The 102974-nt window shown below is 50.9% G+C and overlaps 3 protein-coding genes, 1 long non-coding RNA gene and 1 other non-coding gene across 22 annotated transcripts; 3 read left to right on the top strand and 2 right to left on the bottom strand.

Moving 5' to 3' along the window:
• Positions 1-499: 499 nt before the first annotated feature.
• Positions 500-4745, bottom strand: LOC109453638 (uncharacterized). Of its 8 annotated transcripts, none has more exons than XR_012491459.2 (5): positions 4557-4744; positions 3920-4026; positions 3605-3820; positions 2522-2677; positions 500-819 (listed from the first exon to the last, which is right to left on the bottom strand). It is a non-coding gene; the product is annotated as an uncharacterized LOC109453638 (long non-coding RNA). The 8 variants fall into 8 exon arrangements; XR_012491460.2 differs by having other exon boundaries at positions 4563-4744; XR_012491456.2 differs by having other exon boundaries at positions 3605-4026; positions 4557-4745.
• LOC141568376 (small Cajal body-specific RNA 15) lies at positions 1641-1765 on the bottom strand. Its single transcript, XR_012491520.1, has one exon.
• Positions 4746-4822: 77 nt separating the features above from the next.
• On the top strand, positions 4823-39096 carry AP3B2 (adaptor related protein complex 3 subunit beta 2). Of its 3 annotated transcripts, XM_074318321.2 has the most exons (32): positions 4823-4841; positions 5420-5480; positions 10771-10950; positions 11208-11464; positions 12062-12122; positions 12221-12293; positions 12794-12998; positions 20504-20579; positions 20706-20780; positions 21049-21144; positions 24542-24702; positions 24947-25013; positions 25118-25300; positions 25389-25672; positions 25918-25972; positions 26286-26357; positions 27595-27657; positions 27936-28068; positions 28342-28451; positions 29046-29222; positions 31900-32086; positions 33412-33530; positions 33993-34101; positions 34428-34551; positions 34868-35054; positions 35174-35234; positions 35530-35636; positions 35814-36042; positions 36411-36495; positions 36733-36830; positions 38340-38478; positions 38582-39096. In XM_074318321.2, exons 6-32 carry the CDS (start codon positions 12230-12232, stop codon positions 38730-38732), a joined length of 3417 nt encoding a protein of 1138 aa, XP_074174422.1. In that variant the 5' UTR covers positions 4823-4841; positions 5420-5480; positions 10771-10950; positions 11208-11464; positions 12062-12122; positions 12221-12229; the 3' UTR covers positions 38733-39096. The 3 variants fall into 3 exon arrangements, with proteins under 3 accessions (XP_074174422.1, XP_074174421.1, XP_074174423.1); XM_074318320.2 differs by having other exon boundaries at positions 12062-12293; XM_074318322.2 differs by lacking the exons at positions 4823-4841; positions 5420-5480; positions 10771-10950; ... (2 more) ...; positions 12221-12293; positions 12794-12998 and adding an exon at positions 15764-16073.
• A 7012-nt stretch (positions 39097-46108) lies between these two features.
• On the top strand, positions 46109-98816 carry CPEB1 (cytoplasmic polyadenylation element binding protein 1). 9 transcript variants are annotated; one of them, XM_019743510.3, is made up of 12 exons: positions 46109-46401; positions 55462-55636; positions 76130-76318; positions 86571-86794; positions 88510-88762; positions 90671-90784; positions 91098-91202; positions 92085-92221; positions 93707-93905; positions 95125-95219; positions 95742-95822; positions 97361-98816. In XM_019743510.3, exons 2-12 carry the CDS (start codon positions 55561-55563, stop codon positions 97469-97471), a joined length of 1584 nt encoding a protein of 527 aa, XP_019599069.2. In that variant the 5' UTR covers positions 46109-46401; positions 55462-55560; the 3' UTR covers positions 97472-98816. The 9 variants fall into 9 exon arrangements, with proteins under 9 accessions (XP_019599069.2, XP_074174432.1, XP_074174433.1 ...); XM_074318331.2 differs by lacking the exon at positions 46109-46401 and adding an exon at positions 46548-46701; XM_074318332.2 differs by lacking the exon at positions 46109-46401 and adding an exon at positions 46549-46701 and having other exon boundaries at positions 91098-91187.
• Positions 98817-99584: 768 nt separating this feature from the next.
• Positions 99585-102651, top strand: RPS17 (ribosomal protein S17). Its single transcript, XM_019743534.3, has 5 exons — positions 99585-99716; positions 99998-100149; positions 100635-100740; positions 101267-101332; positions 102526-102651. The coding sequence occupies exons 1-5, from the start codon at positions 99714-99716 to the stop codon at positions 102604-102606; spliced, it is 408 nt and encodes a 135-aa protein (XP_019599093.1). The 5' UTR covers positions 99585-99713; the 3' UTR covers positions 102607-102651.
• The last annotated feature ends 323 nt before the right edge of the window (positions 102652-102974 follow it).

Raw genomic sequence — 102974 nt, 5'->3', positions numbered from 1 at the left:
GTGAAGCAGTCCTCAGAGACAACTTAGTAGTGTGTCCCATGGATGCCACTACACAGACACGCCCCTCATCTGAAGGTTCTGTTAGCTGAGAACTCTTTCACTCTAAAACTTCCATGTTTTCCAGCACACTCAAAAACCTGACACAACGAACACCTCCCATCTCGTCTCAAAACTCTGCCTTTTGGTGTCAACGGCAGCTCAGATTCCTGAATTGACAACTCATGTTGGCAACCTTACAGCTCATTACACACACACACAGAGACATGTGCCTGCCCTGCCAAACTGGATCACTACCCTGAAAGGAGGGTATCACTGATGTAAGCACAGAGATGCTTCAAGTTATAAACAAAATATACCTGTGTGTATGTTCAAAACTGCAAAGAAATTATGGAATAAGAAGTAGGATATCACAGATAAGGCAGGTTTGATTTCAGGGTTCTAATAGGCTTTATGTGGTACTTCACATGTAATCTGAACAGGGATAAAACTTGACACCTAGAAGGGTTGGGTAGAATTTTATTTGACCAACAAAATATCATCTAGAAGTGGCTTTGACATTTGAAATCCACTTAATTTAAGCAAGGCAGATGACTAATTTCAAGCATCACAATTACTCAGCATAAAGAACTTTTGTTTAAACTGTGCCTCATTTTCTACGAGAAGAAAAAATAAATCTAGAAAAAAACAAAACAAAAACTTTTGTTTCTTTGTAAGATATTCCAGTTCCTTAAAATACCATGAATAATCTGCTGAAACTAAATTTCAACAAGGGGCAGGATTTACCTCAAGGCCACGTCCACCTGCAACCTGCTGATCAATCTGTTAAAAAACAAAACAAAAAAAGATTTTAAAAAATCAGACCATTTTAGCCACAATCTCTGACACTGGGCAATTAAAAGACATCAAAGTCCGTTCTCTTCTCAGCTTTACCTATATCACTTTATAACTCTTGAACAGTTATTCACATGAGCTTTGGGTTCCATCAACAAAGAGGAAAAAATATGTAAGCCCAGAATCTCAGTGTAAACTAACATGGGTTTAGTGATTCAGAATACTGAGGTTTTAAGGCACCTTTATTAGATGGGATTGTAAAATTGGTTAGACTTGGGATATAAAATGACATTGGTTTCTGGTTAGATTAAATTGCCTTTTACTTGGGAAAGTGTATGTTTCATAATTGACCTGCTGGTTCAAACAATGATATGCAATCACTTGTATCACCCAATAAAATATTTCTGAAGCACATGCTTGGTCATCATGTAAGCAGAACTGCATGGGCCGTGCGGCCTGTTTCTTAATACTGCTCATCCTCCAAAATTTGTTCCAGTTCTGCTCTTATGTGGCTCACACACTGGCAGCGGCTCCCAGCACAATTCACCACGATGTGGTATTCTGTAAATGAGACTATGGAGGTCTCCATCCAGGGAGGTTCAGCTACCAGAAAACTCCCTGGACCCTCTGAAGACTGTACCCCAGGAAAGGTCCTCGCCTCTTTCCTAAACACCTCCTCCCATGTCTAGTCACCTTCCTATCAATGAGTACAGGAAGATCCTCACGGGTTCACTGTCCTTCTCCACCCTTTCTGGTCTGTAAATTTACTAGTGTTATTTTCTATAGTAAGACAATGGAAAGCGTGTACTTGCTGTTGGTAGATAAGTAGGTCTTGAATTTGTTTTTCAAACAAGACCTGTTCTATCTACCTTTTCATTTAGGAGGCTAAACGCCGAGTCAGCTTGACTTCAAGGACTCTTTTGTTCGTCTCCAGAACATGACCGAGTCTAGCTTTTAAAGCACAGTCCTCACATGGTAAGGTATTTAGGGAATGAGAATTTATGTTCAAGCTTTAAGGGATTTGACTCGTACATGTTTGTTTCACCACAATCAGTAGTTAACAGATGTAAATTCAGTCAAGATCAGAGTCTGGGATGTGGAAAGAAGACTCCAGCCGGTCAGTATCTTTTCTTTGTAGAATGACCTTGGATTCTAACCTTGCTGAGCCCGTGCTCATTCCTAAGCTTACGTGTGGGTCTCTTGTTTGAAAGCAGATGCCGTTAAATTCAAATAGACTGGATTGGAGACAAGAACATAATCCATTCGCTGGGAAAGCACCCACCCACCAAAATGAAGGTTTCCTAGCTGTGCAGTTTTAGCAAAGCAGGAGCTTAGTTTTTATAGACAGATTTACTGAGTTTATACGGTATTTCTTGGTAAGCCCATCCTGCTACTCTGCCATTTAGATTCCTACCCTCTGACTTCCTTTCATGTCCCATCCAGTTAAGGTGGAGAGGGGCAAGGAGAGAAAGAAAACGAGAAGCACTATCCAAAAGTAAGGATAGAGCTCTGGAGAACGGTGTAAGATACCTGACACTGTCGTACGTACAATTTACAGTTTAAAAACCAGCCACATATCCCTAGGCACCTGGACTTGTCCCCCTGATGCCTCTATAGCTCAAAAGTCACTTCTTGGAAGCACTGCCTAATTCCTCCCTCTCCCAGGCTGAGTTAAATACCACACACTCACCTTTTTTAGAATACTTAAGTGGCTACACTCCAGCTATTGACCTGCGTCTACTTCACTTGATCATAAGCAAATCACAGGCAGGAATTGTGCCTCCATAATTTCTGAAGGAGCAGTACACAGAAACAAAAGCGTTCTGCTTTCATAGAGCTCAGATACCTTAAAAGAGAAAAGAGACATCAAATTGTCTTCCAAATTAAAAGTAAAGCCACTTCATTAGAAAGCAAAGCAGCTTCCAAATTTGTGTGGGGAGGAGGTTAAGAATACAGTGGAATGCTTCTCAACCTTCTATTCCAGTACACTTGTGGGATATCCATTTGTGTTGCTTGTGCCTGGAATAAATACAGGTCCCGGAATACAAGATTGTGCTTGTTATTCCATGTTTAAGGTAATACCTGTGCTCATGTCACAATCTTTGCAACATCTGTCTACATCTTCTCAAATTTCTTTGAAAACATTTGCATAAAGCAGTTGTTCTTAAAGTGTGGTCCTTGTAGGGTCCCTGAGATCCGTTCAGAGGGTTGGTCAGGTCAGAACTATTTTCATAGTAAAACATCATTTGCCCTTTTCACTTATTTCATGAGTGTACAGCACAGTTTAACCAGAGGCTACATGACATGTGAGGACATTTATCTCTCTGACAACTAATGGAGTATGTGCTTCTATATTCTTGTGTTTAAAAACATTTATTATTTCTAACGCTATAAAAACTACACACACACACACACACACGATCTCCCACATAATAAAAGATCTTTGGAATCCTCAATGATTTTTATGGGGGTCCTGAGACCAAAAAGTTGTAAAATCGTTTATATATTCATGGCTTCCTTACAATGAAAAAATAGTTGAATGAGTCCTTCAGTAGTGTGATTTCCCCTATGTGATGCTAACAGTTTTTCAGTATTTGCTAACGAACGGGTTGCTTTCACCCTCTAGGGCTTGCTCACTACCCTACAAGACATTTCCATTTCATAAAGATGATGGCGATAATACACAATACATGTAAACAGCACAAGTGCCAAATGCAATATTACTTAAGAAGGCAGCTGAGATCTGACTGCAGTGCATTCTACAGCACCTCACCTGGACTTGTGGGGAATTTACAAGTTCCTTGTAGCTGGTTTCTGATGCAGATGGTGTGGGTAAATACCTCCACAGGTTATTATAGCAAATATTCATAGTGAGAGCTCAGATGAGAGCATTAAGTCTTTCACATATGAACCCCAGGCCTTTCTATGTAAAGGTGTATAACAGGTAATAGAAGTTCCATCTTCACATTTTGTTACTCCATATATGTTGCTGAACAGGAAAAAGCAGAAGCGACATGACTCCTTTCCATCCACAGAGTTATCGAAAATGTAGATAAATGACACATTCTAACTCCGACCCAATACTGACTGCGTTTCATGTAGTCATCATTCTCTTCACTGCTCCTCACTCCCCGCAAAAGATGAATTCTTTATCAAGCCAGAGAGCCAGTACCACGTGAAGAAACGAGTTCTGGGCTGGAAATGAAGAAATACTGCTTCTAGTCCAGGCTCGGTCACCAACAAGCTTTGACTTCCAGCCTGTCTCCTCTCACTTATGTTTCAGTTTACACTGAACCAAGGGGGATGGCCTAGGTGGCTCTGTCCTGCCTCTGACACCAAATGACTTTGCTGGCAGATTCAGGAAGCTTAAAAACTAGTGTGTGTGTGTGTGTGTGTGTGTGTTTCCAAATTAACGTAAGAGGGGCTGCTGCCTCAAGCAGCACACACGCCAATTCAGACTGTCGGGTTCTCTACAGGCCCGCACGCCGCATTCTTCCGCGACACTGGTTGTCACCTATGTGCCATTCACCTACCGAATTCTTAAACTTTAATCAGTGTGTGTTTCTCCCTTCCACATTGATCCCCACCACTGCTCCGTGAGCAACCAAGCTCGTTTTTCAGACAAGGTCAAGAAAGCCGAGCACAAGGAGTTAAGATGAGATCGAGGTCTCCGGAGGCGCTAACCACCCCCCCACCCCCCCACCCCGCCCCCGACAGGCACCGACCCTTACTCTCCGCTTCTCCGCCTCATCCCCGGAAACCCCGCACGCCAGCCTGCTTTCCTCCTAGGACGCTGCTGTCACCCGCCTCGCTGGTGGCCAGAGGTCGACCTCACTCTACACGACAAATGCAGCCAACTCTTTAGGAACTGATCTCGGTCGCAAGTCTCGTCTCTTTCCGGCGGAAAAGAGTCCATCCCGGCTTCCGGGACGTGAGGCGGAAGTCCCGCCCGGCGCAACAGTGACGTAGAGGCGCGTCGGGGCGCCGCGCGCAAGTTCAGAAAAGATGAGGCGAGTGTATCTGCTTGTGAGGGGATCCAGTAGCCCCGTGGGGTTCGAGCCGAGGGACAAGGGACAGGTGGACTGGAGGACACTGTTGCTGGGTGTGCAGAGTGGGGAGAGGGCCGGGAGCCCTTCAGCGGGGCCCGGGAGAGCGGCTTGGAGACTCTCGTCACCTCAAAAACTCCCTCCTTCCCCCCAGGCGTCCTCCCTCACAGATGCCCTGTCGCTTGCTTTGCTCCACCTGCCGCTTGTGGCATTTAGTCTCGTGCTGCCTTGGTTTCCCTGTGTAGCTCCACGTCTTGCCGCAGTGGCCACCGCTTTCTGCGCATTGGCTGTGCCTCTTAGCAGCAGGAGCGCGAACGCGCAGGGTTAGTCCTGACTAGTGTTGCTGGGGGCTCACGCATTCGTTTCCCCGGGGAGGGAGGGAGCGCCTGCAGAGCCCCTCCGCTCGAGTGGGGACGAGGCACGGTTGGGGCTAGGGAGACACATTGGACATTATAATTGTCAGTGAGCTTCCTAAGGCTGCCGTAAGGAAGAACCACAAATGAATTGGGTGGCTTAAACAACAGAAATTTATTCTCTCACAGGTCTGGAGGCTAGAAATCCGAAATGAAGTTGTCAGCAGGATCATGCCTCCTCTGAAACTGGGTAAATTCCTTGCCTTTTCCTAGTTTCTGGTGATGTCCAGCGGCCCTCGGCGGTCTTTGGCTGGCAGCTGCTTCGCTCTGTTCTCTGAATGGCATTCTCTCCGTGTGTCTCCATCTCTGTGTCTCTTCTCTTAAAAGGATACCAGTCCTCTTGGATAAAGGGCCCACTCTTCTCCAGTATGAGCTGGTCTTAACTAACTGCTTCTGCAAGAACCCTGTCTTCCAATAAAGTCACACTGTGAAATTCCAGAAAGGACACGAATTTTGGAGGTGACATGTCCAACCCAGGACAGCTGTCAAGGCAAGCCAACAGCTGACCAATAGTTGTAGTAGGAGTGAATTCAAGTAGTTGCACGGGACCCGAGACATTTTCATGGACCTTTGGGCTATTCCTGTGATGGTGGGTAGGATTTGAATGTGCCATCATAGCATTGTAGGCAAACAAGTATCACAGACGAGGAAGCACGGGGTGAAATATAAAATAGGTTAAAGCAAGAAAGAGCTTGCGTGGAGGCTGAAAAGCTTGGAATCTATATAAAATGAGGACTAAATCAGTGTTTGGGCAGTGGAGTTGTGCTTTCGAGGTTAGTTAGCAGCTTGAGCCAAACCTACTTTGTGTTACTTATTCCAGATTAAGAAATCTTAAATCCTATTTTCTGACCTTATCCTGTGCTTTTTCATCCTGGTGTCTCTGCTCATGCCGTCCCTTATTCCTTATGGTGCAGCTGCCATCAAGCTGCACAATTTTCACTTGTCAATTTTTCTGTCATGGAAATTGTACTGTCGCGTAGGGTGTGGGGAGAGTTATACAGTTTATTTTATAACATTAGCATCCCTTTCATACCAAAATCTGACACACAAAAAATAGCACAGTAAAAAACTAGACACCAAACTCACATAGATACACACACAGCTCAAAATGAAAATATGCACATTCAACCCTGCGTGCCAGCTGGACTAAGAGAGCATTGATCCCAGCAATGATTTAACATGAGAAAAACCTGTTGGTATGAATCACTGTATTAATAGTTTGGAGGTTTTGAAACTATATGATCATCTCAACTGATAAATATTTTCTGAAAAAGTTCAGTATCTACTTTGATTTAAAAGAAAACATTTTTCACGAAATGAGAATAGATAAATAGCAACTCGATAAAAGGCACTTAGCAGAAATCTCTAGTAAACATCATACTTAATAATAAAACATTTCCACTAAAGTCAGGGAAAAAATAGAATATCCACTTTCACTACTGATATTCAACATGATGCTAGATTTTCTAGCCAATGCAATAAAATTAAAAATTAAAAAACACACAAAAATATTAGGAAAGGAAGTGAAAATATTTTCAGATGATAAGGTTTTCTTTCTAGAAAATGCAAGAGAATGAAATGACAAGTAGAACTAATTAGATGGTTCGAAAGGCAGCTAAATAAATTAACAAAAACTTACTTTTTTTTTAATATCCCAGTAATATAATAGAAAAATAAAGCCAATATAAATACCCTAAACAAAAGATGTACAACACTTATGGGAAGTATGGAATATTGAAAGACATTAAAAACCCAAGTAAATGTAGATTTCGTGTTCCAGGATGGGAAAATTCAGTGTATTAAGGATAGCATTTTATCACAGATTAATAAAATGTTTTGATATGGTGCCTGTTAAAATATTAATAGCATCTCAAAATAACTTTATTTGGTCAAAGTATGTTATCTTGATACACTCTTGGGTGCCGTTTATTGATATTTTATTTAGAATGTATCTCTTATGAGTGGGATTCGTATATAGAGTTTTGGAGGGACGTTATGTTAATCAGATGTTGGTATTTAAAATTATACTAGATAAATTAGGGAGTATTTCATATTTTTCTGTGGTCTGAAATAATTTAAATGTACAAATATCTGGTCCTTTAAAGCTGACTAGAGAACTCAGTTGTGAAACTGTATTATATCCTGTGCCCTTATCTAGTGGATGGGGCATTTGGGTACCCGGGGAGGCCCGTGAGGGGAGAAGAACCGGTTCAGAGAGCGGCACGAGTGGCATGGCTGGCACAACAGGTGTGGGGTAGGGACTGAACTCCAGGAGGAGTGAAAAGAGGGTGGGTGAGGGCACCAGTTATCCACCCCAGACCCCAGCCTCACAATCTCTGGCTGTCGCCTGTCCCCAAAGCTTCCAGGAGCAGGATGTACTGGCTCAGACTGGCCTAGCTGTTCATGCTCAGAACAGGGCCCCAGGGCTTCCTGCTTGGCTCCTGTGCCTGCCTCAGGGGTGACCGCTTGTCCTCCCTGCTCTGGCCACAGAAGGCGGAGTGGCCACTGCAAGGTGAGCTGCTTGGGATTCAGGTAGAATCACTCTGCCGAGAGAGAGGGGTGACCAAAGGCGTTGTAAAGGAAGGAAGGACCAGAGCAGGGTGTGCTGAGGTCCTGCTCGGCCCCAGCAGGGAGCCCTGACCCTTGTTCTGGCTGAAGGTGGCCGGCTGGGAGCACTGACCCCAAAACCTTGCCTCTCACAGAGGAACCCTTTGTCCAGGACTAGACTGAAGGGGGACGGGAGTGGCTGGCAATTCAGGTCAGACCATAGCCCTGGAACCAAGGGCTGCCAGGTTAGCCCCACAAGGCCTGTGCTCAGCGACAAGACCCCACTAGGCTGAGGTCCTGCAGTGGCCACTGGGGGAAGGACAGGACTCTGGGCCCCAGAGAAACTGCCTGCCAGCCCCACACCCAGTGTCAGGTCACCTCACCACTGTGTTTTTCGGAAAGCTCAGGGTGAGAGGAGAGCACTCCGGCCCCCAGCAAGGAGCCCGAGAGGGTGGGCAGCATTGGCAGGCTGAGTGTGTGCTCTGGGCTCTTGCTCACAGTGCCAGGGCCTTGCTCCTTTTCCTTGCTTGACTCTGCAAGCCAAGGGGAAGGGTGGCTGTTTCTCTGGGTCGGTACCTCCCAGTGATGGGGTCTTAGGACGGGGTGCATGCAGGAGGGGCAGTACCGGACAGTGGTTAAGGTCATGGGCACTGGAGCCAGACTGTCTGGGCAAGAATCCTGCTTCCGCCACTTACTAGTCTGTAACCTTGGCAACCTCTCCTAGCCTCAGTTCCCCCATCTGTAAAATGGGAAAGACAACAACAGTATCTTTCATGACGTTGTTGTTAGGGTCAAATGGGGTTGTAGCATAGTTTCTGGCACTTAATGTCATTATGGATGGAGCAATCCATGTGAACCCAGGTCCCTGATCTGAAGGGGCATCTTCTCACCCAGACGCTGCTCAAGTCCAGGGGCCCAGCTGATGATGGTCAGGGTGCCTCATCACCCCACCCCGCTGGGGAACTGTCAGGGAGAGCCCAGGCCTTTCCAGCTGGGTGGTTTCCTGAGAGCTCTGGGGCGGGGTCACAGGGAGGCAGCCAGCCTCTGAGGGCCCATTGTTCTCTGAGCTGAGGGAGATGCCTTCTCTCCACCCCGCCTCCCCTGACGCCCAACTCTGCACGCTGGGGAGCAAACGAAAGACAAATAAACCCTTCCCGTCTCTCCTTGTCCAGCTCACAAAGAGCTCTCAGTGCCTCACAAGGTCCTGCAGTGCCCAGGCTTTCGAACTTGTTGTCCCCTGTTCACAGATGCGGACGTTGAGGCCCAGAGGAAAGTGGTTTATTTGATGTCCATACAGAAAAGTGGCACAGCCAGAACCAGATCCCCAGTCCCATGTCCAGTATTGGAACAGAGACTCATGGCATCTCCCACAGACAGCCCCACACGCCGAGGGCACAGCCTGAGGGGAGAGGCAAGTAGGCTGGGGCCTGGACCGCACTCCTCAGCAGCCAGGTGGTGACAGCGGGTTTTTTTCCCTCCCTAGATGAGCTTCACCTCCAAGGTAACTAGAGCAGAAGTCCTCAGCTTGTCTTCTCCCCAGGTAGGATGTCTGCTGCCCCAACAGGCCAGGGGAGTTCACCTTCTTCCACAGTTGTGACCGCTGCTTGGCCCAGTAGGTACAGGGGAGAGGGAAGCAGGAACCAAGGTGCCCTCCCTACCTGGTGCAGTGGGGGAGAGCGTGACTAAAGCCCAAAGGACTGCAAGTGACTGGCTCCTCCCTGTGGTCTCCTGAGGTGCAGGGAGATGGGAGGGGGAGCCTGAGCCTAGGGTGACCCAACGTCCAGGTTTTTCTGTGGTTCCAGAATGTGGTTCTCTCAATTTTAAAACCTGGAGGGTCCCAGGCAAACTGGTATGACTTGGTCACCGAGTCTGGGAAAAAGACTCACCCAGTAATGAGAGGACTGGGGCCGGAGAGACAGGGGACGTCGGGGACAGGAGAGACATAGTGGTTGGCATCTGCCATGTTGGCTTGGGCAGCCCCGCTCCTCGTTTCCTTATGGGTTGTAGCCACACAAGTCAAATCGTCTGGAGTCAACCCACTCCCTTTCAACAAAGATGCCCAGAGATCTGGGGGTGATGGGCCATGTCCTTCTCGCAGCTCCTCTGCCAGCCCAGGGGAGCTCATGCCCAGCAGGCTCTACCCTCACCCCCTTTCCCAGGCTCCCTGAGACCAGAGGTCAGGCACAGCCCAGAGAGTGCGGTCGTCTTCCCAAGTCCCAGAAACCCTCTGTTCCCAGTAAAGATGGGAGAAACCCGAACTAAATGCATTCCCTGTAGAGGAAAAGGCAGTCGGAGAGTTGACTAATGTTTAGTACAAAGGGCACAAGACAGTCTTGCAGGCATACAGTAAGCCGTGTGTATGTACTCCTGCAAGCTCTGTGAGCCTGTTTCTTTATCCTGAAAATGGGCCCACTGTACCCATCAAATGCATTGTATTATGGGTCATACAAGCAACTGCTCAATAGACATTTGTTGGAGGGGTCTTTCTCCACTCACACTTGGGAGGAGACGCCCGTCCTGGGTCCAGATCTCATTCTGGTTTCTCTCTTCCTCCAGATCTTTTACTCAACCCAGGTTCCAGCTGACAGTCCATGGTGACACACAGGCCACAGTGACGATAAAGGAGATGGTTGGGGAAGGGGCTCCTCCAGAGGGGAGGGGAAGAGAATGGGGCAGCTGGAAGTTGAGATGAGAAGAAAACTTGGATGAGAAGGAGGTCTCGATTGTTGGAAACAAGGGTTCCCAGGGGTGGCTCGGGGCAGGATTTACCTGTGAGGTCCAGGCCTCTGGAGTCCTCAGCACAAGGAGGCAGATGTGGGGGAGTAAAGACCTTCACTGGGGCCTCGCCTCAAACCAGGTTTCGCAATGCCCAGGGGAAGCACCTGGCTTACGTCACCCTAGCATGTGCAAACGTCTGGTCCCTTTCTCCACAGGTCCTGACTGGGGCCGTCATACCATTCAGTCCTTCCTCGCTGGGTCAGCATAGGAAGTTGAGTTGGAAGGCAGGGACCCTGAGCCTGGAGACCTCTTCCTGTTCATGCTGATGTCCCCCACCGCACGCTGGTGTCCACGTGGGCATGTCCGGCGGCCACGGAGAGATTATCCATTCCAGGGTAAGCGTCTCTGGCTGAAACAGGCCCTAGTCTGTGAAAAAGGCTGCCCACCCAAGCCCCGCTGCACCAGTGGGCGGGCCACAAGGGAAGGATGACCGTGGTCCCCAGATGAGGGCGCGGGTCTCTGGAGATAGGCGCTTGGGCCCCAGGGTACGGGGCTCAGGACCTCCGGGTCCTGGGACACAGCACAAGGTCGCGTGGCTGGGGTCACAGCACCTAAGCCCAGGTGATCGACACGTGCTCTGCGATCCTTGCAGGCAAGAATCCAGGTGGCCACCGGCTGCCCCTGCTTCTGCCTCTCACCAAGGTGTATTCAAACCGTGCCTGCTTCTGCGCTCCCGCTCGTGTGCTGCGTGGACTCAGTGGTGTGGAGCCGCCTCCCTAGTACTCTACGCACCCCAACTGCGTGCACTTCGCGCAGCACCCACTGGGCCTGGAGCTCAGCCTGGACGCCCTGCAAATGGACCCGAGTCCCCTTCGCTTGGTGAGCGGGGCCCAGCCAGCTACCCACACGGTATGCCATCCGCCTCCTGAGCCGCTGAACAACTGCAGCCCACCAATGCGCTCCTGCAAAATTCACGCCCTCCCACGCACCCAGACCACGTTCCTCAAACTCAAGGCCCGTTTCTGGCGGACAAAGCCCCAAGAAGCAAACTAGGCCTGCCCACTCCAGGGTTCCACTCGTAACCCGGGTGCCCACTCCAGAAGAGCTCCCGCTTACAGACCCCAGCCCAAGTCCTGATCAGCCCCATTTCTGGTCCCCCAAGGGATCCAAGGCACCGAGCCCAGCTCCACCTGTCTGGGCCGCGCCCCTTTCCACCCAGCTCACCAACTCTGGCCCTGGACACCTGGGGATCCTGCTCTATAGATCAAGACTCAGCCCCACAGATTCTTCCACTCTCCAAGTCCAGCCAAGAGACCCCAGCCATCCAACCTAATGCCCCAAACTCAGGCCCAGCTAGATCCCATCCCTTTCTCCAGCCGGGTCACTGCTTGCCCTGTAGGTCCAGGCTGTCTCTCCTTGGCACGCCTCGGGCCTTGGGAACTGAGCTGGAGGGCCCCTGCGATCATATCGGATCCTAACCCAGCCTTTCTTTCCCTTCCTTCCTAGGTGTCAGTGGCTGTGGACTTGACCGTGTAGACTATGCTGGACCTCAGGACCTCCCGCGTGGGTATGGGGCCTTCAGAAATGGTCATTAAATTTTTCCAGAGGTGAAGTCCAGCTTCACCGCCCCTCTATTTTGTCTCTGTCTCTGCCCATGGCCTGCAGTGGGCTCTTATGCTCTTGGACCGACCAGCCTTCCTGAAATTCCATCACTTCCAGGAAGCCCCCTGGCTTCCAGGTGAGAACCCAGGACATTGGCCCAGATTTTGTAGGAAAAGTGAAGCAGGTAGAGGGAGCATCCTTGGTCTCTGAGGCCGGTCTCCCTGTGCGGAGCTCTAGGGCCCCCCCCCCCCACCTTCGAGCACAGCCTTCTCTTCAGCCCCCCTCTTTCCTTCCCCTGAGTGGGTGAGCATCAGTGCTTGTGTGTGGAATGAGCAGAGCCCCTAGAGCCCGATCCACGGGGCCAGGTGGGGTGGGGGGGAGGGCGGAGGTGAAGGCTACCTAGATCCCCGGAAGGCTGTGCCATCATCAGTTCAGCAGCCACCACCCACCCCAGACCTGAAGGTACATGAGTCCCTCAAAGGGCAGGCAACACCCTTGGGGGGGAGGTTTGCGGGGTGGGGGGGTGGGGGCGGAGCTGACCCGTGGACACGCCCCTCGCGCCTGGCACGGGTGCCTTTAAGAACCTCGGCGCGGCCCTGATTGATAAATCGGCGCGCGCTTCCTGTGCCTCCGCAGACTGCGGCCTCTGCAGAGCGCAGTGCACCGCTGCCGACCTGCCTGTCGCCTGCACTCGCTTCCTCGGTGGCCCCGCTGCACCCCAGCCCCCCATGTCGGCCGCCCCCGCCTACAGCGAGGACAAGGGCAGCTCCGCGGGCCCCGGGGAGCCCGAGTATGGCCACGACCCGGCGAGTGGTGGCATCTTTTCCTCCGACTACAAGCGGTGAGGGAGGCGCCGGGAGGGTGGGCAGAGGGCTGGGGCCGCCCAGGCCGGGCCTGCGCCCCATCTCCCAGACGCGCCGGCACCATGGACAGCGCCCGCCCGGCCCTCGGCCAGGCCCGGCTCAGGCCCCGCCCCGGCTGCACGACTGGAAGCCCGCAGCCCACTCCCAGGCGGGGCCTCGTGACCTGGTCCCCAGGCCTGCACACTGGCGAGGGGCCGACATGGGTCCTGCGAGAGGGGTGGAGGCCGTGGGGGATGGGCCAGCCATCTGTTCCCGGAGGAGTGACCCTCCCTGCTCCAGGCGGTTCTCTTTGTAGGTTTGGATTACAGGTTCCCAGCCTTTCTCCCCCCTCCCCCCCCCGCGTGGGAATTTGGCTGCAAAGCAAGTGGGGAGAGTTCAGAGTTCGCGAGGAAGGCCGACCCGGGGTATAAACTAAGAGCCTCCCGGGCCTGGCTCCTCCTCCAAACCCATTTTCCCTCATTCTGGTCCCCACGTTCTCATCCCCATCTCTTATCTGGCGCTTTGCTCCTACAGTTTAACCCCACCTTAACTTCCCTCGCCCCCCACCGCCTCTGCCTTATTCCTTCATTTGTTCCTAAATTCTGAAACAAGCATATTTAAGGACCTTCTGTGCAGTCTTGTTCTAGTCACTGTGAATACAACCATAAACATAAGATAATCCTTGTCCTGAAGACAAGCCCAGTGACAATTCTGTGTAGTGGGGACAGTGGGAAGGGTGAGAGGAGCTGGCCCCTGGCCCTGGAGAGTGGAGAGTGAGGGACATTCCAGATGAAAGAGCTTGTAGGAAGGTGGGACGTGAGAGCCAGCTCATGGGTTTTGTAGATGCAGGTACAGTGTGTCAGCGTCACCCTGCAAACCAGTGGAGTAACCCGAAGTGAGGGTGGGGTGATGCCAGGGTTGTGGGGGGCTACTGAAGGGTTCCAGGCAGGTGACACCAGATTTGCATTTTAGAAGGATCGCAGGCTGAGCTGTAGAGAAGGGATTGGAGAGTGTGCTGGGCTGAGCAGGAGGCAAGTGGGGGTGGGGGGTTGACGTTGGGGGGGATGATGAAGTTGGGGGATGATGATGACCTAAAATAGGGGAGGGACAGAGGATTTGAGGGCTACTAAGGAGGGGGAAGCCGCAGACCTGATGATTAATTGTAAATTGGTGAGAGGAAGAGGCTGGGAGAAGACAGGGATGGTGCTGAGGTGACCAGTTGCTGCAACTAGATAGATGGTGCTATGCAGTGTGATTGGACATAAAGATGTGACAGGGACATTTCTGGGAAACAGTGTTGAACCCAGCTTTGGACATGCTGAGATGATGAACTTGACATTCACGTCTAGCTGGTAGTTGGATATTAGGATTTGGATTCCAGGAGGGAGGGAAGGAGAGTGAGGGGTGGAGAGAGTGAGGGCGGGAGAGAGAGAGAACATTAAAGCCACAGAAGGAAGTAAAGACGAACCCAGGGAAAGAGTATGAGTTTAGTCTGGTGTGAACAGGTATGAACCCTGAAGACAGCAATACTAGGGGTGACCAGAGAGCAGGGGCACAGTGTTTCCAGGTAACTGAGAAAAAGGGAACCAAAAGGCAGGAGGAAACTGAAATGTGATTTCAAGAAGGAAGCCGTCAGTGGTGTCAGTGCCCATCGAGTTCAGGTCAAACAAAGAAATTTGTGACCATGGGTTTGACAAAGAGCAGGTCAACCCCTCCTTGCTCCCTTCCCCACCTCCTGCCCTGGGAGAGCAGTTCTGGCAAAGTCCAAGGAGGAGCTCGATGGTTCCCCCCAGGATTCTGTTGTGTACTTTGCAAACACACAGGAAAGTTGAGTGAGTAATACAGTAAATACACCTGGATTCCACTACTGTTGACATTCGGCCGGCTCAGCTTTATCTAACCATCTAGTCGTACATCTTTCGGCTGAATCATCTCAGTTGCAGACATTGTGCCCTATATTCTGATCAGCATCTAAAGTGAATAGATAAGTGAATAGGAGCTGAAGAAATAAAACACAGTGAATGGGAATTTTGCTGTCAAGAAGTTTGCCTGTAAAAGGGAAAGAGGGAAAGAGTTGCTGGAGGATAACGTTGGTGCAGGGAGGCTTGTTTATTTTCTTTGTGTTGTTATGTTTGCTTGGGTATTAGGATGGGAGAGCCTAGAGCAAGTTGAACTGCCGATGGGGAAGAGCCAGTAGAGAGGGAGAGGCAGAAGGGAATGGAAGGAGGCACAGAGCCCTGGGTGATGGGACGGGGAGGCTTCCAGAGCTGGGTGAGAGGCCTGGGAGGGCCAGCTCTGCCCAGAGGGAGGAGGAGAGAAGAGTGAGATGTTGGGGAGTGCGGGCGAGTTTTATCTAAGGCAAGGCTGTGGGTGGGAGCTGGAGGAGGATTGAGGGGATTTGAAATGACAGTGAGTAAAGCCAACCACAACTGCAGGGAAAGGGCAGGGGGGACGAGCTGAGATGTGAGTGAGCCGCTGGAGGGGTGGTAACGGGTGGGGGGACCTGGCCTGGTAGGGAGAAGGTGAGATAAGAGAAGGCAAGAGGGGTCGGGTCTGGGGGGGGAAGGATGGACCAGATTTGTGGGAGGCCTCTGTCGGGATCAGCACTCCTGACCCCCTAGTCTCCTGCCCAGAGATGGGGGTTGGCTTAGTCCCCAGTTCCCCCCTCCTGATCCCTGTCTGTGAGCAGTGAAAAGGAAACCAGAGCCTCTCTCCCTGCCAGTGTCCGGTTTCGGAGTTTCGAGGGCGGGCCGTCTGGTGACAGTGACAGGTACCCGCAGCTCCGTGGTCAGCTCAGCGCCATCCCAGAGCCGGCCCTGGTGCCCGATGCAGCGATTCCTGCAGCTCCCGGGCGCGGTGGTGAGGCCAGGGGCCCGAGGGGCCTGCGCGGCTGACCAGGAAGCTGCCAGCCCTGTGCTGGACCCCGAAGGGGGGCCCCCACCCTGGTACCAGGCCCTGCAGCCTGAGGAGCTTCGCTGGCTGCAGGCCCCCGAGGAAGACACAGCCCCCGAAGCGTCCCCGGAAGGACCTTGCCCAGAGCCTGGCCAAGGCCACAGTCAGAGCCAGCCACTAAGGTACAGAGGAGCCCCCGGGACCCAGCTGCCACCCAGCCCAGACTCCTGCAGTCCGTCGTCCCCAGGAGGAGGAGGACTGGACTGGCATTTAGGGTCCTGGTGGGATGGGTGGGGGTGACGAGGCCCGTAACTCCCCGGAGCTCTGTAGGGAGGGTCGTATAGTGCTGGAGGAGTGAGGTGCCACACTAACCTAGGATGGGTGCCCGTGAGTTTTGGGGACACGATAACGCTCAGGTATAGTTTGAGCAGCCTCTCCCTGCTTGTGAATTGGAACTTGTGAGGGGACGGAGGAAGGTGTCCATGGGGAGGTGAGCACGCGTGGCCTCCATGCCACCCTGAGTCCCTCAGCCAGGCCAGGGGTCATGTCAGAGTGGTGAGCGTAAGGGGATCTGACAGGGAGAGTAATGTTTCATGGCCTCAGGGTGTTGCTGTGCATCTCGGCCTCGCCCTCCCTCTGGGGAGCATAGCTGGTGAGAGACTGGGGTGGCCTCTCCCCAGGAGGGACTTGCTGTGTGTTGGTGGGCATCTGACAATCGTGCCTGTGCTGTCGTCTGGAGCCAGCAGGGGCTGGAGTGTGTGCGTCAGGTGGGGTGGGGGCCCCAGCGTAGGCCCTGCATTTGGGGCCTATGCATTTGGACAAGGGCCTGTGGCATTTGTGGGTGTGGCGAGGACGCCGGGTATGAGGAACTCTGCTTTAGGGAACAGGCAGCGTTAAGAGAGATGGCTGACTCCCACTGCTCCCAGGGCAGGACCCCCGCCTAACCCCTCACAGGAGGTCACAGGATCCCTAAGGCTGGATGTGTTTGCTCTTAGAAGCCTCAGTTCATCATCAGGAATGTCAAATGGGAGGCCACTGGCCGTTTGGTGGAGTGACCGAGTTGTCAGAAGAGTGTGGGTGTGTATCTGTGTGAGGTGTCGGGGGAGTGTGGAGAGGGCTTCGGGGGGTATGTCTGCAGCAATGTGTGTGGGTTTGTGGACGTGTGTGGTAGCATTGAGGGGGGTGACGTGTGGAGAGTGTTTTTGTGCAAAGTGCCTGTGTATGCCTGTGACTGTTTCTGTGGGGGCTGTGGGTGTGTGTCTGCAGGGGTTTCTGTGGGTTTATGGATGGATTGTATGTGTGTCTGGGGGTATAGCTATGCCGGGGAGGTAGATGTGTCTTTGGGGGTCTGAGTATCTGTTGAGTGTAGGTATATCTGGGGGTATATAGGAGTATCTGTGGTACATGGGGGTGGTACTGGCGTTAGGTGGGGATGTTGGGGTGTGTAGGTGTCTGTGGGGTATAAGTAGACTGTGGGTTGTCTGTATGGAAGCTCCTGGGGGTGCAGTGTGTTCGCTTGTGTATTGGGAAGGTGGTGCCAGCTCTGTTATCCTTCCTGGTCCTCAGAGCGGCCCAGGCCCAGCTGGGTGGTCTGTACCTCTCTGTACCCCAGTTGTCCTGAGCTCAGCCTCCCTAGGAACTGACCGCCTGGTCTATGTTCAGGAGAGTGAAAGGTGGTTGTGCTCTGGACCTGGCTTGGCCATGGAGACTGTGTCTTCTGGTTTGGGGGGCATGCCCCCCCCACACACACACACACCCCGCCAAGTAGTGGAGGTTTAGATCGGCATGACGGGGCTGGATGTTTTCTGCCTCCACCTGACAGCTAGCAAGGCCTCTGGATTCTGGAAGGCATCATCTTTCTATTCGGCTTTTCATCCACAATCTCTTCAGAAAAACCACATTTTAAAATCCTCGGAACGTGACTTTCTCAGCAGCCCGTCTGTCTTTTCTGCTTGGATCTGTTCAGCAGTCACGCACACCTACGAGAGGCAGCCCGGGGACTGCGCATGGCGTTGGGTGCTTTTCCTCTTAGCGTTTGTCATTTACTCATGTCTCAGTGTCAGCAGGCGTCCCGTTGGCCTCTTTAGGACTATTTTCATGCTCATCCCTTTCCCAATATTGCTGCCCCCAATTTCTGATTCTCTGTTGTTTCTAAATGTTTCACTTCTGTGACGAGTTTTGCACACATTGCTGTTTAATTTGTACCATTGGTGACAGTTCTGGCTTCTCAGGCCTGGTCAAAAGCCATGGGTTCTCCGAGTGTCGTCTGGGAGATTAGAGAACACGCCGGTCCCCACACACAGCTGCTCTCACCACATTGTGAAATTGTCTTGGCAACATGAGTGCGTCAGTGGTCCCACAGCTGTGTAGACACATTTTCCCACGGGTTTATTCATAGTGTGTTCATTTCTTTGACTACTGGCCCGGGACCTCTGATTATGGTTGGGCAGGTTGTTTACTGCACATGGGCACCTGGTCAAGGAATACAACCCAGGATCTAGTCACTGAATAGGGAACAGCAGCTCAGCGCTGTGCCTTCCTGGCGGGGGAAGCAGATGGCGATCGGCTGGCAGCAGCGCTGACGGCAAATACTGGAGATGAGCCCTGTACAAATACATCAGTATTTGATCTGTTTTGAATGTTAAACTTTTATTTACCGTAGTCCCAATGTTTTACTTTTTGTTGCTGTTGTAGGTTTAATTGTGTCCCTCTCGAATTCAGATGTTGAAGCCCTTACCCTCTAGTAACTCTGAATGGGGGATATTAGGGATAAGGCCTTTATGGAGGTAATTAAGTTAAACCGAGGTCAGCAGGGTGGGCCCTAATCCTATATGACTGGTGTCCTTATAAGAAGAGGAGATTAGGACGCAGACACACAGAGGAAAGACCGTGTGAGCACACGGAGAAGCAGCCATCTATCTACAAGCCCAGGGGAGGGGCCTCAGGGAGACCAATGCTGCGGACACCCTGATGGCCGACTTTTAGCTTCCCGAATTGTTAGAGAATAAGTTGATGGTGTCTAAGCCGCCCAGTCTGTGGTCATTTGTGATGACAGCCGTAGCAAATGAATACAGCTGCCTTATTTTTTTCTTAAATGTGGTTTTTATATACCAAAGTTAGAAAAAATTAAACCTAGCCATCTGATTACTGATAGTTTTATGATCTTAAAGAGAAAAATAGTCCCCTTCCTCTTCCATATTTAAAAGTAATGTAATTATTAGATAAATGTGAGGTTGATTTTGGCGTGGGATATGTATACAAGTTAAATTCTTCGCTGCTTAGCTGTTGTCCCAACAGCATTTATTTGGGGGGAGGTTCTTTCTTTCACTGGTGAGTTATTCCTAATATATCAATTTAGATCCACTTATGGAGTGCCCCTCCTTTGACTTTCTATTTTTAACTTGGTATCATAGAGTTTTTGTCATTGTTATGTTGTTTTGTGTTTTAAATTCCAGTAGAGTTGTCCGTCACTGTTCCATTGTTCTCTTTTTTCCCCCAAAATATTCTTTGGAGTTATTACCTAGTGTTTTTTCTATTTTATTTTGTTTTCCAAATGAAATTTGCTGTCACTTCACAAAGTTTGAAAAAAATGCCTCTGTTGAAATTTCAGTGGACATGGCATGAAATCTATGTGTTGGTTTGGGGACTACCTTAGCTCCCCTCAGCCACGTACAAGGGGTCATTTATTCAAATCTTCATTTATTTCTCCCATGAGGTGTTTATAACCTCCTTGAATGGCTTGAATGTGGAGTGACCTATCGGGCCTTTGCTGTGATGCCATCTCACCGACAGGAACGTCTGGGACCCATACAGTCCTTAGAGTCAGCTCAGTTTGTGGGGTCAAGACCTGGGAACACACTCAGGGTGGGGCAAGTGTGTCCTGCTCGTGTTCTGACTCCCAGCTCTTTCCCACGGGTTCCAGGTCCTTCTCATCTATCCAGCTGGCCATTTCCTGGTCAGAGTCTATATCTTTCCACCCCAAACCCTGCCTCTTGTCTCCTGGCTCCATGGCCCTGGCTGTATTAGTTTCCCAGGGTTGCTGTAACAAAGCACTACAAACAGGGTGACTTAGAACAACAGAAATGTATTGTCTCACCGTTCAGGAAGCTAGAAGTCCACAGTCGAGGTGTCAGCAGGGCCACCTTGCCCCTTCCTAGATTCTGGTAGTTTCCTGGCAATCTTTGGTGTTCTTTGATTTTTAGATGGGTCACTCCAATCCTCCGTCTTCACATGACGTTCTCCTACCTCTCTGGCTGTGCACAAGGCCATCTTGTTATAAGAACACTGGACATACTAGATTAGGGACCCACCCTACTCCAATATGATCTCAACTTAATTACAATGAATCAGGTCAGCTTCTGGGGTCCTAGGGATTAGAACTTCAACATGTCTTTCTTGAGGGGGACACAATTCACCCCATAACATCAGCTGGCCGACATAGTTCTCCCGACCCCGAGTCCGCTGTTCTGTACTTGACTACTGTCCCCTCTGGCCGGGTACGTCCTGAGCCACCGCTGCCCACGTTCTCTCCTTTCTGCCTGGATCCGTCTGATTGACAGCCCCACCCCTACCCAGCCTGTGCCCTCAGCTGACCTCTGGTGCCTCTCCCCAGGCATGATGACCTGAAGGAGATGCTGGACAGCAACAAGGATTCCCTCAAGCTGGAGGCCATGAAGAGGATTGTGGCGGTGAGTGGGGAAGGAGGGACCTGCCCTGGGGGAGGAGCAGCTCTCCTCGGCCCCTTGTGGATGTTCCCCTGTTAAGTGCTGGCCCCTCCCTTCTCCTTCTCCCCCGACCTTGACCTTACCATCCAGATGATCGCCCGGGGAAAGAACGCCTCCGACCTGTTTCCCGCTGTGGTGAAGAACGTGGCCTGTAAGAACATAGAGGTGAGCACTCCCCAGTGAGGGGTCTCCATGCCCACCTCCACCAGGAAAAAAGTCAAGCTGGTCAGGGGTGAGGAAGGGACCCGTCCAGCCCCTGGGGGCCCGACCTGCTCAGAAATGTCACCAGTCCAGGAAGAGACACTGTCCACATGTCCCTGAACTAGATGTGGGTCAGAGTGAAGGTGGGGTACACGGAACTCTCTCCCCCACCCCGGAGGAATCAGGCTTGGAGCGCCAGTCCCTGCTGAGAAAACTGCTCTCCCCCACCCAGGTGAAGAAGCTCGTCTACGTGTACCTGGTACGCTATGCTGAGGAGCAGCAAGACCTGGCCCTGCTGTCCATCTCCACCTTCCAGCGTGGCCTAAAGGTCAGTGGCCTCAGCGTGCCTCCCGGGGTCTGGGCCTCGTGGGTGCTGTACTGCAGGAGTGGGCCTGGGACAAGCCTGAGCATGGGGGCAGGCCCTGGAGGCCTGGTCCTACCTGCCTTAGGTTGGGAGGGTCAGAGTCAGAGGAAATGACCAGACAGACCTTCAAGGGGTGGAAGCCAGCTCAGAAGGGGCCCGAGAGATAAAGCGAGTGCCCAGAGACTGTGTCTCCTCTCTGAGGAGCCTGTGGTAGTGGTGGCCTCAAATGCGGACCCTTTGAGCCCCTGACAATGGACCCCATTGGTATAAAGGAACTCTGGCCCGTGGCCCGGCAGAAGTAAAGCTCCTTAAGACAGGATTTCTTGAGGGGAGCCGCTGACTTGGTTCCTCACCTCTGGGTGTCAGAGCCTTGCCACTGCCAGGCTCACCTGGTCTAGGGATCTGGTGAGAACTATGACTTTGGAACCTTGTCACCTGGAACTTGGTAACAAAGACAGAATGGTTTACTGAAAACAAATAAGCTCCATTGAGAGAAACAGCAAAGTTGACCATGGAGGAGGGCTACCACAGACACGAAGGTTGGGTTCAAGATCAACACAGAGGATGTAAACACTTGACAGGTCCGTTTTCAGTAAGTTCAATATGGCCAGTAATTCCTCTAGAGTTGGAACAATTTCATTCGTCTTTTGTTTAGCACCAGAAGATGTAGGTGACTTGTCTCAGCTATTTAAACTGAATATTTTCACCTTTTGTTTTGTATGCGAAATACATGTAGTTAGTCCCCACTGGGTGCTTTTCTGGTTAGTAGAAGCTACCTCAAGCGTAAAGAGGCGATATCACTGCCATTCTGTTCTCTCTCCATATCAGGCTTTTCAGCTCAGATTACACCTGTTAATTCCCCTAGTCTTGACATACGTTGAGTTCAGATTCCTGTGACAGGTACTCTGAAGGGCCCAGCTCATCTTTTCATGCCCCCAGATTCTGTAGGTTGTTGAGCACATGGAGAATCGGCGGCCCAAACCCTGGTCCAGTTCAGTGTGCGATGGCCAGCAGGAGGGGCTTCTCCCAGGTGGGGTAGAAAGCCAGGGTACTTTCATACACCATTCATTTATTCACTCAGCAAGTACTTGGGTAGCTCTGTGCCGCAGTGTGCTGGGCTGTCTTTAATAGTCGAAACCACAGACTTGATCTCAGATCGGCAAGTAACCTTTTGGTTTGAGTCAGGGTTAAATCATCTTGTAAGAATCACTGTGGAATTATTTCACGGCCAGATTTTACATTTACATTTTTGTAGTTTCTGTATTCTTTTCTCCTTTTAGAAAACTAGAGCTCATTTAGTCCAACTCAATGCAGTGGTTTCCCTAGAACAGTGGTCAGCAAACTTTTTCTGTATCCTGCCAGATGGTCATTTGGGCTTCGCAGGCCATACAGTCTAGACCGTGCAACTACTCAACTTTGTTCTTGTAGTGTGAAAGCAGCCATAGATGAGTGGGCAGGGCCAGGCTCCAGTACATTTATATTTATAAAAAAGGCAGAAGACAGATTTGGCCCAAGGGCTGTAGTGCTGACCTTTGCTTTAGAGCGTCTCTCATGGGTCACCGGGTATGTCCAGTGATGGAGACCTCACTCCTTCATAAGGCAACTCGCTCCATCATAAGACAACTAACTACGTTTGTTTTTTTCTTTAAACTATTAATATTGTGTTGAAATCGCCATAACTACGATTTTTAAAAGTTTTTTTAAAGTTTATTTCAGACTCACAAAACGCATAAAGAATAATACAATGCATATCTATATACCCAGCTTAAGAAATGAAATATTCATATGCATGTATCTATTCTTTTACTACTGATTTCCATGTTCCTAAGTAATATATAACGTCATCATGTAAATGATACCATATCATATACGTGTTCCTCTAAAACTCCTTTTCTTTTTGTTGTTTTTGGGTTCTCCTGCACATTGGTACCAGCCATTTCCATCCAGGGTTCTCCCTTCTTTTTATCAGCCCGGGCTGAGGCTGTCGCTTTCTTAGCCCACTAATGTGGTTAGCTCAATTCAGACAAACCTTAGTTGGCAAGCAGACGATCTGGGCGTCCCCACATCCTGTCTTACGCAGTCTGTCCCTTGACTCCCCTGTGAACCTACTATATTTCATTTTATTGGTTTAGCACAGGTCCAAGCCAGCATGCTTCTGAATCTTAATTTTTGTCCCCCTGATCGTATGTCTTCCTCCAAGATGTTGATAAGCTGTTCAGACCAGGGTGGCAGACTGACTCCTATGGCATATCACGTTTCCAAGATGACACTGCTCTGTTAATAAACCTTCTCCAAGTACAACGTTTTACTAAGTGATGGATCTGTACAGTCAGCCATCATTTTCCCATTTTGTTTGGAAGGATCTTATTCACTAGCAAAAAACATTTTTTAATACCTTTTTCATGTACAAAGGGCTATGGTGATGCAGAGATGAAACAGATATGAATGCTGCTGTTAAAATGCTCACATACTCAGTGAAACAAAAGGCCTGCATTAAAAATGGCAATCCAGGAAATCTTTGGGAGACTCCCACAAAGGCCTTGCTGAAATCAAAATACATAGTGTTAATATCTACCAGCCTAATTACTCTTATCAGAAAGGAAAATCTTTTTGGGGGTAATTTCCTGTGATTCCATAATCATTTCCAAATAACATATTTTTCAAAAGGAAAATAGGTTTAAGCAGTGGATGCGATATGATTTGACTATAAGAAAACAGTCCTGCTTTATAAGTAAGTGCTTCTAAACCAGCTGTTTAAAAATCAATTCCAGAATTTTGACAGGGATTATCATTATTTTTACCTGAAATTTTGTGGATCTTCTCTTTCTCTGGTTTAGAGTAGCTTCTACCCGTTGGTGTTCCAGCACCTTCCCCATTGTCCTCCATCCTCCGAGATGAACAGTAATTGACAGCGGCTGCCGATGCAATCCCATGATTACAATACACTGTCTAAGGCCCTTCTCGGGTGTGTGGGAAGCAGTAGGAGCCGAGGGGGAGCCCACACGCTATCCTCTTTCAAACACTGGGAGAAGAGGAACAAGAGCAGCTTGGGAGAGGACCTTGGGAGAGGGGACTGTACGATGAACTCTTGAAAAGGGAGACGAGCTTGCATTTCTGGTAGTCACCTCGACTGCAAATGCAAAGACGTACCCACGCACACCCTAAGAAACGGGAGGTGTTTCAGGAACTTGAGGTGTTCTGAAAGTTTTTTGCTCTTTCTGAAAGTGAAGCAGCCCTGAGGTGCTCAGCGCTGGCATATCCGGACTCAGGACAGAAGGCAGGGTAGCACGGCGATGGTACCAGGGACAGTGAGCTGCACAGATGTGGCTTCTCAGGCTGCTGCTTCCACCTCCGCCCTTAGGACCCCAACCAGCTGATTCGGGCCAGCGCCCTCCGCGTCCTCTCCAGCATCCGTGTGCCCATCATCGTGCCCATCATGATGCTGGCCATCAAGGAGGCTGCCTCGGACATGTCCCCCTACGTGCGGAAAACAGCTGCTCATGCCATCCCTAAACTCTACAGGTATGCCCCAGCCCTGCCAGGCACACCTCAGGAGCGTGTTCCCCAGCCCCAGCGCCCCCCTGCTCCTTCCAGGTCTCACAGGCCGGCTTGGTGACTCCTCAGATAGTTTAGGACAGTGTGGGGACTGACAGGTGTTGGGCGATGGATGCGGCCCTCACCTCTGTGACTAGCGTTGGGTGCGGGAGGTGAGCCAGCCTGGGCCGAGGGGAGAGGCGCAAAGCCCTCTGAGCAGTTTCTCCTGCAGCTTGGATTCTGACCAGAAGGACCAGCTGATCGAGGTCATTGAGAAGCTTCTGGCCGACAAGACCACGGTGCGTAGAGGGGCGCAGGGATGGGTGGTGGAAAGGCGCCGCCGGCGGGACAGAGGCCCTTCGTTTCTGCCTGTGACCCTCCCCTGTCTCTGTCGGGTCCCCAGCTGGTGGCCGGCAGCGTGGTGATGGCCTTTGAGGAGGTGTGCCCAGAGCGCATCGACCTGATTCACAAGAACTACCGGAAGCTCTGTAACCTGCTCATCGACGTGGAGGAGTGGGGCCAGGTGGTCATCATCAGCATGCTCACCCGCTACGCCCGCACGCAGTTCCTGAGCCCCACGCAGAACGTGAGTGTACCGGTGCCAACCCCCGCGGCAGAGTGGGCAGGGAGGTCACGGGGAGGCGGTGCCGCTGCCCCACCTGTCTCCCCTCCAGGAATCCCTGCTGGAGGAGAACCCCGAGAAAGCCTTCTATGGCTCGGAGGAGGACGAGGCCAAGGGCCCGGGGTCAGAGGACGCAGCCGCCACGACGCTGCCCGCCCGGAAGCCCTACGTCATGGACCCCGACCACCGGCTACTGCTGCGCAACACGAAGCCGCTGCTGCAGAGCCGCAGCGCCGCGGTGGTCATGGCGGTGGCGCAGCTCTACTTCCACCTGGCGCCCAAGGCCGAGGTGGGCGTCATCGCCAAGGCCCTGGTGCGCCTGCTGCGCAGCCACAGGTGCGTGCGCGCCCCGCCCCCAGCCCCTGCTGGCCCCGCCCCATTCCTGGTCCCTGGGCACATGGTGCCCCCGCCCTCCGCCCAGCCCACCTGCCCCCTGCGACTCCACACCCCTGCCACCCCTCTGACCCCAGCTGTGCCCTCCCTCTGATGCCCTCCTCACACTGGTCCACTCCCCTTCCGCCCATCCACTGCCTCTTGTCCCGGCGGAGGGGCCCAGACACCGCTGACCACTGTCTCCGCAGTGAGGTGCAGTACGTGGTCCTCCAGAACGTGGCCACCATGTCCATCAAGCGCCGGGTGAGCACATGAGCGAGGCCTGCTGCCGTGGGCACCAGGGGCGCTGGGGAAAGGCAGGCTGGGGGCGTGCCTGGGCGGTACAGCGTAGTGAGAGGGAGACCCCCAATGCAGGCGGAGACTCGGGGGCCTGGATCCTGAGGGTCGCTGAGTGGGGAAAGCCCGGTGAAGAAAGACCCCGTGAGATGTGAGAGGGAGGAGGGGAGAAATTGAGAGGCGGAGGACGCGGTATGGAGGATACTGGGCGCCGGGTCAGGGGGGCTTGGCTCTGGAAGGAACTGCAGTGGAGCGCCATACGCTGCCTCTCTTGTGCCAGGGGATGTTTGAGCCCTACCTGAAGAGCTTCTACATCAGGTCCACCGACCCCACCCAGATCAAGGTCCTGAAGGTGAGTGACGCACAGACGTGGGGTGGCCTTTCTGCCCTTCCCCACTCAGATATCCAGTGTCACCTCCCTGCCTGCCCGCATCAGGCTGAGCCCCTAGCCAACCAAGCCAGAAGTGCTTGCCCAGGAAGCCAGACTAACGAGCGTGCGGGGTCTGCCCTTTGCCTAGACCTGGGGTGTACTTGCCACTTCTCTCCTATGAAGTAACTTGACTTTCATAACAACCTCAGGAAGTGTGCATTATCTCCATTTTATTGAAACATGGACCCAGGAAGGTGAGGTAACTACCCCAAGGTCAGGTCTGCTGACTTTAAAATCATGCTTTCCCAGCGCAGTCTTCTGTCTTCCACCCCGTGTCATCACACCCACACCCCTGCTTTCATGCAAACCTACGCCCACAGAAAAAGGGGCAGGAGCCTGTACCCCCATTCCATTCCTGCCCCGCCTCCTCATTACTGAGTCATTTCACTCAACAACAGTTCACTGCAGCCCCTCTGAACGCATGCTCTGTATCAGCCCCATAGCTAGACAGAGGGTACAAGAGAAAGCACGCTGCTGTGTGTGTGTGGGGGGGGGCACAGTCTAGCTGCAGTGAGCAGGAGGCATTGAGCAGTTAATCATGAAACCAATGTCAAAACCTATTTGTGAAATACGGTCTGAGCAGACAGTGCAGACAGCTGTCAGAGCAGAAACTAGCAGGACCTGATCTAGTCTGGGCTCAGGGAAGTGTTCTTTCAGGAGGCTAGGCTGGAGCTGATGCCCGAGAAATGAACGTGAATTATCTAGGTAAACGCAGGGGCCAGAATGGGAAGACGTGCCCCACGCTGTGGAAACAGCATGTGCAAAAGCCCTGGGGCAGGAGGGGTCTGACAGAGGGCCTGTGTGACTGGGGCATAGAGCGTAAGGGGGTGGTGGGAGGTCAGAGACAGACAGTGGTCAGACCATTCGGGGTCTGACAGATGGAGATAAGGACGCTGGTCTTTATCCTAAAAGCAGCAGGAGGCTGTAAGTGTCCACTGGAGATGCAGAGGGGATGTGATCGTGCCGTAAGTGCAGTCTGTCAGGGGTCCGTTTAGGAGGCAGAGTTGTCCTGCATTTTGGATGAGTTCCATGCTCTGCCAGTTCCCACCAGTCTGCAGATGTGGCAGGGTTGCCCTGAGGATTGTTTTCTGGTGTGTGGAGCATGTTTGGAATGACGGGGTGTGAGAGCCCAGCAAGCCCACTGTCTGCCTCCCTGCAGCTGGAAGTTTTGACCAACCTGGCCAACGAGACCAACATCCCCACGGTCCTGCGGGAATTCCAGGTACGGGCCGGGGCCGCTCCCAGCCGGGGGGCCCAGGAGAGCTGCCTGCAGCTCCTTGTGTGCAGTGAGAGCCGTCCTGCCTCCTCAGGGCCCAGAGCGGAAAAGCTATTACTGTAGGTCCCCTCCCAGGCCCTCTGCCGGCTTTGGGCCAGGGGGTCACGCGCAAAGGTGTCACTCCCCCTCCCAGAGTTCACTTAGTTTGGCATGATGAGTCAGTGAGTAAGGGGCGACGGCTTTCTGGAAGGTCCCTAAGGGGTCACTGCTGTGGTGTCCCACAGACCTACATCCGCAGCGTGGATAAGGACTTCGTGGCAGCCACCATCCAGGCCATTGGACGCTGTGCGACCAACATAGGCCGAGTCCGTGACACCTGTCTTAACGGCCTGGTGCAGTTGCTGTCCAACCGGGATGGTCAGTGTTTGTCTGTCTGAGTGTCCGGCTTTGATGACCGGTGGGTGTCTGCCTGTGTGTCTGACACTGACAGCCAGTGGGTATCCACCTGTCTGTCTAGGCACAGTGTGTGGCCATCATTCTGTCTGCCTCAGTTAGTGTCTGGGTGTCCCTGCATCTCTGAGGGCCACTGGGGAAGTGCAGGAGGGTGAGGCAGAGCCGGGGGGTCAGGGGCAGTGCAGGCGTGTCTGTCCTCCTGTGTGGGGCCCACACTCATCCCCGTCCCACACACAGAGCTGGTGGTCGCAGAGTCAGTGGTCGTCATTAAGAAGCTGCTGCAGATGCAGCCGGCACAGCACGGAGAGATTATCAAACACCTGGCAAAGCTCACGGACAACATCCAGGTGAGGACGAAGCCCCGTGACACCCACACCCCAGCATCCTCCCCATGATTTAAACCCCCTACAGTTAATGAAATCAATGTCACACCTTTCAGACTGGCTCTGAGAGGTCTTCAGGCGGAAGGAGGGGAACGATTGGACCACGTGACCCTGACCTTGTTGCCCAGGATTCACCTTCCCTTTGGGGATCCCTCACTGAGTTCCCCATTCGTGTTTGCTCCAAAGCTCTGACCAAGGGTGGCCGATGGACACATCCTGTGGTTTTCTGCCAAATTGAAACATTCAAATGAGACATTTCTGAAAATTCAGGAAGAATAACAAGGCAGTCAAGCCCTGAGGGTGCCACAGATCCAGAAAGTCAGGTTTTTAAACCATGACTGACTTTGGGGCTTGAAGAAGCCCATGAAACCCGAGGGAAAAGGAGAGACGCTGTCAGGAAATGGCTGCTTTTTCATCTCTCCCCCACCCCTGACTCCCATTTCCAGAGAACACGATACAGCGGGGCAGCGCAGACGGTACAGTGCCGTTTCCCAGGCTGGCCATGTGGCCACCCACAGTCCATGTAACCCAGTGCTGACGCCTCTGCCACACCCACAGGTGCCCATGGCCCGAGCCAGCATCCTGTGGCTCATTGGCGAGTACTGCGAGCACGTCCCCAAGATTGCGCCCGACGTCCTGAGGAAAATGGCCAAGTCCTTCACAGCAGAGGAGGATATTGTCAAGCTGCAAGTCATCAACTTGGCAGCCAAGCTCTACCTGACTAACTCGAAGCAGGTAAAGATGGCTCGGTGCCCCCTAAAACACTCTGCTCCCCAGCAATGGCCCCAGCTATATTGTGTGGGCCCTCACCAGGCAGACGTGAACCCCAGCGCCTCTTTCTGAAGAGAGTTCAGGGCAGCTGGCTGGTTGGCCCAGGTAATCAGTGTTCCCCCAGTGTGCACAGGACCCAAGGGCCTGGCAGGGACGGTGGCCACTGGGGACGAGGCTCTCCTATGGGCTGTGACGTCCAGTCTGCCGGTGGACTGTCCCTGCCGCCCGTGAACCCCAGTTGAGGGGCTGCGGGGGAGGCCAGCAGTGACAGGCGCTGTGGGAGAACATGCATCCCAGATGTGGGCCATGCTTCCTCCCAAAGCCTGGTGATGCGTGGCTACTGGGCCAGGGATAAGGGGGCAGGTGTCTACTTGGGCTCGGGGGTACTAATGGCCATTGTCATGGCCAAGGTGAAAGGTTATGAGGGGACGTGGCTCACCTGCGCTGGAATCACAACATTAAAACCCCTTGAGTGTAGAGCATCCCCCGAGATGGCCCAGGAGATTCTCCTAAGGCATGTCATGCACAGGGCTTTCGAAGGTGTTGGGGACACGAAGCTCCGTGACAGCTCCCACACTCACTGCCTTAGTCAGTCATGCGAGGCAGGGTTGGCACACTACCTACCACCGTGGGCCCGTCCAGCCTGCTGCCTGTTTTCATAAGTGGTCTTAGTGGGACACGGCGTGTTCTTCGTTTGTTCTTGTCTGTGGATGCCTGTGTTGCCGCAGCAGAACTGACTCGTTGCAAGAGTCCGTATGGCCCACGACGCCTAAATTAATTCCTCTCCTGCCCTTTATAGACAAAGTGCGCTAACCCTTGGAGCAAAGTGTGTCGGCAGGTGGCTGGGGTCGGCAGCCCGGCCATAACCTGGAGGCTGTGACGTCTTTTGCGGCCTGAATGTGGCCTCTTGGCCATTCCTTGGGATCTGTGGGTGGGGGGCACTCATGCTGCTCCAGTGGCTCCTTTGATCCATGGTGGCTAGAGCGGCCCCAGGGACTCAGGCTGGCCAGGCAGGGCCTCAGGTGCTGGGACTCAGGGAGGAGTCAGGAAGGACAGCAGTCACGTGTGGAAGCAACGAGGGCCTGGGTCTGTGGGTGTCAGGACTGAGAGAAGCAGATTGTTAAGAGAGGAGGCAGAGGGGGCGCCACAGGGAGCCTGCAGTCCTGGAACAAATATTTGTGTGCCTTGTTCTACAGATGGGAGGAAGGAGCAGGTGGGAGGAACGTTTGAAAAGACGAAGCAGTGTGGGTGGGGAGCCGCCCAGTTCTGGGGGTGGGGCTGACAGGCTCGGGACGGGCCAGAGTGCCGAGCCCCAGGATGCTGATGTCGGCACCTTTCAGAAGCCTGGGTGTGTCCCTCCACATGGCATTCCCCCCCCCCGCCCCCCCCCCCCCCCCGTTCTCACTGATGGCTACATGTGTTCGCTGCGTGTGCGTTTGCTGACTGATTTATTTAATGTACGTTTCCTGTGTGCCTACTCTGCCTGGCGCAGAGCTGTATCCTGGGGTCATGACCATGAGCGAGATGTATCTGCTGGCCTCCAAATGCTCACAGCCAATGAGGGGAAACAGCACAAAGCATGGCACCATCAGAGCTGTAGGCTGGCACAGATTGCTGTGGGTGTATGTAGCTGAAGCCGTCTCCTGGGCAGGACACACGGGTCCTGGCCCCCATCGGGTGCTCAGAGCAGGCTGTTTGGGCAAATGCATGCTGAGCTCCAGGCACTGCCCACCTGAAGGCTGGTCCTTCCAGGCACAGGCGCCTTAGAAAGCTTCCTTGACTCAGTGAAGTTCTTTGAATCCCACTGTCCCTTCCTTTCTCCCTTCTTTCTTCCCAGCCTGCTCTGGGACTGGTGGAAAAAGGAGTGGCGAAGGGTTTGGAGATGCCCGGAGATAGTGAGGACCCTAGTATGATGCTTTGTGCTCGAAGACATGCCATAAATATTGGCTGCCACTGTCTTTTTGTAAAGACAGGTTAGACTAGGCCGGGATTGGCAGAAATTGAGAGATTTGGGGTCCAGGGTGTGGCTGCCTTCACTGCAGCATGTGAACCCCATGTGACCTCAGCAAACCCACAGGCACTGCCTCTGGTCTCACTAGAACCTTTCAGGGGAGGACAGTGGCCACTGAGACCCTGGGGCTGCTCAGAATGTACCAGGTGGGTCAAAGGGGCATGAGGGCAGCCCCTGCCAAAGGTTCTGTCATCTGGCTCCCCCATGGGTGATGGTGCCTGAAAACCGTGACGTCTAGCAGAATGTTCCAGACTGCACTCACCTGGCGTCCTAGAGTAAAAGGTCGGCCCAACCTTGATTGGGTGTGTTAGGAGCTGGGCCTGGGGCTATGGGACCACAAACCTGAGGAGGAATGAAGTACAAGGATAAAAGGAGGGTCCAAAAGGGCAGCCTCCTTTGCTGTAGCGAGGCAGCTGTCAAAGTTGGGGTCAGGAGTCAGGCCCAGGGAGGTGAGAGAAGGTGCAGAGTCTGCCCAGTGGCAGGTGCGAGGGAAAGTGGGGTGCAGGCAGGACCTCCTATGAGGGGAGAGGAGAAGCCCTGCACGGAGGTGCTGGCTTAAAGAGTCTGGTTCAAAGACCTCCTGTGTCCCCACCCTCTCTGATGGCTGCCGATCTACCTCTTGTCCCCCAGACCAAGCTGCTGACCCAGTACGTGCTGAGTCTGGCCAAGTACGACCAGAACTATGATATCCGTGACCGAGCGCGCTTCACCCGGCAGCTCATCGTCCCTTCGGAGCAGGGCGGGGCCCTCAGCCGCCATGCCAAGAAGCTCTTCCTGGCACCCAAACCAGCCCCTGTCTTGGAGTCGTCTTTCAAAGGTGGGAACTGCAATCAAGAGTAACCTTGCAGAGGCCAGGGAAGGAATTGGCCAGGACTCCGGGCCCAGACCTTCCCCCGAGGTTTCTGTCTCAGCCAGGCACCAAGCTTCTGGGGGCATTGCTCCCATGGGAAGGCCAGCGCTATCCCCCTGCCTGGCTCATGCCTTTTCCCATCCTGTAGCACCCAGGGCTGACTCTTCACCCACCTACAGCCACCACCATCACCATCATCGCACCTGGCACTGCTTTCCCAGCCAGGATGGACTCGCCCCTCCCCTCCCTTTTCCTCCCCTCCGCTCCTTTCCTCTCCCCTCCCATCTTCTCCCCACCCTTCCCTTCCCCGCCCCTCCTCTCTTCTCCCCTCCTTGCCCCTCCCTGCCCCTCCCCTTCTCACCTCCCCACCCCGCCTCTCCCCACCCCTACCCTCCCTGGCTCCTCTTCCCATCTCCCTACCAGAGCAGGCTCTGTACAGCAAGATATTAAACTCAAGGGCCCAGGAAGGCAGGAAGTAAACACCACACAGAAAAGAGGTGTGGGTATGTTTGAGAGGGTCCCAAGAAAGCAGGTGCCACAACTCTGGGCTATCACTGGAGGTCAGACCGCAGGCCCAGGCCCTCAGCCTGGCGTCTGTCTCAGGCTCACCCCCCAGGACAGGGCTCTGAAGGAGGCAGAGAGCGAGGGTCGTCCTGCTGGCTCTCTGGACCCAGGGACCCACACAGAAGAGGAGCCTCCTTCCCAAAGCTCAGTTCTTGTATCTTTGCCTCTGCTTTTCTTCCCTGGACCCCCATCTGAGGGATGGGGCAGATTTGACAATCTGCTGGGAAGAAGGGGAATAGTCCCTTTCTCCTGCCCAATACCGGATGCACTTGTACGTCTCCGTGTGGCCCTCCTGGGGCGCTGACTCCCTCCAACTCCTGTTCGACTGCTCACCTGCCTCTCGTTCCCAGCTACGCCTCCTTGCCAGGCCTGGCTGTGCAGGAGCGCACAGTCCCCACTGCCCTAGGGGAGACACTGCACCACGTTTCCGCCAGCCCAGCAGGCAGACCTGAGCAGACAGGACAGGAGCAGCTCCGTGCCTGGAGTTCCCTCGGCCATATCCCCTGCCCCCACCTCTCAGCCCTGCTCTGGTCAAGCCAGACAACGTTTTCTTCCAGCATATGGGCCTGAAGGTGCAGTCGGGGCGTCAGAGCCATGAAAGGGCATGCCCCCCTTTCCTCTAACCAGCTAGGGAGTCTCCACCAAAATTGCCACTGGTGCCCCCTCGGAAACAAGTCCCACGGCAATGCCTCACTGCCACCTGGCTTGACCTCTAACCCTGTTCCTAGACCGGGACCACTTCCAGCTAGGCTCCCTGTCCCACCTGCTCAATGCCAAGGCCACGGGCTACCAGGAGCTCCCAGACTGGCCAGAGGAAGCCCCGGACCCATCAGTGCGCAATGTGGAGGTCAGCAGGGGTGGAGGGTTGGACTGCACGTGTGGAGGGACAGACAGCAGGGAGCCCTGGCGTCTTGAGTGCTGTCCAGCTGTCCTGACACCCTCCCCACATGCAGGAAGAAGATCTGTCCCTTATTGAGACCCACGTGGGCCTGTTGGGCGAATACACTGAGGTCCCCGCCCCTCCCTGTGTGCTGTGTGCCCTCTGCCCAGTGTGCAGTGCTCTCTCCTGTCCTCCCCTCCCCTTGGCTGCTGCACCCCTGTGCCTTCCCTCTGCTCTGTTTTCCGTGGTTTGCCAGTACCCCCTCGTGAGCAGCAGCCCTTCCCCTCCGTGGACTCTATCCCCTTGGGGCCAGGACTGGATAGGGCCCCAGAGGGGCAGAGTGAAGGCCAGGAAAGCCCTGTGCTTTCCGCCCCCCCCACCCCCACAACCACGATTAATAACCCTCCAACCCCCACCCGCCACCTCCAGGTACCTGAATGGACCAAGTGCTCAAACCGGGAGAAGAGGAAGGAGAAGGAGAAACCTTTCTATTCAGACTCTGAGGGGGAGTCGGGCCCCACCGAGTCCGCAGACAGCGGTGAGATGGGCAGAGCGGGGACCCTGTGCCCCAGGGCTGGCTGATTGGGGGCTGTGTGTGTGTGTTTGGCATGGTCGTGTGTCCCAGGGGGTGTGCACCTGCCCGTGTGTACGTGTGTGTGTGTACGTGTGTGTGTGTCTGGGCGCACGCCAGAGGGATTGCAGGTCTCTATTCCTCCGGGTCCGTCTGGGGCCCAGTTGGTCCGATTGGCATCTGGGGCCAGGGCAGGTCACAGGGAGGGTTTGCGCCTTCAGTGCTGTGTCTGAAGCGGGGAGCCCAGGGAGGCCTGCACACAGGGAGAGAAGCCTGTGATGGTCCCTCCGCAGACCCCGAGTCCGAGAGCGAATCGGACAGTAAGAGCAGCAGTGAGAGCGGCTCTGGGCAGTCGAGCAGTGAGTCCGACAATGAAGACCCAGATGAGGATGAGGAGAAGGGGAGGAGCAGTGAGAGGTACGAGGGGAGCCAGCCGATGACTGGTGGGGTTCAAGGTCTCCCCTGGAAAAGAAGGACTAGCCTGCAGCCTACCTAAGCCAGTCTCCTGAGCCCGAGTCTCCTCATGAGCGGGGGGGGGGGGGGGCCTGCAGACCACCTGGACAGCTCACACCGTGGCTGCCCTGGCGCGCCACAAGAGGTCTCATGAGTGCAGCGTAGAGAAGCGAACGGGCCAGGGGCTCAGCGGGCACAGGCTCCCCACCCTCACCCCCCCTTCTCTGAGGCAAGGAGTGGGTGTCCAGTCCGGCCTGAGCATCATTTGCTCCTTGTCCAGTGAGCAGAGTGACGAGGAAGGTGAGAAGAGGAAGATGAAGAAGAGGAAGAAGGCGCCAGAGGGACCAGAAGAAGAAGGGCCATCCTCGGATGAGGGCAGCGATTCCAGCAGTAGCTCGTCAGAGTCTGAGATGTCGTCGGAGACCGAGGAGGAGCAGGTGGAACCTGCCTCCTGGAAGAAAAAGACAGTGAGAGCCTTGGGGCGAGAGGGGGTGGGTCATCCAGAACACAGGTGTCTTCTGCCCGACCCCCAACAGGCCTGGGCGCTCCCCTCCCCTCCCACAGCCACCCCCATTTTCTCTCTCAGCCTCCCAGAGGCAGAAGTGGCCCTGCAGCCAAGGAGGTGTCTCTGCTCGACCTGGAGGACTGTGAGTCTGTGGCATAGGAAGGAGGTCGGGGGGTGTGGCAGGAAGGTCGGGGGGAGCTCTGCATTAGCTTCCTGGGGGCTTGGAGGTGGGGGGAGCAGACAGGACACAGCGTCAGGCCTGAGAGGGCAGCGGTGTGGGCTTGGGGTCAAGGGTGGGTGTCCACTTGGAGCCACCAGGCTGCCCTGGCCCCGCTGTCCGTGGTGCTGAAGCGTCTGCTCCCTGCGCCCCAGTGTCCCTGATCCAGGCCAATTCCACTTTGCCTCTCGCCATCAGTCTTCCTCATGTACTCCCACAGTCACCCCGCCCAGTGTCCAGCCTGTGTCGCCCCCCACGGTCGTGTCCACTAGTCTGGCTGCTGACCTGGAGGGCCTGACACTCACAGACTCCCCGCTGGTGCCCTCGGTGAGTGGGATGGGACAGGGACACAGGTCTGTGCTGCGTCCCATGGTGTGGCTCTGTGTGGAGGGGCTGTGGGGCGGGGACAGCTCTGAGTCCCTGCTGATGGATGACTAGGTGGGGACACAGCCGGGACAGGCTCTCCTTGCTCATTCCCGTGCTTCCCGGCACTCCCTCCTCCAGCTGCTGAGCCCAGTGTCGGGTGTGAGGAGGCAGGAGCTGCTGCACCGCGTGGCTGGTGAGGGGCTGGCCGTGGACTACACCTTCAGCCGCCAGCCTTTCTCTGGGGACCCCCACATGGTGTCTGTGCATATCCACTTCTCCAACAACTCTGAGAGCCCCATCAAGGGCCTGCACGTGGGCACCCCCAAACTGCCGGCCGGCATCAGCATCCAGGAATTTCCTGAAATCGGTGCGGAAGGGACTTGAACAGGCTAGGGGAGGAGGCTCCTGGGAAGAGTGGGTCTTTCTGTGCCTGCCGATGCCGTCTGTGCCAGCCCATGGCCCAGGCTCGGGGGCACAGAGATGGCATCTAACATGGTCTGTGTCCTGTTGGGCAAGTTAGAAGAGGAAACAAGCAAGTCCTGATCAGGGTAGGGGGAGCTTGAGGTTTGGTCATTTCAGGACTAACTGAAATGGGTGGCTGGGCGGGGTTTAGACTTCTGGAGAAAGCCAGGAACAGTCTTGAGGGGCCCAGGAAGCCAGGATTCCCCAGAGGAGCGCGTTGCAGACCTGTCAGGTGACAATGTCTCTCCCTGATTCCCTGTCTCACCTCTGCAGAGTCCCTGGCCCCCGGAGAGTCTGCCACTGCTGTCATGGGCATCAATTTCTGTGACTCAACCCAGGCGGCCAACTTCCAGCTGTGGTGTGTGCCCGGCTCGTGGGGGGAGGAGGGGGTGGGCAGGAAAGAGGTGGGGTCACAGGAACCTGCAGCTGGAAGTGGTGCTCCCTCATGGTCTGCTGGGTCTGGAAGCCAGCCCCGTCCCTCGGGGCGTCCCCCATGCTCCTGCTGCCTCCAAGCTGGGCCCCCAGACAAACGGGCGGCCAGAGAGGAGAAGCTGGCCTCACCTTCTCTCCCTCTGTCTTCTCCCACCCTCCCCAGCACCCAAACACGACAGTTCTACGTCTCTATTCAGCCACCTGTTGGGGAGCTGATGGCCCCCGTGTTCATGAGTGAGAATGAATTCAAGAAGGAACAGGGTGAGTGCTCCCTGGGGGTGGGCAGGGAGGGGGCTCATTCAGCTTCTTCAACAGGGAGGCCTCGCAGCTGTGGCGCCAGCAAGGGCTTCACAGGGGCCAGGACACCGCAGTGAGGCTTCGGACAGAGGTGGGACCCAGCCTGGCAGAAAATCCTAGGCCAGCATTCCAACGGGGGGAAACATCGTGAGTGGCTGTCGTTGACAGTTTCCAGGGAGAGAGAAGGGGAGTGGTTTGGTTTGGGGCATAGGAGCCCCTTGTACAGGGGAATAGTGAGAACAAAGCTGGAAATATGCTTGACCTAGTTTCTAGACGCCTCAAGTGCTATGCGAAAGGGTTTCAGTCCTAGAATTTCAGAGCTGGAAGGGGTCACAGAGGTTAGTGGGTCCAGCTCCATCGTTAGAGAAGTAAGGACTATAGATTTCATTTTCCTAACAGTGGAGGCGTCATTGAAGGTTTATGAGGGACGGAGGGGCCAGGGTTAGACCTATGTTTCAGAAGAAGAATCTGGCAGCATTCACAGCTGGCACTGGGCGAACCTGCGGCAGGAAAAGGAGGCAGGACAGCCTAAGTGGGAGAAACGCGTTTTGTGAGCCCTGCTTGAAGTTTTGAACTGCCATTCACTTGGTGTGTGACCCTGGACCAGTTATAAGGCTGTTGCTGTAGATCCGTGAGATGGTGAGGGCCATGATTAGAGCCTGACAAAGGGAATGAAGGGCTGGCGTGGGGTGGGGGATGGTACTGGGGAAAGCGAAGCCACAGGCATTCTGCCTAAGGAGGAGGAGACAGAGGCATGGAAGCTGTTCTAGAATTCCTGGCTTGGATGGTAGGGAGAACGGCGGCGCCCCTCACCTAGACCGGAAGTCTGCACACTTTCTCTGTAAGGGGCCATAAAGCAAATGTTTTAGGCTTTGCGGGTCATGTGGTCTCTGCTGCAGTTACTCAGCCCTGCCATTGTAGCACAGAAACAGCCACGGATAACGTAAATAAATGAGTGTGGCTGTGTTCCTGTAAAATTCTCTTTATGGACATGTCACAATTTCAATTCCATACGATTTTCGTGTATCATGAAATTAGTCTGTTGATTTTTTCACCCCCAGCATTTAAAAATATAAAAAGCATTGTAGGCCACATGGGGTGGGAGGGGGCGGGGGGCTCGATTTGGCCTGCGGGCTGTAATTTTTCCAAACCCCTGATTTGGAAGAAAGAAGAATGGGTTCGGGCAAGGGAGGAGGGGAGATCGTGGTTCCTTCTGCATAAGCTGATTTTGCAGTGCATTTTGGGAAATTCAGGAGCCGGCGATTGGTATCACTGAGTAAGTGGGCCTGTGCCCAGGAAACACTTCTGGGCTGGAGTCACGAGCCCAGAGGTGATAATCGAAGCTGTGAGTGAGAGTGAGATCGCCCTGGGAGGGAGACGGGAGGGAGGAGAAGGCCAAGGACCATCCCTGAGGAAAGTGTGAGGGTGCTCCGTGGGCAGACGCGGGGGACTCACCACGGCCTCTGCCCCCAGGGAAGCTGATGGGCATGAACGAGATCACGGAGAAACTCACGCTGCTGGACACCTGTCGGAGTGACCACGCTGTGGTACAGAAAGTCACCGCCACTGCCAACCTGGGTCGTGTCCCTTGTGGGACGTCTGATGAGTACAGGTACTGGGCCATGAGCAGACAGGAAGAGGGGGGCGCTCGGGCCTGCTGTGAGGGAGAGGCCCCCTGCCCCCGGCCTGAGCCCCTCCCCCTCCTCCCACCCCAGGTTTGCAGGCAGGACGCTGAGCAGCGGGAGCCTGGTCCTGCTGACCCTGGATGCTCGGCCCGCTGGACCTGCCCAGCTGACAGTCAACAGCGAGAAGATGGTGATTGGCACCATGCTGGTGAAGGACGTGGTACAGGCCCTGACTCAGTGATGCCCAAGTGATGCTGTAACTTCTCTACCCCCACCCCCGTCCCTCCCTGTGGCATCTGGGCTGCTAGTCCACACCCCCCGCCCCGTTTTTCCTCCTCTCTCTCTCTCTCTCTCTCTCTCTCTCTCTCTCTCTCTCTCTCTCACACACACACACACACACACAAGTCCTCATGTCACATAGCATCCAGGGGTTAGGGGCCCCTCTCTCCCTCTGGTCATTACCTGGCTTCCTCCCCATTTCCCTCCCCATGGGCTTCCTTAGTGACCCTGGTGTGCGGAGGGAGACCGCAGCCACTCCCGTCCATCTTCCCAGCTCTACGTAGCTATTTATGTAGCAAAATCTCAATAAATGTCTTCTCCCTCGATGCCGGCTCACCTTTCCTTTCTTCTGGGTCCTGTCTAAGGGGGCTGGGGGCCGCGGGGAGCTGCTAAGAGTGATTGTGTTTGACCCTTGTGAATGATCACTACTGACCTTCTAGGGGAGGCTGTGGCTCTGCTTGGACCCCCAAGATGACATCTCCGAGTCTCCAGGCGTCTCTGTGGGAGAGACAGCTGAGCAGGGAAGAGAGACCACGCTGGAACAAGTCCCTAGTCCTTTTTATGAGGCTCTGCAAAAGCGAGCCCTCTCTGATGCCTGCATTGTCCCTTGGTCCCCCTCATGGGCCCTTGGGAAGGAGGATCCATACTATGGGGAATTCCCCAAGCAGGTGCGAGGTTCAAAATAAGCAGCCGCCGACTACATGTGGATACAGGGCCTGCAGCCCCCAGCTTGGGGTGAGGTGACCCCCGCCTGCCAGGATGGGGAGGACAGATGCAGAGCCGTGTTCCTGACGTGCCTGTGCGTCAGACCACCTGGGGGTTGTGTCAACTGCAGACTCAGAGCAGTCGGTCTGGGTGGGCGTCAGTCCTGCATTTCCAACAGGGTCGCAGCCGTGCTGTAGCGCCATGGACACACCTGGGGAGGGAGCCTACAGAGCCCTCCGTACCTGGGACCAACCTTACGGGGTGAAGTGAGGGTCCGGGCCCTCCCGGTGAGGAGAGGCTGAGTGAGCAGTGGTTCCCAAAGGTGTGAAAGGTGTTCCATTGGCAGGTGTTCTAGAAAACAAGTCTGTGATCAAGTAAGTTTAAGATGCGTGGATTTAAGTAAGTTTACTCCCCACAGGTCTTCTCAGAGACTTGACTATGCTAATATGCACTGTGACCCTCACCAGCACCACCAGACTTGGCGGGGGCCTTGGAGCACTTTTGCCCAGGACATTCTGATGGACAGGGTGACGGGGAACACACTCCAGTGACAGCGGAGATGTGGGGCCTCAGCCTCTGATCCCCCATGCCCGGGGCTCTCGTTCCTTGGCTACAACCTTGTCCCTGAAGCAAGTCTGTTCAGGCGAGAGACGGGGGAAGCAGGTGGGGTGGGGGAATGGGTCCCGCACCGGGTCTGGCAGTGTGGGGTACAGACCAGGCAGTCCCAGTGTGATCTGAGCCTGAACACAGGCGCCGACGGGTCAGAGGACTATGAACTCGGGCTGGGAATGGGACTCGTCCAGGATGGCTTCCTGAGGCTGCTCCGGCAAACGGGTAAGAGAAATGGCTTCAGTTTCCGGCCAGGACGTAGCAACTGGCTAGCTGCAATGGCTGGGGAACAGATCCATGTAGGGACACTAATCCATGTGGGGTCTGAATGGAGCTCCCACAGGGTCCCTGGGGTCCCTGGAGGACAGAGGTGGGCACTAGCTCAGAAAGGAGGCTTCCCGCCTCTCTGGGAGGTCCCTGTCTTTGGGATGACTAAAAGAAAAAAACTTATCAATATGACATTCAGGTAGAAAATTGTACAAATCACAAGTGTAATTTGATGAGGAAACAGTGTGACAGTACACCAGCCTCATGCGTCCTTCCTGTTGGGGGCAATCAGTGTTTTCTTTCGCTCTGAGTCACAGAGCTCTGAAATGGTTTAACACCAGACTTCAAATGGCAGTGGGGTCCCCGAGGTCAGCATGACGCGTGACTTGTGGACACGTGGCATATGCTGCTCTCCGGGACTACGGGGGTGTGGCAGAGACAGGGCGTGGAGACAAGCGGGGCTTCCACCTTGTTCTGACGGAGGCAGAATATGAGGGGAGAGGGCTTGGGCAGGGACCACAGTTGCACCTGCAGAGGGACGGCAGGGAGACGTGAGGCCAGGTCCTTCTCACCAGGACCAGGGCAGGACTGAGCCTGGGTTTCCGACGAGAGCAGCTGCACGCTCTCCAGTAACTCCCCAAGCACCAGTATCTCCAGCTGCAAACAAAGGGATTGGCCTTTCAGGTTCCCACGTCCCTTTGTCCTGAGACTCGAGGCATCCTCCAGTCCATGGGCTAGCACCCCAGGACAACCAGTGCTCATTTCCAACTGTCATCAGGGTGACCGGTGCCCCCGGCATCACTGTCATCCCCTCCTACACTACCTGTTTTGGTGTGTGTGAGTGAACAAGTGTCCTGCAGAAGGGCTGGCATGCCATTTCTGAGATGAGATTCTAAAAGGCACTGCACCTCCATCTCTCCATCTCAGTCTCTCTCTCTCTCTCTCTCTCTCTCATTTGCTGTGGGGAAAGCCAGCTGCCATGTCCTGAGCTAAAGCCAGCAGCCTGTGGAGAGGTCCACGGGAGGAGGAACCAAGCCTTTGGCAGCAGCCCCCCGAGTGAGCTGGGAAGCAAATCCTCCAGCTGCAGGCAGAGGTGCCAGTGACCACCGCTCCGGCTGACAGCCTGCCTGCCCCCTCAGGACACACGCTGGGCCACAGCCCCCCGGCTCAGGCATTCTTGGATTCCTGACTGCCAGAAACTGTGTGAGATGACAAGTCCTCATTGGAGCCTGCTTAGTTTGGGGGTAACTTAGGAGCAATAAATTAATACAGTCCATCCCTGAAGCCATCTGCGAGGGTGTTGGCAACGTCCTCAGAGGGGTTCTGGGCCCCCAGCCCTGGCTTCCACCGTCGGTGACAGTGGAGTGCTGGAGCTGGCTCGTGCTGGCTTGGGAGTGCTGACTGTTACACTTTCAGGAATTCCATGAGCCAGTTGGTGTCATATTGGTAGTTTGAAATCAGCCATGGGGGAGTATTATGCCACAGAAATAGGTGAATACAACAAACACTCTCCTCCCCACAGCTAACTGTCAAACCTGGACCAGAACACCAGTTCCCTTAGTTATCTCCGTCCCTCTGTTGCTTCAAAAGTTATGATGAAGTAAGTCAAGTTTAAGAATGAAATACCAACTGCTGAGTCGGCCCGCCCAGCTGAAGCACTGAAGCACTTTCAGTTGACCCCCCGGACCCCTCATTTCACAAGCTCTCCCTTCTCCGCCTGAAGTAAATCACTATTCCCAATTTTCTGTTTGTCGATGCCAGGCATTTTTTGTACGTTTACTACACAGAGATGCGTTCCTAACCAATGTAGTCTTGTACTTCATGATAGCAGTGTACTACGTGTTTTAAAATCTTACATAAATGGCACTGTAGAGTATGTATTCTCCTAGCCCCTGCTGTTTTCAGTCGATATTGTGCCTGAGTCATCCACGTTGATACGATTAGCTTTATTTCATTTACTTATGTACAGTATTCCAGTGTATGATTATACCACAATGTATTGACCTGCTCTCCTGTTGGTGGGCATTTCTGATTATTTATTTTGTAATTATGAATAACAGCTATGAGCATTTTTACGTGGGCCTTTTTTTTTTTTTTTCCAATTGCAGTTCACATTCAACATTATATTAGTTTCAGATGTACAGCATACTGGTTAGACATTGATGCAATTCATTTACTCATTTCTCCTTTAACGTGTGTTGAAAAGTCCTCTTCATATGTTTTCCCAGGAGTAGCATTGCTGGCTCACAGAGCACACGTCTGCGACTTGAGAACGTGGCCACGTTGCTCATCAGAGTAGCTATGAGCTCAACATCAAGAATGTTCACAGCACGTTTATTCATAGTATTTCCCCCACTGGAAACAGTTCAAGTGCCAATCAGCAGGAGACTGGAGAAACAAATGATGGTACGGCCACGTGATGCAATACTCCTTACAAGAAGAAGGAACAGACTACCGCTGCATGTAACAACATGGATAAATCTCACAGATACCGTGTTGAATGAAAGAAGCCACGTGCTTATATGACGTTCTAGACCAGGTAGAATGAATAAAGTGGAGGAGAAATGATGGAACCTGTGGGTGGTAGTTACCTGAGTATATAGGTAGGTAAAAAAATCCTCGAGCTGTATGCTTAAGATTTGGGCAGTCAGTGCGCTCTGCTGTATGTGTGTTATCCCTCAGTTCAAAAAATGTAGAAAATGAAGCACGAACCAAAGTGGCTGAACCAGTTTACACTCTCACTGGCAGTGTCCCTGCCATTGAATGCAAGATTTCCTTTTGTCTATCTGAGATGGGTGAAATGGTACCCTACTGTGGTTTCACTGGCATTTCCTGTTTAGTGGTGAGGTAGGCATCTAGTGATCTGTTTGTTGGCTATTTGGGTTTCCACCCATCTTTAGCCCATTTTTCTATGGGATTGTCTTTTTTCCCTCATTGTAAAAGTTCTATATTCTGGAAACTAGTCCTTTATAGATCACATATTCCAAATACCATTTTCCAGTCTATGGCTTGTCTTTTCAGGGTTTAACTATCCAAGTTTTTAATTCCAATGTGGTCAAATTTATCAGTTTTTATTTATATCCTGTGCTTGTTGTTCCTTATTTACAAAATCTGTCCATACTCTGAAGTAATAAAAATATCCTCCTAATATTTTCTTCTAAAAAATGTCCAAGTAGTGCTTTTCACATTGTATCTTTAATCCACTTTAAATTTACATTTGTTTCTGATGAAAGGTGGGGCAGACCCACTTTCTTTTATCCCACTGAAAAGGACATGAAACAAACAACAGGGTTTCTTCTGCACAGAGCTTGGCAAAGGTTGACTGGAGACTGTGCTCACCTTACCTTGTGGTCTTGAGTTCCTAAGTGAATGCCCTTTCTGATCTTTTTCAACCAGGAAAATTCTTTCTCCCAGCAACTGCTTTTCTTTTGTCCACTCTCCGTCTGCCGTGGAAGCACTGAACACCTGAGCATATAAAAGACGACCGGGTCCCTGTCCCCAGTCCATGCATCTGAAACTTGCCGTTACACTTAAAACCTGTATTTGTAAATCTGGGGCTGGACTGCAGAGACCGTGCCAGGCATAGCTGGGCTCAAAGGCTGTTTGTTGACGGGGAGGAGAATGGATAATGCTGCCTGTTTGTTCCTGCTCCCTCTGCCAGTGACCAGCTGTGGTGACTTGACCAAGTCATTTAATATCTCCACCTCTGCTGCTCTCTGCATCCTGCCCTGTGGAGTATGGAAACCTTCTAGTCAGAGGTACTGTTCTTCCTGTATACCCTGCAGGCCTGGCTGATACAGGCAGGGAGCAAGGACTCATCCACACCTGAGGATATGGCTGTGTTTGGACTCAGCCACCCCTTCCTTCACCGCCAACAGTGAACTTTGGGGTCAGTCAGAAGGAATTGCACACATAAGTGTGCGGGAGGTTTTGTCTTATCTGGTTAAGACTTGAGTCTGAAGCCAGAAGGCTGCCTGGGTTTGAGTCCTCACTGATCCACTTGTAGCTGTGAGTTTTGGGGCTACTTAACTTCTTTGAGCCTCAGTTTCCTCACCTGCAAAATGGGTTAACCTCGATAAAACACTTAGAACACAGTATGTGCCAAGCACATAATACATGCTCAGTGAAGGCCAGCTATTATTCTGTGAGACCTGCAACAAAGTCTAGGAAGAGGGATTTAGGCAGCAGAAACTTCTGTTCCAAGTCACCTGAAAGATGCCTTCCTTTTCTTATGGCTGGGAGTTTTAAAATATGAAAGAGCTCCCAGAAACCTGTTCTCTTGGGCACTATTCCAGGTTTCAGATTCTTATCTTTGGCTTTGGGTCAGGGAGGAGGGATGCATGGAAAGGATCGCGAGCTGGCGGTCAGGGAGCTGCTCAGGCCCCTGGACTTGCTGGGCTTGGCTCTTTGAATCTGAATTATTGACCAACTTTAAAACTAGGAAGATTTCCCATTTCAAAAAAGACACAAACTATTTCCAGTTGGTCTTGAAAGATCTGGCTGGGCTGGGACCTCATTCCTGCACAGTATCCAGCTCATTGCCCTTTCAGATGTGCCTTCTAAGTGCTCTCACCCACCCTCACCTGGCTCCTTTACTATAGGTATCTGGGTGTGGCACCTCCTGCGAAGTCAAGCAAGGTACACCACCTCACTGCAGCTGTCCTGTGCTGTTTGTAGGCCAGGGTTAGACATGGGGGTGGACTGCTCCTAGAGAAGGAAGGGTCCCAGTGAAGCTGAACCAGAATGTATGGATTCCTGGGCTGCTGGAATGGGCCATCTTGAGGAGGACACGCAGTTAAGCGGCTCCTCTGAAGGGAAAGAGGGTGGAGCAGTCGATGGCTAGGGGTTGCCAGGGCCCCCTCTTGCCCTGCCCCTGCAGCCATCACCCTCTCTGGCCATGACCTCAGAAACCAAGCATGGGATAGTCTGTGGATGGAGACCGGCCAGCTCTCACTGTCACTGAGTCCTCCTGGGGACTTCTACTCCAGCATCCCTTCTTACCCTCTCCACCTTCTTCCATGAAACCTCCCGAAACTCAAGGGTAGACCACTGACTTCCTTTCCTTCCACTGCCCCAGACTGAAACCTAGTTACCTGCCCCTTCCCCTTAGCCATTAGATCCAGGCCAGCCTCACCAGATTGCCAGGAAGGCAGCAGTCCGTCTCCCCAACTGCCATGAGGAGCCTGGAGCACAGTAAGTGCTTTATAAATAGTATGATGGTGGTGAGGTAACTCAGGTAAAACACTTAGAAATGCTCAACAAGCGCGATCCCTTTCCTCCTCACTCGTCCCTCGTTTCTCCCCTTTTCCTGTTCAATCTCTACCAAGTCTGCAGTGACATCTTAAAAGAAACGTGATACTGCCATTCTCCTGTTTGCAATTCTTAATAGTTTCCTACTTTGCAAAATAAAGGCCCTTCCTTCACAAACAGACCCAGGCTTCCCTCCTGCGGTGTCAGCACGCATTATCTTCCGTCTGGGTCAGATGCAGCCTCTCTGCTCGGTGTCCCCTCTCTGCCTTTGCCTGGTCTCCCCGCCTGGAATGCCACCTCCGCCTCTGCACTGGCCTGGGGCTTCCGGTCCGCTCGCTCCTGCCCCAGCCACTCAACCCCGGGACGCTTTTCCTGACAACAGCCCAGCCCACGGCGGTCTGTCTCTCGCCCCTTGCCCCCCGCCCTACCCTTCGTGAAGCTTCCTATCGCAGCCTGGCAGGAGCGTCGGAAGCGGTTTCCCCAGGGAACTGCAGTCCAAAGAGGCCCCCTGGTGTGTTTGGAACTTTCCAGAACCCCCGGGCGCCAGCGCCCCCGTGCCAGCACAGAGAGCAGTCGATCGTGTGTGGGCGCGCCTGCTGGAGCCAGGGGCGCAGGCTCGGACCGGGGCGCGCACAGCTGGCTCTCGCCTGAGGAGTCCTTGGAAAGTGTGGACACTGTAAAGGGGACTTTATTGGCAAAGTGGATTGCCACCGCGTCGCTGGGGCTTATAAACCGCGTCCTAATTCGTAAGGGGTAAACTGAGGCCCAGCGGAGATGAGTGACTTCACCAGGGTCACTAGGTTAGTGGCGCACTCAGGCCTGGGCCTGGGCCGGGGGTGGGCCGCGGAGCCCTCCGCCTGGCGCACTGGAAGGGGCGGGGCTGCGGGGGCGGGGGCGGGGGCCGGGCGGGGCCGACACAGGTGCTTCGCATCCGGCCGGGGGGCGGCTCCGCGGGGCTTTATAAGCCGTCCAGGGTGCGGCGCTCTGCGCGGCTTGCTGCAAAAATAGTGCCCACGTGTCTGCGCGTCCCTGGTCGCGCCGGCCCGCCCGCCGGTCCGTCCGTCCGGCAGAGCCACGCCGGCCCTATGGCGTTCCCGCTGGTAAGAGCCGCCGCCGCCGCCCGCCGGGGCGGGGCCGGGCCCCGGTCCTTGCCGCGGCGGCAGCTAACGGTCCGCGCGCAGCGTCAGCCGGTCCGTGGAGCACCCTCCCCCGGCCCGGTGCGCGCGGGTCCCGGGCGGGGTGCGTGTCACGTGCCCGCGGGCGTGGGGCCTCGTGGAGGGGTGACGGGGGGGGGCAGGCGCCTCCTCGTGACTCAGGGCCTTTGGGTTTAAAGGCGCCGCGGCCCTCTGGGGGAGGCCCGTGGGGCCTCCGAGCTGCGCTGCAGACTCCCAGTGGCTTCGAGTGTGTCTGTTCAGACCAGAGCTGAGCGCACCGAAGGAAGCCCCCGCGCCCGGAACGCTGTTTTTTCCCCGCAGCCGTCGCACATAAAACCCCGAAGCCGCCGAGCCCGAGCTCACGCGCCTCAGGGACCCCCGCAAATCTACGTAACCAGCGGGCGGCCTGAGTGGGGCGGGGCAACTGGCGACGAGACCCCCAGCGCTGGCCCTGCAGTCACAGCGAGCGCCACGACGGCAGCGACGCGGCTCCTTTAAGGCGGAGGGATCAGGTCCCTCGTGCAGGGCGCGCTTCCTGAGCCCTGGAGGTCACGTGACTTCACACGTTCGATTGGCGTAGAAGCTGGAGTTCTAGAGCGGGGCTGGCCAGGTGGCTCAGGTCCGGGTAGGGGGCCGGGGACCCGCGGCTCTGAGGTGGGTCCTGGGGACGAGGGGGCTGGGGGATTTGCAGGCTGATGAGGCGACGCAGACATGGCGCCTGGCCCGAGGACAGCCGTGCAAATGGCCGGGGCTTCGTCTCGCTCTCCTCAGCCTAGGACCTGGCCAGGGGCCCTCGCTCAGGTGCGGACTCAGCTGTGGCCCCAGGTTTGGCGGAGCAGAAGCGAGGGCCAGGCGGGTTGCTCACCTGGCCATCACGCTGGTGAGGGCGTGAGGAAGGCCTGTGCCTGTCCTCAGTCCCGGGGGCCTGGCCATTCAGACCAAGGGAGGGTCACTCACCTTCGGTTGTCGTGCTTGGCGTCCTTCCCGGGCTCTTCCTCTCGCGGGTGTTCCTCACGGTCACGGTGACCCTGACTTTCTTGCCATGTTCCCAGAGGGCCCCGGCAAGGCCAGAGCGGAGCCGCTGGAAGTGGCCGGGACAGACCCGGCGCTGTGAGCACAGCTTTGTGTGCACGCGCGTCCTGCAGGCCTTGCCCCTTTGCACGGTGCCCTGCGGTGGGGTGGCTTGTGCAGAGTCCGAAGCAACAGGAGACCTTGGAGCCACAGCGGCTGCGCCAGGCCTCGCCCCACCCCCACCGCACCCCCAGCCGGCAGTCGGGGCTCCTGGTAGTGCCTCATTTCTCTGGCAACTGCTTCCTTTGTCTCCCTGGCTACCGAGCCACCCTCACTCTTCCTCCTGCCATGGAGTGTGCGCTGCGGGTCTGCGTCATTTGCTGGGTCCGGGGCCAGTGTCCGCCTGCCTCGTGTTTGCCCCTCGGGTGGTGGACGTGATGGCGCTGACGTTTCCCAGTTGCAAGTGCATCGACTGAGGCTAGTTTTAGGGACACGTACTGGGTTAAAAATAAATGAAATTGCTCCAAACAGAACGAAACCTTGGAAGCCTCGGCGTGGTGGCGGTTCCTGGTGGGTTTGTTTTTATCCGAGCGGCTGCCTGGAGCCCCTCCGGACGGGTGTGCAGGGCTCACCAGCACATTGCTGTCGAGTTTGTTTTTGTCGCACTGACCCCTTGATCTCCACTGGCCTGGCAGTGCGTGCCCGCTTGATAGAACTAGGCTTTGGACGTGGACGACGCTGTTATATAAAACTTCCGCTTCCCCCTCCCAAGTGGTGTCTTGTAAACATCTCCCTGCGTGGAAGGGCCGCTGTGCAGCGGACAGGAGGTTGCAGAGCAAAGCAGTGAGGTGAACGATCGTGTATCGGGTCCTAGGTTCCTGATATGGGACGGTTCTGTGGCTCTCACTGTGGGTAGGACGCACACCAGTGTCCGCGAGGCAGAACGTGGAGGAAGGTGACATAGGTAGTAAGACTCCAGGCTCAACACCACACTGGCTAACAAACTACTAACAGTGGGACCCGTCTTGGTACTGTCACGGTCACCACGCTATTTTGTGTTTTAATCCTTAAAGCGGGTTGGAAACCCAAATGCCTTCAGGAGCTTGAGGTTACATAAAGGAGTAAGGGGAGAGGAAGGAATGAGGGGTGGTGCTTCTTCAGAGAGCGACCAGTAGCTGATTGTCGCACTGTGAAAGTGTGGGTCCAGAGTTGATGGATCTTTGACTTTTTTCATACTTAAGCTGCCAGTCTGATTTTTTAAATACAGCCATTTCAAAAAAATCGTAAGCACTTTATGAAACAAAGGTAACATGCCTCTGAAGATTGGAGCCCACCTGAGGGCTGCTTTGGGATCTGTCCTAAAACTACCCTTGTAGATTTCCCCCATTTTGCAGATGAAACAGGCTCAGGAATCAAGTCAAGGAATCCAGGGACCCTCTGGCTGTGCGGAAGGCTGTCTGGGTCTTCTGCACATTAGTGCAGCAGTGTTGACGTCGGGAGGAATGTGCTGTGTCGGTCATTCCATGATGTGTGTGAGAGCAAGCAGTTAGCTGATTCTGAGAGAACCAGAGGTCTGGAGCAGTCAGGCTCCTGCCACAGTGGGGTGACCCTCCCAACCCTCTGTACCTAAGATTATCCTTTTTCTGAACAGTGAAAATGTCACTAACTTCTTCCTTCTGAGACAAGGCAAAATTTGAATTTATGTCATTGTTTTAAGATCTATAAAAGTAGAATGGGGCTTATTAAATCTCACCTTTTGTCTCTTGGCCAAAATTTCCATCATCCTGTCTCTTAGATTTCCAGGAAGAATTAATAAGGGTTTTAGAAGTACTAGGTAAAATCTTCTGGGATGAGCTCCCTGCACAGGGAATGAGGGGCTGGGCTTTCACCCTGGGCACAATGTAGAATCCCAGCAGCGTACACAGCCACACTAGAGGTGTAAAGGGATGTACCTTTATTTCTGTATCCCAAAGGACTGAACGCATACAGCAGTAAGAGTGTATTCGGAGCCTTTTCTGTGAGAAGGCAGACTCAAATACAAACTAGGTAGATTTTTTTTACCTGTGGTCTCAGAAGGTTAAAACTTCCGATTCTTACCTGTCCCCAGCTTCTCTAGCAACCTTTACAGAGCAAGCACTCGCCTGTGAGTTCAGTGTTTGGGAATTCGGTGGTGGAGGGGGAGGGGGAGGTGACTAACAGCTTTTCTGCTGGTATATTAGTGTTTATATGCTAGGTAGTATCTGGGCCGACTTTCCCATTCATCCGTTCCCAGGGCCCTTAGCTAAAAGACTGTTCTCTAACATTGTTATGTGTTTGTTGCAAAGGCAGAGGAGTGCGTTGGTAGCTCTGGCTGGCCGTTTCGGACAGGAATGCGAAACCCAGAGCTTAATATTTAGGCTGTTGTCTTCAGTAGCTAGTGGTGGAGGATCAAGTAGCAAATAATTTTCTCTCCGGTGGAAGAGCTGTGCTAATTCCATCCTGTTCGGCAGGACGGCCAGTGTCTAAGCTGTGCGGGCTGGGAGGAGACTTGCCAGCAAGCCTCGGGGGAGGGAGGGTGGGCTAGGACCTGGAGGTTGGAGTGGAGGAGGTTACAAAAAGAATGTTGCTTCTGTTCCAGTTAAAACCAAGAAGCACCAAGAAACACCCGCTGCCCCCTGCACCCCTTTTGCCCCCCACATTGCAGCTTTGGAAATGCCCTTCATTTTCTTTCCTGCCATTGTTGCAGTCTGTTTTTCGTTAGACCTGCTCCTGAGAGCTTATCATGTTCTGTACGCACAGATTCCAAATGCTGAAAGTTTTTATGTTTGATACAGGACCCTGCAAATAAGGCATTTCTCAGTTATAATATACTGGCTTTTGAAAAAATTAAAGTAAAAGGTACATAATGTATGTAATAGGTCATAGGAAAATTATTTGACTTTCCATAAAAAGTCGGTATCCAAATTTCAGTGTTAAATTTACATTGTGGATGTAATTTTCAGTGAATTTTGCTATTGGGATTTTAAAAAGCTCCTGTTAGGGATTATTTTGCATCTTAATGTATAATGTGTGTAAATAACACAGGTGGTGGTGGGGGGGGTCCTGACCAAATGGGCTTTGCTTTCCTTTCAGTTGGGCAGGACGTAGGCATGGATAACCTTTGGCTTTTATTTAGTGTCCCTCTATGGTTGGAGCGCCCTTCTAGGTTATAGTGACGTAACATTCTTGATTTTGATTTTAAAGGCTGTTTTGTGATGACTTCCCTTGAGGTAATTGGAGACTCCCCGGAGGGCAGGTCTAAAGATTGATTTGTGTGCTAAAATGGGTCACAGTTGTAGGTAGCTGTTGATTCTGAGAGTGACTTGCCTGGAATAGTGTCACTGGTTTCTTTTTTCTTAGCCAGCATAATATACTGAGCCAGGTACCACCCTGACGAGTTTAGCACCTTGGTCTGAAGTCCGGTTGACACAGGCATGGGAGTAGCTCTCTTCTGTTGGAAGAAAGCAGTTACCTGGAAGGGCAGGTTGGGGTTTTTTGTGTCTTTGGACAGAACACTTAATCTCTGACTAAACACCTATGCTCTCTGCATTCTGGTTTTTGTGCTTCTGCTTCTAGCTCTGACACCATCTGTCTACCCTTTCTCCCGAGACTTTTTTTTTTTTAAAGCTGTAATTTTGGCATTGTTTTCAAGCTCAAAAGGTGTTAGAGACCTGCCTCCCAGGTATAACTTGGAGTTGACGCCAAGCCCAGAGTGTAATGTCTGACTATTTTTACCAACAAGAACTAAGCTTAGAATAAAAAGTGATTTTTCTAAGTTTATACAGTGAGTAGATGATAGACCCAGATCTGGAGCCCAGGTCTCTTCATTTCCAGACGAGTGTTGTTTCTAGAAATCATGCACCTTGACCTCTGTTTTGCTGGTCTCTGATTATCTTGTTTTACCTAAAATTCCCACTTGGTTCTTAAGACTGTATTGCTCCCGTATTTTCCCCCCTTCTATCTGCTAGGTCTTTTCTTGCCCTGGCACTCACAGGCTTCCTCCTCCCCTGGATGCCGCATTCCCTGTGGTTCACTGCTGGCTGGTTCCTGTCCTGACACAGAGGCCCGTGTCTTCCTGTAGCACCAGTTCTCTCTCATCAGGTCTTAGGTTGAACTCTTTAACCCTGATTGTTCTCAAGACCCGTCCTTCTGATTGGCCTCCCGGAGGACTGTGTCTCGCTGAGGTATGTTAAACCCAGCAGGTCTAAAAGCAGAACCAATTTCTTCCCTTTCCTCATCTCCTGGGGCTGATCTAATTCTATCCCCTCTACCCAATTAGTCTCTCTTGTTATTCAACTACAATCTAGAGTCCTCTTGGGGGAAAGAACACTGTTTGGGTGTTTTTGTTTTAATTTTTTTTTTTTTTTTACCACTAGAGGCTCAGTATAGAAAGATGCTAGATGAATACATACTTGTAGCATCCTTTGAAAACCACTCCCCAGTTTCTATACCTCTAGCGCCTTGATGTGGCATAACTCTGTCTTCCTTGCCCCCTGTATCCTTCCTTCTGTTCCTTCTCCGTTCCCAGTGCTCAGTTCTCTCTCTCTGATCAAGTGAAACAGTGATTCACAGTTTGGGGGAGGACACTTTCTTTGTGGAAAAGGGGGATGCTTTGTTTTAGATCGTAGTCTCCCTTCCTCTGCCCTCCCAGTTGAGGTTCTTACTGGTTGAAGAGGAGAAAATTGAGACCTGCTAAAAAAATAGCTTGTGTTAGCAGAGATTCCTCATGAACCTGACAATAAGTAGGTAGAACTGTAACAGTTTTATCTTGAGGCCATTTTTAGCCACTAGTAGGAAGAATTGTTGTTTTGCATTTGTATCATTGCCAGTTATTTCTTCCTGTTGAGTTTGGAGGTTGTGGTATGTGTTCCTGACAGAATTGGGATTGGGGCAGAGCATGCACCTAAATTAGATTTTTTCAGACTGCTTGAGAGGTAAGATTCTTAGACCTTTCCCTCCTCCTGGGGAAGCAGCTTTCTCCCAGAGGCCTCCAGGTCTCATCTTTCCCCAGACTGCTGGGGCCCTTTCCTCCCTCGCTCTCCTGCCTCCGTCTGTCATGTGGTTGCTCCGGGTCTCTAAGACTCACATGCAGTTGTCATTTACTTACTTGTAAGCGGGGCCAGGACCTGAGAATCCACATATATCACATCTGTTGTAGTACCTAAAGTTAGGTTAATTTTTGTATATTAGGAGGGGCCTTTGAAAGCGTGGAACCTGTGATGTAGAAGATAATCCTAACTCCTTAACCTGGCATATGAGGCCGCCTTTCCACTCTGTTCCCTTCTCCTGTCCCTGGAGTGCCACACAGAGACCACTTTGGGTCATGTTCCTCTGTCCTCTGTGTTCTTCAGCCCTTCTCGGACCCCCACTTCCGGGCACAGGCTCTTCCTCGGACCCCCTGGGCTTAGAGGACCATGTATGTTTACAGCACATTGTAGCTTGAGTTGTGCTTCTCAACATGATCCGGTCTGAGTTCCCTTTCTAGACTTCCGAACTTTCTTTTGGTTTTGAGTCCCTCTCTAATCTGCTTCTTAGCCTTGGGTGCTCACTGTAGGTAGCAGGCAGTTGGTGGGTGTGTGTCAAGCCGTGGGTGAGTGGATCATGGAGCCGGAAGAGCTGCAGGTTGATCGTAAATGCTTGCGTCTTAGCCTTTGTGTCGTTGCCTTAGTGAAGTGGAGAGTCATCTCAGAAACCTACCGTTGTGAAAAGGGTCTTGTGTCCGTGGATTTAACCACTCTCAATGGTGCCTCTCGCGTAGGACCGTGACTTCTGGTCATCCACGCATCTTGCCAAGGATACCAGTCTTTTCAAGAGCTTGAGAATGATACAGGACTCAAGTTCGTCCCTTTAAGGCCATCTTGCAGAGTTTGTAAAACTGTAAAAGCTGGGGAGCATTCTCACAGCTTACCTGGAATTTTTTTTTTTTTAAAGATTTTTTTTTTTTTTTTTTTAATTGGGGAAGGAGAACAAGACTTTATTGGGGAACAGTGTGTACTTCCAGGCCTTTTTTCTAAGTCAAGTTGTTGTCCTTTCAGTCTTAGTTGTGGAGGGTGCAGCTCAGCTCCAGTTGCCGTTTTCTAGTTGCAGGGGGCACAGCCCACCGTCCCTTGTGGGAATTGAACCGGCAACCTTGTGGTTGAGAGGATGTGCTCCAACCAACTGAGCCATCCGGGAGCTCAGTGGCAGCTCAGCTCAAAGTGCCATGTTCAATTTTAGTTGCAGGGGGCAGAGCCCACCATCCCTTACGGGACTCGAGGAATTGAACAGGCAACCTTGTGGTTGAGAGCCCACTGGCCCATGTGGGAGTCGAACCGGCAGCCTTCGGAGTTAGGAACATGGAGCTCTAACCGCCTGAGCCACCGGGCCGGCCCTTACCTGGAATTTTTAATAGGCTGAACGAAGTGACCCCAGGCTTTTAACAGATTTGGTGCCGTGACCAGCTCTGAGATCTTAGGTACTTATTGCCTTACTTGGTCTGTTTTCAGTTTATTTTTTCCAAGGTAACTGGGAATCAGAGAGCTGATGAGTCAGACTCTCCTTAGAAGATTGAGTCTGTCAGCCAGAATTTCGTAACCTACTATGTCAGGAACTGGATGTGGTGAGTGAGGGGGACTGAAGAGTGAAGAATGGTACCTAGATTTCTGTCTAGTGCAGCTGGTGGGTGGTGCTGTTATTCCTTGAGCTAGAGAAAACCAAAAGAATCACTTTTGTGTGCAGGTTCAGTTCATAATTATGTATCTGGGAGTGCTTTTTTCATTCCGTAATGCCTCACACGAGTTGTATGGACCTTTCATCACCACATAGAATTGTATAACTTACTTAAACAAGTCTCTTTGGGTGCTGTTTGTACCGCTCTTGGTGCTTACCACGGCTCTTCCTCTAATTATGTCTTCAGGTGTAGCGGTAACAGCGATCATGTTTGGCACCATGCTAAGTGCTTCATACGGCTCATCAAAAGGTTGATAGAGCCTCTTTCCCCATTTCACAGATGGGGAAACTGAGGCACAGAAGTTAAGTAACTTCCAATACATGGCAGAACCAAACTTTTCGAACACGTTATCGAGGTATAATTTACATAACTATAAAGTTCACCTTTCAATGTACAGATCAATGATTTTTAGTGTATTTACAGAGTTTTACAGCCATAATCTAATTTTAGAATATTTCCATCGTCTCCAAAAGAAACCTGTACCCATTAACCACCACCACCACCACCCGCCAGTTGAGGGCAATTAATCAGCTGGACATTTCGTATATATGGGCTCATACTCATGTAGCGTGGTCTTTGGTGGCTAGCTTTTTTCACTTAGCGTAACGTTTTGGAGGTTTATCTGTGTAGGTAGTGTCCTTTTCCTTGGTAAGTAATGTTCTGTTAAATACACATACCTCAAGCTTTGAACCCGGGGTGTCTGGTTATAAAGCTCATGCTGCTGCCTCCGTGCCGAGCTGCGTCTTTCCTGTACACGACCCAGGAGAGGAGAAGGTTCTTGAGGCAGGTTTCACGGGATAACTTGCTCATAGCAAACACTCAGTAAGTATTTTAATATACAGGCAGGAAACCCAAGTCCTTGTGACTTTTATGTAACTCATGGTGTTGGGTTGGGAGGAAGGGCAAGTGAAGTCTCCATTTATCACAGAGGAGTGTAGAAAACCTAAATATCTTTTTCCTGTGTCTAGGAGGAAGAAGCGGGAAGGATAACAGATTGCTGGGACAACCAGGAAGCCCCCGCGCTCTCCACGTGTAGCAATGCCAGTATCTTTCGAAGGATAAATGCCATGTTGGATAATTCTCTGGATTTCAGTAGAGTCTGCACTACACCCGTAAATCGAGGAATTCATGATCATTTGCCAGGTGACTTAGGTTTGAAAACTTGGTGCATGTATGCAGAGCTGCTTCTAGGCAGCTTGTGAAGAATAACCTTGAATCTCTGGCAGTGCTTGTTACTCCTGTAGTTTCCTTTATGGAAATTGGGGTCCCCCTGGGTGAAGACTGCCTTTGATTATGATGTAGAAATCTATTTTATAGTACTCAAGAAGATTGGGTAAAAAAGGATAGGTCAAGGTGACAAGACTATTTACATGTAGAATTATACTGTGAGTCATGTAGTTGTAGATTTTCGGGTAGCCACATTAAAAAAAGTAAAATTAATGTAATATTTTATCTAACCCAATATATACAAAATATTATGACAACTTATAATCAGTATAAAACTATTAATGAGACAATATATTCTTTTGTTAGTACTAAGACTTCAGAATCCAGAGTACATTTTATTTTATTTTTTTCCCAGTGTATATTTTACGTTTACAGCACAGCTCAGCGTGAACTAGCTGCATTTCAAATGCTCAGTACTATATGTGCCTAGTGTATTGGTCAGTGCAGCTCTTGACTAGCAATTGCTTTTAAACATGAGTGCAAGTCAACATGCATTTAGTTTTTATGATATTTAGGGTATTCCACAGAATAGTGGAGTGAAAGGGCCACGTTTCCTGAAGATGACACTTCACAAGCAGGCTTGGAAGCCCTAACAGTGTTTCACAATCTTTTTGTGGAAATTGCAACATGTTATAAGAATGTTGATGGAATGTTTTTTGTTTGAGTTGTTCTAGATGAAAGTGAGCATATTTTTAATTTTTAAAGTGGACCTTAAAAATTTGGGCAACAACAGGAATTCTTAGAACAAGGACTGGTAATTGTTGCTTTTCAGTTATAAATTTTTAGATTTATTTTTTTAACTTGGCCTTAGAAATAATTCGCACAAAGATGCAGGAGTATGTGAACATAACGTAACTAAATATTTGAGAGAAGGGTTCATTACGAAGGAAACTGATTTGTGGTAATTGTAGAATTTGTTTCTGTTATATTGATGCCTGATCACTACAGTGTACACCTGAAGCTGAAGCTGAATAATAATATCAACTAGAGTTTTATATACATATATATAGAGTTTTATATATTTGGTCACAGGATGTGGAATATAGTATAGGGAATAGTCAGTGGAACTATAACAGCTGTATACGATGTCAGAGGGGTAGTAGATTGGGGGAGGGGGGTTATCACTTCGTGAGGGGTATAAATGTCTAACTGTTACATTATTTTGTACACCTGAAACTAATTTAAAAAAATTTATATTGGAGGGCAATTGAGAGAGGGGCATTGGGGAGGGGGATTGGAGGGTCTTGTCTCTTCTAACTTCCACAAAAGTATATATGTAACATTTACTGTTAATGTTGGCGTAAGTCATGAGCTAACCCTTATTTTCTCCTTTAGCTTATGTCGAGTTAGAAATTCAGAGAATCTGCTTGGTTCTACATACATGTTCTGCATTTCTCCTTGAGGAAATTGCATGGCTTACATTACCATGACAATGGCTTAGTTTTTACTGGGTTGGTTCTGATGCTCTGGAAACTTTTATAACTTATAGCAAAGTATTTTTCAGCCAGTGCTAGGTTGTTGAACTGCCCAAGGGAAAGGACCCCTGGTTAGTCAGGAGAGTGCGTTTGCCGTTGGCCAAGAATCCCGATGGCCTCACTGGTAAGATGCCAGGCTCTGGTGAAAGTATTACCTTTGCACTCTGCCCAGGTGAGTGGTTGGCTGAACTACAAGGTACAGACTTCTTGGCCTCTTCAAGTCCTTCTCAGAGTACATCCAAGAGGTACAGGGGGACAAGTACCTTGAAGAAGTGGGGAAACCTGGCTTCTAAGGTTGACCTTGGGCAGTGCGATAAAGTAGTTTTCCCAGCTGTGGGACAGAGTGGTTCCTGCCCAGTCTGCCTCCCAGGGTTCTCCTGGGCTCAGGTGAGGAAGCCGTCCTGCAGTTTGAAGGGACTTCAAGGGATTGGAGGAAAGGTTCTGGGCAAGCAGCTGCTGTCCTAAGCCCGTCTCACACACCAGCCCGCACTGTTCGGTCACTTCTCTGCCCATCCGTCCCCACTCGAGATGTTAGCTCAGCGCTGTGGGCCCTGGTCTGGGGTGGTGAAGCGGGCTGCCTGGCTCACAGCAAGGGGCAGCTTTCCCACGTTCCCCAGCTGGAGCCCTGCCTGACAGAGTAGGCCAGCGAAAAACCAGCATGTGGTTAACGAGGAAGTAAACCTGGGTGTATTTTTCCATGAAAAACTTTAAGAAATAACCTGGATTGGTAGCTTCTGGTCAAAAGTAATTGTTACCTGAGAAAATAATCAGAACAGTAAAAACGTTTAACAAGATTGTTTATAACAGCAGTGTAACTAGGGAAATTTGGCAACAACAGAAAAGTTAAGTAACCATACAATGGAATGCTCTGCAGTCATTACACAGGATGTTTGCAGAAGACTCCTTAGTGACATAGAAAGACAATCACAGTATCTGAAACGAAGAAGCAAAATTCGAAACAGTATGGCTTTAGAGTATATATACATAGAACAAGACTGGAAGGATGGACAGAAACAACACAGTGATGTTTATATGTGTGCTGTTTCCCACAGGTTCTTCTATAACAAACATGTTCTGTAGTGGGAAAAAACACTTAAAAAACGCGTATCCTAGCACAGTGTTTCACATTGCTGTTTGGGTTTTACGTACATCATATTTAATTTTAATTGCACAACTTGTTTCATATCGGTGTTCCTACTTTTGGTATTTCCTAAATGGTAGTTATGTACCATTTAATGTTTGAGGTAAGTCACTTGCAAGGCTGTGTGCCAGCTGTGACCAAATAGTTCATTGCATGGTGTGCGGTGAGAGTTGTAACAACTACACACTCGGTTGACAAGGCATTACTGGAAAAGTGTTATAACAAGGTCAGAGGGGAGAGATCGTATTGGTTAGGGAACTAGGAAACACATTTTGGATGAAGCAGCATTTGAAATAGGCTTTGAAGAAGAGAAAGTTATTTCAGCATAACTGGGTGTTGGGTCAGTTTTTTTTTTCTGTTGCTTCAGAATTGTACATTAGGCTCCAAAGCTGAGAATGAGGAGATGTAAGTGACCCGTGGTGCAATGAGCGTCCCCAACAGTTGGGGCCACATTGCTCCCCTAGAGCTTACCAAGATGCCACAGAGCTATCGCTGCTACCAGACATTCTTTCAGCCATTCCCTGGTCTGTACAGAAAGACCACGGTAGGGGGTTGCGTTTGGAGTGATCGCCTTCCCTCTCAGTGGAGGGGAAAAGGGTAGAGGAGATGCTTCCTCTGTCAGGCCAAGCCAGGGGAGTGTCTTCCAAAGGCAGCGTTTGTACAGCGCGAGGGTACTTCCAAGCAAGAAGGCAAGGCCGAGCCTCTTCTTAGGTAGCAGACTTGCTCCCTGCCCTTGAGTAGAGATGAAAGACACATGGGGAGGTGAAGTGAGGCAGGGAGGGAGGTGGCGGGAGCTGTATGAATTCTCAGGAATTGCTAGGCAGGGCCGTAGTGATTTCCTGGGGTTCAGGCGGGCTCAGCAGAGCCCCTTAAGCTAGTAACTTAACCAGGAGACGCTTGTTGTGTGTGGGGTGGTGGGAGCTGGTGTGGCGCTGGCAGATCCCGCTCCTCGCCCAGCAGCTGTGGCGTGGGGGTGTGCACCCCGCTCAGGAGACAGAGGCCTGCCGCCCAGAGGGCCCTTTCCACTCTCCGGGTCCTGTAAGCCATAGGCGGTTGCACTCTGCGGCTGTGCATGCACATGTGATTGAAGCATAAACAAACTGAGTTCTTGTCAGCAGTGTCTATGAAATGTGAACATTGGTCAGATCGCTAAGGGACATGTACACTGCTAGATGGGTAGGGAGATGTCATGTGTAGTACGAATGGGGGCAGTGGCTGGAGGAAAAAGTTCCACGTTCACTCACTGGGATGAGACTTCTCAATAACCAGTTAAGACAGCTGGGAGGTTTAGGAAAAGGAGCAATTAGCCCAAGTAGTCCAAAGTAAGCAGGGCGTGGGTCTGAAATGCTGATGACATTGTTTTCATTTCAGTATAACATACATACAGAACAGTACGTAAGTGAGGAGCCCACACTTTCTCAGATGGAGCACAGCCATGTAACAGGCACCGCGTCTGAATGCACTGCTGGCTTTCATCCAGGACCAAAGGATGGCGCCGTTGTAGCCCAGTACTGAAGTTCTGACTGAGATGGGTGCCTTTTGTATTCTGGAGGATCGTAAACAGTGTCATCACTCAATTATCTGAGACGCTCTTCTGAAACAAAGCTGAATGAATTTAGTCCCAGCTAACAGCAGACAGTTGAAATAACTCTTAAGAAGTCTTGTCTCCCACAAAGTAAATGTTTATGGAACTTAATGTGTGGCTTTAACACTTAAGTGATAAAAACTTAACTTTTTATCAAAACATAGCATACATACAGCAAAATACACAAATAAGTATACAAATTCGATGAATTTTCCCACTCTGAACACATCCTGTGTATCCACTCGTACACAGAGGCAATACACCAGAAGCCCTGGAAACCCTGGTCTTAACTAATGGAGGATCACCCCCATGCTGACTTTTAATTGCACAGTTTAGTTTTGCGTGTTTTAGGACTTAAGCAAATAGAATCATAAATATGTGCTCTGTCTATGAGATTCCTCCATATTGCGACCAGTGGCTGTGGTTCATTCATTCCCGATACTGTACGGTATTGTGTTGTGTGAATGGACCAGTGCATATTTATCCTGTTAGTAGGCAAGGGGGGCTATTGCGAATAGTGCCGCTGTGAGCCTGTCTTTCGGTGAACTTTCTGTGGGGTGTGCTCCAGGGAGAACGAGTGTTGGGCCACATATAGGGTGTGCATGTCTTCAGCTTTAGTGGGTGCTGCCAAACAGTTGTTCCCAGCAGTTGCAGCAGGTGGCACACTTTTAAGATGGTTTGGTTTGTCCCGCATCCTCACCAGCAATTGGTATTGTGTGTGTCGTTTTGGCCATTTCGGTGAGTGTATAATGGTAACTCCATTCTGGTTTAAATTTTCATTTCCCTGAGGACTAATGAACACCTTTTCACGTGTTTATTGACCTATGGATATCCTCTTTGCTGAAGTACCTCTTCAAGTCTTATATTCATTTTCCTTTAGGATTACGTGCCGTTTTTTCCTGTTTACTTGTAGCAGTTCTTTACATCTTCTGCATATGAGTTCTTTGTCTGCTATGGGTAATACAAGTATTTTCTCCCAATCTGTGGCTTGCTTTTATACTCTCAATTGGTGTCTTTTTAATACCAAAATTTTAATTTTAATGAAGCCCAGTTTATTGACTTTTCCATTATGGTTAATGTCTTGTGTCCTATTTAAGAGATGTTTGCATATTCCAAGGTCATGATGATATTCTATGTTTAATTTAAAAAACTTTGTTTTGCCTTTCATACTTAGATTTGCAAGCCATGTGGGATTTAATTTTGTATGTGGTGTAAGGTAGAAGGTCAAGACTAATTTTATCCAAGTGGATAATCAATTGACCCAGCACCATTTGGGAAAAAACATCTTTTTTTTTCGTTGCACTGCTGTGTCACCTTTCTCATGAATCAGGCACATGTGTTTCTGGAGACTTTCCTACCATTGGTCTGTTTATCCTTGTGTCTAGTTACTACAGCTTTATAATAGAATTTGATACTTGGTAGAGGAGTCCTTTAGCTTTATCCTTCACGAGTCTTGGTTTTTCTTAGGTTTCTGCATTTCCATATGAATCATCGATTCAACTTATCAATACAGTCTTCCTACCCCCAACCCCTACCCCACCACCTCTGCTGGGATATTGCTTGAGATTGCATTGAATCTGAATCGAATTGTAGAGAATTAGTATGTTGACAAGTCTTCCAATTCATGATCTGGTCTATCCTTTCATTTCTCAGGTCGTCTTTAATTTTTCTCAATGTTTTGTAGCCATCTTGGACATCCTTTTTTTTCGGTTTATCTCTAGTTCTCGATAGATGTCTGCTGCTATTGCAAACGATAATTTTTTAGTGTCATTTCCTGTTTGTTTGCTGCGGCCTGGTAGTCTTTTCTCATGTGGGCTCCAGAGCTGCGTATACCGGTTGCGGACATTTGGGTCGCTCTAACAGGCACATTTAAGTTCATGGTATTCTGTCTTCTACATATTCTGTACTTTCGGGTTGTGAGTAGCTTTGTTCCCTTTTCGATCCGGGTGGTCTTGGAGGACAGATGGAGAGATTTAGATTGAGGCAGCGGCCAGTTTCCCATAGAAGCCAGGAAGTCTGATCTTGATGATCTTGTTTGAAAAACATAGGCAAACGCATGTATCTTGCAAAATACAGACCAAAAATTGTTAATGTAAAATATTAAGAATGCACACACCTATGAGAATGTCTAAAAATTAAGAAGACTAACTTGACCAAGAATTGACAAGAATATGGGAGACCTGAAATGTGTATAAACTGCTGGTAGGAATGGTACAGCCATTTGGAAAACAGTTTGGTAGATTTTTAACAAGCTAAACATTTACCTACCAGAAGACCCAACAATTCCACTACAATTTTTTTTTACAATAAACTTCTAATAGTTTGTGATTCACAGAAAAGTTACAAAGGTAGTACAGATATTCCACACCCAGGTTCTCCTGTTGTTAACATCTTACATTAGTGTAGTGAGTTTGTCACAGCTAACGAACCAGTATTGAAACGATTTTATTTGGATTTCCTTAGTTTTTGCTTAATGTCCTTTTTCTGTACCGTCCAAGATACCTTATTACATTTAGTCGCCATGTCTCCTTAGGCTGTCGTTGACTGTGACTTTCCTTGGTTTTGATGGCCTTGGCAGTTTTGAGGAGTAATAATTGTACCCATTTACAGGATTTTGTGAAGCTTGAATAAGATATGTGTAGCATAATACCCATAACTGCGCTTATTCACTAAATGGTAGAAGTGGCTGTGACGGGTGTGGGTATGTGAAGAATGCACTTGTGAGAGCATTGCTGGGGTCACGTATTTTTAAATGCTGGTTTCTGGTGTAGATGGAGAGTCTCTTGAAGTCAAGGATCAGTTCTTAAATATCCCTGCGTTCCTGACCCTCAGTGCTGGGTCTGGGACGTGCTGGGTGTCATCAGACAATTGCTTACTGAATACATCCTCTAAAACTGGGAGCCTACGCTGAACAGGCCCTCGTTTTATGTTCATGTAGGTTCTGCTCCTCTCACACTCAATAATGATGACATCTACGATTTGTGTGTGCGTGTGGTAAAATAAAATTTACCATTTTAACCATTTTTATGTGTATTTATAAGTAAATTCAGCAGCCATCAATCTGATCTCTGTATCAATGAGCTTGGGGTTTTTGTTATTGTTGTCTTTTAGATTCCACATATAAGTGAGATCATTGGTACCTGTCTTTCTCTGAATTATTTCATTTAGCGTACTACTTTCTAGGCTCATTTATGTTGTAGCACATGGCAAGATTTCTTTCTTATGGCTGAATAAGACTCCATTGTGTATATGTACTACATCTTTGTCTATGGATGGACACTTAGGTGGCTTCCACATCTTGGCTCTTGTAAAAAATGCTGCAATGAACCTAGGGGTGCATATATCTTTTCGAATTAGTATTTTGGATTTCTTCGGATAAATATCCTGAAGTGGAATTGCTAGATCATATGGCAGCTCTATACTGTTTTCCTTAGTGACTGCACCAATTTACAATCCTGCCAACGGCACAAGGGTTCCCTTTTCTCCACATCCTTGCCAACACTTATTTCTTTTATAGTAACCGTTCTAACAGGTGTGAGGTGGTATCTCATTGTGGTTTTGATTTGTGTTTCCCTGATGATTAGTGATGTTGATCATCTTTTCATGGACCTACTGGCCATGCGAATAGCATCGTTGGAAAAATGTCTGTTCACATCCTCTGCCCATTTTAAAATCAGATTGTTTTTTTGCTATTGAGTTGTGTGAGTTCTTTATTTTGGTTATTAACCCCTTACCAGATACATGATTTGCAGACATTTTTCTCACATTCATTAGGTTTCCTTTTTATTTTGTTAATGATAGAATTAACATGTGTTGTTTATTCCAAAATATTCTTTCAACATGTATATAAAAAATTTTAATGAGATATTTTGTGATTTTTTTATACTAAGTCTTCATACTGCAGTATATATATACATATATATAAATTTTTTATTGATACATAATTGACACAACATTGTATGTGTACAACATAATGATTTGATAGATGTATTTATTACAAAATGATATGCAGAAATAATTGATACGTATTTAGGTTTCACAAAATTTGAAGTTGAAAATGTAGGTTCACATGCTGAAGCTATTCTGAACCACACGTAAACATTTTCCCATAACAGACTTGAGTTACCAGTTTTTTTATTTTAAAGTTGAAAATTCATTACCCTGGTTGTAGCAGCTACTTCTTAAGTGCCCAGTGGCCTCATGTGGTTCTGAATTGGACATGCCAGTTCTAGAGGCATATGTGACAGACTGGCCAGCCAGGCGAGGTGTGCTCGTGCCCTCGGCTCTCGCCGGCACGTTCGCTGGGGGACGTTGTGTGGACAACCTCCACTGCGCCTGCCATGTCCCCGATGAGACTGGCTCCGTCAGGGTTTGACCGGGAAGCAGACGCGATGAGTACTGTGGACTAAGGGTTTGTTACAGGACTTGGACGTAACGCAGCTGAGGGAGGAGTGGGGCTTGAAAGGCCAGGGGTGTGGTCCTCTTCAGCCCACCTGCAGCTTTGCTGGACAGCAGGTGGAAGCTGGGACAAAGCCAGGCACACGTCCTGCCAGAGTCAGGTGTGAAGGGGAACGGGTTGGGGCGGGGGGAGATTCTGGAAGGCTGTTGCTGCTGCACCTGCTGGCACGAGCCAGAACCTGCCAGCCTCTCTGTCCCTAAGGGGCCGGGCCGGGCCTGAGGCTCTGTTTCTTTCTCAGCCCACCTCCGGTGAGGTCACCTGTAAGGAGGGGCCCAGAACAACACTTGGCCTTGAGGAGAGTTGTGGAATACAAGTACAGAAGAGCCACAGCGGAAAGTGGGAGGGGGAGCCAACCCTTGAAAAGAAATAACACATTGTGAGATGTTCTAGAGCCCTTCTGCAGACTCTGCTCTTTTTCTCACTCTGTAAAGTAGGGAGTGTGATGTTTAATTTCTAAAAGCCTTTGTCTGCGTGGTACCATCCCCATCTGCTGGAATGTCTGGGCTTTGCCACTAAAAGCCAAGGCTTCATTATGTCTCCATGACAGGTAGGATGACTCCCACTTGTGTGCATTCAGTTTCCCAATGTAGACGATTTACATCTTTTTGATTGAAGAAGAAATGAGTACAGTTATGGGGGGAGAGGGAACTGTGCAGAGGTCAAGGGTTAAGGCTTCTGGAATCAGTAGTAGGGAGGATGTTTCTGCTGTGAAACAGGACCTTGGACTCAGTAGACTCCCAGGTCCCTTCTAGTGTTAATATTCTGTGTTTTATTGTGTTTGAATTGAATTATAATCCTAATTTTGTATTGTTCTTGAACTCCTAATGTCAAATTTAAAATCTTTTAATAGGGACATTTCTTTGTAAAAATTAAAACATTTTTTTCAAATTTATTTAGAGGATGTGAAATCTGAGTTAACCTAACTCTGTTTAGTAACTTGTATTTTTTTTATTACAATGATATGTTCATTGCGAACAATTCTGAAGAAAACAAATTAGGAGGGGAGAAAAACATATAAAATCCCACTACCCAAAGATAACTACTCTTAACGTTTTAGTATATTGCTCCGATATTTTTCTTATATATATATATATATTTATTAAAGTGAAAGCTTTCTGAACACACCATGTAGTAATTTGCCTCCTTCTCTTCCTTTTCTCTTTCTGTGTCATTCATTTTCTATGTCTTTTTCTAGGTGACATAGCATTATACTGTGTAGAGAGATGCATTATAGGATTCTTAACCTGGGTCCGTGGGTAGAATTCAGGGAATAGACTAACTTGGGCAGGTGAAAACTTAGATCTTTGTTTTTCACCAGTGTTTAACTGAAATGTAGCATTTCTTTCTATTGTAAATGTAGGCAACAAGTCACAAAGACGTTAGCCCGACCTGATATGTTGGCGGTGATCACCATTATCAATAGGACAATTGGACGTGTTGTATCTGATTCCTTTACAGTCACTGCATGTGTATCTTGATATGCTTACGTTCATCACTATTTCAAAATTCTCATCACTGTTTTACATATTTAACAAACTATTCTTAGAATGTATCCATTGGCTTTAGCAGACTGCCAACATGGTACAAAAAGTTAAGAATTTCACACTGTTGGGGATACTTGGCTTAAATAGGTATCTATTTTAAACAGTAGTAGAAATACCTGAAATTAAAACTTTTGCCTACACTTGTGATTACTGAGACCTAAGTATAAAATCTCTACACGTAAAATTGTTTCATCAAATACGTATCTCTTAAAGCTTTTTAGTGCACATGCCAGATTACCCTCCTGAAATAATGTACTAATTTACTCTGTCTAGTATATGAAAGCACTCAATCTTTTTTAAATCACTAGCTTTTATATTCTCTAGATCTGTTGTGATTGATGGGACCTCCAATTTGGTGTCATATTCAAGGATCTTGTGCAGACCTGAAATTTGAACACTAGCGTCAGGCGACGTAACATGTCGTTGTGTTTGGATTACACTAGTTTTACATACAGCTTGGGGATACCAGCTGGACAGCATGTTGTATTCCAGGGCTGGAGTCTTTAAGACGCTCTGCTTCAGAAACTCCCTCACCAGAAGCCACAGATTGGGTGGAGCTGGACTTACGTCAGCAGTCTTCTTTTTTGCTGTCCGTGAGAAAGGTTAAATTGTCACCTTCAGAATAGTGTGTGCACATGGCACTGGAATCTTGGGAACACGTGGATATGAAATTGTCATTCTGCTGAATAAGTGGGAGACTGAAGGGTGGGTAATAGGCGTGGGGAGGAGCTGGTATTAAGGATTGAACTCCTGGTAGAAGGGGATGGATTTAGTACAAAGCTCCCTGGGGACCGAAGTGGAAAAAAGAGAAGGGATTCATTCATAAGTTACTGCTAACACAAGTGTGAGTTGGGATGTGCATGAGTGTAGACGTGGGCTGAGAAAGTGCCCCAGAGCAGGAGAGGCAGGAGAGAAGACTGGTCCCTGGATTTGAATCCTATCTCTGCCACCTAGTACCTTTGTCACTGGTCCTCTCTGGGCCTTGTTAGCGCTCTAGTAAAGAGGAGAAGATTTAACCAGCTGGTCTGTTCGCTGCTTTCCTGCTTCCCTTTGGGGCTGACTCTCTCTCTCTCTCTCTCTCCTGGTGCTCGGGCGCGTTAGGGGCTTTGGTCCCAGAGTCTCATCCTGCCTGTGTAATGACCTGTTTGGTTAGATCTTCAAAGGGCCTGAATTACATAGAGCACTTACTTGCAAATGATCAAACACCTTATTACAACTAACTTTAGCAGAATGAGGGATGTGTTAGAAGGCTTTTGGTAAGAGCATAGGAAGAAATCTCTGAAATACTAAGCACGCTGAACCCAGGGCCTCCGATTTTGTCAGATTCTATCTTTTTGATACCCCTCTCCCTGGGTGGATTTCATGTTCTTTTGCGCAGTTTCCTATTACTGTGTTTCCCCGAAAATAAGACCTAGCCAGACCAGCAGCTTTAATGTGTCGTCTGGAGCAAAACTTAATATAAGACCCAGTCTTATTTTAAAGTAATACAGGGTCTTACGTTAATTTTTACTCCAAAAGATGCATTAGAGCTGATGGTCGGCTTTTCGGGGAAACACGGTATCTGAGGAGAGACCTATGCTCACATCCTCTGGCACCATGAAGTCAGGAAATGGTTCTTCCTCCACTAGACCCAATGAGGAAAATCTCAAGGAAGAACTCCCAGTTAGCTTGGTTTGAGTTGTTCCAACACCAAGGCTGTTCTCTGCAGCCATAGGGATGGGTTATTCTGGCCCAGGTTGAGTCAGATGCCATCACAGTGATGAGTCAAGCAGTTCCTTCACAAAGATGGCATGTGCCTTGGATGACATAGGAAGAAACTGTTCAAAAGCTCGTGTGGGGGAGATTTTAAAAACATCATCTTGAGGATTCTTGGACTAGGCAGCAGCATCTTCAGACAATGGTGACAGGTGCACACAAATTTGCATGTGCGTAATGCCTCCGAATTGTACACTGAAAAGTGGTGACTGTTATGTTGTGTATATTTTACTACAATAAAAACCATTTTTAAAAGTATGTACTCCTTGCACATTTAAACTGGTACATAATTTTCATCGTAAGTGAAAAGGTATCCAGTGGAATGGAAATGGTAGAGATTGGTACCTGTCATTTATTTAAAAATATGTAAACCAGTTGTTCAACAGTGGGGAATTTTTCATTCCTTGCCTTTTTACTCATATTTCTAGTCTACGTCTCCCACAGATTTTTATCCTAATGTAATATTTTACAGATGAGTCTTCTGTGGATCACGTTCTACTTCTCTGCAATAAAAATAGTACATAAATTGAAATTTTAAATTATTTCCTGTGACTAAAAGGCTGTACGTGTTCTGGGTTGCTGTGGCCATTAATTGCTAGGACAATTGATTAAGACAATCTAAATGTTAACACATTTTGATAAAATTTTATTTTTATTTAATCATTGTTTATTGGAAACGTTTCTTGATGAGATTACTGCATTTAAAAAAACTCGTGTAATATTAGATGACTCACTTATTCCTGGAATGACTCAGAATTTTCAACACCAAATATATTCCCTTTACTTGTTTTTATAGATCTGTGCTCTGAATAAACTTGTTCATGTACATAAGTAGATGGGAAGTGAAGGCGTTGTTGGAGCAGTGTCACTCAATTACTTGAACTCCTTGAATTCTGTGCAAAAAATTCAGTCAGCTCTCTTTAGTTTTGGTCATTTACTTGCTGACAGTTCCATTTAATCTTTCATATTTGTTGAAAAGAAGGAACTAAAAATCATCCAGTTTGTGAAAAGATTTGTTACCTAAGTCATCAGTCATTTAATTTCTCGGTTTTTTTGAAGTATACTAACAATGAATGCTTTATGAAGATTTCAGATGATTGCTAATTATGTCTGTTATTCTTTGACTTAGAGAACACCTTGTGTAACTCAGTTTACCTAAAGAATTGAGAAAGTTAAAATACTGTTGATTTTTAAATATATTTGTGCCAACACAGCATTTTTAAATGCTGTTTATCCTATTACTTGCTTTAAGTATGTTTTGTCAAGACCTTGGGTCTGTAGATTTTAACTTGCTCTGCATATGGAAAATGTCAACCATAAAATCTAATGTAATGTAGTCAGTTCTTATTGTCAAACCAATTAGTTCGGTTAGGCTTGCTTTTTTGTTAAAAAGTCTGACTGCATTTTCCCCTAGCATTTTATTATGATCATTTTCAAGCATACAGAAAAGCTAAATGAATTATAAAATGAACCCCTGCAATACCCCGCACCTAGATTCTACAATCAGCATTTTGTTATGTTTGCTTTATCACTTAACCATTTATTTATCCCCCTACCCATTTATCAATCCATCTTATTTTTACGATGCATTTCAAAGTAAGTTGTAAGCATGGATATAATTCACCCCTAAATACTTTCAGCATGCATGTTATTAACTAATGTTCAGTATTTGTTTACAATTCTTTGAGGTAAAATTTATATACAGTGAAATGCACAAATCCTTTGTGTATCATTAGGTGCATTCTGACGAATGCACTTCAAGTGAAACGAGTATAATAAAACCAGTTTTACCCGAGGCTGATTGATAGAAACAAGAGTCAAGTTCCTATGGCATATTTCTAGTCACCAAAACGTCACCAGATTTCTAAATGACCGAAAACACTTCTAATAGTAAACATTGAAATAAATGGGAGCTATACATCTTTTCTTTCAGAAAGACGAATGAAAACAAGGTAATAATTTTCCAACCTGCATATTCAGTTCAGGGTCAAGGGTGGCTGCAGCCTTTCCCAGCAGCTCGGGGCACCTGGGGAGACCCCACCCTGGACAGGACAGCCTTGCATCGCAGGGCCACCCGTACCCACAGTCATGAGACTGGGACAGTTTCGACATGCCTTGCACCTCGTGTGCACATCTTTGGGGCATGGGAGGAAACCGGAGACCCTGGAGAAAACCCAGGGAGACCTGGGGAGAACACGTATACCCACACAGACAGCAGCCCTGCAGTAATCAATTTTTTTTCCACATTGGCAATATAACAAAAGAACATTGAACAAAACAATGTTATTCGAGGACCTGCTGTTCATGTACAGGTCTTTTCGGCGACACACACTTTGCTTCCTCTTGGTTGAATATCTGGGAGAATTGGTGGGTCATGGTCCTGTGTGTTTAATTGTATCAGAAATTGGCTGACCTTTTCAAAAGAGTTGTACCCTCGTACAGAAAGGTATGGCAGTTCTGACTGACAACACCAAGTGTTGGCAAAGTGTGAAGCAGCCTTTAATTTTAGCTAATGGTAGTAGCATCTTGTTGTGGTTTAATCTGTGTTTCTTCGATGGCTGATGACGGTGAGCACTTCTGTCATTCCTTCCCAGCCAGTTATATGCGTTTGAAATGGCTGTTTCATGATTTTGTACCCTTTTAAAAATTGGGTTTTTTCTTTTACTTTTGAGGTGTTAAGATTTCCTATGTACTCCACATACTAACCATTTGTCAGATATGATCTCAGATATTTCCTCCCATTTGGTAGCATGCCGTGTTATCTTCTTAATGGTGCCTTGATGAACAGAAGTTTTTAATTTTGATGAAGTGTAATTTATCAAAATTTTCCCTTAGTGATCATTGCTTTCTGTGTCCTTTGTAGGAAGCCTTCGCACTCCCCCTTTCCCTATGCACTCGCCTACCCCAAGTCACAGAGATAGTCTGTGTTTTCATAGAGAAACTTTATAGTTTTAACTTTTACTCATAGGTCTCTCTGATCTATATTAAATTAATGTTTATATATGCTGTGAGGTAGGGGGTGAAGGTACATTTGGTCGTTCCAGCACCATTTGTTAAAAAGTCTTCCCTACTGAGTTGCTTGTAGGCAGGTATTTTATTTGGGGTCACCTCTACTATGTAGAGCAATTTGGTTGGAATTAGCTTTAGAACAATATTGGATCTTCCAGTATGTGAAGATGGTGTGTGACATTGTAAAATCTGAACATCTGTAATATTTATTTTAAGAAATAGAAATCACTTTGAAACAATTGACAGAATTCATTTGAAGATTATCAAAAACAGTTGAGACTACAGGAATCCAAGGATTGTATTTTTATGGTGGGAAGTAGAAAGTAAACCGAATGTTCTCTCTTACACCTTAACTTGTAATGTGATTTTTAACATAAAATTTGAAGGAAGCTTTCCTTGAATATCCTAGCCATCATGCATTCCGTCTCTTCTGAACCACTGTTGCACTAATTAGCACACGCGTTAATAAGTTCTCTAGTGTGTGAACTTCCAGAAAGCTTAGCCTTTAATATTTGGTGAACAGGGTAAGGGACAGTTAACGAGTCAGCCAGGACCTGAAGATCGGCTTTGATCTGAGTGACAGAAGGGAACCGTTGAAGTTACTTGTTTAGGAGGATGAAGCCCAGAAAGAAAGAGGTGTTGAGGGAGAATGGGATGAATTACCTGGAAGAGAGAATCTAGGTACAAAAACCATTTTAAACTTCTACTCAAAGTAGTCAGACCAATAGCGTCAACATCACGCTGGTGTTTGTTAGAAATGCAAATTCTGGGGCCTGACCCAGATCCACTGAATCAGAATCAGTGTTTTAAAAAGATTCCCGCGTCACCCGTGTACCCACTAAGGTTGGAGAAGCACTGCTCTAGAGAGATTTGTGGTCTTCCTCACACAGAGCAGTTGAAATGACCTTGGCAAATGTCTGACTTATCTCGTGTTTGCTCTTTAAGTTGCCAAAATGGATTTTCAAAATCATCATTTTGGTGTCCTTTATTTTGGGGGGAGAAAATGGTCTTCCAAACCGTATTTTTAGAAATACAGTCTCAGAAATGCTACTTTATGGGCATGTTAAAACTTTTAAGAACCATAAATCACTGATGTAAGTAGCCTCAGCTGACTGTAAAGCCAGTCTGTCATGTGAAAGAACCTAATGGGGATAAATGAGTCAATGTCCTATCTCCAGTTCCCACGGACTGGAATTTGGGGATGAAGTGGAGATTTTGTAGGCGAGCTCAGGTTGCTCAAGTGTGCCCGTTTAAAATCTGAAGAGGAAAAAGAAAGCAGAGGACTGGTTTTATTTTGTATTGTTAGAAAGTTTGCGCAGTAACTAAAGGAAAATAAATTCACTAGATCCTGCTACTATCTCACATTAGCTGTATTTTTCTGTGTTCCTTTACCAACATTGTCCATCAAAATGCAGAATTTTCACATAGTTATAATCATGGTGTAGCTGCAGCTTTGTATTCTGCTATGTCATCTAGCACATTTCCCTGCCTCCCAGCTCTTCCCTTCTCCAGCTGTTCCTCCTCCTCGTCCTCGTCCTCCATCCCTGGCCCTCCTAGCTCTGGTCTCTGCTTCATCTTGGGCCTCTCCCACGGTACTTCTGTTTAAGAGTTTGCAGATTCCTCACTGTGTCTGAGCATCTGTTTGTTATTGCAGCCGCAGCTCTCCGTGGCTCGGCTAGCCCGGACACACCTTGTTTACCTTCTCCTCTCTTACCTACTCAAAAGTAGATCTCTCTTTCCTACGATGAGCTCGTGACACATCTGCTCAGTTCTCCCCGGGTCCTGAGTGAAGGATTTGCAGTCACCACCTACCTGCTTTTACAATGGCGTCTGCCCTCACGGTTTCACAGGTGGGGTCTGAAGGCACTCTCTCCCCGTAGCTGCCGGATGCTCTCGAATGACAGTTGCACAGGACCCTGGGCAGTTGGCCCACTGAGTTTGCTAGCACAGGGGTCATCAGAGGACAGATGCCGAGATTCTAATGCTGAGGATGCAAAAGATCGGAGAGCAGGCGACCCCAGTCTCAGCCCTGGAGCTAGAGTTCCTGGCTCACCAGTGTTTTGAGTCTGCGAGGGATGCTTTATCTTAGACTGTGGCAAACTTGGAACTTTACGTCAGTTTACTTATTTCCCTGAGTTGTTCTGTTGCTAAGAGATTCGGCAGATTAACTATAAAGACAACTGATATTTTCAAAGGGAAATGATTTTAAATTTTGAACCACATTAAGGAACTTAAATCAGAAACTTTGTGTAGGTATCGAGAAGAGACACTTATAGGGGAAAGCATTTAAGGTGAGTCATTGTTCTAATAGATTGCCTTAAAATGAGAATTGCCTCTTCATCTTGTGCTGGTTGCTGAAGATAGCTTTTAGTGTCTAGTTGTCTAGTGCTTGGCAAAAGATTGTCAAGGATGTTCTCCAATACAAGGGCCAAGTTCCTATCTGGGGTCAGATGTGAGGGGCTTTTGCTCATAAAATCAGCCTTTGCTTTCAGACCTCTGAGCTCACTGCCTGTTAGCCTGTGTTGACAGTTTACTTCTCAAACCTTCTTCCAATATAGAGTGAAGAGGTAGAACAGAGTGGGTAGGATTGGAGCGCTGGGATCAGGAAGCCGTTAGGAAGGAGGCTTTTTGAGTAAAATGTTTCTGAACACAGATGGCTGCGGATCAAGTGGGCATGCTCACCCTTCACCTGGGACGGTCACTGTTTAAGCTGCTGTCCTCCTGCGATTATTAATGTTTGTTCCCTTTCTCTCGAAAGTGTCTTGGTGTGGATGATAAATTATTTGGTCACCCTACTGCAAATAAAATACTTTGTGCCAGACACTGCACAAATGCTTTCTGCAGTCCTCACAGAACACCTGAAAGGTGGCTGCCATTGCCACTTGCAAATGAAAAAGGTGCTCAGAAAGGCTGAGTCCCTTACTTGACTGAGAGCACACAGCAGCGGACCTGGTCAGCAAAGTGTAGGACCTGTCGGTCTCGTAAAGCTGGTTGGCTTTTCCCAGCCTGCCACACACAGGGGTTAATGGAGATGGCCGCCTTCATTCTAAAGTCCAGTGAAGGAGCCCTCCAATGGTAGTGAAAGCCTTTAGCAGGAAGAAGCAGTGGGAGGGACAGTAGGCAAGGATAAAGGGGACATCTGCAGCGGGGTTGCTGGCAGTGGAGGGGAAGAGGTGGGGCTCCAGGTCCTAGACGGTGGCCCTTTGTTCCTAAATGGCCTTAAACAGACCTGCTGCTTAGGCCTGGAGCCTTTGAGCTGGGGTGGGAAGGTGCTGCTGGCTGTCCAGGTAAGGACTGCTCAGACCTGTGTGCCCAGCTGTCAAGTGGGAGTCTCACTAGAGTGGAGAACATTCCCTAGGTCGCCGGTGGGGCCCCAGAGCCCATATTTATCACACGCTCCCAGTGATGCTTTGGGCAGCAAGAGGAATATGTGATGATTAGGTTCTCTCTGCCTGCGGCATGGGGGTCACCATATCCACAGGGGCCCTGATTCTGGAGGGGGAGAGAAATGGTCACTTCTACACGTAGATACCGTCACATTGGGGTGGAAGGGGGCTGTACAGATAACTAGTTTAGGGGGAAATGGGCACTGAAATGTGGATGTTTTTAAAGGAAGTATATTGTTTTGTAATGAATACATAGGGATTATTTTCAAAGTATCTTCTTAGCTTGGGGGAAGGGTGGCCGGTGTGGGGTGCAGGCAGCAGCAGAGTTCCTGCGTGGCCTGTGCAGGCTTTGACACACAGAAGGAGCGAGCAGAGTATTTTCAGCCAGATAGGAACAAAGTGGATACATGACACAGCAGCAAAACTCTTCAAAACCTCCTAGGGAGGAGTCCCTCTCACAGACTGGCCGTTCCCTCCGGGCTGAGGCTCAGGGCCTGTGGGCACGAGCTACTGCGGGAGGCGCTGGCCGCTGGCTGACAGCATTGGCGCGCCCTGTCCACCTCAGACCCTGTCCCGGGCGGTCCCGGGTGGGCTTGCTCCCCGTGTCTGGTTACTTCTGTAACATGGGAGAACAGCAGGTGGAGCAGCCTGCCTGCTGGGGCTGGGGCGCTGCCCTCCCTCTGTTCTGAGGCTCACGTTGGAAAAGGACTGATGCAGGGGAGGATGTTGGCGAGAAGGAGATGGCGGAGGTTCCAGAAGCTCTGGGCAGAGCTGGCCTTTATTGCTGGGGCTGTGAGTGTCACAGAAATAGGCCCTTGGCCCTGGCAATACCCCTGAGAGAGGGCGCAGGCAACTACAGTCAGCACAGCTGGCAGTGTGGCAGGGAGGCTCCTGGGAGGGCAAGAGAAAGCGCCCCGACAGAGCGGGGTGAGGCGAGCTCCTGAGCGTGGGGTGTCCGTGGGGCTAAGACTGCTTCTGACACTGTTCCTCATGCTTTGGTCTGTCAGGCGCTGGGGAGCGTCTTGTCCATCCGTGCCTACAGTTGCAGGAGGGAGGGAGGCGCTGGCCCCGACATATCTGCTCATGACTGATGCCCTTCCTTTTGGGGTGAGGGGACCTGGGAAGGGATTATCCTAGTCGGGGCAGATCTTACTGGGCATGTGGGTGTGGGCCACACGGAGAGCAGCCGGCCCCTCCTGCCGCCAGCGCTGACCCCTTTCCGCTGTGATCAGCTGCTCCACACAAGCCTGGAGCTCGCAGGCGCTGGTCCCCAGGGGCCAAGTGTGCAGTGTTTTTCTGAAGGTTATCCCCTTCCTCAGTGGAAAACACTGCTGTGTCAGGGCACTGCCCGGGCCACTTGGAGCTCACGACTGTTGCTAGCAGGACTGGTGCTGTGTGCTGGGCTGGAAAACCGGGGCTTGAGCAAGCAGCTGGAGAGAGTCCAGGACCAGAGTGTTTTTGGGTTTGGGGGTGGAGAGCAGCGGGAGGGAGCGGGAGGGGCAGGAGGGCAGAGCTACAGAGGCAGGCAGGCGCTGCTTGGGCTCTGCTGTCAGCACAGAGGACCTCAGCTGTGCCTGGGGGCCGCTTGGCCACCATTGCTGGAGACCGGAGGGCGCCGCCTCGCAGCCCTGACTTACCGGCACCGCACCCGGACTGTTCCAAGTGGCTGTTGTGCTGTCTTTTCCCTGGGAGGCAAGTCTCCTCCCTGCTGTCCCCTCCTGCTCCTCCCCCGTTCTGTGAGGGATGTTGCCGCTCTCTCTTGCTCGCTCTGCTCAGCCGGCTGATGTCACTGGCAGCGGGAAGCAGAGCAGCCTGGTCACACGCCGGCCCAGTCTGTAATGCGGACGGGATAGGGGTGTGTGTGTGGGGAGGGGGCTGCATGGCCACTGCTCTTGCTCTGACGCCCCCAAAAGTGCAGAGGCAGCGGCTGCAGCGTTCAGCCCGCTTGGATGTCTGCCTCTTTAGCCTAGGAAACTATTAATATTTATTGTTGAAAATACTGGGGCAGAAACAGCCCTTAACTCTGGGGTTTTGCTGTCCTCCTGTCCAAAACAGACTTCCCGGACTCTGAAGAAGCAGTCTCAAGCAGGATGCTTTTCCCCACCTCTGCGCAAGAGTCTCCCCGTGGTCTCCCAGATGCAAACGACTTGTGCCTTGGCCTGCAGTCCCTCAGCCTCGCAGGCTGGGACCGAACCTGGAGCACCCAGGACTCAGACTCTTCAGCCCAGAGCAGCACACACTCAGGTGAGCACCAGGAGAGGAGGGGGCGGGGGCGGGGGCAGGGGTGGCCAGCGAGGATGCCCACAGCAACAGTTGTTCTGCTCCCCTTTGCATCCCCCCCCCCACACACACAACATGGAGCTGTTTCGCAGGAGATGGAGGTGCTGCCGGCTGTGAGTGTGCAGGACAGATGGTGGCTCATAAAGGCAGGCAAGGCTCCGCCACCTACCCTGACAGATGCCCCGGAGTTGTTAGTCTGCACCTGGGGTGGCCCTGAGAAAGGTCCCCAAGGTGACAGCCTTATGCAGAAAAGATCCAGATAAACCCCCCGGTGCCCAGGCCTGTCTTAGAGATGATGAAGCAAAACACTTGGGGGCGGGGGAGGGGACTTCGGAGGCTGATGGCTGGGTGTCCAGGTTCCGTTTCTCAGTGGCTTGTAAGACCAGGCAGCAATGTCTGAAGGATGGGTGGTCCCTGATCATGGCAAGCGAAGCATTGTAACCTCCAGTGAGGCTGGATAATCCTGGGATATTGGAATTGGCTTAACATAGGTTCAGAGCATTGATCCTGGGAGTGGGGAGGCAGAGTGAGCAGGGTGGAGTGACTGAGCTACCAAGGCTTTTTTCCTTCCTTTCTTTGTGTTAAGGGTACCCAAGGGGCAGAGCCACTCCCCTTTGGGATCCCTGGTCACTTGGAAGGGTGTGATGGGGACAAATTGAAGGGGCTTCTTGACCACCCCTTGAACTGCTCCTGTTCAGACTTTCCCGTCGCCCATTTATTTTCCTCTCGTGGTACAAAGGCAGGAGGGAGGGTTGGCCGATGCAAGTCTTGGAGTATTCAGGAAGAAATGTGAACTTAAGAAATACTGTAGGTACACTTAAAACCTACACGTTTGGCTTTATGTAAGTTACACCGTAATGCTCACGAGGATGGAGGGGGCGGCCTCTTGCTGTGGCTGCTGACAGTGGGGGTCACTGAGCTGCTCCCCTTCCCTTGCCTCCCCCGCTCCAGAAATGGGCAGTCATGGCAGCAAGGTACTGTCTTGCTGGTTTCTCTGGCTGCCACCCTATTTGGCGCAGGTCTTTTTTTAGAATGCTTTGCAGAGCCTGGGACTGTTGTGTCTGCTGGCATTTTACTGCCCAGTAGTTTGGGTAAAATCCCATTGGATTGGGGGTAGAGGTTTGGGGCTCTTTTATTTGGTTGTGAGTAGGGAAGAGCTTTGCCTTAAACAACTACCTCTGGGTTAAGGTAGAATTTCTTGGAGTACTGGCTTTCAGCTAACTTAGGTTTTTCCAGAAAGGTTGGTGAGTGCCCTCTTCCCCTGGCCAAGGAAGTGTGGTGTCCCTTTTGGTCTCCTGTGCTTGGAGATCGTGGTTTGGAGGCCGTGGCAGTTTTCTTTTATGTGGGTTTTGTTTTTGTTTTTAAGGAGGGTGCGGCTCACAGTGGCCTGTGCGGGGGCCGAACCGGCAACCCTGGTGTTATCAGCACCACGCTCTAACCAACTGAGCTAACCGGCCACCCCTTGTATGGTATTCTTGAAGTCAGCCTGGGTGGCCTGCGAAGCTGCGCTTGCCCGCTATCCCACTGCACCAGGAGATGGCCACCTGTCTGTGGCGGTCAGTGTCTGCCCAGGGCTGCTTTCACTGCTGTCTGATTGGGGTGTGGCCCTTCTCTGGCTCCGGTTTGTCTTAGCTCCCAGGGCCCTTCTGAAATGTGTCCTAGCCCACAGACGTGCAGGAGACCCCATCTTGGGGCTTGGAAAGCTTGGCCTGAAAGGGCTGTGAAATTAGGCTGTGAAAAATAGCTTGGGATATTACTCAGCAATAAAAAAGAATGAAATTCTGCCATTTGCAACACATGGATGAACCTAGAGAGTTTTATGTTAAATGAAACAAGTCGGACAGAGAAAGACAAATGCCAGATGATTTCACTTACATGTGAAATCTAGAACACAAAACAGACAGACACATAGATAAGAGAAACTGATGGCTGCTGGGTTGGGGTTTGAGGAATGGGTGAAAAAGGTGAAGGGGAATGAATAAGAGATACAAACTTCTAGTTATAAAATAAGTAAGTCATGGGGATGTAATGTACAGCACAGGGAACATAGTTAATATCGTAATAACTATGGTGCCAAATGGGTCCTAGATTTATCGGGGTGATCACATCGTAAGGGATATAAATGTCTAATCACTGTGTTGTATCCCTGAAACTAATATAATACTGTATGTCAACTATAGTTTAATAAGAAAAATAGTAACTTGGGTGCAGCTGTAATTTCCCCAGCTTCCCCACCACCTGAGAGGCCTGTGCTTCTGTTTGTCTCTGAACTGGGATGGATTTACCTTCCATCTCAGTACTTGAGTGATAAATATAACATGATTTTGTGTACCAGGGAGGGACCGCAATCTGACCCTAGCACTCATAGGCACCCGAGGGTGGCCCCATGGTGGGCTCTGGCTCCAGGCAGGGTTTGTGTGGGTATGCCTTCCTTTCCGAGGCTTGAAGACACACCCGTCCCTAATCCCCATGTTGTCCTTGAATTTCGGAGCTGTGGTGATGGCCGTCTCTCTCTCTCTCTCCGCGTTCCGGGCCTTCTTGGAAAGCCCACATGAGGGTGTGCCTCCTGGAGTGGGATGCAGCCCTCCGCCGCCAGCTGCAGTGCCAGATCGGGTACCCGTGCCAGCAATGCGGGAACAGGCAGCCCACACTCCAGTGCCTACACTGCCTTCCCATCTGAAGACCAACCAGCTCCGTTTCTTGAGGGAGGGAAGAGGTATTCAGGCAGCTCTGGGAGTCGCCCCTGCAGACAGCCGGGTACCCTGCTGTCTCTGCGTAGAGCAGGGTGCAGACTTATTCCCCGGGCTCTGCTTGTAACATATGGCTTCACATGTGACCATCTTGTACCACTCTTAAGTATTCAGCAGTGTGGGGGGCAGGGTTGGAGATAGCAGGGCTCTTGACTGAAAAATCTGGCCTGAAAACTCACTCAACAGACATTGAGCACTAACTGTGTGCCAGGCGCTGTGTTAGGCACTGGGGATAACGTCGTGCATAAAATCGTTACCCCTAAAAATCCCCATGACCACCCAGGGAAAGCAGATGGGAAAGTATAGCAAATGCAGCATGGTGGTTGCTGTGGGGGGCTTCTTGCATTGGGATGACACGGGGGCCGTTCTCCAGGGGCTGGGGTTCTTCTCCTACGTGGATTTCATTGGCCTCAGAGGCCTGCAGGAAGGCCCTGGGGCGGAATCTGGTTTTGAGAGCTACGCCTGCATGGCCAGCATGGGTTTGGATGTGGCACTTTGTGGGGTCCCGCCCTCGTGATGGTGCCCGCCCGGAGACCTTAGCTCTTGCTGAGAAAGAAGCCTTTCAGGGCCGGACGAGTGGTGCAAGTGGCTTTTCCCCGAGACCCCAGCGGCATGTTTCCAGGGCTCCCATGGGCCTCCCCGCGGTGTCTGAAGCCCCAGAGCAGCGGGCCATCCTTAGTGTCCTGGGATGGGGGTACAGTGACAATAACAGCATCCACTGCTGCCTGTGATTTGAATGCCTCACCGTCCTGTGAAGTGGGTACTGTTACTGCTCCTGTACTAAGATGAGGAAATAGGCTCACAGAGGTTGCCACACCCCTGAAGTGACACCACTACCAAAATTCTAGCCCAGGTCTTTGTGGTTCCAAAACTCTTCTGCTTCTATCCCACCTGTGTTCCCATGAGCAGAACCCTAACATGCTGGGCAAGAACACTCGCTGTGTGATACCTCCACGTACAGCCAGAGGTGACGTGTTCCCCTGCTGAGGTCCCTAAGGTCCGGGCACCCCCTGTCCTGCTGAGTCTCAGCACCTGCTGTGCCACCCGCTCCCCCCCATGCCTTCCCCCAGGTGACACTTTTGCATGCAGCATAACTCAGCAGTAAGTGGGGTGACGGAGCATCCCCATTGGGGTCCTGGAAACAAGGACTCAGTGCTGCCTTGTACAGAAGCCCGGGGTGGGGTGCAGACCAGATGCTCCGTGTAGGGGTGCCACCGGCCATGTCCCGTTTCCCCCACTCTCCTGTACGGGTTCCTTGGGGATTAGCATGTGCACCCTCTCTGGTTTCTGCCCTAATTGCTGATCAGCGAGTGCTGCGTGCCCTGTGCTCTGTCACTTGCAGGCCCCCATTGCTCTGCAGTCTGGATCGGCCTGGGGTGAGAGGGGGGTCTTCCGCATTTTGCTTCTGCTGCTGCTTTGCTTCTGAACAACCTTTCTGAGGCAGAACCCATAGTAGGGTCAGGTTCCTCCTCTGTGTGACATGGACTTTCCGGGCCCAAAGTCTCTTGCAAACAGTGGTGGACAGCTCTCCACCACTCTTCCCAGTACATAGCACAGGGCCTGTTGTGCCTTCTGACACCTATTTACTGAATGGGCGATGAGCCACTGCTAATCCTGGTGCTTTTGAACTTCAGCGTTCAGACTAGGCCTCCCCCATTCTCTGCCTCCTACTTGTGTTCAGCTCAGCTGGAGGGACAGATTCTTCAAAGGTCCGTGTCTCTGAGCCCCCATAGCTTCTGGGGCAGGATGGTGCATTTACAGAAAGTGTTTCTCATGCCCTGGAGCACGAGTTCCGTCCTGGAGGCAGGTAGTCTATTGAGGCATCACTTCTAGTGCAGGGGGGACCCTGTGGAGTGTTGCGATGATGCGGCACCTTCTAGGAGAGAAAAAGTTGAGGTGGTTGAGTGCAGGGACAGAGTGTGTGCTGACCTTATGTGGGACTTGGGTATGCTCTTTCTTCAGGCACTGAAACTTGTCCATCGATCAAGGTTGGGGAGAAAGGCTATGCTGGGTACCCCCTCAGAGGGAGCTCAGACTCAGAAGATCGCCCCCTCAATTGGGGAGTGGTGTCGAGTTCAGGGTGGGGTCCAGGAACGAGTGCTACCCTCCCCGCTCTTACCCCTGTTCCTTCAAACAAGGGAGAACCAAGCGTTTGGGATGGGGAAGAGGTGATTATGCTCCGGGCTGGGGGGTATTTCCTGGGACCACTCGGGTCAGGGAACAGGCATCTGACCGTGATGTCTGGGCCTGGTCTCCCCTAGCAGAGCTCGAGCTCAAGCAGTGTCTTTGGTGCAGGCATCCGGTGTGAAGCGCTTTCTGCCATTGCCACCACCCTCAGACTCGGGGTGCCTTTGTGCTCTTGGGCAAGGCGTCAGGAAATTCAAACGGTGACTCAGCTGTAAAACCCACAGGAGCTGGGGTGAAAGTGGAGAAAGTTAACAATCGGTCTAAAAATATTACTGCTGATTTGGTCTCTTCTGTCCTCTGAGGTAGCATTAATGAGCTGGAACCTTCTGCCAGGTCCTCTCCTCCCGACTTCTCTGAGAGCTGTCTGTCGCCGACGCTGGTGCCTGCCAGCATGTGAGAGGGATGGGTGCCTGCTTGTCTCTGTCCCTTTTGCAGGACAGCTTTGCTGTCCCGTTGGCCACCGGGGCTGGAGGCGCTTGGTAAGCCTCCGACTTTGTATCTGTGACCTCAGATACAAGTTGTGGAGGTCAGGACAGGACGTCTCTCCCACTCCCCCACCCGCCCCTAAGCTTCTGACCTAACATCTGTTCTTGCTGAAGCCGTGTGCCCTGTACTGGGGACTAGAGGTAGGTCAGTCCCTGGCCTACAGCCTAGGGACGTGTCACTTCCACAGGCTTTAGGCTGTGTGGCTTAGAGAGTGCGTCTCCAGCAGGATAGTTCTGCCTTTGAGTTCGGAAGAGGGGAACCTCAATCACTAACTGCCTTGCTCCTTCCCTCCTGATTCCCAGTGGGTGGAAATCAGCACTGCTCACTCAGCGACCTTACACGGGGGAAGTGTGGTTTCACGGGCTGAGCATGAGCGGGGAGCAAGACAGGTTCCACTCTGGAAGTGAGGTCCCACCTTCCCTGGGAGCCCATTGTCTGCTGTTTTCCTTCCTTTGACCTGTGGATACTCAAAAGAGCCACCTGGCCAGGCCCTGTGTGAGGTTGGCCTCTAGAGGGACAGTCAGGTCACTCTAGGGCAATTGACCATCGGTGACAGTTTCAGAAACTTAGCTACTTCTGTGGGTTGAAGGAAGCATCAAACCACCTGGGAAATCGCTGGCATCTCAACAGTAGGTTTTCTTGCCTCCCCTGTGTCTTCTGGTCACACTCCTGCTGTACCCTTGGTCACTCCCAGCTTAATATTTGCAGTAAACGGGTACACAGAGGTACTAGGTGCCCCAGGTGCGTTAACTGGGGGGCTCCCTGATCTCATATCTTGGCCAATGGCATTGCCCCTTTCCAGGCCATCACCCCAAGCTCTCCCTTTTCTCCTGCGTGGTTGTCACGTGTCCAGGGAGGCTTGCTTCCTGCTCCCTGTACTTGAACGCAGAAGTAGTATTAGTGTCCATGAGGGTCCCAACAGGCTCTGGGGGTGACTGGGCTGGGGCTGGGGACTCTGCAGCCCATCTCTTTGTGTGTTTAGTTGTCTTGGAAGAAAGTATTTGAAACTAGTGCGAGGAGTATTGTGACACATTTGATGTGGCGAATAGCTGTGTCTCTCAGCCTCTGTTTTGGTGTTGGGCTGGGTAGGGAGGAACTAAGGTTTTTCCCCCTAATTCTGCGTTGCGTACCGTCAGCTTGTGTCCTTACACTGGGTAACCTGGATGGAGAGGGCGTGGCCTCTGAGCCTCCTGGCTCAGGCGTGGGATAGGCCCGCTCCTCAGGACGTCCAGGCACTGCTGCCCTGCCTCTGCCAGGTGTGGAGCTAAGTGCTGTGGGTGGCGGGTATGGGTGGTGTCGCTGTGGCTGCTTGACGAGGCGGAGCTTGGCACCTGTGCCTGCAGGTTTCTGTACAAATAGATTTTCAAAGCTTGTTTAAAAGGAGATTATTTCTTCTAGGCAGAGACTCCGAAGGTGCTCAGTTATGGTTTTTTCCGCTGGGGATTCTAGTCCCTGTTACTTAGGGTCTGCTTACATCAGTTGCCTCACAAGAAGCAAAGAAAGTCAAATGGAAATTGACTGGTTTTCTTTTTCTTTTAAAACAAGCTTGTTGTTTGGAAATAATTTCAAATTTACAGAAGTTACAAATATAAAAATCATGCAGAGTACCCTTTTATCCAGATTCTCCTATTGTTGACATTTATCTCCTTTGCTTTATCATTTGCACATTCTCTCTCTCTATGTATGTGTGTGTGTATGTAATTTCTGAACCATTAAGAATAGCCGTTCTTACATACATTGGTACATAACAAAACAGTCATCAACAGCAGTCAATGTAAAATCAGCACAGTACTCTCATTAAACTGTTCATATTCCAGTTTGGTGGGGGGCCCAGTAATGTCCTTCATTGCGTGTTTCTCTTCCTCCCTCTGTACAGGTCTGCACCAAGCAGTGGTCCCTACCTCCCTTTGTTTTGCTCCCTGTGAGCTTACAAAGGTCTTTAGTTGTCTGGAATGTTTTTCACAATGTTCATCTTGCTCTGCCCATCATTTTCCTGAAACTGTTACCACAATCCATGCCACTCTTTTTTAATATTCCTTATTTGTTCTTGGTGACTGCCCCCCCCCCTTCTCCCTCCCTTCTCCTCTCCCTCCTCTCCCCTCTCCCCCAACCCTGCCCAGTGTTTCCAGAGATCACACAGTTTGGGAAATGTGCTACATAGCCATCTTGGTTTCTCTTTTTTCTCTTGGGTGTTAATTGCTACTGTGGTGTAAGAATTGTATTGAAATAACCACAGTTTTTAAGTCAAGAGAAATAATTACACATGAAAAGTTTTGTGGGTGTGGTAAAGGGAACTGATTAGAAGCTTAAAGTAGCAAGCCTCGGGCTTTTCTAGATTAGTGCTTCTCCAACTTGAATGTGCACGCAAATCTCCCGGGGACCTTGTTGAAGTGTAGGTTCTGCTACAGTAGGTCTGGATGCATTTTTAATGAGTTCCTACAGTGGCCAGGCCCCAGGGAAGTTCTGAGACTTGGGTGATGTAGGTTCCGAGGCACTCACTTCTGGAGGTGAGATAGCTTGTCTGTAGTTGGTGTCTTGAAGGAATTTGATCAAAAAAGAGGTGTCAAGAGAATGAAGATGAGAAAATGTAAAGTCCTGGGTATGAATTTTGAAAAGTCACTGGTGAATGGTGCATTCCAGGAGACAAAGCTTGGACTCAGGAAGAACTGGGTCCCACTCTGTCATGCACTGGCTGGTACTTCCACAAATGCTCACCCTTTGAGTCTTGGTTTCCTTTTGTTAAGATGGGATAATAATGCCCACTTCTTAGGGTTCAGAGAAGAAGCACTTACCTAAAGTGCTTCTAACGGTCTGGCACGTGCTACATGCGTAGCAGATGGAAGCTGCTGTTAGTGAATCTGAACCTGATCCACAGGAGCGCAGATGACTGGCCATGGGCTCCAAGCACTTAAGGAAGTGGAGTTCATTAGTGGCCAACATGTGTGGTCATGCCATTTTCTCTTTAGACAGGCTTATCAGATTAGAGGAGTGCCGAGGAGATGATTCTTAGCTTTGACACAGGAATTTGACAAAGCCTCAAGGTATCTGCAGAAGTGGTAAAAGTGGCAGGGCAGTTGATGGATTTATGGCTGGTAGGACAAGCCGTACCAACACTAGTGAACACAAATTGATGTGAATGAGGAAAGAGGCCTGCAGTGGCACCCACACGCTTTTGGACTCTTTCAGGTACACTTCTTTTTAAACCCTAGGTGAAGACATGATAACTGTGGCCACAGTGGCCATCCTCGATGCGCCATCCACGGGCCCTCTGAGCCAGCACCTCCTCTCCAGCGTTGTGCCGTTCCCCTCCACCACCGGGTCCAGAGCGCCGCCTTTTCTGCGATTAACCCACCGCACCTTATCTTGTTGTCTCCCAGGAATGCGCCCTTGGAGGCTTTTCCCTTAGGACCTCGCTTCCTCAAGTGTGGGCTACACACTCTCCCCACCCTCATCACTCTCCTGTGCTTACCAATTGCCCGTCCTTTCTCTTCTCTGAAGATCTCAGTGTCTGGTTTGCGGTTGTTGCTTTGAACCCCAGGCCTGCTTACCCCCGTGGGTGCCTGAATGTCCGTAGGGATGACCTGTCCACACATTGTTCAGCCCCCTGCGGTCGCACAGCCCTGGGTGCCGCCATCCTCAGCACTCAGCCCTCGCTGTCCTGTCGCCGGCAGCCCCTCAGGTGGCTGGTTTTCCCTTGTTTCCAGCCTGGCGGTGCTCTTCTTTCGCCGCTAATACCCGTCCCGTTCCTCGCCGCCTCTGTTGGTGTTGCCGGCATCTCTGTTGTCCCATTTCCTCCTTCACACCCTCGTTAGGAAACAAGTCAGCGCCCTGTGTGGGTCCAGTGTCTGTCCAGGTTCCTGGCACTTCTGGAGGGAATCGCCCGGGTCTGCTTGAACTTCTCAGTCCCCTGTCAGCTGGGCGCCGGCTCCAGCGGCACAAGTCGTTTCCCCAGTCAGCCTCCGTCCGCCCCCACCGCAGCTCTGCGATGTCCCCCATGTACCATATTCAGGATAAATCTGAACACCTTAACATCCATGATGTGGTCTGCTTCCTCCTTCACCCCTCTCCCCCGGTTTCGTACAGTGTGAAGAAAGGAGGCCCACTGGGGCCCTGGCACCACCTGTAAGGCACGTACCTGTGGGCTCTTAGTTTCCCGGAGTTTCGCTAGTGTCCACACGTAAACACCTTGTTTTGGTTTCACTTCACAGCCATTTGAGGTGGATGTTTTCCCCTTCACATGAGAAGAAGTACCAGGTTAAGGCTTCTTCCCTCGTGTCTGTGCCATCACAGCTCCAGCAGGAACCTCTCAGAAGAGATGACATGCTCGTGTACCAGACTTCTGGGGTGTGGCCTGCAATTCTGTATTTCGCTATATAAGAATATGGGGCTTCATGTAATAAACACATTGAGGCTTCCTAATGGTGCTGACGGTGTCTCCGATGTCACGTGCATTCAGACATTAATAGCAGCTGTGACAGGCGTCCTTGCGGCACGCACTTTCCCAAATGCTGGCACTGACCCTGAAGCCTGGGGCAGAGGGCAGGGCTTTCGCTGACCATGTTACAGCAGGACCTCTGGTCTCCGGAAAGCTGTCCTCTAACTGCCTGCAGTGGGCCTTGGTGGCCAGTGTCGGCACCGGATGTGTAACTGCTCTTTACACTGTCGCTGTGGTTCTGGCAGGCTCAGTGGTCATGCCGTGGGGTGTCTGTTGGGTGGCTGTGGGAGAAGAGGGAAGGGCAGTTGGCTGGGGAGAGGAGCAAGACGTCGTGAGACTTCCTTTTCCTTCCTCCTAGTCCTCAGCATGCTCCACAGCCCGTTGGGCAGTGTCCTGGGGAAGCCCCCTTTGAGCTTCCTGCCTCTGGACCCCCTTGGATCTGACTTGGACAAGTTCCCAGCTCCCTCAGTGAGAGGATCCCGCCTGGACACGCGGCCCATCTTGGACTCCCGTTCGAGCAGCCCCTCTGACTCAGACACCAGTGGCTTCAGCTCGGGATCAGATCATCTGTCAGATTTGATTGTATGTAGCTTGTTGAGGGGTGGGGTGGGGGGGCCAGTGAGCTTGAGGGGGATGTGTGTCCCCCAGAATGCAGGCTGAGGTGTGGAGGCTGCCATGGGCACGTATAGAACTTTTCATCCTTGACAGAAGGAGGGATGCTCTGTGTACCCAGGGAGCAGTGCATGTCGGGACTTGCCCTGAGGACTCGCTTTATGGGCTGTTCCAGGAGCTGCTGGGACAGTTAATTTCAAAAGGAAACACGGAGTTCTAGCAGTGTTCTATTTCCTGACCTACGTGGGGTTTTCTTTAGCCTGTCAGCAGTATCATTTATGTACTTTTATGTATGATATCTCAAAATTTTTAAGTGATGATTTTAAAAATCACGTGTTTGTACAGGCATACCTCATTTTATTGCACTTCACAGGTGTTGCACTGTTTACAAACTGAAGGCAAGACACTCCACCAGCCAAAGGATTCTGACTTGTTTTCTTGCGAGATCACTTTATTGCGGTGGTCTGAAACCGGACCCACAGTATCGCTGAGATGTGCCTGTAATTAGCAGGGCTCGGGTTTTAATCCAGATGTGACCGGCTCCAGCCTCAGCTCGGAAGTTCTTTGCACTGGTCTATGGCAGCTCTCAGCCTGGGCCACAGTCAATCTATGAAATACAGCCTCAGTACATTTTGCATCCGTGCGCCTTTCCTCCAGTCATGTGTGACATGTGAGGCCCCCGGGCTAAGTGGAGTTGGCAAGGGGATGAGGAAGAGGAGATAGTAGAAGGAAATAGATGGGCACTGCAGTGAGAAATTATCCCAAATAAAAAGCAGTTTCAGGTGCCTTCTGATCCTGGCTTCTCTCCTACTGAGTCCTCTGAGCTGACTATTCAGTGAACAGAGTGGCTTGTTTTCCTACCTCTTCTCTTTGTATCCAGGACCGGCAGCTTCTGTTGTGGTTACACTTTCCCACTCATAGCAGCCTGTTGGCACCCACCTGGTCTCCTGTCAGCCTCACCTACAGCATGAGAACTGGCATTGGTGCTTGTACCTTGCACTGCTTCTGTCCGCTCAGGCTGCTTCCAGAGGGGTAACCACGCACAGGGCCCTCCGAGTCTCTGGGCCACTGTTTGCTCCCGTGTAACATGGAGCTGGATGATGTGCTTCTGGTTCTGTTTATGTCACTTTAGATGTGCCTCAGTCGTGGACATTTACCTCATAACGAGCTAATATTGTAGGACTTTGTTTTAAAGAATTTTCTCAGATACCTCGCTCCAAGGGTTAATTGATGAGAGGATATTGGAAAGACAACTCACAGGAGAGGAGCTACAGGCAGTATTTGAACTTTTGGGAAATACTCTGTTGAGTGGCTTAGTTTTCTTTTTCTTTTCATGATGTGGTACCATTTCACCCAGTTAAATCAGTAGAACTTAAAGCCTTGATACAAGTTTGTAGTGAACCTTGCATTCTCATATGTTTACCACAGAGCTCTCATGGAAAGCATTTTGACACTCTAGACCTAGATATGTGACTAAAGAAAAAGTGTGAAGACTGACAATGTGAAAACAATCTTTAATTAAGGAGAAAGGAACTTGTTGAAATTATAGGAGAAGGACAACTAATCTTGTCAACTAAATATATCAACTGCTAAATGTTATTTTTCATACTTTCTATGATGTGGTTATTACTTTTATAACAAAACTGTCCTTTAAGAACCTGTTATCTTCCTTTTTCCTCCCCTAGTCAAGCCTTCGCATTTCGCCCCCTCTGCCCTTCCTGTCTCTGACAGGGGGTGGTCCCAGAGATTCTTTAAAGATGGGGGTTGGTTCCCGAATGGACCAAGAGCAAGCCGCTCTCGCTGCAGTCACTCCCTCCCCAACCAGTGCATCTAAGAGATGGCCAGGAGCTTCTGTGTGGCCATCCTGGGACCTCCTGGAAGCTCCCAAAGACCCCTTCAGCATAGAGAGAGAGGCCAGGCTGCACCGGCAGGCTGCAGGTGAGTGTGAGTGAGTGAGTCAGTGCGCATGCCTGGGGCCCGAGGCCTCGGCCTCATCCTGGGAGCAGAGCAAGTGGCCTGAGGTCACAGACTGCCGACTACCTAGACGAGGACTTGGGTGCATGGAAAAGTCTCTGGGTCTGTCCGTGGAGGAAGTGCTATGGGGACCCACTCAGGAATTGTGTGAGGCCGAGCAGAGAGGAAGGAGGTGATAACCTGGGTACAGGGCTGTCCTGTGAGGGGTTGGCTCCATCTCACCTGTGCTGCTCCTGGAGGCTGGCCATGCATGGCTGTCCCTTCTGCTTCCTTCCCGGGTGGGCGTCTTCGAGGGAAACCCTAAAAAGGATGCCCAGAACTTGTTTGCCTCCCTCTGTCTAATTCAGAGACAACCCTTGCTGGAGCTTTCTCACTGGCAAGTCGGGTACACTGGGGTGGGGGGTGGTCCATTTGTCAGCCTCTGAGGTAAGGGATGTTCTCAAGTGCCCTGGCCTCCCAGGACCCGTAGGTTCTGTCATTTAGATGCTCATCAGTACATGCTGAATCTGTTTTTCCTCTTACACCAGTACTTGGAAGTCAGTGAGTGACAGGTCATTGTCTACCAAGCTTCAGGGACGTGCCCCCTGACCGCCGTTCTGAGGGTCAGTGTTGGTGACTCGTGAACGTTCAGTGTCTCCGTCCCATTGGTTTCCAGAGGCTTCAGTGTGTCTGTCCTTCTACTCACAGCACTGGCCCGGATCTCAAGCTCCCCAGCAGGGCTGCTGCCCCATTTGCTTCATGGTTTTGGCAGCCCCTCTTTGTGCTTTCCCTGGTGCCATTGTTTTCTATGAAATGACATTACCATGCTTTTGGACGAGGCCATTATATCGACTTCTTTTTTTGTTCGCAAAATATTGCTGATGGTGCCCAGTTTCCTGCTGGAGCAACACATTGGGCCTGTGCCTTCTAGAGAATGGCTTTCCATGCCACTGCCCTGAACAAAAACGATGGTTCGTTCATGGGCTCTCTGCCTCAGTGCTGAAGGAAAAGAGTAAAGTGGGCAAGAACGAGCCGTCCCCACTGAGGTCAGCCTCTGCTCTGAAACGGCACAGACCGAGTGGGGACAGGATTATGGACTGGTAGAAGGCCGAGTTGCTCACCAAAACAGGCCTCTAGAAATTGTCAGGGCAGGCCAAACAGAAGAGAGTATCTACTCTCTACAGCAACGGGTTTCTTAACGAGGCGTTTGAGCCCGAGGCAGAGAAACCTCAGTGGGTTTGGACAAACTTGTGTTTGGTACAAACAGGAAGCTGAGGGGAAGGCCCCGTGTCTGTTCGGGCACCATGCGGAAGATCTGGCAGTGGGAGGGCGTAGTTCCTACTTGGGAACAGTTGAGACACTCGTGTCTTGTTGGGTTGCTAGTGATGGTTTTTATTGGCAGGGTCCTCACTTCTGTGATTGGTGAGTTCAGAATAAAAACAGGGAAATAAGAGTCGAATATTTCTCATTTGAACATTTGGGGAGAAGGCCCGTTTTTTACCCGTATGTCTTGAGGATGTTGTATACAGATTGCTCTGTTTATATTCAAGTAATTATAATTTAAATTAATCAGTATTATAGGCAATAACTAGATAAAACTGCTTGGTTAAATTATTGCTTCTGTGTTTGAAAATGGCTTCTGTTGTGGTCATTTTTACCCTGCACATCTCTCAGTTTTAGTGAATTCGGGTTCTCGTACTGGCCTGACGGGACTGGGGAGTTGTCAGTTTTCTTGCCTTTTTGACTCTTTCTTGCCAGAAGCGTCCTGGGTGTTCTCCCAGGCAGCCAGGCTAGGACTGTGGCCTGTCCAGTTCTTTCTGGACAACTTCACCCCAAAGAAAGGCAATGACTTGGTTGATTCTCTGACCCCCTTTCTCTCTGACTCTACCAAAGCTGTGAATGAAGCTACCTGCACCTGGAGTGGCCAACTTCCTCCCCGGAACTACAAGAACCCCATCTATTCCTGTAAAGTGTTTCTAGGAGGTGTTCCTTGGGACATCACGGAAGGTGAGCTGTCTCCGAGACCTGCTTCAGGCGTTGTAGCTGGGGCGTCTTTTAGGAGCATGAAACTTGGGCTTGAGGTGGGGGCCAAGCCTCTGCCTGAGCTCCTGTAACAGGTTGTTACAGGAGCAGCTTAGGGAGGATGCACTTCCTAGACTCCCATGGTGCTCTGTGTCACCTTACACTTGTCACTGAGAGGGAGGTCAATTCGCATCGTCATCCAGGGGCATGAGCCTGGGAGAACCCTGGTGTTCCTGTGCTCGCTCCTTCCTGTGGAGGAAGGGGCCTCGGCTTCACCATTCTTTCCATCTCTTGGCAGCTGGATTGGTTAACACCTTCCGTGTCTTTGGCTCTTTGAGTGTGGAGTGGCCTGGTAAGGATGGCAAGCACCCTCGGTGTCCTCCCAAAGGTAATACGCCGAAAGGTAATAAACACATGGTAGGAGCTTTTTTGTCCCCCGGCACATACTTGCACTGAATGGTGCTGGCATGTTGCCACTGCATGCTGGTAGCGTGGTTTGGGCACCTCAGCACACAGCTTTCAGCCGTCAGCACTTCTCTCCAAGTAGCACATCCCTCTGTTTCTTCTGAGCTAACGCTCCATCCTTCCAGACTTCCCTGCGGTTGGAGCTGCCTCTGAAACCCCTGCGTGAAACTTCCTTGTGCACTTTCCTCAAAACCTGAACCCAGCAGCTCCTTTCCTCTCAGAAGGAGGTGTTCGGAAAGCTTTCCTTCGCCTGCCTTTCCTGCCCCGTTATGTTGTTGCCTGACCTAATTCTGAGATCCCTTTGGAGTTGGCAGGAATGAGGACCAAGCACCTGATTCCTCACTGGTCTGAAATGAGATCCCTTCCCTGTAGGAAGGGGCAGGTGCTATTTTCACTCTGCCCCACCTTCACTGAAAATGTTCCGATGAACTGGACCCGTGGTCTAACTAGGCTTTTAGAGCAGTGCCTCCGTCCCAGCAGATGGGCCACAGAATTGCTGTCCCTCCTGCCAGGACAGCCTGGCTGTATGACCCAAGCCTGCTCTGTGTCCTGGGACACACAGCTGTGTGGCCATGACCGTCTCCATCCTGCCGTCCAGTCCCTTCCCCGATTAAGGTGGGAGATGGTACGCGTCTCCCTCCCTTGGCCTGGGCGTCAGGCATAGCAAGTGCTTCCCTTCAGCAAGACTTCTCAGGAATCGGACAAGGTGGTGTCTCGCACAGGAGGCCCTCTCTCTTGCAAGAAACTCCCAGCTGCGACAGCCAGGCTGAGGAGGGGCCCCCTGCGGGACTAACGCGCTTTCTCCTTTCCCTGGGAGCAGGGTATGTGTATCTGGTCTTTGAACTGGAGAAGTCTGTCCGGGCCCTGCTCCAGGCTTGCTCTCATGACCCGCTGAGCCCAGACGGCCTGAGTGAATACTATTTCAAGATGTCCAGCCGAAGGATGCGTTGCAAGGAGGTGAGTTAGCGTGACAACCTTTCTGGGCTCGGGCAGCTGGCGTGTGGGGCCGTGGGTTTCCTCAGGACGGGTGGGTCGACATGCAGGCTGCAGGTGCGTGTGCCCAGTAAGACACGAAGGCCGCCCTCCTCCCCCACGGCAGGCACACAAGATGCTCTCAACCACGTGTGAAAAACACACGTGCAACCTTGGGCACTAGTATGGTATCAGTGTGCTCCTGCCCGTGGGGGTCAGTCGCCCAGCTCGAATTTTGCTCTTACTCTAGCCAGCACCTCTGTCCTGAACATCGCCTCTTAGAAAGGAAGCTGGAAAGAGCGACGTCCAATGTTGTGGGTCCGTTCCTCTCGAGGCCACACCTCTGCTCTCTGGCCTCACATCCTGCTTGAGCACCCCCTTCCTGTGGGATGCCCTGTAATCCTCAACTCTTCTGTTTTGTGGAAGAAAAGCTCGGAAAGCCTTGGTGGCCCTTGGGATGTGCACCGAGATGGTGGTGATACTGCCCCTTGGGAATAGAAAAAGCAAAATGGGCTTTTCCTTCTCTTTGTAAAATTGGCCCCCGTGGTAACTTCTGCCAGGCGCGCTCCTGTCAGGGTCCCCTGGACCTGGAAGTCGTCAGTCCTGATTCCTCCCGGGTGTCTCCCCATGGCCCGGGTGGTCCGAGCGCTCACACTCTTCTGCTGAGAAGTCTTGGCCGTGGCCTGCTCTGTGCCCAGTGCCCTGGCCTTCTCCAGGTCTTCATCTCCGGTCCCCTGATCTACCATTTCTGCTCCTTGCTGGTTTCTGCCTCACAGCTCTTCCTGCGTCAAGACTTTTTTTTTTAGATCTTCACAGAGCAATCTTCCGAAAACACTGGTCATCTGTCAGCACACTGCATTGTGCAGTGTCCTGCCTGCTGTGCCAAATTTTGTTCCAGGCTCGGGATTCAGAGGCAAAGGACATCGTCAGCTGCTGTCCTAATGTCCCTCTGCTCTGTAAGCTGTCGGTGACCTCCTGCCTCTCTGGTTATTGCCACTGCCCCGGCACATTGCACTGGTGACCATGTCACACAGATACCTGAAGCCTTCCCAGCTTCTGTCCTCCCGGCTTGCAGTGTCTCTGAATCCTTCCCGTCCCAAGGACTCCACACCATGCCCTCAGTTCCTCAGTGTCCGTGTCCTTTGTTGGAACCCCACAGTCGATGGTTATGACACAGAGCTGGGTTCCTGAGGTGACAGCTGGGTACTGGGGTGACAGCATGCCCTGCAGCTGACTGACTGCTGTTGGACCGCTTGTTTTCACCATTTGCACACATGGACTCAGTAAAATTCAAGTGCAGTTGGGCTGGGGTGTGCGTGGCCTGTGTGCCTGGCCTGGGTGGTAGCACCTTCTGCCCACTGTCTGGGCTCAGCGGCCCAGAGGCCGCGTCTCCAGGAGCGTGTGCATCTCCCTGCAGGAGCCTCCCCGTGTGGCTCCCGGCCCGGCCGACACACCTTTCGGTGGTTTCAGGTGCAAGTGATCCCCTGGGTCCTGGCCGACAGCAACTTTATCCGGAGCCCATCTCAGAGGCTGGACCCCAGCAGGACGGTGTTCGTGGGCGCTCTGCACGGGATGCTCAACGCCGAGGCCCTGGCCGCCATTCTGAACGACCTATTTGGTGGAGTGGTGTACGCCGGCATTGACACCGATAAGCACAAGTATCCCATTGGTGCGTGTCCCACTTCTGTGGGATGGCTCGGTGGCCCCGGGGATGCAGACCAGGACTGGGATAGTTCCCCGTGGGAGTGGGGGTGGGGGTGGGGGTGACCCAGGTCTGCAGATTGGCACACACCAGCAGCGTAGCACCCGTTTCTAGATAAGCCCCCAGGACTGACCGCTCTGCACCTCCCTTTCCTCCTCCTCCCATGAAGGGGAAACCCCAAGTGACAGGAGGCCACGGGAGGTGAAAAGGAGGTAGGAACTTGGTGGGAAGCTCAGCGTTCACAGCCAGACCAGCCGGGTCAGACAGCAGGTGACGCTGCATTCAAGGCCAGGACGTCCTGAACTTGCCTGGGTGCCTTTGTTGAGACAAGTGGCCTTGTCTGGGGTCGGGAGCAGGTCCGGCTGGAGGAGGACTCTGGGCGAGTCAGCAGCAGAGTGTGGTCCTGGCCTCTGCTGTCCTAGCAGACGGAGTCCATGGGTCAGCCCGTCTGAGAGCGGAGGGCAGTGGGCAGTGCCCTGGGCAGGTGGAACAGTCTCAGTGGTGGCTTTGGAGTGGAGCAGAGCCGGACCTTGTTTCTGAGCCATGGCCGACCACTTACCTGGTGCCTGCTCTGCACATCCACACTCAGGTCAGGAAGGAGCACCGTGTGCGCGTCACGCTGCACCACAGACTGAGAACAGGGATGTCAGGGGCAGCACTGGGCAGGGCCAGGCTGTGCCGCCTCCTTGCCAGGCTCGGAGGGAGGGGTGTGCCTGCCAGGCCCACCTTCAGAGAGAGGTTCCGTCTGCGTCTTGGTTTCCACTCGGAGCCCTCGAACCTCACCTGTGCATCCGCCTACACCACTTCTCTTCCCTCCGCATTTCGGTTGGCACATCCTTCCCCCATTCCTGTTTGGTCGGAGCCATCATGGTCTGTAACCACGCTGTGTAATGTGGTAGCCGCCCGCTGAATGTGGCTACTGCATGCTTGAAATGCAGCTAGTGTCACACATTGAAATTATGTTTTGGATATATTGGGTGAAATAAGATACATTATTAAAATAATTCCACCACCTTTTTTTTTCCCACTTAAATGCAAGTGCTAGAAAACTTAAAGTTACCTAAGTAGCTCCATTCTGTTTCTTTTAGACATCACTGGTCTAGAAGCAGGGTTTCCTGAGTGTTGACAAGTGGCATTTGGGAGAATTTGGCTAGAAGGTAAATTTGTTCTGTTGTTTTTATAACAGGGTCTGGTCGTGTGACTTTCAATAACCACCGGAGTTACCTGAAAGCAGTCAGTGCTGCTTTTGTGGAGATCAAAACCACCAAGTTTACCAAGAAGGTGAGTGGGTTTGGGGCCCTGAGAGGGGCCTGGGCCAGTTACTCCCCAGGGCAGGCCTGCGACTGGAGCTGGGGCTTCCCAGGGAGGGAGCCAAGCTTCTGGGGACTCGGTGGGGTTCAGGTCTGGGGGCCTGGTCTTGGACTCAGGAGAGGGCACTGAGCCTTCTCAGCATGTGGGGTGCCTTCCCTCACTGTGGTTTTGACCAGCACAACTTCCATTCTGATCTGCGTCCTCCTAACGCCTGCCTGTCGCTGGAAGGTAGAGTGCCGGGGTACAGTGTTCTGACAAGGCCAGACACGACTGTGTGTGGTGGCCCAAAGGGCAGAGGCTGGCAGCCTCGCCTTGCAGGGTGTGCGTCTATCCTCCAGGATCTCTGTACTCTTTGCCCGTCATTCTCTCCAGGCCCTTTGAACACAGAAAACACCCTGTCTTCTCATGTAGAGCCCAGCAAGGGCCGTCCCTCCAGCCCGGCAGCCTCCTGGTGCTAAGAGCCACTTCCTTCTCCCCTTGTGCTTTATGCAGGTTCAGATTGACCCCTACCTAGAAGATTCTCTGTGTCATATCTGCAGTTCTCAGCCTGGTCCTTTCTTCTGTCGAGATCAGGTGAGTCCCCTGGGCAGTTGAGTTGTCTAGGAAGTCCCCGCCCTCAAATACAGATGGTCACCCCACATGTCACATAGGATGTTGGTGTTCTTGGGTACCTTGTGGTCATCTGAGCACGGGGTGCTGATGGTGAAACTAGAGGCACACTTTGACAGCTTGACCCAGAACCCTTGGGACAGCTCGCTGAGTTGTCTAGAGACTTTGGCTCTCTTTGTGCGTGGGCTGGTGGCCGGCAGTGGGCACAGGTATGATGGATGGGTGCTTTTTGAGGATGCTAGGAACCTGCGTGGGTGTGGTCAGAGCGCCTGTGAGCCTGGCACTGTCCTCAGAAGTCGGTGGCATTCTAGGCGACCTTCCCCTACTCACGGACTCCTTCCCTACTTCTGAATCTTCGTTCTGTTTTCTGTTCGTTTGTTTTAATTTTTTATTGGGGAATAGTGGGAAACAGTGTGTTTCTCCAGGGCCCATCAACTCCCAAGTCGTTGTCCTTCAGTCTGGTTGTGGAGGGCGCAGCTCAGCTCCAAGTCCAGTCGCCATTTTCAATTTTTAGTTGCAGGGGGCGCAGCCCAACATCCCATGCGGGAATTGAACCGGCAGCCCTGTTGTTGTGAGCTTGCGCTCTAACCGACTGAGCCATTCAGCCACCCTCCTTGGGACTGTTTTTGATGTTTGTACCACCAGTTGTCAGAAACAGGCAGGAAGCAGTGTTTCTGGGTGGTAGGTGTGTTTGGGCAGAAACGCTTGTCACACTTGAATATGCAGACACGTCACCTGAGGACCTTGTTTAAATGCAGATCCAGATTGAGTGCGTTTAGAGCTGGCCTGAGACTGTGTTTCTGACACGTCTCCGAGTGGTGCCATGGTGCTGGTCTGCTCCGAGTGACGAGGGGCAGCGTGGGGCCTCGCAGCCTTCTGTGCTTAGTGCTGTCACTCAGGTTTGGATTCTCTGGGTACAGTCGTTAAACTGACTCCAAAACGAGGGTGTGGAGTCTGTTTGGGTCCAGCCTGAGAACGAGTGTCTTTCTGATCAGCCTCTTCAGCAGGCTTTACTATGTCAGATCTTTCACAGCTGACCCCCCGTTCAGGTCATTGCTCAGAGGTCAGTGGTTTGCTGCAGGTTACACAGCTCAGAGCCAGACGAGGGACGGAGACCGAGGTGCACACCCCGTCACCTGTCCTCACCTGGCGGGAAGAGGAAGGCATGTTGTCTACAGGAGCATGTGGAGTCACTGTCTAAGTGTCCTGGCATAGTAGCACCCACATTAGTGATGCGTGAGCCCAGTGGGGGCTAGAGGAGCAGTGGGGGGGGACGAGCGAGCTGGCCCGGCCTCTACACAGCGGGAGCCCTGCATGTACCTGCAGGAGCACAGACAGTGGCTTTGCCGGTCGGTCAGGCCTCTGTGGTCGGGGTGACAGGGTTCCCCGAGACCCTCCGTGCTAGCCCCACAGAGGCCATCAGGAACCCCACTGCGTCACAAGCAGGGCTGGCCGGTGCTGACACATGCGAGGCCTGTCTCCCTTTTTCTCCCCCACGCCAGGTGTGCTTCAAGTACTTCTGCCGGAGCTGCTGGCACTGGCGGCACAGCGCCGAGGGCCTGCATCACCACAGCCCCCTGATGCGGAACCAGAAGAACCGGGATTCCAGCTAGAGGAGCCGGCCTGGCTCGGGGCCGGTGGCGCCTCAGGCTGCAGGTCAGGCAGCAGCCTGCACCAGCCGCCCGGCCACTGGCCACCAGGGAGCTGGCTGCCCGAGGACAAGGGAAAATCGTAGTCACCTTTGCACTTGCTGCATCTGTCTTTGTTTCTGCACTAATTAATGCACAATGAGTTTTGTCGGGTTTTGTTTTCAGGGGGTGGGCCAGGGCAAGGCCCCGCTCACCCTCCAAGCGACTCTGTAGTGTTCCCAGATTTAGTTCCTCATTTTGCCGATGAAAAAAGCAAAAAAGAACTACGTGTCCAGAAGGTATTGACACGATGCCTACATCTAGGTTTATTTATTGAAAGCGCTTTTTTTTACATTCCTTGCAATACCGACGACGGTGGTGATGCGCAGGTCTCATTGGTTTCATTCTTGCAGTTGCCATACAGTGCCTTTCCATTGATTTAACCCCCACCTGAACGGCATAAACTGAGTGTTCAGCTGGTGTTTTTTACTGTAAACTACAAGGAGACTTTGCTCTTCATTTAAACCAAAATCATATTTCATATTTTACGCTCTAGGGTTTTTACCGGTTCCTTTTTACACTCCTTAAAACGGTTTTTAAGTCGTTTGGAACAAGAGATTTTTTTTTTGTTTGTTTCCTGGCAGCTTTTAACATTATAGCAAATTTGTGTCTGGGGGACTGCTGGTCACTGTTTCTCACAGTTGCAAATGAAGGCATTTGCAACCAAGAAAAAAAATAATTTTGGATTTGAAACTGGACCGGGTAAACGGTGTTGGAGCAGCTGCTGTATATAGTTTTAAATGGTTTATTGCACTGTCTTAAGTTGCACTTATTTGGGGGGGAGGGTTGATAGAAGTTTTTAATCACAAAGTCACAGGACTTTTTTCTTTTGTAACTGAGCTAAAAAAGGGCTGCTTTTCGGTGGGGGCAGATGAAGGCTCACAGGAGCCCTTTCTCTTACAGGGGACAAGTACCCTTTCCTGTTTCTTTCATTTGAGAAATGTGTGAAGCAACAGTTGCAGTCGACTGAAATGCTACTGGAATTTAAAAACTTGACTTTTTCTTTCTTTCTTTCTTTTAAAACCTACTTGCCCCTTTTTGGGAAGCTGTGTGCCAAAGAACCAGTGTCATTTACCCCCCCCCCCCCCCCCCCCCCGCTGAGCTGACGTTGCATTGTTGCATATCCCAGCTACTCTGTGGGTTTTGTGAAGCTGTGTGTGAAGTCTCTACCTCATTGTAGTATATGCAGGCAAGACTGCACTCTCCTACAGATGTGTGGAGTAAGCTGTGGTGTAGTTTTTTTGGCACATAATAAACACGTTGCAGCAGAGTTCTGGTCTTGTCTCTGTGTCTGAGGGGCGTGGACGGGGGCAGTGGGTAACACTAAGTAAGACTCCAGAGTGAAAACTCACATTTCCTTGGATTTTCTGTGCTGGGATTCCAGCCCAGGTGGATGGGGAGGCCATGTGGGAGACCTACCCCTGTAAGTACTTCTTGGCCACTTCATGGTCAAGTGCACCTGCAGATGCCTCTCTGGAGGAGCTAAACCAAATGGCCCTTGCTGTCATGGAGCTCACGCCTAGCTGAGAAAACTAAGACAAGGAGCTGTGACAAGTACTAAGAAATATCAGAGCAGCTTTAAAAGGATAGCGATGCTATTTTATATAAATCGGAGGGAAAAACCCTCTGATAAGGTAACGTTTGAGCAATGGCTAGGAAGAAATGAGATAAGCTTCTCCCAGTTGTACCCGGGTCTCCATCAGGCTAGCCAGAGAAGTCTCTGACCCAAGGACTGGGTGGGGGTCCTGGGCAGGGCACCACCCCCTACTTCCTCATCTTTCCACGCTCCTGATGAATCACCTTCCCAAGGACTTTAATCCTCCCTCCCTTTTCCTGGCGTGTGTGGAAGAGATGCACCCCTCCTGGTCTGGAGCACATCAAACAGGCAATCCATCACAGAACCAAGGGGCTAGAGAAGGGCCCACGACGGCGCTAGGCGGGGTGGGGCTTGGAAACGAGACCCGCCTACCGGGGGGCGGACCAGGCACTCGCCACGCCCACCGGTGGTGGCTGGCCGCCTGAACTTCCGTGCCGCCCCGCTAGGCGTCGCTGCGGCGCTCTGGTGTTGGCTCAGCGAGTCCTCGGCACGGCGGAAGCGGCTTTCTGGCCTGCGCTTTATAGTCCTCTCTGTGCTTCCTGTTTCCTCTTTCACCAGGGACCCGCCAAGATGGTAGGTGCTTTGGCTCGAAACTGCCGTCTCCCACAATCGAGCGCCATCCGCTGCTTTGCGCGGTCCTCAGCTCTCAAGACAGAGGCGCCGGGCCCTGTGAGGCCGGAGCCTCCGCGGGCCGCTGGCTTCCGCGTTGACCCCCGCGCTCCAGCATCGCCCGCCAGGCCCTCTTCATTCCTCTCCCGGGCTCGCCCCAAGCCCGCCGCTGTCTGGGCGTGACGCCGCAGTCTTCCCAGGAAGGGTGTCCTGCCTTGCGGTGACGCTGTCTTCTCCACCCGCAGGGCCGCGTTCGCACTAAGACCGTGAAGAAGGCGGCCCGGGTCATCATCGAGAAGTACTACACGCGCCTGGGCAATGACTTCCACACCAACAAGCGCGTGTGCGAGGAGATCGCCATTATTCCCAGCAAGAAGCTCCGCAACAAAATAGCTGGGTGAGTGCGGGCGGCGCCGGGTCTCCGGGGTCGCGCAGGCTGGCGTGGTTATGTCGTCTCCCTGACTCGGGAGGTGACTGTACCTTAAAGGTTTCGCCAGCGCAAAGTCTCTGATGCCCCGGAGGAGGGCGCTGCAGGGGTGCGTTTGCAGGGTTTTTTGTTGGGATTATTTCAGATACTAAGTACAGTAAATTGGGCCTCGGAGGAGAGAAAATGAAGGCTGGGCGGCGTCGTGAAAGTTTGAGGGGAGGATTTGATGGCTTTGAAAGAATCTGCGTAGAGGGTGTGCCAGACGCCAAAGGGACAGGCGTGCTTAGGTCGTGGACCTGTGTGTAGAGTTCAGAGTCAGGGCCACTAAGATGGCGAGTCCTCTCCCTTCTCACTGGAAAATGCCCTAAAAGTGCTGCTCGTCTATCCCGATGTTCTGTGCACCCGAGGGAGCTGTTGTGTTCTCAGTGTTCGCTTTGGGCGTTTGTGCTTTGTAGCTATGTCACACATCTGATGAAGCGGATTCAGAGAGGCCCGGTAAGAGGTATCTCCATCAAGCTGCAGGAAGAGGAGAGAGAAAGGAGAGATAATTATGTTCCTGAGGTAAACTTTCTGGGTCTTTCTCTGGGTCTCTGGCTCACCCTGAAAGGTAAAGCAGGCTCCTGCAAACCCTTTCAGGTACCTGGTTTCTAGGGACCTCAGCTGAGTTTGAGGAAGTGTTCCTTTATCCACACACCCCTAACCAGCTGTAAATGCCCATCACCTACCTTCCTGTGTGTTAGTCTCTGTTCTGCCCTGTTGGGGCCATGTAAGCCCATTCTGGTTTTCACATGAGTGCCCTTAATGATGTTTGTTTGACTTACCCCGTCTTCCGATTTGATTATTTGCCCTAGCATGAGTAGAAACCCAGTCTTAAGTTTTATGAATACTGGTAAGATAACGAGGGCATTGAAGGTAAAAGCAGAAATGATCTTTGGGCCTATAATCCTCAAGCTGACTGCTCAACTTATGGGATCCTATCCTGTCCCCTTGGCCAGTCCCCCTCTCTTGTTTAAAAATCTTGGGGAAAGGGCAGGGAAGGTGACAGGTAAACTCACTGATTAATATTTGGTCCTTCTGGTTCCTCTAGGTCTCAGCCCTGGATCAGGAGATCATTGAAGTTGATCCAGACACTAAGGAAATGCTGAAGCTCTTGGTAAGTGTTTGTTGGATTCCCAAAGTACGACTTCCCGGGTTGGAACCTTCAGTAGCTTTCTATTATCAGTAATAGTACCAGCTAACAGCGGTTGGAGCCTTAAAACATACCAGGTATTCTCAGCATGTGCCATACGTTCTCTTTTATAATTCTCTGTTCTATGGCTGGCTCGTCACGTTTGCCTGCGTGGTCCCAGCCCTGGTTCTCTTCCTTCTGCCTGCTTTCCCTCGGGGACTTCCTTCTGTGTCTATGCTAACCTCTCAAGTGAGCTCTGGCCTCATTTCCAGATGCTTGCTACCAGGCACTACTTACATAGTTCAGCTGTCTTCACTACAGCTTGATATTTCTCTCTTCTGTGGCTTATCTTAGTGCTTATACGTAGTTTTAGCATGGCCTTCAAAGTCCAATGGGCTGTTGGTGATGTAGAGCAACTTCATGTTTCATTTTTTTATCATAAAATGTTTGACATTCAAAAAGAACAGAGCAAATTCCATGTGCTCAAAAATTGTTAGAAAAACGTTTCCAATACAGCTAAAGCCTGCTATGGATCATCCTGAAATAACCTCTATCCTGATTGCAACTTTTTAGTTTCATGTATAAAATTGGTTTTTAATGATAAAATAGGGGATTAAATTCCAGGTATTTGGTGGGCCCTTGAGTTCTTTGCCCCACTCAGACTGAGATGACAACGGTAGGCCCTGACCTCTCCCTCCCACCTGGGCCCCTCATACGAGTGGAATGCTCGGGGCCTAGCATTTGTGAGGGCTACCTGACGGTGTTCCTGGAAAGGAAATGGCACTGTGTGTGTCCTAGAAGGTGGGTTCTCAAAGGGAGAGATTTTGCCCCCATCACCACACCAGGGTGGGGGGACATCTGGTAATGTCTGGACACATTTTTGTTTGTCACAGCTTGGGGATGCTAGCAGACATTAGTGGCTAGAGCCCAGGGATGCTGCTAAACTATCCTACAGAGCACAGGCCAGGTGGAGTGCAGGGTCCTTGAGATCTATAGTAGACTCCCTGTGAGTTTATCGCTCTAGTTCGGGGAGGAGGTCCTTTGTTGGATTTCTGCAGGGTCCCATCAACCTGACCCTCAGCTGGTGGAAGCTGACAAGCACAGCCGGGCGGTGGTCCTTGGGCTCTGCCCACAGATGTCACTGATACAGACACAATGAATGCATTTTGTTGTTCCAGGACTTTGGCAGTCTGTCCAACCTGCAGGTCACTCAGCCTACAGTTGGGATGAATTTCAAAACACCTCGTGGAGCCGTTTGAATCTTCCTTCTGTGCTGTCATAGTTTCAATAAACCATGGACAACCTTGCCTGTGTCATCTGTGGGGTTGGGTGCTGGTGGAGCTAAGGGCAAGAGGTCTTTCTCAAGAGAGAAATCCTGAAAGAATGGTCTGCACTGTGAACACTTGTAAGTGACCTGTGGACAGTGATGTGGGCTAATGAACCTGCCCTTGAAGGGGTATCACTTGAGTACAGAGGTTGGGTTTCTGTGGGTGGGAGATAGGACAGAGGTGTCTGTCCAGTGTAGAGCCCAGTACCTGGAACATAGGAGACTTAACAAGTGTAAGTGGCTGTGGGAGAGGATCAGAGACACATAATGGCACGTGTTGGTGAAAAGGAAAGCAGAGCT

This window comes from Rhinolophus sinicus, chromosome 13 (assembly GCF_057876585.1).
Source record: "Rhinolophus sinicus isolate RSI-liver-muscle chromosome 13, RSI-T2T, whole genome shotgun sequence".
NCBI lineage: Eukaryota > Metazoa > Chordata > Mammalia > Chiroptera > Rhinolophidae > Rhinolophus > Rhinolophus sinicus.
Note: the sequence above shows the minus strand (reverse complement) of the source record. Positions and strands in the feature narration are given on the sequence as shown.

Coding starts and splice junctions, on each gene's coding strand:
- AP3B2 (XM_074318321.2), top strand. CDS start 12,230: ATGCTCTTGGACCGACCAGCCTTCCTGAAATTCCATCACTTCCAGGAA. Junction 26,358..27,594: donor CCCAGATCAAGGTCCTGAAG/GTGAGTGACGCA, acceptor GCCTCCCTGCAG/CTGGAAGTTTTGACCAACCT. Junction 27,658..27,935: donor CGGTCCTGCGGGAATTCCAG/GTACGGGCCGGG, acceptor GGTGTCCCACAG/ACCTACATCCGCAGCGTGGA.
- CPEB1 (XM_074318331.2), top strand. Junction 76,319..86,570: donor CCAGAGCAGCACACACTCAG/GTGAGCACCAGG, acceptor CCTTCCTCCTAG/TCCTCAGCATGCTCCACAGC. Junction 90,785..91,097: donor TCCTTGGGACATCACGGAAG/GTGAGCTGTCTC, acceptor ATCTCTTGGCAG/CTGGATTGGTTAACACCTTC.
- RPS17 (XM_019743534.3), top strand. Junction 100,150..100,634: donor CTCCGCAACAAAATAGCTGG/GTGAGTGCGGGC, acceptor TGTGCTTTGTAG/CTATGTCACACATCTGATGA. Junction 101,333..102,525: donor AGGAAATGCTGAAGCTCTTG/GTAAGTGTTTGT, acceptor TTGTTGTTCCAG/GACTTTGGCAGTCTGTCCAA.